The sequence below is a fragment of the Bos grunniens genome, chromosome 25 (assembly GCF_055505025.1).
Source record: "Bos grunniens cultivar Pamir isolate PY7600 chromosome 25, Bosgru_T2T1.0, whole genome shotgun sequence".
NCBI classification, from domain to species: Eukaryota; Metazoa; Chordata; class Mammalia; order Artiodactyla; family Bovidae; genus Bos; species Bos grunniens.
The window spans coordinates 25699204-25843382 of NC_141189.1; the positions used below are offsets into that span (position 1 = coordinate 25699204).

The 144179-nt window shown below is 43.6% G+C and overlaps 2 protein-coding genes across 5 annotated transcripts in view; one reads left to right on the top strand and one right to left on the bottom strand.

The window, feature by feature from the left end:
* Nucleotides 1-252: 252 nt before the first annotated feature.
* On the bottom strand, nt 253-73196 carry TMC5 (transmembrane channel like 5). Of its 2 annotated transcripts, XM_086375539.1 has the most exons (22): nt 73070-73196; nt 64330-64554; nt 54750-55563; nt 51181-51341; nt 47310-47399; nt 42123-42222; nt 39449-39536; nt 38438-38686; nt 35736-35887; nt 31647-31791; nt 30616-30771; nt 27175-27326; nt 21907-21985; nt 20569-20666; nt 19056-19151; nt 17096-17171; nt 16782-16915; nt 11328-11501; nt 8767-8845; nt 2732-2836; nt 1503-1545; nt 253-740 (listed from the first exon to the last, which is right to left on the bottom strand). In XM_086375539.1, exons 3-22 carry the CDS (start codon nt 55505-55507, stop codon nt 694-696), a joined length of 2982 nt encoding a protein of 993 aa, XP_086231665.1. In that variant the 5' UTR covers nt 55508-55563; nt 64330-64554; nt 73070-73196; the 3' UTR covers nt 253-693. The 2 variants fall into 2 exon arrangements, 1 of the variants encoding a protein (XP_086231665.1); XR_015154664.1 differs by lacking the exons at nt 17096-17171; nt 73070-73196 and having other exon boundaries at nt 64330-64462.
* A 25753-nt stretch (nt 73197-98949) lies between these two features.
* The window catches only part of TMC7 (transmembrane channel like 7), a 56098-nt gene continuing 10868 nt past the window's right edge, over nt 98950-144179 (top strand). For all 3 annotated transcript variants that reach the window (XM_086375549.1, XM_086375550.1, XM_086375551.1), the window contains exons 1-12: nt 98950-99745; nt 116385-116628; nt 117476-117624; nt 120551-120718; nt 124078-124160; nt 130636-130781; nt 134006-134153; nt 135383-135556; nt 136646-136803; nt 139578-139695; nt 140006-140103; nt 142046-142232. In XM_086375549.1, coding sequence (XP_086231675.1) covers nt 99388-99745; nt 116385-116628; nt 117476-117624; nt 120551-120718; nt 124078-124160; nt 130636-130781; nt 134006-134153; nt 135383-135556; nt 136646-136803; nt 139578-139695; nt 140006-140103; nt 142046-142232 — 2031 coding nt within the window. In that variant the 5' untranslated portion in view covers nt 98950-99387. The remainder of the gene's footprint in view (nt 99746-116384; nt 116629-117475; nt 117625-120550; nt 120719-124077; nt 124161-130635; nt 130782-134005; nt 134154-135382; nt 135557-136645; nt 136804-139577; nt 139696-140005; nt 140104-142045; nt 142233-144179) is intronic.

Consider the following 144179-nt stretch of genomic DNA (forward strand, 5'->3'; position numbering starts at 1 on the left):
ATATACATACACGTATATTCCACACATCACCACTGATTTCATGTTTGGTTCAACCTAAGACTCTAATGATCATGTATAAAACCTCACAGGGACAGAATCCCTGTCCACACATCCCCACCCCAGTCCAATCTGAAAGACTCATGTACTCAATACGCAACAAAGTTCATAGATGAGACCTCTGGTTGTCTTTCACTTTGGGGTAACATGGGGTTATTTTTAGTTCCAAGTCATGAAAAAATGCAGGTTCCACAATTTAGAGGCTTCACATCCTTGAGTGAGGATCACATTTTTATTCAGGCTGGACCTCTTGTCTTAGCACCAGTCTCCAAACCTTTGCCAGGTCTGGGAGTACTGGGAGGGGAGATTTCTAAGGACCAAGAATTCATTACATAGCTCTTAAAGAGAAACTGTAACTCTTCCCAGGTTTTTGTGAACTAGTTCAAATACTACAACTGTCTTTATTGGAAAATCTAAAATATTTTGTCTGGAAAAATCAGCAATTCAGGTATAAAAAACCCAACAGGGAATGCCCAATTTTACTTCAGTATTTCCACTGTAGTCAGTTTCCACTTCTGGCTAAAGGTTTGAATTCCCCATCTGGGAAGCACCTAAAGGCCCAGGTGGCACGGAGGAAGATGCTCCATCTTTATCTTCTTTCCTTCTTTGGTTGGCGTCTGGGTGCCACGATAATTATCAGGCCTTTGGATTATCTTCTTGAAATGATTGCCTGAATCTCAGGTCTGGGTTTGATACAAGAGAAGAGATGTTAGCACAGATGCACACTGGCCCATATCTCCACTGGAAAGACCAAAGTGGCTTTCAAGATCCCACAGCTTCTCAGGCTTTCCCTGCTTCCTCCTTCTAAGTTTCTTCAACTTTGCCCCTTGAATTCCCACCATCGGAGGTATCAGAAATGCTATTCCAAAAAGATGAGTGGGTTTATTTGTTTGTCCATTTCCTCCCCAATATTCATTCCTGTTCTGGCATCAGTCACAGGTTTTCTTTGGAAAACTACCTTTATCCATTCTCTCAGTCCCTGTGGTCTCTATGTGGTACCACCTATACCTAAAGATGAGGCCTGTGACTCAGATCTGGCCAATGAAGTCATCACAGTATCTTGATCACAGCAACTGATTCATGGATGAGTATATCACCCATTCAGATCAAATGAAACATAAAGAGAATTCTGGGTCTCCTGACCACTAGACTTGAATCTGCAAAGATACAAGAAGCTAATAAAGTTGTCTTGTAATATCAAGAGATCATTTAAGAAAGGAAATAACATGGAGAACTGAACAGAAGGAAACCAGGTCTTGTGACATCCTGTGAGTCCGTGCTTCTGGCTATGCCTAAGGCAAGAAGTATTCTCAAGTTTTTGCTGAAGCCAGTTTGGGTCAGTTCTTACAATTGGATGACTTAATCTAGAAGTAGTTTTGACCCTCTGTCTTGGGATCTATCATCTGGATGAATCAGACCTTCATCAGTGCCAGTCAGGTACTCACCTCGAGGAGCATCATGTTGCCTGACATGCTGAGGGCCCCATTGCTAAAAAAGAAGAAAACAAGAAATCTCATCACTAGAAAATTGTGTTGACCTCAGATCCTGCTGCATAGGTGATAAGACTTGCGAGCCCCACCATTTTAAAATTAAGAGGTGACAGATTAAGGTCAAGATTCAGTCACAAAAATATCAAACGTTCTATTTTTTATGGACAGTGATTCCATTCATTTAATCTTTCATTTCACATATATTTACTGAACATTTACAACACACCGGGTAATATATTAGGACCTGTGGCTGCAAAGGTATATTCATGGTCCCTGCGGTGATAGAATTTTGAGCTGGGCCTCTAAGTCCCTTACCCGTATTGTGCTGGTGGTATTAATTTGCACAGACAATAAACAACCTGGCAGTCTCTTTGGACAAGATCATAACTTCCAAAAGTAGTAGCATTTGAATTAACATGGGTTTACTGTTTATCCACATTTTCTAGGATACCAGTGAAGTCAGTGCAGGCTTTGGTACTAGAGCAGGGTTCTAGGGATCTCTCAAACCCTTTTGGTAAGAATAAAATTTGCGAAACCTTTTTAAGAGCATGATATGGCAATATCTATTAACATTATCATGCATATGCCTGAGGCAGATAAAACACTCACGTACAAAAACTATAACAAAAAAGTTTCATTACACGTTGTCTTTAGTATTAAAAAAAAAAAACTGGGAGCAACCCAAATGTCCAAGTATGTACAAACTGAAAGAATGTTTGAGATACAGTATTAAGCAGGGAGAGGGGAAGTTATGTATAAAATATAGCCCATTTTTGTAATAAATAAATAAACAAGAATGTTAGTAGATGTATGGATGCATGCAGATGCCTGGGGGAAAGATCTGGAAGACTATACACTGAAGCAATAACCTAGTGGGGTGAAGTTTCAAGGCATTTTTCATCCCAGTGGGACACACTTCTGTATGGCTGGGTAATAGGAAGACGTATGCAAGCTCCAGGAGGGAAGGGCCTTACTGTGTTGCCACGATATTACCATGATATTACATTACCTAGAACATGGCCAGGCATAGAATATGGTGAATGCATACTGTATTTTTAAATAAAAGTAAAGAAATGTTAAAACACAGAAAGTGTAAGGCCCAGATGTGATTCTAGCTCCTGATGCACTTTTCACAGGAGGGCACATCCTTGTCACAGGGATCCCAAGGCAGCCTGTAGCCTCACCTCCAAATCTCTTCTTTCCAGCGTAAATAAGGTGGGGTTTGCTCTCTTTTCCATACCTTGCAGCTTGATCAACTTATCTATCAGGAACATTTTGTCTTTGCCCTCCTGCCAAGAAGGAAAACAAAAACAAAAATATGGAGAATGGATGATGGTGTGGGGTTGAGAAGCAAATGGTGGAAATGTTGATTTTTAGGCAGGTAGGGTCCTGGACGGGCTTCCCTGGGAGCTCAGCTGGTAAAGAATCTGCCTGCAGTGCAGGAGACCCCAGTTCAATCTTGGGAAGATTCCCTGGAGCAGGGATAGGCTACCCACTCCAGTGTTCTTGGGCTTCCCCAGTGGCTCAAACAGTAAAGAATCCACCTGCAATGTGGGAGACCTGGGTTTGATCCCTAGGTTGGGAAGATCCCCTGGAGGAGGACACGGCAACCCACTCCAGTATTCTTGCCTAGAGAAGCCACATGGACAGGGGAGCCTGGCGGGCTACAGTCCATGGGGTCACAAAGAGTCAGACATGACTGAGCATCTAAGCACAGCACACAGCACAGGGTCCTGGACCCTGTGGAGGCTGGAGACTGCTGCCATGTTTACTATTGATGAGAGAAAAGAAACATCTCACAGCAAAACCAAATTAACCCCCATAGCCTTCCTAAACTGTAATATTCTCCTCTAAAGCAATTATCCTAGCAGGCTGAGTAGTAGCTTTCTCTAGTCTGCTGCGAGAAGCAACCTACACACCATTGTCAGAGGGCCCAGGACAAACGGTTTATAGTATCCGTCCTCTTGGCATGCCCTTTGCCCTGGAGCACTCTCTGGGCACCCAGCATTGCCTGGGTCTGCCCTGTCCTTCCACTGAGAATGTCAAAGCTTATAGCTCTGCAGTGAAGAATATCAAATATATTTTATTTGTCAAAGTTATCTGTGTTAGGGCATCCCTGGTGGCTCAGTGATAAAGAATCCACCTGCCAATGCAGGAAACGCAGGTTTGATCCTCGATCCGGGAATATCCCACGTGCCATGGAGCAACTAGGCCCATGCACCACAACTATTGCGCCTGTGCTCTAGAGCCTGGTGAGAGAGTCAGTTCCTAGGCAGGTTGATAAGAAGTCCAGCGGTCCCCAAGGAGAGAGGGGTCTGGAATTCTCAAGGAGGAAGAAAGGACAAACTTTTTTTCTTCCACATTCCTTAGGATTATATAACAATAATGTATCCTGCTTGAGGATGGTCTCTGGAAAAAACCTTGCTAATCCTGTTTTCTTAAAATGTCAATTATGGGAGTGAGACCAGATTTCGATACGACTGAGCGTCTTCACTTTCACTTTTCACTTTCATGCATTGGAGAAGGAAATGGCAACCCACTCCAGTGTTCTTGCCTGGAGAATCCCAGGGATGGGGGAGCCTCGTGGGCTGCCGTCTATGGGGTCGCACAGAGTCGGACACAACTGAAGCAACTTAGCAGCAGCAGCAGCAGCAGCTAGTAAGGTCTTTACAACCTCCATTCTTTTGATTCACTGTAATAAGTAATTAAAAATATATATAACTCCATTGCTAACATTAGCGAGGGGGCAGTCTTTCTGCCCCCTTCTGATGTCTATGTCAGAAGCTTTCTCTATCCCTTTTATACTTGAATAAAACTTTATTACACAAAAGGTCTGAGTGATAAAGCCTCATCTCTGGCCCCAGATTGAATTCTCCTCCAGAGGCCAAGAATCCTGGCATCTTTCATGGTTCAGCAACAGCCTTTCACTGGGAGTCACAAAAAGAGAACCCACCGCAATGAGAAGCCCATACACAGCAGCAAGAGGGTAGCCCCTGCTCCGGGCAACTAGAGAAAATCCCACACATCAGTGAAGACCCAGCACAGCCAAAAATAAATACATATATTAAAAAAAATTTTAAGTTATCTGTGTTAACGAAGTAGACCCTGACAAATAATTCCTGAATTGGGAAAGAGAACAAAGGAATGGGGTATGCCTTCCCCAGGAGGGGGAATCACTTTCCTATGAGTCTATTACAGATAAGAGAGTGCTGAGATGAGCTAGCACTCACCTCATGGTCTGTCCAGTCTAGGTCAATCCCATTTTCCATGCCCTTGTTTCTTCCTAAACTTTCACCCACTCATTTTAGCATCCACCCGTGGATCTTGCTTGCAACAATTATTACTGTGATATTTGGTTTATAATGGCCTTCTATTTCCCTTATTCTTTCTACATTTAGTAATTGAATTCTTCTGTAAGAAAGAGCTGTCCATGGTAATTGGTGCTTTTAACAAGTTCCCCAGCTGTCTTGGATGTGGCCAACTTGTTTGAAAATCTCTGGTCTGTAGCAACTGTTTTCTTACTCAAGTGTGAATTAGAATTACCCGGAGAGATTGCAAGACTACAAACTCATAGGCTTTGCCCAACAGAATTTTGACTCAGGAGGCAAAGTTGCACTGTAGCTGAGAGCATAAACTTTGGAGCTGCGTGATTCAAATCCCACTATTCCTGTGACTTTGGGCAGGTTGCTTCACTCTATAAGCATCCATTTCCTTAATTTAAAAATAGAGGTTAAAGAAATGAATGTGCTATAAAGTGAATAGTAAAAATTAAATAAGAATCTTTGTTCATCACTTAGCACAATGCCAGGCATCAATAAGTGCTCAACAAAATGTTATCTGTTGCCTCTATTGCTTGGAGGAAGGAAGGGTAATAAGAATTTGCAATTTTAACAAGGAACCAGGAGTTTTGAAATGACTGTTTCTGAGCCTATTCCCAGTCTCTTTGAGTTCTTTTAGAGACAGCAACCCCATCTTTGTGGCCCACATTCCGGGCAAGACTCCCAGGCAGGCAGATCTGCATGATGTCTATGGTGCCTTCCTGAAATGATGTCATCCCAGTAACTCCTGAGTTTACCTGACACTACTCTTACAACAGAAAGCTTTAACATCAAATCCCTCCCACATTGAAATCATCATAAGACTTGCCCCAAACATTCAATGTTGCATCAGAAAACTATGGGTAATGCTTCTGGGGATAGGTGGAAAAGAGCTTAGCTAACTAACCCATCAAAAATACTAAGATCATGGCATCTGGTTCCCATCACTTCATGGCAAATAGAAGGTGAAAAAGTGGAAACAGTGACAGATTTCATTTTCTTGGGCTCCAAAATGACCGTGGATGTTGGGTGCATCCATGAAATTAAAAGACGCTTGCTTCTTGGAAGGAAAGGAACGACAAATTTAGCATGTGTGCAGGCTCAGTTGTGACTGACTCTGTGATCCATGAACCATATCCCACCAGGCTCCTCTGTCCATGGGATTCTCCAGGCAAGATCACTGGAGTGGGTTTCCATGCCCTCCTCCAGGGGATCTTCCTGACCCAGGGATCAAACCTCAATCTCTTATGACTCTCCTGTATTGGCAGGCAGGTTCTTTACCACTAGAGCCACCTGAGAAGCCCTATGACAAACTTAGACAGCATATTAAAGAGCAGATACATCATTTTGCCAACAAAGGTCCATACAGTCAAAGCCATGGTTTTTCCACTAGTCATGTATGGATGTGAGAGTTGGACCATGAAGAAGTCTGAGCCCCTAAGAATTGATGCTTTCAAATTGTGGTGTTGGAGAAGACCCTTGAGAGTCCCTTGGACCACAAGTCTTCTTGCAAACCAGCCAGTCCTAAAGGAAAATCAACCCTGAATATTCATTGGAAGGACTGATGCTGAAGTTTAAGCTCCAATACTTTGGCCACCTGATATGAAGAGCCAACTCATTGGAAAAGACCCTGATGCTGGGAAAGATTGAAGACAAAAGGAGAAGAGAGCAGCAGAGGATGAGATGGTTAGATAGCATCAGTGAGTCAATAGACAAGAATTTGAGCAAACTTCAGGAGATAGTGAAAGACAGGGAAGCCTAGTATGCTGCAGTTCATGGGGTTGCCAGGAGTGGGACACAACTTAGCGACTGGCCAACATCAACAACTAACCAATACTCTTTCTTTACAACATGAAATGTGCCAACTCAAGTAATCTGAAGCCCCAAAGATTCAAGCAGATAGACTCCTATAGTGTCCTGCTTCTTCCTCATATTTTCAGACATAAGTGCTCACAGTTACATTGGTATTTAGAAGAAAAGGGAACTAGCCCAGTAGCAATGACCATCTCTCCGTGTCCAGACTTTGATCTCTAAATACCATTTGATCAGGACTCCTTGAAGAAATGCCTAATTTCTATTCTGGGACAGGAAATGAACAAGATGAGTCCAGACCATCTTATCTTTCCAGAGAACAAGGAAGCAACCCAAGACTCCTGGGATCATGTCAAAAGAACTGAGGAGCTAATTCAAAAGGATTTCTTCTAGCAAAGGATGAGACTATTTTAAGCATAAACAAATGGTTACAATTGAAAGATGCCAACACATACTTAAATCTATTAATTCATAATAACTTCTCATTGGCCATATTTGGAGGTTCTAGGTTTAGTGAGTTGAATAGTGTCTTCCTTTTAAAAGATATGTTTAAGTTATTCTTATTCAAACCCCACCACCTGTGAATATAGTTTTATTGGAAATAGAGTCTTTGCAGATGTAACTAAGTTAAAGGTTTTTTTTTAATATGAGATCATCGTGGATGAGGATGAACCTTAAATTCAGTGAGAAGTTCTTAGGCGAGAAGGAGAAACAGACAAAGAGAGAAAGAGACCCTGTGAAGATGAAGGCAGAGATGGGAGTTATGAAGTTATGCCAAGAAACGCAAAGGTTAGTCAGCAGCCACCAGAAAAAATGAGAGAGGTAGGGAGGAGACTCTTGCTCTGAGCTTCGGAAGGAAGCAACCCTGCTGACAACTTGGCTTTGGACTTCCGGCCTCCAGAACTGTGAGGCAATACATCTCTGTTGTTTTAAGCTGCCACATTTATGGTACTTGCTTTGCAGCCCTAGAAACGAATACACTGGAGGACTGAATCATCATTTGGAAAACAGGTAAATAAAGGGAGTCATGTATTTAACCTCATCTTTCCTCTCCTGAAGGTATTTGAACGTGCTCTAACAGTTGATGAGTAAAAATTCTTCTTTTATAGAAGAATTCCAGCTAATAAATGCAGAAGAAATTCTAGAATTAGAGTACCACTATTTTGCAATCCCTAATGAAATAAATGGACAATGAATAAAAAGGCGTGCGGGCATGCTGAGTCACTTCAGTCGTGTCTGACTCTTTGCAACCCTATGGACTATACTCATCAAAGGCTGCTAAATCCATTAGCTGAAAGACTGCTGGGAAGCTTTATGATGGATAGGTTAGCTGACCAAGCATGGACCCACTGATCGTTCTTCAGATACAAAAAAGAAGACGATCAGACATTTTATGTTATGAGATAATCCCATGAGAAATATTGACTTAAAGCCAGAATTATTCTGGCTAAAAAATTTAATCTGGACTGAATCAGGTCTTTGAATTTCACCATTCATTTACAGGAAATAAAAAAAAAAAAAAACCTATTAAACACCACTGCAGAGTTGAAACTCAGATATATCCAGAATGAGGGAACTACTGCAGGACAAATGACCTGGTTTCTTCAACAATAAGTGGCAAGAGAAGAAGGAGGTGTGAACAGTTAGAGATTGAAAGAAACGGTAAAGACACATCAACCAAATGCAACATGTGACACTTTTCCAGATTTTTTACTTGAGTAATCCTGCTGTAAAAAGACATTAACTGGATAGCTGGGGAAATCTGGCCTTTGACTGACTATAAGATGATAGTAAGGTATTATTAATTTTTTTAGGTGTGATGATTGGTACTGTGGTTATGTTTTTTAAAAGAATATGAAAGAGTCTATAGATAAAATGATATAAAGGCCAGGATTTGCTTGAAAATAACCCAGAGATTTACAGCAAAGGGACAGTGTAGAGGACATAAGAGTGCACAAATGTTGATGGTGGTCAGGGCTGGGTGGTGGGAAGGTTCATTCTACTATACTCTAGATTGGATGATGTTTGAAAATTTTCATTACAGAATGTTAAAGGTGGGGAGGGTAAAAAGGGGGTCCAATGGGACTTACATTAATGATCTGTTCATGGAGCAGTCTTATCATAATCTTCCTTCCCTCTGTGATCTGCCAGTAAAGGTAAGTGATGATTCTGGAAGAGAAGAAAAGAAAGAATGGCAGACACTCTCTCCAATGCTTTTCAGGAAAGAAAGAATGGCAGACGCTCTCTCCAATGCTTTGCAGGCTCCTAATTTCAATTGGGTACATAGGAATTCGTATATTTGCGTACAGATGGATGTTGGCCCAGCCAGTGTTCCTGCAAAGTTGTATCTGGGTGACTTAGAGGTTAACTTCATTATAGCAATAGTCCTCAGGATTCTACACATAAATCACCTGAGAAGTGGAGAAAAGACTCCTGCCGTGGCCCCTCCTCAGATCAATTAATTGAGCTTTTTTGAGCACGAGGGCAGGCATCAGTATCTTTTCTTCTTTTTATAGCTTTGTTGAGGCATGGTTGACATACTACAAAATGTACTCATTTTGAGTGTAATTCAATGAGTTTTAGTTACTTCATATAGTTATGCAAATTTTACCCCAATCTAGTTTTACTTTAATTTTTTAAATTGAGATAGAATTGATATACAACATTGAGTACGCTTAAGGTGTTGATTTGACACCTTTATATATTGCAATATGATTACTATCATGGTGTTAGCTAACACTCCCTCATGTCACATGATTATTATTTCTTTTTCTGTGCTGAAAACATTTAACAGTATTTTTATTATTATTTATTTATTTGGGGGCTTCCCTGGTGGCTCAGTGGTAAAGAATCTGCTGGTCAAGCAGGAGACCTGGTTCAATCCCTGGATCCAGACAATCGCCTGGGGAAGGAAATTGCAACCCACTCCAGTATTCTTGCCTGGGAAATCCCATGGACGGAGAAGCCTGATGGGCTACCGTCCCCTGGGTCACAAAAGAGTCAGACACAACTTAGGGACCAAACAACAAACAACAACACATTTATTTATTTTTGGCTGCGTTAGGTCTTGGTTGCGGCACAAGGCTTTCTCTCTAGTTTCGGTGCACAAGCTTATTGCAACGGCTTCTCTTGTTGCAGAGTACGAATTTCAGTAGTTGTGGTACACAGGCTTAGTTGCCCCAAGGCATTTGGAATCTTCCCAGACCAGGGATCAAAGCTGTGTCTCCTGAATTAGCAGGCAGATTCCCAACCATTGGACCACCAGGGAAGTCCTTAACAGTATTTTTAACTTATTTTATTTATTTATTTTTTGGCCTCTTGGCTTGTGGGATTTCAGTTCTCAGAGCTGGGACTGAACCTGGGCACAGCAGTGAAAACCCCAAATCCCTACCACTAGGCTACCAGGGAACTCCCGAGCAGTATTTTTTCAGTGTATATGATTCTAATGTGTAGCCAGAGTTTGGGAATATGGACAGTGCTATTCAAACTTCCGTGTGATATAGACTTACTGGGATTTTGTTAAAAAGCAGATGCTATAGGTCAGGGTAGGGCTGAGAGTTTGCATTTCTCACAAGCTCCCCAGGGAATTAGAAGTTTGGAAGAGCAAGACAGAAGAACTTCCGGTTTTAAGTAAGGAGGCCAAAGGCAAACCAGTGTTGGGAGGGAGAGCATGACCAAGAGCTAGGAGACCCAGGTTCCAGCCTCCTCTACAATAAATAGACTCTACAGCATGGGAACTATCCCTGTCTCTGCAAGTCTTAGCACTTCCACCTGTAAAATCCAGGGGTCACTCAACAATTGGCATCAGCTGGCTCCACTAGGCTGTGCTGTTGAGTTGTGTCTCTGTGTGAGGACGGACAAGCTCAGCCATCAGAATTTGGCTTCTAAAGAGGAGCTGCTGCTGCTGCTAAGTCACTTCAGTCGTGTCCAACTCTGTGCGACCCCATAGACGGCAGCCCACCAGGCTCCCCCGTCCCTGGGATTCTCCAGGCAAGAACACTGGAGTGGGTTGCCATTTCCTTCTCCAATGCATGAAAGTGAGAAGTGAAAGTGAAGTCGCTTAGTCGTGTCCGACTCTTAGCGAGCCCATGGACTGCAGCCTACCAGGCTCCTCCGTCCATGGGATTTTCCAGGCAAGAGTACTGGAGTGGGGTGCCATTGCCTTCTCGGTCTAAAGAGGAGCAGCCGTCAGCAGACCTACTGTTCCTGCAGGAAAAGGAGTCCAGTCTTGGCAGATCTTCTGCTTTTTCATAAGAAGTTAGAAATCATTTTAAAGTTTGAAAATGAAAGTACACTAACCCATATATCAATAATGCCCAATCCACTTTAAGATAGTCACAACCTCAAAAAGAATCACATAGTAATTTCCCTAAGCATTCTCACATCCAGTTTTTTTCTTTTTGTTTTCATGTTAAATCTTAAGAGGGAGCAGAGCAGGTGTTCCTTTATTCATAAACAGACCCCCCAAAAAGGACAAGATATTAAATAACTCCTAGAAAAATTCAAGAGCAGAGTTGGGATGACGCAGAACACTGAGCCGTGCTGCAGTCTTCGCCTTCCCACCAAACACCCGCCCCTCCCAAGCCTAGCCGCCCGCATGCTGAGTTGAGTTGGTATTTCCCCCTCTAGTCTTCTGAAGAACCCCACTTACAAGACAATGAGGGTGAGGATGAAGAAGAAGTGCACGCTCCCGATGAGGTTCTGGTAGATCCAAACAACCCACAGGTAGCTGGGCGTTTGATTCAGGGTGTCGATCCACCTGTAGATGGACTCAATGAAGAAGGACAGACCTCGAAACGGACCACAGTCAGCTGAAGGTTTCAATCTGATAAAACAAGGGACAGGGAAACATCTCTAGCGCCAGACTCAGGTATAGTTTTTCTAGACTAGCCCAGTCCTTTCTGGGCTCTTAACCTGGAACCAGTGATCCTTGCCTGCTCCATCCATATCCCCTTCCAAAGGAAACCCTTTCGCTCACAGGCCCAGCTGGTGTGTTTTGTACTCATGACCTGTATTCTGAGGACCAGCTTTTGGACAGCAGGATCACTTGATCCAACTGATCTAATCCAACTTGGATCCAACTTGATCCAATCCAAAGACCAGGTTGTGACCTTAGCTGTGTCCTGGCACAAAGAAATGAACTGGGGCGATAGGACTCTCTTCCTTAGGAACTTGAACTAGGAAATACGAAGAGGGGAGGCTGTAATCTAGGGAAGCTAGAGCTGTAATAATGGCCACATGAAGTCAGTTGTGAACAAGCAGAAACTAGAAGGCACCAAGAACTGAATAGGAAGAGAGAAAAGAGCCAACGTGGTGAGACAACTGAGAACATCTTGCAACTGAGGAGCCTGCCCTGAAGCTGCCAAGTTCCAGTTCTGCAAGTATTCTAAAAAGTCAACTTCCTTGTGCATTCATTTGCTCATTCATTTGACAAAGGCCCACTGAACTTGTAACTGAGGCAGGAGATAGATGGGCTCCAGGCCAGACATTTACAACTAGCCTCCTGTTTATATTTCTTGAGGCAAGACATAGATGGGCTCCAGGTGAGACATTTACACTCAGCCTTCTGTTTACACATCCAGGTAGAAATAACCACAGGAACAGGGTAAATAGCTGGACTTTGTCTCCAGTGGACACTTGAGAGAACAGTAATGGTAAGGGCTGGAAAAGAAAATGGCAACCCAACTCCAGTACTCTCACCTGGAGAATCCCCATGGACAGAGAAGCCTGGCGGGCTACAGTCCGTGGGATCCCAAAAGAGTCGGACACGACTGAAGTGACAGCACACCCGCAATGGCAGAGGGAGAGAGGAGCTGAGTCTTGCCCAGATAAAAGATAAAGAGACCACATTTTCTCATTCTTGAGGTCAAGAAGACCTCCCCAACTACACATCTGTAGAAGGCTCCTTGGGGTTAAAAAGGAGGGGGCACCACCCCATAATAGGTGATGCCAAGCCTCCCACACACCTCTGTGCTAGAATCCATCTTGGCTAAAAGGTGAGCATGCATGTTGGAGAAAGTTCCCAGGACAGGTATTTTGTGGAAAAACAAGATATTGGCCAAAGGTAAACAAAGACCCAGAAAAAATGCCCTAGATAAATGATTTATCCTCTTTACTGGAGGAAGCTCACACCCTTTCTCTCCATGTGTGTATCTCTGTCTTGCCTTTGTCTTAAATTAAAAAAAATTGTTTCTCTGTGTGCTCACCCACTTACTGTACTGCATCTCTATTAATAAACTTTGTACAGTTTTTTTTTTGTAGGGAAAAAAAACTGTAGTTTTACAGTTTTTGCCTCCTTAAAACACTCTTGCTTTCAAGCATGGTAAGAGCCAGGGAAATTTTGCTTCTAGCTTCTAGCCCTTCCTGGTCTAGCAGCTAAGATTCCTGCTTTTCACCCAGGCTACCCAGGTTCAATTCCTGGGCAGGGAACTACGATCCTGCTTCAAGCCACCACTCACTGCTGTCTCCTCGAGATCAGTAGTGGGGACTGTGCTAGATACTAAGCCCTGGCGAGCCCACAGTAAACAGGACAGACATGATACCTGCCCTCCCAGGTTCTAATGGGAAAGATGGTCAAGCAGTGAGGGTACAACTAAACAAAGATTCAAAGGCATTTCTGGCGTGAACTAGGAAATGAAGAAAGGAAACCACCCTGAGAGAGAAAGGGAGGAGAAGGGAATGCACAGAAGATGGGGATGGTCACGAAGGGCAGATCTTCAACACGACTTTTGAGCTGAGAGAGGAGAGGTCAAGCAAAGAGAGCAGGGAGAGCACTTCAAATAGATGACCCTGAACAGACTGAGAGACTGGGGAAGGATGGAGCCATGGGAAGTGAGGTTGCAGGGGTGAGAGGGAGCCTGACCAGATGGGGCCTTTCAGTTCATTAGAGGAAGTTCTGTTCTCTGTGCGGAGACCAGGCTTCTCCCCAGCTGGGAACGTGCAGGACCTGGAGGAAGTGAGGGGCCTGTGCCAGTTAAGATGGGGCACCTGACAGGTGGTGACCAAACTCGGATGTATTCCTCCCTTGGTGATAGCATCTGTTGGTTACCAAGGGAACTTGGGCTAAACACTGAATGAAGCATGTCTTTTTATTCTGATCTGTAACATCTGGGGCCTTACTGATGCTAGAGAGACTGCCTTTCCCAGGGCTAGCCTACAAAGCACATCTTTCATATGCAAACCAACACCCACCCCCACATCCCACCCCACCTCCTCTCTCAAGCTTTCACACTCTGGGCCATTGTTCCTCTGCCCCCACCACCAGTGCCAGGTACCAGACTACCCCAGATGGCCCCTACACCCCAGAGCCCAATGAGATTATTCACATTTGCCCCTCCTAAGCCTGCTGACCCTGCCTTGCCTTCTCCTCCCACTGAAACCACAGTAAAGACTTCTGCCCACATTTACTACTCTCTCTCTCTGCCTCTGACAGATGCCGGTGCCTCCTCCCCACGTGGCCCCCATGGTGGGACAGGTCCCCTCCTTTGGGATCTGTATTTATTGTTGCTGTTGTTCAGTGGCTCGGCCACATCCGATTCTTTGCAACCCCATGCACTGCAGCACGCCAGGCTTCCCTGTCCTTCATTATCTCCTGGAGTTTGCTCAAACTCATGTCCATTGAGTCGGTGATGCCATCCAACCATCTCATCCTCTGTCATCCCTTTCTCCTCCTGCCTTAAATCTTTCTCAGCATCAGGGTCTTTTCCAATGAGTCGGCTCTTCACATCAGGTGGCCAAAATATTGGAGCTTCTGCTTAAGCATCAGTCCTTCCAATGAATATTCAGAGTTGATTTCCTTTAGGATTGACTGGTTTGACTCTTTGCTGTGCACTCAGTCAGTTTGGTCGCTCAGTCATGTCTAACTTTTTGCAACCCCATGGACTGCAGCACACCAGGCTTCCCTGTCCTTCACCAACTCCCAGAGCTTGCTCATACTCATATCCATCAGGTCGGTAATGCCATCCAACCATCACATCCTCTGTCGTCCCCTTCTCCTCCTGCCTTCAATCTTTCCCAGCATCAAGGTCTTTACCAATGAATCAGTTCTTCGCATCAGGTGGCCAAAGTATTGGAGATTCAGCTCCAGCATCAGTCCGTCCAATGAATATTCAGGACTGATTTCCTTTAGGATTGACTGGTTGGATCTCCTTCCAGTCCAAGGGACTCATTGTTTGCTGTCTAAACAATGGAAACAGTGAGAGACTTTATTTTTTTTGGGGGGGGGCTCCATAATCACTGAAGATGATGACTGCAGCCGTGAAATTAAAAGACGCTTGCTCTTTGGAAGAAAAGCTATGACAAAACCGGACAGCATAATAAAAAGCAGAGACATTACTTTACCAACAAAGGTCCATCTAGTCAAAGCTATGGGTTTTCCAGTAGTCACGTATGAATGTAAGAACTGGACTATAAAGAAAGCTGAGTACTGAAAAATTGATGCTTTTGAACTGTGGTGTTGGAGAAGACTCTTGAGAGTCCCTTGGACAGCAAGGAGATCAAACCAGTCAATCCTAAAGGAAATCAGTCCTGAATATTCATTGGAAGGACTGAAGTTGAAGCTGAAACTCCAATACTTTGGCCACCTGATGGGAAGAACTGACTCATTGGTAAAGACCTCGATGCTGGGAAAGATTGAAGGCAGGAGGAGAAAGGGATGACAGAGGATGGTTGGATGGCATCACCGACCTGATGGACATGAGTTTGAGCAAGCTCTGAAAGTTGGTGATGGACAGGGAAGCCTCATGTGCTATAGTCCGTGGGGTCACAAAGAGTTGGACACGACTGAGCGACTGAACTGGACTGAACTGAGGTTGGTTATAGCTCTCATCAAGAAAGTGAAAGTGAGGTTGGAGGGGTAAGAAGAAGCCTGACCAGACGGACCTTTCAGTTCATTAGAGGACGTTCTGTTCTCTGTGTGGAGACCTGGATTCTCCCCAGCTGGGAACCTGCATGACCTGGAGGAAGTGAGGGGGCTGTGCCAGTCAAGACTGGGCACCTGTCACGTGGTGACCAAACTGGGATGTATTAATCCCTAGATCATAGCATCTGTTGGCTACCAAGGGGACTTGGTATGCAGATGACACCACCCTAATGGCAGAAAGAGAGAGGCTGTCCAAGGGACTCTCAAGAGTCTTCTCCAGGAACACAGTTCAAAATCATCAATTCCTCAGTGTTCAGCATTCTTTATGGTCCAACTCCCACATCCATAGATGACTACTGGAAAAATCATAGCTTTGACTACATGGACTTTTGTCACAATGTAATATCTCTGCTTTTTAATTTGCTGTCTAGGTTGGTCATAGCTTTTCTTTCCAGGAGCAACTATCTTCTAATTCATGGCTGCAGTTACCAACTGCAGTGATTTTGGAGCCCAGAAAATAAAATCTGTCACTGTTTCCATTGTTTCCCCATCTATTTGCCATGAAGTGATGGGACCAGATGCCATGATCTTAGTTTTCTGAATGCTGAGTTTTAAGCCAACTTTTTCACTCTCCTCTTTCGGCTCTTTAGTTCTTCTCTTTCTGCCATAAGGGTGGTGTCATCTGCCTATCTGAAGTTATTGATATTTCTCCTGGCAATCTTGATTCCAGCTTGTGCTTCATCCAGCCCAGCGTTTCTCATGATGTACTCTGCACGACATATCTAAAGTAGTCCAAATCATTGAAACAAAGTAGAAAGTGCTGGGAGGACAGAGGAGGGGAGAGGGAAAATTACAGAGTTTGGCAAGTATAGACTTTCAATTTCATAAGATGAAGAAGTTCCAGAAATCTGTAGCTAAACAATGTAAATATATTTAACTCTACTGAACTATACACTTTTAAATAAGATGGCTAAGATTCCAGCTTGTGATTCATCCAGTCCAGCATTTCACATGATGTACTCTGCATATAAGTTAAACAAACAAGGTAACAATATACAGCCTTGATGGACTCCTTTCCCAATTTTGAACCAGTTCATTGTTCCATGTCTGGTTCTAACTGTTGCTTCTTGACCAATTATTTTTTCAGTGGCAGTGGCCTTCTGATCTGTTGGTCTCACTATATCTGAAGAATGATAAAAACCTACATTTTAAAACACCCGCTCCTCCAAGGCTGCCATCTCCTACCTCCAGATGGTGATGGCCAGGGTGCACAGGACCCCAGTGAAGGATGGGAAGAAAAGCAGAAAGATGAAGAAAGTCATCATCTGCGAGGCCCGCCATGCTTTGCTCGGAGGCTGGAAATTCATCATCAGGCTGATCTGAAGAAAGAGATGCAGTCACCTCTCTTGTGCGGCCAGAGGAGCAGGCCAAGGGGACTCCAGCTAGACACCAGTTGCCTGATACCCTTCCCAGCACCACCACCCCCTCACCCAATTTCAACCACCACTGGGTCATATGGGACTGCAAAGCCAATTGGTTCCAACTTCAGACTGACTCACATTTTTGACGTAGAACATGAGGAAAAGAGTAATCATTTGGATAAAGGGCAGCAGAGGACAGAAGAAGGTTCCAATCCTATGAGAGAGTGGGGAGGGAAGGCGCAGGGAATGGGTTAACGACGGGTGTGGGGGGAAGGGAGAGGGTGTTACAGGCTGCACTGTGTCCCTCCAAACTCATTTGTTGAAGTCGTAACCCCAATACCTCAGAATGTGTTTGGAGATAGGGCCTTGAAAGAGACAATTAAGGTAAAATGAGGTCACTCACCTCGTGTGGGCCCTAACGGACACACAGAGGGAAGAGGACATGTGAGGGTCCAGGGTGAGGGCGCCATCTACAGGCCAAGGTTGGAGGCCTCAGGCGAAGTCAACCCTGCCAACACCTTGATCTGGGATTTCAAGCCTCCGGAATTGTGAGAAAATAAATTCGTGCGGTTTATTATTTAATAAATAACCACCATTTAAAGTACCTGTGGTACTTTATTATCAAAGCGCTAGAAAACTCATACAGAGGGGGACTGCTTCCAATATGGCAAACCCGGCAAATCCCCACCATATCCAGAATCCACAGTTCTAGGAAAGAGATTCTGCAGAGAACGTTACCCACTTGGCAATTAGTTAAACCACCAGATGGCCTTCGGACAGGCCTCGCCCAGGTGTCCCAAATGCGGAACGTGAACTCCGCCTACTCATCTGGCATTCGAGAAGGCCTGACGTCCTGCCAGGACAAGCATTAAACTGCATTGTTACAAAGGAGAAGGGCCCTCGCTCTTTAATTCTCCCCAATGCTGAGGCCAAAGGAAGAAAATATCAGCTTGGGTGCTGGTGTCTTTAAGTCCTAACACTTGCCAACCTCCTTAAAAAAAAAAAAAAAACAGGTAGTCTTTAGATTGAGAGCCTTGATAGCAGCATCTAGCTAGAATTTTACTTTTTATGATGGGTTTGATTTTATTTTTCAAATGACTTGGAATTTAAAGTCAAATGATATGATTTTCCATTGATGATGATAAAATAAAGACTCATTTAAATGTATTTAAGTTTATAAAAAGCAAACAATATAAAAGAGAATATAAAGTCAAAAACAGTCCAGTGATAGACAAGCCAAACAAAACAGGAAGGCTGGTTAAGATGGTACATTTTAGGTTATGTGTTTTGTACTACAAATTTTAAAAAAGAGCCCTTAAAAGGATGACAACAGTCATATAATAAACCTTTCTGAGTCAGTTACTCGCCAAGCATTTAATGCATGCATTTTCTCATTTAATCCTCACCAAAAGTCTATAAAGTAGGTGCTACTATTTCCCCCATTAACAGATTAGAAAATGAAGGTTTAGCGAGAGTTTATATATAACTTGCCCAGTGGCATCCTGTTCATTGGGTAAAAGGACTTTGTAAACTGTCCAGTTGCCAGTGGCGTCTTGGCAGTAAGCAAACGTACCACCTAAGCTACATAAAGAAAAAGTCTTCACCATCCCCCAAAATAAATTCATTGACATTACTGAGTTATTTGCATATAGCCAAATCACCCAGGGCAACTTTAAAGAGTTGGGAAATAAGGTGCTTTACAGTTGTATGGCCTATTTGAGATTGAAGAGCAGATTTCTTATATCACCTGACTTAATCATCCACTAAGTCGAAGGCAGCTCTTACTATGTGCATTTGACAGATGAGGAGACTGAGGCTCAGAGTTCAGTGACCTCAATGAGTAGAAGAGCCAACCCCACAATCCAAGTTTATCCAGGTTGCCCTTCAGGTTGGGGTCCCTGCTCCGTGTCAATTCTTGGCTGAAGTCCTCATAAAGGAAGAGAACACTCTGGGACATGAATGCATGGTCCTCAGACTGGCTGAATTTGGTATCATCTGTGCAGCTTTGAAAAACAACAGGTTCTGGGCATTGCCACCAAAACTCCAAGTTCACAGTCAGGTGGGAACCACTGAGCAAACCAAGAATTTCAAAACTTACCACACCAGAGTTTGTGCATAGATGAGTTCTAACACATTTCTGGCAATATCAAACTCCTGTAAGCCAAGACTTGTGATAAGCCGCATCCCAATGATTCTGTGAAAATATGATGAGGTTAGTACACAAACCATGAACTCCCTCCTTCAAAAGATTCCCCACAATCAACAAAGGAGAACAAGCTTTCACCAGTTTGGAATAAAGTTATGATTACCCTTGCAAGTTTTCGAAAAGTTCCAAGTATGAGCATGTTTTAGAAGAAATAATTGAGGGAATCAAGGGAAAATGGAATTAACACAAAGGATTCAAATGGAGATACTGCTAAAGTGGTTCAAAAATTTCTAGAGAACATTATTTAAATTATCCCACCTACTACTTAAACAGATAACTAATTATTAATAGGTTTACTAAAATAGGTATTATTTAAATGAGATTATTTAAATTACCCTACCTATTATCTTCTTTATACCACTTTTTGCTTTTAAATCTTTCTTTTAAACCTTTATTTTAATATAGTTTAAATCTATATTTAAACTCAGCACCTCTGAACCCAAATAAACTGAAAAATTCTCAGCTTCCAGTTACAGCTATGAGTTAATGGTGTTTCTGTTTTCTAAATCCACAAGGAGGAAACCTAGGTCCCCATTTATTCTGAAGAAAGTTGAGACCATTTTGATTTTTTTTTCATACAGAAGAATTGCAAAAAAAAAAAAAAAAAAACTGCTATAAAAGACAAAAAAATAACAACAAAACTTTCTCACCTTTATGTCCAGACTCTGGACAGAGACTGAACTAAAAGTGAGTTAGGGTAGACTGAGTGAGGAAATTTGGCATTCAACCCACTGAGGAAGGAATCAGCATTACGTCATGCCATCTTATTACTAAGGCAGCTTGTGAAATAAGTAAATGTCTATTAGGAATGAGATGCTCATAATATTATTATAAAATACATGAGTAAATAAATAAAAGAGGACCATACATGGGCCAATGATGATATTGCCCCAATCCTGCACACTTGGGGTCTAAATTAAAAATTAATGCATTAATTAAATTCAATGAAAACAATAAGATAAATCTATAGGTACAAACATGGAAAGATGACAAGGTATTCTCACTGTACCAACTCCACAGCAGTTTTGCAACTTAGCACGCAAACATACACACACATACAGAGCAGGACATGCACAGAAAATCTGGAAGAATATACATACACTAGAAGATTAAAATGATCTATGGTGGATATGATTTCAAACGACTCCGTTTCTGTGTTTCATTTATAGAACTTTCTTTCTCAGGAGCTTATAAACGGCCACTTGAATTAAATGAACTTTGACAACAGAACTGTCAAGGTGAAATTTCAGTTACTTCAGAAGAAAACAATATTCCTAAGGACAATAGGCAGACTTAGGACAATGTACACTTAGAGTACAGAAGGGACCCATACTTCCTGCTCAGCCAATGCTATGCTCCAGTTACAGCAGCAGGTACTAATTACTCAAGACAGACAAATATTTACCTTCTCAGGAACTCCCCCAGCAAGGAATCAGCTAAAGAGAACACAAAATCCATCAGCAGGAGCCGGTAGATTTCTTGGCCAATGAGGGTTTCCCAACACTGGAAAGCAAAGGCAAATGAGAGGTTGGGATGCGGGAGGAGGCTGTTGCCATCTGTTGCTGCCCCCCTGGTCTCATAAGAATGGAGTTGGCAGCTTAGTTTGATCGAGCCTTGGAGTGCCCAGAAAAGCAGACCCACCCTCATCAGAAATGCATCTCTAGGCTGAGTTTATTTCTGAGTGTTTATTCTCTTTCTGTGCGCCTTCTTCCTCCATTAAGGCTTGCCCTCCTCATGTACCCAGACTTTCCTGTCTCACTACCTCTCCCCTTTAACACTTTGTCCTATGCCTTCTGGATCCTGTTTTTTAGCCAAGAAGAGCAGGAGGTGTCAATGGCTAATAATGCCTCCATTCCTTTTGCTTATTAACCTTGTGAAAAATCAATATCTTAAAAAATTTTTTTAATTTTATTTTACTTTTATGTATACTTCTCTGACATGTTTCTTTTCTTTATATTTTTCTTTATATTGAAGCTTCTGATTTATATCATTTTTTCTCTGTCTATAGGACTTCTTTAAACTTTTCTTTTGTGGAAGGTCTGCTGGAAATGATTTCCCGCAGTATTTGTTTTTCTGAGAAGGTCTTTATTTTTCTTTCACTTTTGAGGGATAATTTAACCAAATATGGAAATCTTGGTTGGTGTATTTTTTATTTCAACACTTAAGAATTGTCCTAGACTCTCAAAAAATAATTTTTGAGTACTATGAAAAGTAACCCCCTGCATTTTCCTATTCTTTATCCTCTATAGGTAAAGTTTTAAAAAATAGTCTAGTTTTTTTTAAGGCTTACTCCTTGTTTTTAGTTTTCTGTAATGCTATCTGATGTGCCAAGTTGGAGTTTTTAAAATTTTTTAATTTAATTTACTTCTTTCTTTGGGTGTTTTCTTGCTCAGTGTTCTTTGAGCTTCCTGTTTCTATGGTTTGGTGTCTTTCAATAATTTTAAAATAATTTATATCTTCTTGATTAAGAAAGTGGCCTAGAGGTTTAGCAGATTGGCATAAACAGGAAGGTTGAAATGGTCAGTTTTTGAAGTTAGTTACTTCTGTAGGAAGCCCAAGGATGGATGGAAGGGTAAATGGATGGATAGATGGATAGATGAATAGATGGATAAGTAGATGGACAGATGGATGGGAAAAATAACATGGTATCTACTCTAATATCATAGGCAGAAACCGTTGAGAAACTCACTTCCTCCCTGATGGTCAAAGCCAAGCTTAAAGCAAAACGGCATAGAAATCTTACCTCTTCACTATCCAGGGCCACAATGTTGAGCCAATAGTAACACAGAATTCCAATGATTGATATTTTCAGAAAGATATTTCTAAAAAATGAAGAGAAAACAACTATCATTACTTCCATGGCAGTCATAGGAGATGCTTGCTAATATTTCATTTGGGGCACATGGTAGGATGGAAATTCCTGCCCTCTGTGGTTATGTGGTTTTAGTTGCTCAGTTGTGCCCAACTCTTTGCGACCCCATGAACTGCAGCCTGCCAGGCTCCTCCGTCCATGGGGATTCTCCAGGCAAGAACACTGGAATGAGTTGCCATTTTCTCCTCCAGGGGATCTTCCCGACCCGGGGATTGAACCCAGGTCTCCCATGTTGCAGGCAGATTCTTTACTCTCTGAGCCACCAAGGAAGCCCCCTGTGGTTGGTGGGGGCGGGGCGCATATGACTAGTTCTGGCAAATGAGCTGTGAACATAAACAATGTGTGTTATCTTGTGTCACTTCTAGACTAGAGTATTTAAATGCCAGTGAGACTCACCATCTTCCCTCTGGAAGGACAATCAGCCTGAATCCCTGAGTGACTAACGTAAGCAAAATTTCCCTGCCAATCCACACAGGGCATGCAACGTGAACAAGAAATAAATACTTGTGTTCTAAACCACTGTGAATTTGGAGTGGGGGTTGGGGGTTGCAGGGATGTTTGTTACCACAGTTTAACCTCATTTATTCTGACTGATACACTCTCTTTTGGGCATATCCAAACTACCTGATTTCACTTCTCCCTGTAATGGTAGTACACATACATACTATTCATCAGGTCCACCAGGGACAGAAAACATGCTACACACTTTTTCGAATCATCCCTCTTAATCATTCCAGCTCTACCATCAGGTAGATAGTATTTTATGCCTGTCTTACTGATGAGGAAACTGAAGCACAGAGAGATGAAATAACTTGCACAAGATCACACGGATTGCTTAGGGGCGTGACAAAGGTTGAAAACAAGGACCACCTGATTTAACAGCCTGAGTTCTTAAACCTAGTCACTTTGCCCAAATCAGTAACTGCTGGTTCTAAGAGGTCTTCAACATTGATGTGCCAAGAACCATGTACCACTACACCAGTCGTTTTCAAAGTATGGTCCGCAGACCAGCAGTAGCATCTGTAATCTTGTTAGAAAGGCAAACTTTCTGGCCCTCTCCCAGATCTTCTGAATCAGACACTCTGGTATAGGGCCCAGCAATCCCTCCAGGTAATTCTGGTGCAGGTTAAAGGTTGAGAACCAACCATTAGACAAAACAACACAGTGAAGGAAGAGACAGGATTTGCCTTTTTCAACACTAGATCCCAAATCTCTTACCCAGTGCCTAGCCTATAATAGACTCTCAATATCTACTGGATTAATGCCTTACTGTACAGTGATATTGTCATTTATGATAAGAAATATGCATTTGGTCTTCTTGTCCTTTTCTGGCACTGAGCTCCTGAAACCTTTGGAATATCCTAAGTGAGGAGAGCTATCAAGGTGTCTTTTGTTATATTAATGTGACTGTTGGGAAGCCCCTAGGTCTACTAAGGTTAGGGGCTGGTTGCTGTGACAACCAATCCTGATTTAGAGGATCTGAACTCAGTGTGCCTATTGCAGACTCCAGGGAGGAGAGAGGGGCTGGAGATTGAATTTATTGGGCTTCTCTGATGGCTCAATGGGTAAAGAATCTGCCTGCAATGCAGGAGACCTGGGTTCAATCCCTGGGTTGGGAAGATGCCCTGGAGGGCAGGGCAACCCACTCCAGTATTCTTGTCTGGAGAATCCCCATAGACAGAGAAGCCTGGCAGGCTACATACAGTCCATGGGGTTGCAAAGAGTCAGACACAACTGAGCTAAAACACAGAACCAGTGGCCATTTAACTAGTCATGCATACGTAATGAAGCCTCCACAAAAACTCAAAAGGAGGCGGGTTTGGTGAGCTTCTGGCTTGGTGACAGGATGGTATTTGGGAGACTGAAAATCTCAGAAAGGGCAACGAAGCTCTACATACACAGACTTTGCCCTACACATTTCTTCTACCTGGCTGTTCTTGAGTTATAGCTTTTTATAATAAAGCAGTAATCTCATAAGTAAAGTGTTTCTCTGAGTCATGTGAGCTGTTCTAGCAAATTCTCAAACTCGAGCAGGGGGTCACTGGAACCTCCGATCTATAGTTGGTCGGTCAGAAGCCCAGGTGACAATGTGGATTTGCGACTGGTACCAGAAGAGGGGGTGGGGGCAGTCCTGTGGGGCTGAGCCTTACCCTGTGGGATTCTGACACTGCCTTCAGGTACTTAGTGTCAGAGTTGAAATAAATTGTAGGACACCCATCTGTGTGTATTGGAGAATGGCTTGGTGGTGTGGGAAAACCCACATGTCGGAACTGGTGTCAGAACTTAAATACATTAACTGCAGTGTAACTCCAGGTTAAACCTACTTCTGAGCTTTCTTATTTTCTCTGCATATAGAGAAGATTTTGAATATTTTGTGAAGCAATACCTAGGGCTAATATATATTAAAAGATAATGAATTTCTCTTGGGATCAGAAAAATGCAAATTAAATAAAGTGATTAGATCAAAATGACACGCTGAGCTTTGGAGCCTATTACCTATCATACTGAACCTATCACCTCTATATCCAAATTCAATTGAAATGATGAAAGAAAAAAAAAGTCAAAAGCTAAAAGATCCATAAAGCAGTGGGAAACAAAAAAGTCATCATGAACAGACCAGAAATATAGAGGAATTTATGGAAAATAGCAGAAATAAAGGCCACAAAGATTAAAATATGAAAAGGGGTCAGTGAAGAAGACTGGAGAAAACCCAATTTAAAACAAATTTGGGAGAAGACTGCCTCAGAGGTGGTGGTAGTTCTGAAGATGCCTGGAACTTAGAGACAGCAGATACAAAAGGTCTGGAAAGAACAACGGGTGATTGTTTGGTGATGCCAGATGTCAGAAACCCTCAAAGCCATACCTGTAGGCCTCAGAAGAGGTAGTTAGAATATGGAGTCCTTGGCCTATGCAAATCCACATTCAAATCGAAAGGCAAAATAAAAAATATGTGGGAACGTGGAAGTAGTTAAAAAGTTGACCACCCCAAGATCTACTCTAAAATAACGTCTTATCTTCTCTCACAAAAGGAGGACAGTGTAAGTAGGATACATTTAACAGACACTGAGCAAAGACGCCAGTGTGCTGCTGAACTGTGCACTGAAAATGGTTTAAATTTTTTTTTAATCTCAATAAAAAAAAACCCTGATTGTTTCTAACCATTGAGAGGAGGCGCCCAGAGGTGTAGTGTGGGTAGAAAGGAAGGCTTTCTAAAATTTTTTTCTTCAGGAAAATGATACTTGTATCTATGTGTGCTCAGTGGCTCTGTCATGTCCAACTCTGCAACCCTAAGGGCTGTAGCCCACCAGGCTCCTCCATCCATGGAGTTTTCCAGGCAAGAGTATACTGGAATGGAGTGCCATTTCCTACATGCCCTTGAGGAAAGGCGTGGCAACCCACTCCAGTAATCTTGCCTGGAGAATCCCATGGACAGAGAAGCCCAATGGGCTACAATCCATAGGGTTGCAAAGAGTCAGACATGAATATGGTGACTTAGCACACACACATCATCTTCTATTCCTTATGTTTCATAGCTCTTCAAATAAAGATGAACTCTGGACCTATCTATCAAATACATATACACATAACCCTAAACATTAACCTGAAGTCATTCAACATTTTCTGTGAAGGGCCAGACAGTAAATATTTTTGGCCTTGCAAACCATACAGTTTGTGTCCCAACTCTGCAGTTGTAGCAGGAAAGGAGTCATAGATAATATGTCACCAGTGGACATGGTTGCATTCCAGTGAGACTTTATTTATGAAAATGGGAGGCAGGCTGGGCCTGCAGGCTGCTGTTTGCTAACTCCTGATCTCAAATAATAAGTATATATACATATATATATATATATATACACACACACATACATATATACACTTCCCTGGTGGCTCAGAGGTTAAAGCGTCTGCCTGCAATGTGGGAGACCTGGGTTCGATCCCTGGGTTGGGAAGATCCCCTGGAGAAGGAAATGGCAACCCACTCCAGTATTCTTGCCTGGAGAATCCCATGGACGGAGGAGCCTGGTAGGCTACTTTCCACGGGGTTGCAAAGAGTCGGACATGACTGAGTGACTTAACTTTTTCAACTTTCATATATATATGTGTGTGTGTGTGTGTTTTAAAATATGCTTGTTACAAATTTAAGGGTAACAGAAATGCTTAAGATTTGTGTGAAGAAACTATAAGCATAAACATAAGTATAGATTTGCTATTCCAGGAAGAAGGAATGGCCAGTGCAAAGGTGCTGAGGTGGGCATACAGTTTGTGAACAATGAGAAGGCGAGTGAGGCTGGGGACTGGGGTCACTGAGGAAGGGGAAGGAGGTAGAAAATAAAACTGAAGAACTGACCAGGAGCCAGATCTCAGAGGCAATGGTAAAGTAAAGACTCTGAAATTGATCAGTAAAAAAAAGTCAATCTAGTAGTTCAGCCTCATCACTGTAAACACCACCATAACCAGGAAATGGTCAGGGTACTAGCCAGGAAGAAGCAATAAAGAAAACAATTTGGGTAGCTTTATACTTTATCAAGACTGTGGGGTCACTTCCAGCACATACAATGCCTTTCTGGGAATCACAAAAAGGGATCCTTTCCCAGCCAATGAATTGCCAAAAGCATCCCCTCAACTTCAACCTCCCCCTCCAACCAACCATTTGGATGGTTAAATGACAGAAATGAACCTGTTCCTCCTGGCTGATTCAGTGGGTACTCAGCCTCACAGTCGGACTCATGGAACTCTGGATGATCGGTTCCCACGTGACTTCTTAGCCAAGAACGTCTGTGCAGTGCATAACCTACTCCCCCATATATCTCATAACTGAGAACCATGCTCCTCAAGCTGACAGCAAGATAAGCCATTACTGGGAAAGCTTATCTGGGAAAGATAAGCCATTACTGGGAAAGTTTATCTGGGAAAGAAAAGCCATTACTTTAAGCAAAGGGCAGATGTACCCAATTACTGTATTTCTTCGGGGCTCTTTGGACTTTATGGCTAGTAACTCATACCATAAAAACATAATCTACTCTTGAAATTCTTTCTGGAAAACAGAACTGTGATACTTGAGTGTAACCCTTTCTAGTTTCCATCCCATTTCCCTCTGTGAAAATTGAGGCTGGAGTGAAAAGTGACAGCCACACCTACCGGATCAGGAGGGTATAGACTTCATGCCTCGGCATCTCGTAGCGCTCCACCAGCCTGAACATGGAGTAGAAGCGAGGCACGACCAGGTTGATACAGGACACGACGAAAGGCAGTAAAAGCACCGCCCCAGGGTTACTGTGGTTCGCCAGGAACTGCAGGGAATGGAGGGAGAGAATCAAGTTGCTGACCATACACTGGACCCCTCTCTGCCTGACTCAGAAGATCCCCCAAGGTGGGAAAACCCCAGAAGTAGCTCCTCTGATTAGCTATTAAAAGACCACTTACCAAGCACTTGCCCTTGGCCGAGAATTACTCACACGATGCTTTAATTCCCACTATAGCCCAATAGGTGGGTGTTCATAGACTTAACTGATGGACAACCTGAGGCTCAGAGAGGCAAAGATGCTTACCCAGGGTTCCCCAGCTAGGAATTGGCAGATTTGAACCCAGGTCTATCAGACTCAGGGACCTATGGCCCAACAGCCATTCTGTGACTTTACTTTCCTCACCAAGAGATTTGGAAACATGAGAATGTGCTCCAGGCTGCTGGAAGAAAAGCTTGAGTTACCAAAACTACAACTCAAGGGAATTTCTCCTCCGCTCTCCTGCGTGCCCTTGTTCATTTCACCAAGCTTTGCCTGTCCTTGGGTGCTGAATTAGGGGCAAGGGAGCCTCTGCTAGCCCATGCTGCTCTTTTCTATGAGGGTCAGAGGGGTGCCCCTGCCTTTGTGGGGACACCACCCTGGCATTTGTCTGGAGTGAAGCCTATGCCGCCCCTCTTGGAGTAAGAGATTCTAATGGATTTATCTGATGTCTGAAAGTTCCCTCATTTCCCACCCTGAAGCCTGACTCTGCCTCTATTTACCTCTGGATAGCTTTGAAAACACCACTTGCACTTTCACAGTATCTTTGGAGCCAGATGGGAGAGGGCAATGGCACCCCACTCCAGTACTTTTGCCTAGAAAATCCCATGGATGGAGGAGCCTGGTAGGCTGCAGTCCATGGGGTCGATAGAGTCGAACACAACTGAGCGACTTCACTCTCACTTTTCACTTTTCACTTTCATGCATTGGAGAAGGAAATGGCAACCCACTCCACTGTTCTTGCCTGGAGAATCCCAGGGACTGGGAAGCCTGGTGGGCTGCCGTCTATGGGGTCGCACAGAGTCGGACACGACTGAAGCGACTTAGCAGCAGTAGCAGCAGCAGTTAGAGCCAGATTAATTTAGGGTCAAATGCTGCGACCTCCCTGTGCTTATAAGCTGAAGCTTTGGAACTATAAGCATAGCTTCTCTGAGCCTCTTTCCTAGTCTGCCTGATGGGGAGATTATCATATAACCCACAGAGACACTGTAAGAATTAAGTGAGACCGAATAAGGGGCTTCCCTGGTAGCTCAGTTGGTAAAGAATCCTCCTGCAATGCAGGAGACCCCAGTTCGATTCCTGGGTTGGGAAGATCTGCTGGAGAAGGGATAGGTTATCCACTCAAGTATTCTTGGCTTCTCTGGTGGCTCAGCTGGTAAAGAATCCACCTGCAATGCAGGTGACCTGGGTTCAATCCCTGGGTTGGGAAGATCCCTTGGAGAAGGGAAAGGCTACTCACTCCAATATTCTGGCCTAGAGAATTCCATGGACCGCATAGTCCATGGGGTTGCAAAGAGTCGAGCCACTTTCACTTTCAAATAAGGAAAGGTCCAGTTGCAGAGTGGCTAAATGACACAGCTGGGGGCACCATTCGTGTGAAATTGTAGCTGCCAATGAACGTGCCTCCTCGAGCTGTGCAGAGGGTTGATCCCGTCTGGCACAGATGTTCAAACAATGGGAATGATTCTTCTCCTCCTCCTTCACTACCTCGTTCACTTCAGGTGAGTGTGAAGAAAACCTTCAGAGTCAAGGAGAAACTCAGAAGTCATCTTTATACTTACAGCTGCCCTGCCACAGCTTCCAACCCAGGTAGGCAGTGCCAGGCCCTGGAGCACTGGGACTCAGTTTCATCTTTCAGGGCAAACCTTAATAGGAACCCTTAGGTTTGTACCATTTCACACCCATTTCTTGCTGGCTCCTCCTCCACTGGGTTGAGCACCTACTATGTATCAGGAGTTGGGCCAGGTGCCTGGCTATTCTTTTGAAGAAGCAAATGTGTAAACAAGCATTTTCAAAGCTGCATGTGGCAAGCACACAGGGAAAGACTACAGAGTCAGGTGCACCTAATTCAGTCTAGTAAGAGAGGTGATGGTGAGAAAAGATTTCCTGGGGGATGTGTCACTCATGGAGAAAAGGAGGAGTTTGCCAGATGAAGGGGAGGGGTGGCAGTGTAGAATGAACTGCGTGTTTCCCATCTAGAGATAAGGGAAAACCTGGTGTGTTCAGGGAACTAGGGGCACATCATTTAGTGTTGCCGGTGTGGTATACAGGAGGTTGTGGGGTATTGAGACTAAAGATATGGGCAGGGGCCACATCACAAAAGATCTATCAATCGTGCCATGGAGGATAGGTTTTATATTTAGAGTACTGAGAAGACAATAAAGAAAGAGACACAATCAGACCAACCTGTACCACAATTCTAGGGGTCTGCAAAATCAGCTACAATTAGCCCTATTTACAGAAGAGTAACTGAAAATCACAGAGAAACAGTACTTTTCCACCCACCAGCTAATTAGTCTCAGAGTTCATATCAAAAAAAAAAAAAAAGCTAACATTCCTTTATCACCCACAGTCCAGGTACTAAGTAAACTCTTCACATAACTTTTCTCTAGTCCAGACCACACACCTACAAAACAGGCATTCCAATTTATAGATAAGGAATTAGGGGCTTGGGAAGACTAAAGTGAAAGTGTTAGTCACTCAATCATGTCCAACTGTTTGCAACCCTATGGACTGTAGCCTGCCAGGCTCCTCTATCCATGGATTCTCCAAGCAAGAATACTGGAGTGGGTTGCCATTTCCTTCTCCAGGGGATCTTCCAGACCCATGGATCAAATCTCAGTCTCCTGGGTTGCCAGCAGATTCTTTACCCTCTGAGCCACCAGGGAAGCCCATGGGAAGAGTAAATCACTAGCCAAATTCCACTGGTTCATAATATTTATTAAGTGTCTAATTGGTGCCAAAAAGGCATTAGGGATATAATGATAAAGGAGGACACCAGAACCTGATCCCAGGTCTGGGGCCAAAGTTCCCATCTCTCCACTAGCCCAGAGCCTCCACCCTGAGCTGTGCGCACACATCCCCTGGGGATGTTTTTATGATGCAGATTATGGGTCCATGGACCAAGAGAGGGACCCAGGATTTTGCACTTTTAAACAAACTTCCTCCTGGTGGCGATGCTGCTGGCCACGACTTCGTTTTGAGTGGTGACCAGGACCCCACCCACCCCCTCCTGTATCTTGTCCCTTCACCTGCTTCTCTGTGCTCTGGACCCTGGATCTCTGGCCTCTCTGGTTACCTGTAAATTGTTCTCAGCCAGGTAATAAACGGCTGCACAGCAGGTGATGGCCACTCCAGAAGAGACAACCCAGGCTGCCACGTGGGCAGAGAAGCGGATAAACTGCTGATTGAATGTTAACTTGACGTTCTCCTGAAGGATTTCTGACAGGTTCTCCTGTAAACACAAGGAAGTCAAGTTCACTCACAGAACCCCTACACTGTCAGCAAAGATGACCACCCTAGGCTTTGGTGCTCTCAAAGAGACACAAACCCACAGGCGAGAGAGTGGGAAAAAGCACCGTGAGCTTGGATTAGGAGACCACTAGGAAAATCTCTAATGGGCAAGAACCCCCCATCGCTTCATTGAATACCTTTTCCATCTCAGAGGGAAAGAGATTGGGACCATGATCTTGAGAGAATACACTGAGGCCATAGGGCCTTCTTGAAGAATAAGGCTGAGGATCCCTCTGCAACCCTCTTGTCAAAGCCCCTTAGTTTATAAATTCTGCTTGCTCTTTTTTTCTCTTAAATACTTTTCTATAGATCATGGTTTGTCAACCTTAGCTCTATTGTCATTCAGAGTTGATAAATCTGTGTTGAGGGCTTGTCCTGTGCACCGTGGGATGTTGAGCCTCTACCCACTAGATGCTGGTAATACACACTCCTCTGCAGCAACAATCAAAAAAGCCTCCAGACATTGGTCTGTGTCTCTGGGGCAAATCTGCCTCGAGTCAAAAACCACTGGATAACATTTTAAACCTAGAACTGTGAGGTCAATAAGTATTTAACATCTTGTCATAAATTGTTAAACTGCCCTTTAGCAAGCTTATGTCAATAACAAAGTCACCACATTGTGTGAAAATGTTCATTTCCCTACACCATCACCAGCACTGGGCATTTAAAATAGTTTTAGGGTGTTTTTTTTTTCTTTTTTGCCAATATCATGGAGAATAAAAAATAAAACATTATTACTTTAAGAAAAGTTACAGGCATGTTGAAGGAGGAAAGAGGACTGGCCATGGGAAGGGGTTTAAAGCTAGCTCTGCTTACCCTTATTTCAGTGCTCAGATTCTTCTGTTTCAGCTTTACTGCACTTTCATGAGTGACAGTGAAGTCCCAGCAAAAAATGAGCTTGGCGATCCCTCTGGAGTAAATGTGGGGGTTAATGAAGTTGTTCCGGAAATACCTGGCCATACTAGGAAAGGCAGAAACCAAAATACCCAAGCGTTACTGGGGCAGACATTGGGGGTGCAGGGATTATAACAAAGAACAGTTTCATCATTAATGGTGAAAGGCAGCATGGACGAGTTAGCCTGAAGTTTGAACAGGGCAACAGCAAACATGATAGTCAGCAACTGGCTTTGCAATCTGACTTTGCAATCTGACTTTGCAATCTTTGATTGTCAACTGGGGGATTTTGTCATTTTAAGGGTCCTAATCCTCAGTTTCCACATCTGTATAATGGGGATAATACTAGTTCACTATGAGAGTTGTATTAGTTTCCTCTTGCTGCTATAACAAATTGCCCTAAACTTACTGGCTTAAAACAACATGTATTCTTACTTCAGTTCAGTTCAGTCCCTCAGTCGTGTCCGACTCTTTGCGATCCCATGAACCACAGCACGACAGGCCTCCCTGTCCTTCACCAACTCCCGGAGTCCACCCAAACCCATGTCCATCGAGTTCATGATGCCATCCAACCATCTAATCCTCTGTCGTCCCATTATCCTCCTGCCCTCAATCTTTCCCAGCATCAGGGTCTTTTCCAATGAGTCAGCTCTGCATCAGGTGGCCAAAGTATTGGAGTTTCAGCCTCAACATAAGTCCTTCCAATGAACACCCAGGACTGATTTCCTTTAGGATGGACTGGTTGGATTTCCTTGCAGTACAAGGGGCTCTCAAGAGTCTTCTCCAACACCACAGTTCCAAACCATCAATTCTTCGGCGCTTAGCTTTCTTTATAGTCCAACTCTGACATCCATACATGACCACTGGAAAAACCATAGCCTTGACTAGACAGACCTTTGTTGGCAAAATAATATCTCTGCTTTTGAATATACTGTCTAAGTTGATCATAACTTTTCTTCCAAGGAGTAAGCGTCTTTTAATTTCATGGCTGCAATCACCATCTGCAGTGATTTTGGAGCCCAGAAAAATAAAGTCAGCCACTGTTTCCACTGTTTCCCCATCTATCTGCCATGAAGTGATGGGACCAGATGCCATGATCTTAGTTTTCTGAATGTTGAGCTTCAAGCCAACTTTTTCACTCTCCACTTTCACTTTCATCAAGAAGCTCTTTAGTTCCTCTTCACTTTCTGCCATAAAGGTGGTGTCATCTACATATCTGAGGTTATTGATATTTCTCCTGGCAATCTTGATTCCAGCTTGTTACTCTTCCAGGACAGCATTTCTCATGATGTACTCTGCATATAAGTTAAATAAGCAGGGTGACAATATACAGCCTTGACGTACTCCTTTTCTTATTTGGAACCAGTCTGTTGTTCCATGTCCAGTTCTAACTGTTGCTTCCTGACCTGCACACAAATTTCTCAAGAGGCAGGTCAGGTGGTCTGGTACCCCCATCTTTTGAAGAATTTTCCACAGTTTATTGTGATCCACACAGTCAAAGGCTTTGGCATAGTCAGTAAAGCAGAAATAGATGTTTTTCTGGAACTTTCTTGCTTTTTCCATGATCCAGAGGATGTTGGTAATTTGATCTCTGGTTCCTCTGCCTTTTCTAAAACCAGCTTGAACATCTGAAAGTTCATGGTTCACTTATTGCTGAAGCCTGGCTTGAAGAATTTTAAGCATTACTTTACTAGCGTGTGAGATGAGTGCAATTGTGCGGTAGTTTGAGCATTCTTTGGCATTGCCTTTCTTTGGGATTGGAATGAAAACTGACCTTTTCCAGTCCTGTGGCCACTGCTGAGTGTTCCAAATTTGCTGGCATATTGAGTGCAGCACTTTCACAGCGTCATCTTTCAGGATTTGAAATAGCTCAACTGGAATTCCATCACCTCCACTAGCTTTGTTCATAGTAATGCTTCCTAAGGCCCACTTGACTTCACATTCCAGGATGTCAGGCTCTAGGTGAGTGACCACACCATCGTGGTTATCTGGGTCATGAAGATCTTTTTTTGTACAGTTCTTCTGTGTATTCTTGCCACCTCTTCTTAATATCTTCTGCTTCTGTTAGGTCCATACCATTTCTGTCCTTTATTGAGCCCATCTTTGCATGAAATGTTCTCTTGGTATCTCTAATTTTCTTGAAGAGATCTCTAGTGTTTCCCGTTCTATTGTTTCCCTCTATTTCTTTGCATTGATTGCTGAGGAAGGCTTTCTTATCTCTCCTTGCTATTCTTTGGAACTCTGCATTCAAATGGGTATATTTTTCCTTTTCTCCTTTGCTTTTCGCTTCCCTTCTTTTCACAGCTATTTGTAAGGCCTCCTCAGACAGCCATTTTGCTTTTTTGCATTTCTTTTTCTTGGTGATGATCTTGATTCCTGTCTCCTGTACAATGTTACGAACCTCCATCCATAGTTCATCAGGCACTCTGTCTATCAGATCTAGTCCCTTAAATTTATTTCTCACTTCCACTGTATAGTCATAAGGGATTTGATTTAGGTCATACCTGAATGGTCTAGTGGTTTTGTCCACTTTTTTCGATTTCTTACTAGAGGTCAGAAATCAGAAAATGGGTCAACAATCAAGGCATTGGCAGAGTCATGTTCCTTTTGGAGACTTTAGAGGAGAATCTGTTTCCCTGCCTTTTCCACCTTCTAGATGCTGCCTGCATTCCCTGGCTTGTGGCTCCTTCATCTTCAAAGCCGGAAGATAGCACCTTCTGCTCTTTCCCTGACTTTGACTCTCCTGCTTCCCTCTTTAAAGGACGCTTGTGATTGCAATGGCCCATTTTAAGATATTTAACTTAATCACTTCTGGAAAATTCCTTTTGCCAGATAAGGTACCATAGTCACAGTTTCTGGGGATTAGATCATGGACATCTTTGAAGAGGGAGCATTATTCAGCCCACAGCAAGAGTCAATGTAGCCCTTAGCACAGTAAGCACTCAATAAAGGCAGCTGTAATTATCATGGAGATGTCTAGGATTCATTGAAATTGGGTCCAGGAAGCACTTAGCACTAAGCCTGGCATGTGAAAAAATTCCGAGCAAAATGGACACTACCTTTGTAAAGTTTGCCACCATCAAGTAATAACAGCTTAAGAAACAGAAACATTTCCTAGTTCGATAGGACAAAACAAAATCTTGTTTTATTTTGGATTATCATGCTGGCAGTGAGGTTGTTATGGGCTGAACTGTATTCCTTAAAAATTAATATTTTGAAGTCCTATGACTACAGTGCAAGAGACCTGGGTTTGATCCTTGGGTTGTGATGATCCCCTGGAGAAGGGAATGGCTACCCACTCCAGTATTCTTGCCTGGAGAATCCCATGGACTGAGGGGCCTGGAGGGCTAAAGTCAGAGTCAGACATGACCGAGAGACTAACATACACACAACCCCTAGTACCTCAGAAATAGACTGGGTTTTGAGATAGGATCTGTACAGAAGTAGTTAAATTAAAGTGAGATCATTTCAGTGGGCCCAATCCAACATGGCTGGTGTTCTTATAAGAAGGGATATTAGGACTCAGATATGCATGGAGGGTAGATCATATTAGGACAGAGTGGGAAGGTGGCTGTCAGCAAGCTGGCGAGAGAAGCCTCAGGAGAAACCAACCCTGCTGAAACATCTTGAACTTGGATTTCTAGCATCCAGAATTTGAGAAAAAAAAAAACATTGTTGATTAAGCCCCCTAGTCTGTGGTACTTTGTTACAAGACCTAATAGATGAACAGGTTTAACACTGAACATTTGACAACTGTCAATTTACAACCATTCATCAAAACTACCTGAGTCATTGCATCCTTATTTTCAGACAGACCAATTTCTTTAAAAGCACATGAAAATTTCTCTTCTTCTGTCCAAACTTACACTTTACGTTCTAGGACAAGAAAGGATTGGACAGGAGTAGAAAGTTGAAATTGCGGAGAAACTATTCTCCCGGTAACTTTTGAGTCTCTAAAATTTTTCCTAAAACTGAAAGAGCTTGGAATCAGAAAATGCAAACATTCCATACCTGAAGAGCAAACTAAAAAAGCAGACGACCAAACAGCCTCCAATTGTAAAGATGTAGGCCAGCTGCATGTTGTAGGAGGCCCCGCTGTTGTCATGCTGGATCGTAGAATTGGTGTAAAAGCCGTAGTACATCACTGTGTTAGTAAAATAACCCTGAAAAGAACAATAAATCCCAGGTCAGGTGGATCTCCCAAGAAAGCAATGAATGACGATGGGCGGCAGAGTTTCCTTTTTCCGTATATAAGAAGCCTGCACTGGTCAGTTTAGACCATTTGTTTGCCAGGAAAGAGGCAAACAAGGCCAGTGAGAACCTAGACGTCTTATCACAAGGCTCTTAGAGGTGGAAAGGAATTGCAAAGCAGCACAACTTTACAGTGGAGGGGCCCAGTAATCACCACCTGGACCCAGTGAGCAAGCCAAGCGTGACTAAAAGCAGGATAGCTAGCTGTTACGTGCCTCTGTCATCTATTAAGTATTATGGTATAACGTTTAAAATGAAACAAACCAAGTCTTTAGGTTTAAACTTCAATTTATAGGAAATAAGGTGCCTGTGCAAATCAGAGGAACAAATTAGAGAGACCCGGAGGAAACAATTCAACAATTACATGTACATTCCAATGTTCTACCTTCTACAATTGTCTAATTGTTTCCTCTGGGTCTGTCTAATTTGTTCCTCTAATTTATACAGGCCCCTTATTTCCTTAAAAAACTAAAAACAGAACTACCATATTACCCAGAAATCCCATTACTGGGCATATACCCTGAGAAAACCATAATTCAAAAAGATACATATACCCCATTGTTCATTGCAGCACTATTTACAATAACCAGAATACGGAAATAACCCAAATGTCCATCAACAGATGAATGATTAAGATGTGGTACATATATACAATGGAATATTACTCAGCCAGAAAACGGAACAAAATTGGGTCATTTGTACAGATGTGGATTGATATAGTCTGTCATACAGAGTGAATGAAGTAAGTCAGAAAGAGAAGAGCAAATATTGTATATTAATGCATATATGTGGAATCTAGAAAAAATGGTACAGATGAACTTGTTAGCAGTGCAAGAATACACAGGCAGATATACAGAACAGACATGTGGACACGAGGGTAGAGGAGAGGAAGGCGAGATGAATTGGGAGAGTACGATTGACAAGTATACACTGCTGCTGCCGCTCCTGCTAAGTCACTTCAGTCGTGTCCGACTCTGTGTGACCCCATGGACTGCAGCCCACCAGGCTCCTCCATCCATGGGATTTTCCAGGCAAGAGTAGTGGAGTGGGGTGCCATCGCCTTCTCCGATGTATACACTTTGTTGTTGCTGCGTTGCTTCAGCCGTGTCCGACTCTCTGCGACCCCATGGACTGCAGCCTACCAGGCTTCCCCGTCCCTGGGATTCTCCAGGCAAGAACACTGGAGTGGGTTGCCATTTCCTTCTCCAATGCATGAAAGTGAAAAGTGAAAAGGAAGTCACTCAGTCATGTCTGACTCTTAGCGACCCCATGGACTACAGCCTACCAGGCTCCTCCATCCATGGGATTTTCCAGGCAAGAGTACTGGAGTGGGGTGCCACTGCCTTCTCCGGATGTATGCACTACAATGTATAAAACAGACCGCTAGTGGGGACCTGCTGTATAGCACAGGGAGCCCAGCTCAGTGCTCCGTGATGACCTAGATGCATAGGATGGCAGTGGGGGTGAGAGGGAAGTCCACGGGGGAGGGGATATATGTATACATATAACTGATTCACTTCATTGTACAGCAGAAACTAACACATTGTAAAGCAATTATATTCCAATTAAAAATATTATCCTTTTTATTTTTTTATTTTATTTTTTTCCAACCATTTAAAAATGTGGAAACCAATCTTATTTTGCAGGCTATGTAGAAACAGGCGGTGAGCCAGATTTGGCTTTGTCTATCCATAGAATCTCAGGGGCAGAAACCTCCTCTAGAAAGTAAATTCACAAGGTGGGAGCTATGTGCTCCAATAGAGAGCTTGGTAGACACACTGTGGTTGTTAATAAAGAGAATAACATGAATGTATATCCATGCTCAACATACACGGTAGAGTCAAAAAAAGTTGCAAAGCAAGACTTGTATTATCTCACCCTCTTTTTATTTAAAAAAATATTTTAGTATTATCGACTTGTGTATCTATGTATCTATGACTGTATAGGAAGAAAAATGGTGGATAAAGATACACTCCAAACTAGAGCGGTAGACAAAAGAGCAAGGGTGAAATAGACTTTTTCTTAATTTGTTCTCTTCTACACTAGGAAAATTTTTTTAAAGAAGCACTGTATTTTGTAGAAAGAAAATTAAAAAAAAAAAAAAGGAAAAGGTAGATCTATGAACACCAATAAGATGGTGGAAGGAAGCAAGTCACAGGAAGTCTATATGAATAATTCATCTTTTGTTTGGAAAAAAATAAGAAGTGTATGTCTGTGCATAACATGCCCAAAGGTGTGCAGAGAAGAGGATTCTGGACAACGGAAACCGTTAACATGGTCACCTCAGGAGACAGAAATTCTCCCGAAATTGTGTGTGTGTCACTTTGGAGAAAAAGAGAAAGCATTTTAAACACCTACTTTCGCATCAGTTGACTCTCAGGCAAACGAGAGGCCTGGATGGGCGCGAGCAGGAATGTCCTGGGTTTCCAAGTATGAACTCCAGGTGTGGGGGGAGCACTTACCGCCCCAGTTAGAAATTCCAGTCCCGTGAATTGGAGGTGGTTCTTCTCCATCACAGTTAGCTGAGGGATTATGATGAAACTGAAGGTCACAATGAACGAGAAGATGTTGAACTTCAAAAGCCACCTCAGAAAGTTGAAATAGGAGAGGACGCTGGTGCCGAACTTGCCTCCGATGACCTTAAGTGTCTTCTGCCACAGGCTGATGGAATTGAGCAGTTCCGACAGGTTGTTCTTGAACCTTCGGTAGGCCTGCGAGTAGACACAAAGCGCACGGCTGGACGGCCCCTCAACAAATATCTACTGAGCAGGCCTGACAGTAGCAACAGGCCACCGCTTCTAAGTCCCCTGGACATCAAGCCAGTCCATCCTAAAGGAAATCAACCCTGAATATTCATTGGAAGGACAGATGCTGATGCTGACGCTCCAGTACTTTGACCACCTGATGCAAAGAGCTGACTCATTGGAAAAGACCCTGATGCTGGGAAAGACTGAGGGCAGGAGGAGAAGGAGGCGACAGGATGGGATGGTTGGATGGCATCACCATCACCGCCCCTCCCCTGGACATATCCCTACTCTCAGCCCATATTAGGAACCAGCCTGCCCCCACTTGGGGAGCAAGCAAGAGAACCTGCTACTTGTTTTTGCAGTGGCCTTAGTAAAGACTTGCCTGACTATCTTGTCTGGCCTCTTATCAATTTCTATTGATCAAGAAAGGCCAAGAACCCAGGTCGGTATCACTATTATTTATTACCTTCCTAGGTTTGCTGTTGAAGGTGACACTCACAGTAGCTAGGTTGCCCAAATAACTAAATAACTCTGCACCTCCTTAGACCTTCCTATGCCCATGTTTTCCCCACACCTAAACTGACCCAATTTCTACATTCTTTCAAGGAAACAGCCCTGAATTTTGGTTTTTCTTTCCTGTGAGTCCCCTGTTACCACCACTCTCCCCGCTCCCTGGTTTCACCCTACTCTGTGCCCATTTACTGACCTCAGTAAAGACCGACTTACCAGTGAAATGGAGTTCAGACACTGAGCACAGCAGTTGAGCTCCAGGATACGACGGGACTTCTTACTTTTCTCTTTGTCAACCATTTTCCTGTGGCAAAGGGCAGAAGAAAGTGAGACACCAATGTGGTAATGCATTCATCCCCTTGACATTTCTTGAGTGCCTGCCATGTGCCAGGCACAGTCCCAGGTGGTGAGACACAGATCTCCCCAGCTCATGAAGCTGGCACCTTAGTGGGGAGAGAAAGAAAATAAATAAGAAATGTAATCATAACATAGATAAACAATATAAGATAATAGAAGGTGAGTGGTACTATGGGAAAGAGAAGGAGGAAACAGAGCAGAGTAAGGAGGCGGGAAATGCTGGGATGAAGACCCTGTTATGATTTGAATAGCTCCTTATTTGCACAAAGTCTGGAAGGAGAAGAGGGGGTTAGTCTGTGGATAAGGGACTATCCAAGCACAGGAAACAGCCAACTCGAAGCCCCAAGGAGGCTGAGATGGGCAGAAATGAGCAGGGGAAGGGTGGAGAGTGTGAGTGATAACCGTGAGTAGGTGGCTGGGGTCTTATAAGTCAGTGGTTCTCAACCAGGAAGATTTTTTGGCCTCAACAGATATTTGGGTATGTCTGCAGACTTTTTTGGTTGTCAGATTGGAGGTTGGGAGTGGCACTGACATCTAGAGACCAGGGATGCTGCTGTATACCCTAGAGTGAACAGGACAGCCCCCCAAACATAGAATAATCCCAACTCAAATGTCAGATTGAAAATCCTGCTGTGAAGTCTTTTGGATCACCACAAGGCCCTCACTGTGTGACAGACAGAGCCAAGCAGAGTTTGAAATGTAAGGGTATTTTCAAAAAGATCCAGCTGCAGTTGTTCTCTTTACTTTTCCATGAACTCATTACATCTTCTTTGCTCTGGGCTCTTTTCTTTGGCCCAGCCAAAGGCCCACACCCACAACACCATCTTTCAAAGCTCAGTTCACAGACGTCCTCTACTTTGCCCATGTGGACCGTTATCTCTAGTCCTGTTATCTCCTAGTCCTCCCCCTGCAATCTCCTTCTCCCTTGATTTGGCCTGATATTCTTTCTATCATTTATAAGTTACTTGTTGACCAATCTACTTTCCCTGCCAGACTCTGGACCTCAGAACAATTGCATCATTTATTTACATATATACAATTATTTATTAGCAATTGCATCTACTCTACTACCAGCTCCTTGTGCTCGTGTTCAGCCATGTCCAATCTTTGTGACCCCATTGACTGTAGCCCGCCAGGCTCCTCTATCCATGAAATTTTCGAGGCAAGAATACTGGAGTGGGTTGCCATTTCCTTCTCCAAAGGATCTTCCTGATCCAGGGAATGAAACTTTTTCTCTTTTGTCTCCTGCACTGGCAGGCGAATTCTTTACTACTTGGGAAGCCCTGTCAACTCCAACAAATTGCAAAAAGTAAAATTCTGAGAAGTGATAAATGTAAGAAGGGCTGAAGACTTAAACAGCCCTCGCTCTTGCTTTTGAACCCCTGGGCTTAGAAAGCTTCTGAGGTTTTGTTTGTTTTAGTTTTCTGTAACCCCAACCTCCACCCCTGCCCCTGCCTGCGACAGCGTGGCTTGCAGGATCTTAGTTCCCCTACCAGGCACTGAACCCAGGTCACAGCAGTCAAAGTGCCAAGTCCTAACCACCGGCTCACCAGGGAACTCTTCCCTTACACACACCTTTTTTCTAAGAGGAGTTTAAAATTTACAGAGAAGTTACAAAAACAATACAGAAAACCCCCATCTCCTACTCACCATTTCCTCTGCTAACATCTTACATTTCCAAGGTAGGTTAGTTGCAACTAAGGAACCAACATTGGTGTGTAACTTTTACCTAAAGTCCAGACTGTTCTGACTTGACTGGTTTTTCCATTTCCATTTTCTATTCCAGGACCCATCCAGGACACCACATCGCATTAGTAGTCATGTCTCTTTAGAACCCTCCAGTCTGACCTTGTCTCAAACTTTCCTTCTTTTTGATGACCTTGACAGTTTTGAAGAATACTGCTCAGATACTATGAAGACTGTCCCTTGATTAGGGTTTCTCTGCTTTTTTCCTCTGGTTAGACTAGGGTTGTGGGTTTTAGGAGAGAGTACACGGGGGTGGGGGGCTTCCCAGGTGGCTCAGCTGGCAAAGAACACGCCTTCCCATTCAGGAGACGCAGAGACACAGGTTCAGTCCCTGGGTTGGAAAGATCCTCTGGAGAAGGAAATGGCAACACATTCCAATATTCTTGCCTGGAGAATTTCATGGACAGAGGAGCCTGGTGGGCTACAGTCCATGGGGTCACAAAGAGTCAGACATGACTAAGCACGCATGCACGCACACACACAGAGGTGACTCTCTGATCACATGACTTATCTCCGGGGATGTTAGCCTTGAGCATCTGGCCCAGGTGGGATTAGCCAGACTTCACCCCAGAAATCAATGTCCCCCTCTTTCCGTCCTCCACTCTCTAGAAGCAGGTGACTAAGCACAGCCCACAGTCCAGGTGACCAACTCCCATTACGTGGAATTCTTCGGTAGGAAGATTGCCTCTTCCCTTGCGTTTATTTCTTATCTTTCTGATGTAAGACAAAGGTAGAAGACTAAGGTTTCCATGAAATCTGTGCAAGGAAAAAACCATTTGGTCCATACCTAAGGTTCCTTTTTTCTTCCATGGTCCTTGGCTGATTCCTAATGGCTTTAATTCTGTCTCTAGATGTCATGGGTATCAGAGACTCGATTAACTCTTGTCCTGCAGGAAGAAAAAATGGAGATTAATTTTTTTTTATTTTAACAGAATAATAGCATTTGAAAATATGGTGCTAAAGATCTAGAGCATGTTTTTATGAGTGCACAGGAAAGAATATGCAGACTCAGTGAGCCAAAAAGTCACAAATAAAAACAAGAAGATGGTGCATATACATGTGACATCGCAAAGCCAAAGCACGTGACAGTTCGTATGCAATTCCAACTCCATGTTTTCCTTTTTCCTATGACACGGTACATTCAGCAAAGCCAGAACGTGTGTTCAGCCTGGCTCTTTTCTCTCTGTAATTTTCTGCACGGCTTTCTCTTGCCCCTCTGAGCTCCAGGCCCAAGCATCTTCTTTACTCTTCTTGACTGTTATCTTCTGGTCTTTCACCCTGGAATGTCCTCCTCCCTTCTCCTGAGAACTCAGATTCACACTTTGGGTCCACATGGCAGATGCTGTGATCACCTACCCCACAGTCATCTCTCCTTTTTTAATAGGATCCCAATTCAGGTTAGGCATCTACCCACCTCCCTCCCACGGTCCTGGGCTTCTGCAGGGTGGGGTTCATCTCCAGGTTCTCATCTCCAGGGCCCATCTCCAGCAGGCAGGTCCCTGTGAGTCTGAGCCTATCTCGATGGCCCCAGCCCCCAGCAGGTGACCTGTTTAGCTCCAGGCATATGAAACATTGGCAAACATGGGAGGTGGTCTGCTGAGGGGTTGCATGAAAAAGGTTTCTTCCTCCTCAAAAAAGCAAGACTCAAAAAACAAGGAAAAGGCAGTGCCTTCTCCCTCTGGGTGGGTTGTGTCTGCATGGCACTGTGCCCCATCCATAACAGGAGGGAGCAGCGGGGGTCACTGGGCCCATGGCAGGAGCAGCTGGCTCCCGGCCCTGTTGTTGAGCTGCATGGAACCTCTCCTCCTCTCAATGACACAGCTGAGGCAGAGGGAGAATTCCCAGAAGAGGGCCTCCACATCACTTGGCTGAAGATGAGGAATTTGAGCATCTCCTGAGAGGGAAAAGGGGACAGATAGAGGAATAAAGGTGAAGGAGGAAAAAAGCCCAGAAATTCGGGGAGACAGCAATGTGACAAGAGACGCCCCATCTTTCAACAAAGGAGCCAAACTCATAAAATGCTTTGGTGTGAATAGATTTTTTTTTCCCTCCCTTCTTAGAAGTCACTGAGAATGGCTGGACTTCATGCCTGGAGTATTACGGGATGAAAGAGAAACAGCATCTGGGAAACCAGTGTTTGATGTTAGGAGCTGCAAGGCAAGGGAGGGTCTCAGTTAAGACCTGGTTTCACGGAGGACTTGATAAATAGAGGCATCCCATGATACTTGAACCTAGGGATTGGGTGCAAAGCTGTTCGGGACAGTGGTTAAGGTGTCAGGCTTGGGAATCAGGCAGACCTGCATTTGACCCCAGATCTTTAATTTCCTTGAGCCTCAGTCTCTCAGCAAATGGAAATGACAGGTGTGCCTCTATCACACGTGCAGAGAGTGGCAGGCAAATAAAACTAAATTCGATGGATAACAAAAAGGCAGAACACCAGGCACATGAAATGAGCTCGATCAAGGTAAAACTCCTTCTTAGGTGTCAGATCCTCTCAAAGTGACCCCTTCCGAGTCCCAAGCACCCTCAGGTCATCTATCAAGCCTTTGCCCTATTCAGTGTTTTAAAACCACAGCCTTGTGGGCAATTCGGAAGGGGTTGCTCCCATCCTAACTCCTTTGCCCCAGGGTCTCACCTTGGATGTTCTCGTGTGAAGTATAAGGGGTATCTAAGCCTTCGTTTTCTGAGTTATGAAGGGTCAGAGCAAACGATTCCTTCAAAGGTGTTGCAAATTGTAATAACTGCTTGCCCTTTTTGTCATTCCGATTGCTGAAAATCTGAGAGTCTGTCACATCACTCTCAGAAATGGAGGAGACCAGGATGGAGTTTGAGTTCACCGGTGTCTTTTCTGGAACAATCTGACTTGAAGATGGATGGCTTTGGATCCCAGACGGGACATGCTCAACCTCGACAATGATTTCATTCACTTGACCACCAGAAAGCATCTCTCGTTCCCCCAAGCCTTAGGTCCCACCAAGGTGAGCTTCCCAAGACCTCACATAGCAGTCACACTGGCATTGTTGACAGAGAGCTGCCCCATTCACAGTTTTTAATGCCAGGATGAGATGGACAAAACCAGTCCCCCACAAATCACAGTACAGCTCCCCACATCTACACCAGAGGGGGATCCCTGAGAAGAGGAGTTGTTTTCCTGTGCAGATTCTGTCCCAGTAGCTAGGTAAAAGGCCAGAAACAGAATTCTTTATTAAAGCAATAGGATTCTAGAAACAGAAGGCAGAGATTCTTCTAAATGATTCAGTCAAAGGGCAAGGTCTTCACTTTAACTGGTGCCTCTGGTCCAAGACTTATGTTATATTTTTGGTTTTATGTGCCTATATAAATCCAGGAGAGAAACAGCTGCTCTCTCCTGACTGCCTGGGTGGCCCCACTGCTGTCTGTCTGCTTCCCACACCCATTCTCTCTTTCTCTCACATCAGCAGATGCCTCCTTTGCTGTGCAGCCACTGCGCTCAGTTAAAACTCTCCCAGCTTCCTTCGTGGCAAAGGGTGGCTCCGTTTGCAGCCTAGGATGGATCTGTGACCCCATTCTAGTCAACAAGGTTGTGGCTTCCGTTAACGCTCTTTAATGGGTGAAAGTTTGCCTGATTTAACCTTTGGCATTTCACCATTTCACCTTCTTTCTGACCAGATACAGCCATTTGGAAAACAAGAGGGTAAAACGTTCACCGGCCAAGGGTCATGGGAAAAGACGCTTCAGAAGGAGCTCCGGGCGTTGACAGTATCATGGGCAGAGGTACCATGAAAACTCTGGACTCGCTCCTGGCATACTTCTTGTCACAAGGGGAAAATAAATCCCTTTATTGCTAAACCACTGTCCTATGTCAGTGCTGGGCACCTGGACGCAGTCCCTACCCAGCAGACCTGATCTGGAAATCACCGTGCCGTTTATTTAATAGTTGGAGAAATTGAGGTGCAAAGGAATGAATAAACTCCCTCCTAATCATACTCTCATTAAATGGCAGGACTGGACTAATAATAGAACTCTTTCCTTCTCCCCACACCAATGATAATTACTCGTATTGGGAATCTGCCTGCTAATGCAGGGGACATGGGTTCAATCCCTAGTCCAGGAAGATGCCACATGCCGTGCAGCAACTGAGCCTGTGCACCAGAACTAGAGAGCTGTGCCCCCGGCTGCAACTAGAGAAAGCCTGAACACACCTACAAAGACCCAGCGCAGCTGCAAAAAAAAGTTCCTTGTAAAAAACAATAAATGATAACTATCAGTAACAGTACCTGCAGGCCAACTACTTTAAATAGAATATATTGTTTGATTTTCAATATCACCCCATGAAGTAAGTACTGTAATAAACCCTATTTTGTAACTAAGAAAACTGAGGCCCAAAAAGGTAATTTGCTTAAGGCCACAAAACCAGCAAGTAGAAGAACTCAGGATCAAACCGAAGTCTGTCTGGTCCCAAAGCACAGTGCCTTAATTACTTCACCCTGGTCGTTTCCTGTAAGCAGATGCTGATGTATCATTCACTACATCCTTCATTCATAAATGAATATTTGTGAGTACCTACTATGCACCAGGCACTTCCTAGCTGCTAGCATGATCCACCAAAGGGACACTCTATCAGAAGACTGTCCATCAATTAATTGTAAATGATTTGAGAATCAGAATTAGTAAAGCGAAATGGTAGAGAAACCCAGGTTCATCTCTGGGTCCTCTATTTCCTTACTTCTCTCTGCCTTCTGGGGACTCCTCGTCCACCTAGAGGCACTAATCTTCATATTGGCCACAGAGCATCTTAAGAGGTGTGAAGGCATTTCTTTTCCCCAGTAGTTAAAGCCATTCCCTGCTCTTGTGGAAGACAGACAGAGAGCATGATTGTTTATATCCCCATGGTTTTCTCTCCCAAGTGGCAACACCAACCTCTTGAAAGATACAGGCCTTCTTAAGAAGCCTCTTAAAGAGTGAAGCTACAGGGTCGGGTGTCAGAAGGTGAGAGATGGTTTCAAGTCACGGGCCCCGACAATATGTGTTGTTACACAGAGGATGTCTTTGATTTATTCCTTGGTATTCACAGGTTTGCCTCTAGCTTCCAGCATTCCCTGGCCTCTCTCCTCTGATGCTTTTTTATTTCCTAGGCCTCTGCCTCTGATCAGACCTTCCTCACAGCACACAGCGATCCTTACAGAGCTTCCTAACTGATTTCAAAGCCTTCTTCAAGCTGATTGCCCCTATCCTCCACTATCATAATAATTCTATGATTATTCAGAAAAATTTTGATCAAGGCAATGCCACCTCACCAATACAAGTATTAGCCATGGGATGGACATGTGACCCAGCCTTCCTTCCTACGTAAAAGTGACTGGTTCATGTATAGACATGTGTCCCAAATGGGGCTGGAGAGAGGTTTCTCAATAATGACCGACAGGCCTGGAAAGAAAGGAAGATTTCCCCCGAGACCGCTGAGCTGTGTGTGTGTCTCCTGTCAAGCTCCCTGGCTGCAGAGAAGGCCTGACTAGTTGAGATGAATGAGGTGAAGCTTAAAGAGAAGCTGTCTGTGAGATAGATGGAGAAAAAGAGAGTCCAGATGGCCCTGAGCTCCTGGCTTCAGACCCAGAGGCCCTGGTTCCTGTGACTCATCCAACAAATACCTCTGAGCACCTGCTATGTGCCATGCCAGGCTCTGTACTAAAGTGCTGGAAGGTAATTCTACCTTCTCTTCTTTGTTTACCCACATCCTTCCCACAGCACAAGCCTTGGGCCTGGGTGAGCTGGCTTTCCGTCACTTGCAACCAAAAGAGTCCTAGCGAAGACACCTTGATATCTAAAGGAGAAAAAAACTCTGCATGTTTAGAATAAAACCTATTGTGATAAATTAAGGAAGTGCTGCGTCAGTTACTACACCAGAGGCCAAGAGGCAGTGGCAATGTCTGCATTGCCTTGAACAGGCTCCTTCTGCAGGACGGATGCTTTTGGTCACTGTCCACTGAAGCCTTACCTTGGGGTGAACTGAGCCAATCATGTCCAGACAAGGGTGGGTCTCCATAAGCTGGGCCAGGACCTTCATCACCCACATAAGCAGGATTCACTGGAATGAAGAGACAAGACAATTAACCCCACACTAGTTACTACTGAGCACACAATGGTCAGCAGGACCTTGTTAGTGGGCCATAACTCAGAGTTTGAAAAATACTTGTCTGGAGGGATGAATAGATGGAGCTCAGAGGGGTTTGTGTGCTAAGTTGCTTCAGTTATGTCCCACTGTTTGTGACCCCATGGACTGTAGCCCACTAGGCTCCTCTGTCCATGGGATTCTCCAGGCAAAGATACTGGAGTGAGTTGCCGTTTCCTCCTCCAAGGAATCTTCCTGACCCAGCAATCAAACCCACGTCTCTGTCTCCAGCATTGGTAGACAGGTTCTTTACCTCTAGCGCCACCTGGGAAGCTTCAGAGGAGTTTAGGACAGTGAAAATACTCGGTAGGATACCCTTATGATGGATACAAGTCATTATATATTTGTTGAAACCCATAGAATGTACCACCCAGGGTGAAACTTAATGTAAGCTAAGAACTTTGGGTGATAATGATATGTCAATGTAGGTTCAGTTGTAACAAATGTCCCACTGTGGTGGGGGACCCTGATAATGAGTGAGGCCATGCATGTGTTCCCTGGAGTAAGAAATGGCAATCCATTCCAGTGTTCTTGCTTGGAGGGTTCCAGGGACGGAGGGGCCTGGCGGGCTATGGTCCAAGGAGTCTCAGGGAGTCAGACACAACTGAGTGACTGAGCACACACGCACACACGTGTGGGGAACAGGGTAGTTGAGAACTCTGTCACCTTTTCCTCGATGTTACTGTGAACCTAAAACTTCTGTTATAAAAAAGTCCTGCTTTTAAAAATTAAACAAATTTTGTTGAGATGATTACAAAGCTTCCTTCTAGTTGTAGCCTTTTATGATGACACATGAATAAATCTGGAATTTGGCATGATTTTCTTAGGGACAGAGTCTACTTTTGACATCTACATGACAGTGTCACATTTCAATATATTTTTATTCAACTCATGATAAACAATGAAGTCTAATTCAACTCATGATAAACAATGAACTCCATAACAGAAAAATTGGAGCACATTTTGATGGAAATGTACGAAATTATACTGTGGGAGGTTCTGGAACTTCTTGCCAAGGATCAGTTCCCAGCTTTGCTGCTTTATTAACTGTGTGCTCTCTGGCATATGTTACTTAATAGTCTGAGTTTCAATATCTTAGTCTGTAAATCAGGATAATAATAGGCCTTCACATAGGATTGTTGGGGAAACTGAAGCAGTTAATTTTTGTTGGGGAAACTGAGTCAGTTAATATGTGTAACTGATATAACTATGTATAAAAGTGCTTGAAACAAATCCCAGAACACCACAAACTCTTAATACATCCTATTGTGGCAAATCAGTTGGTTTTCAGCAAACATGACACTTCCTCCACTTTGGACACCTCCACTGAGGTTGGACTGGTCATGTGACTTGCCCCTACCCGTGGAACACAGCAGAAACGACAGTTTGCTAGTTCCAAACCAAGGACTCAGAGACATCACATGTTTCTGCTCGCCACTTTGTGTGTTTCCAGCTTATGCCATGGGATGAAAATGGCCCAGGTTAGTTCACTGGGTCAAGAAGGACACTATGCCTAGACAGAGTCTGTGAACTCAAATCAGACACAACCAAACCCAATGTCGTTCAGTTAAACTCCAAGCAAACCCACAGATGTATGGGTGAGAAATAAATGATGCTTATTGTGCAACACTGGGTTTTAGAGTTGTTTGTTACGCAGCATTCCTGTGGCAACAGCTAACTGGTACATCCCTTACAGCTATTGCTTTTAATTCAGTTAGCATTGCTCAAGCACCTACTGTGTGCCAAGCATTAGGAAAATCACATGGAGCCTTGGAAGATACATGGATGAAATGGGTTCTCCTTAAGAAGTGCATAGTCTAACAAGATGGTATAGCCCTGGACAAGAGAATGCTGGGGCTACAACCTTGGTCCTAAAAGGAGCCCAGAGAATGAAGCCACACTTTATGTGGCCACTTTTAAAAATAGCTTTTTAATTCCAGTGTTCTGTGGAGCTTGGTGGTCAGCAATCCATATTTTCCCTGCTTCTACCCAGCAGTAAAGTGGAGTCAGAGAGATTGGCTGATACAGGCTCTTTTGATTTAGTAGCTAGGCAACTTTGAGCACGTTTCTCTCTGAACCTCAGTTTTCCCTTCTGTAAACAGGGAGAACAGTAGTGTCTGCTGCAGAGAAAACAAGATTGTAAAAGTAAAGTGCTTAGCAGAGTCTGCAGAGCATGGGAAACACTCCCAACCAGTTATTAGCTCTGCTTGCATTAGAGGGGGCAGTGTTTCTCAATCCATTTTTTTTTCATTACCAGCCGCCTAAGGAGTCTTTTAAGATATTTCTTCCTCATTGCCCTTCCTCACGACATTATTGATTTATTTATTTTTGGCTGCACTGGGTCTTCGTTGCTGCTGTAGTTGGCTTTCTATAGTTGTGGCAAGTGGGGGCTGCTCCAGTTGCCATCTGCAGGCTTCTCATTGCAGTGGCTTCTTTTGTGGTGGAGCGTGGGCTCCAGGTGCATGGGTTTCAGTACTGTGGCACCTGGGCTTAGTTGCCAGTGGAATGTGGGATCTTCACGGACCAGGGATTGAACCTGTGTCTCTTGTACTGGCAGGTGGATTCTTAAACACTGGACCAACAGGGAAGTCCCCCCGTGACATTTTAATACCATAGTTATACTGTATAACCACGTGTTTGTGTATCTTCTTTATACATAAAAAGAGGAAGGTTGTTTTCTGGCCTTTTCAATACATTTTCACCCCTTGAGATACATATGCCCCACTGAGAATGCCTGGTATGAAGGTTTGGAATAGCCCAGCTGAATGTTTTCTCTGCAAATGTGTAACAGTCCGCATTTTTCCTGAGTGTGTGGCAACGCATCCCATCTCCTCCTCCCCGTCTTCTTCAATCTCTTCCCTACCAGTCAGGGCTGAGCGGTCTTTCATCTGCAGCAACCAGCACTTGGACCCCATGCTCTGTTCAAGGCTGAGCACTCCCTTCTCCAGCTCTGAATTCCTATAACATCGACTTGTGCCACAAGCTGGCCTTCTCTATCAGAAAAGTCCCCCTTTTTCCTCTCAGAAGACTGGTAGAATCATCTTTACCTCCCAGAGCTAAACCTTTACACACAGCAGATTCTGAGAATGATGTGATTTTTCACATATTATCCATCTGTTTGCTCATTTCCTTTAGTCTTCATGTGCTCTTGTCACCTCCTCACCTAGGCTTTAAGTACCATGAGGACAGAGCTGCTTCTAACTCTCCATGTCCCTAGCAGGTTCCAAAAATACAAATGCTGACCATCTGAACACCTTTAGGAGGGGCTTAACTAAAGCTGCCCAGTGGCAGCCATGCAAACTGAATCTAGTCTACGAGTTGTTTTGTTTGCTCAGCACAGGAATTTTATTTATTCATTTTAAAAGTTATTTTGAAACATGTAAAAACCCAGATTTCTGGCTTCTCTAGAAAAATCTGAGGATATGGCCACACTAAGACCATCTTTCTCACATAACCACCATGGGCTTGAACCTGACCATCAGCCTCCATACATGGGCACCACTCCTGCCCAACATGCTCAGATAAATGATGACACTGCTTCTCTTCTCTACACCCTCAGGGTTCAGCCCTTGTAAAGTGGGTGTTTGAAGGAGGAGGGGGTAAACCACTTCCCTCACTGATCTTTAATGACTGGTCCCAAGCCCATTGAATTTTATTTTCTTCCCAGGAAATGATCCTCTTCTTAACAAATGCTTACCATAGCCATTGCCAGGAGCACCTGGATACGGATTTGCCATCCCCACAGATTTCATTTCAATGCTTTCAGGATAATCAACACCTTCTCTCCCAAGGACGCCCAAGGGGCTGACATCCTCATAGTGAAACGGGGGCTGGACTGAAGATGTTCTGCTGAGCATTCTGCAATCCCAAAATGATGAATCAGTATTCATCTGGTAGCACAGTAAGGACAGTCATCCATCCATCCATCCACCCATCCATTCATTCCACTGAATGCCAGCCATGCATGGGAGAGGGGAAGAGAACACAAAGACAAAGACATGGGTTGTTGACCCTCAAGGAACTCTCCATACAGTCTGGTCGAGCTTCTTAAACACAACCATAAGCAATTACAATACAAGTAGCAACTGGTGAATATAAGAAGTCAGGTCCAATGAGTTCACAGGAAAGAGAAAATTTGGGCTGAGAGTTTGAAGGGAAATCTACATGGAAAAGAGCCATCTGCCCTGGGATTGGAAGGATAAATCCATACATAAAGAGTTAGGAGTAGGGCATCCAAAGATGAAGAACAGCACAAGTAAAGTGCTGACCAGAGAGTGCTGAACATATAAAAGGAATGCTATGGAAGTCAATTAACCTGGAGCAAAGATTCTCAATTTTATGTGTATATCAATTCCCAGGCCTCACCCCCAACAACTAAATAGAAGCTTTGAAAGTTGGGCCCAGGTATTTGTATGATTTTTAAGGCCCCCCAGGTAGTTAGGTAATTATAAGCATCAGCCAAGGTTAAGAACCACTGACCTACAGTATGGGGTTGAGGTAGGGAGAGGATGGGCTTCCCAGGTGTCTCAGTGGTAAAGAACCTGCCTACCAGTGCAGGAGATGTGGGTTTGATCCCTGGGTTGGGGAGATTCCCTGGACAAGAAATAGCAACCCACTCCAGTATTCTTGCCTGGGAAATCCTATGGACAGAGGAGCCTGGCAGGCTAGAGTCCATGGGGTCGCAAAAGAGTCAGACACGACTTAGCAACTAAACAACAACAACAGGGAGGGGATAGCAGAAGCGGGAGGAGGCCAGTCAGCCTGGGCTCTGGCTGGCATCTTACATTGGCCCAGCACATCCTCATTCTTAGGATATCGTAAGTGAAGTGGCGGAGTCTTTCTCCCAAAGATTATGGAGAACTATGGAGGGTAATAAACAAGGGAGTGACAGGTCAAAGGTATATTTTCAATAATGAATCAGGCAGTGGGGGATAAGACCAAGGAGGACATTTTGACCTAGTCCTTTTAATCCTCCTATTTAGGTTCTGAAGACATTTGATCCCACTACACACCCAAATCCCATATTTTTGTTTCTGGTTGTTCAGTCACTAAGTCATGTCTAACTGTTTGCAACCCTATGGACTGCAGCATTCCAGGCTTTCCTATCCTTTATTATCTCCCAGAGCTTGCTCAGATTCATGTCCACTGAGACGGTGATGCCATCCAACCATCTCATCCTCTGTCACCCCTTGTCCTCCTGTCCTCAATCTATCCCAGCATAAGGGTCTTTTCCAGTGAGTCGGCTCTTCACACCAGGTGGCCAAAGTATTGGAGTTTCAGCTTCAGCATCAGTTCTTCCAATGAATATTTAGGGTTGATTTTCTTTAGGATTGACTGGTTAGATCTCCCTGCAGTCCAAGGGACTCTCATGAGTCTTCTCCAACACCACAGTTCAAAAGCATCAATTCTTTGGCATTCATCCTTCTTTATGGTCCAACTCTCACATCCATACATGCCTACTGGAAAAACCATAGCTTTGACTAGATGGACCTTTGTCAGCAAAGAAATGTCTTTGCTTTTTAATATTCTGTCTAGGTTTGTCATAGCTTTCCTTCCAAGGACCAAGTGTCTTTTAATTTTGTAGCTGCAGCCAGAATCTGCAGTGATTTTGGAGTCCAAGAAAATAAAATCTGTCACTATTTTCACTTTTTCCCCTTCTATTTGCCAGGAAGTGATGGGACCAGATGCGATGATCTTAGGTTTTTGAATGTTGAATATATTTTTAAAGTAATTATTGAATTTGTTACAATATTGCTTCTGGGTTTTTTTTTATATTTTGGTTTTTGGGCCTCTTCATCAAGAGGCTCATTGGTTCATCTTCGCTTTCTGCCATAAGGGTGGTGTCATCTGCATATCTGAGGTTGTTGATATTTCTCCTGGCAATCTTGATTCCAGCTTGTGCTTCATCCAGCCCAGCGTTTCTCATGATGTACTCTGCATAGAAGTTAAATAAGCAGGGTGACAACATACAGCCTTGACGTACTCCTTTCCTGATTTGGAACCAGTCCCTTGTTCCATGTCTGGTTCTAACTGTTGCTTCTTGACCTGCATACAGGTTTCTCAGGAGAAGGTAGTCTGGTATTCCCATCTCTTTAAGAATTTTCCACACTGTACTGTGAGCCACACAGTCAAAGGCTTTAGCATAGTCAATGAAGCAGAAGTAAATGTTTTTCTAGAATTCCCTTGCTTTTTTTGGATTCAACGGATGTTGGCAATTTGATCTCTGGTTCTTCTGCCTTTTCTAAATCCAGCTTGTACATCTGGAAGCTCTCGGTTCACATACTGTTGAAGCCTATCCTGAAGGATTTATGTTGAATTCATAAATATTACTAGTAGAAATAGTACATACAAAATAAAACTCACATTGGTTAGAATTTCACATAGTAAATTTGTTACAGGTCAAAAATAGCCTGAAAAATAAATAAATAATCACATGCTGTTGGCAACATGAACGTTGAGAAACTTAACGCAGGAAAAATTAGATTTGGTAGAACTGTCACCCAAGGTTAACACTGTTAATGGCTCAAACTGTACCTAATAAAATTTGTCAATGACTAAAACTGTTGGAAGATTAAAATCTTTTTGACAAAATTTAGATCTACAGAATCTGAATCAGGAAAAATTAGACTTAAAGAAACTTCCTTAGAGGAATCCTAACAATGGCAAAAACTATAATCAATAAAACTTGATGAAAGCAACAGCAATGGAGAAGATCAAGGAGCCAAATCTGCTCTACACATGGAAAGTGGTCAATTCTGGCAATAATTTCAGCAAAATAAAGATGAAAGTAGAAAAAGTCAGAAGTGGCTCAATCACCTTGTATAAAAATAATTGAGTTAAATGGATTCCATGGTAGATTTTTCAAAAGATTTTCTTGATTAAAGTGCATTCCTGTTGATATAGTTCTGGTTAAAAGGTTTGGGTTCATAATTATCACCTTAACCCTAATCTCATTGGCGAAGTAGCAGGGTCAAAACAGTGCGATCTAAATGTTTTGCAGGGACTAGGCAGGAAGAGATAAGAGACTGGGAAGGATGTTATTCAAGCAAGAAGTGATGAAAGATTATCAGTTAAGAGCATGAAGCCTCAGGCTGAGAATCCAAGGCCCAGGTGAGGTATACAGGTAGGCGTGAAAGTTTCACCATAAATCCAGATCATGGAAATCATCATTATATGTGTCCTTATCCCAATTAAGTTAAACATTAATTGACTTAATGATCTAACCTTCATCTCCCATCCCCACTGGAAGGAGATTCCAGCACTTACTGCCTGGCCATTTCCGGGTCCTCTGAAGAGCCATAATCATGACCATTCTCAGCACCTGGGTAATCAGGCTCTCCCCAAAAGTTGGGAGAGTTCCGATGGTCTTCAGCACGCAGATAGTCTGGTTCTCCAAAAAAGTGTGGATGGTTAGATTGACTCTCAGCACCTGGATAATCAGGCTCTCCCAGAGAGTCTATGTATGCCTTGACTCTGGGGCTAGCATGCTCCGGATTCCTTCTGGAGCCTGGATGGTTTGAACTGGCCCTGGGGCCAGAAGAGTTCAAGTTTTCCTGAGCTCCAGGGTAGTCTGGTTCTCCCAAGGAGTCGAGATAATCTGGATTTATTCTGGAGCCTGTGTAGTTTCCACTGCCTTTGGAACCAGGAAAATCAGGATTTCGTTGAAACTGAGAGTAGTCTGGGTCTCCAGATGAGCCTGGTTGGTATGGATTCCTCCGAGATCCAATATACTCTGGTTCTGCCAAAGGTTTGGGATAGTCTGTCCCTGCAGAGTATGGATGGCTCATGGTGCCAGGGTAGTCTGGATTACTCTGAGATCCAGGATAATCTGGTTCTGCTAGAGACCCAAGATAGTCTGGACTTGTTCTGGACTCTGCTGGGTATGGGTTGCTCCTGGTGCTGGGTTCATCTGAGTTGTTCAGAGGACCTGGAGATTTCAAATACCTCTGAGTATGGTTTTGAGACCCAGAATAGTCAGGGTAATCTGGGTCTTCCTCATAAGCGCTATTCCTGTAGGCAGACATGTTTACTCTGGAGCATTAAAATGCATCTGCATTTATTCAGCAATCTCTTTCTTTATCTGAAAAACAAAAGGAAGAAAACGTCAGATTTTTTTCCCTGTCTTCCCTGCAATAATTGATGGTTACCTTGCAGTATCTGTTCTTTTTCCCTTCCTAGTTAGGTACACAACTGTCCAAAATAGAGACTATATCTCCCAGCCCCCTGTGCCTCTAGGTGCAGCCATGAGAGTGGGCAATGAGATGTGGGCAGAAGCGGTATATATTCCTTCTGGGCTGTGCTGTAAAGAGAAGGGGTATTCCTCCCTTTCTCAGTCTTCCCACTTCTGTGGACTGGAATGTGGAAATGATGGGGTGCCATTTGGACCATCTGTGGATGATGACTGCAGCCATGAAATCAAAAGATGCTTGCTCCTTGGAAGGAAAGCTATGACAAACCTAGACAGCGTATTAAAAAGCAGAGACATCACTAGGCTGACAAAGGTCCATCTAGTCAAAGCTATGGTTTTTTTCCAGTAGTCATGTATGGATGTGAAGCCTGAGGGCCAAAGAATTGATGATTTCAATTCTTGGTGCTGGAGAAGACCCTTGAGAGTCCCTTGGACTACAAGGAGGTCAAGTCAGTCAATCCTAAAAGAAATCAACCCTGAATGTTCATTGGAAAGACTGATGCTGAAACTGAAACTCCAGTACAAGGAGGGGAGAAAATTTAAAGAAAGGATTAATAGGATTTGTGGACTGACCTAATATGGGAAGGGTGAGAGCTAAGGAAAAATCAGAAATAAACTTCACAGTTTGAGCCAGCATGATTAGATTAATGGTGATACTTTTGAAAGAAGCAAGTAGACCACTTTTAAAGTTCAGCCAATGTTTACAGATTTCTCTCTATATAAAAACGAAAAGGGTTAGACTTTTTTTGAGTAATCAGAGCTAAAGAATTAACCTTCTGCCACTGTCATCTACAACCTTTTCAGCATAGCAGAAAGTTTTTCATTATTTGTGTCCCTGTCCAGCATCCACCTGTCTCTTTTGTAGTAACATTTTCCCTCTCAATTCATGTCAGCCAGGTGTAAGTGTGTGACCCAATCAGAATTATTTGCTTCTTGGCCACAGTGATTGAGTCAGAGCCAGTAAGACTCAATTCTGGGAGTTTTATCAGAAATGTTGAAAAAGAGAAGCTCTCTCTTTTGGTTGGACTTGGGACTTAGAAAGTTATAAGCCTGAAGCTGCCAGAGGTCACCAGGGAAGGAGGCCTGCCTGAGAGTAGTGCCAACAGCAAAGAGAACAGAACCAAGAGATAAACAGAGAGAAGGATCAAATGCTATGACATCGTTTAAGCACCTGAATCCAGCCATGCGTGAAGGCAGCCAGCCACTGGATGCTTGAGTCATTACATTCTCCTTTTGACTTACAATTGTTTGAGTTGGGTTTTTCTCGTACAGAAATGAAAGAGAATTTCAACGAATATGCTGAGTTTTACCAACAGAAACATTCACACAAATTGAGTGCTAGAAAGGCTAAATGCTGGGCTTTATGGCAACTTATTTTTCATTACATGGAAAATGAGCTCATTGATTTACTTATATTGTAAGACTAGAAATTAATATATATTTAAGATTTAGGATTTCTGTGCCCTACTAAAACCTTAGCTATTACTATTACATCTAACAAACTAAATGTGCCTACTAAATCTAAGAAAATAAAACCTGGTATGATACCAGCCTAAGAGAAAGAAGTATGTCCACCAAAAGGTAATGAGAGTGCTCATAGATGCTTTTCTTACATAAGAGTCAGAAATTGCAAACAAGCTAACAGTAGAATAAGTAAATGAATTGTGGCATATTCATACAATGAAACGCTATACAGCAGTAACAAAGATGGAACTTCTGTGACATGCAATGACATGGATTCATCTCACAGAGGCAATGATGATTGCAATTCAGATACAAAAGACTACAGACTGTATAACATTTATACAAAGTTCAAGAGCAGGCAAACTAAATAATGGAACTAGAAGTCAGAATAGCGATTACCTTGGGGAAGGGAGGAGACGGGAAACAAGATGAGTGAGCAAGCCTCTGGGATTCTAGAAATGTCCTCCTCTTGATCTGGGTGGTGGCTACATGGTGGCATGTGTGTGCACATCAAGGACACATAAGAACTGTGTGGGTGCGTGCATGCTTGGTTGCTCAGTTGTGTCCAACTCTTTGCAACCTCATGGACTGTAGTAAGAACTGTGTACCTCTCTATAAATATACAACCTCTTACTCTTAAAAAGAAAAAGAAAATGAGAAAGCTCTAAACCAGAAACCATAACGTGAAACTTTCTATTTCCCCTTCTATTTCCTTCTAATTATACTAGCTGAAAATAAATGAATGGCTCTAGCTCACAAACATTACCGGTTTTCTCACATATGCATCACAGAACATCTGAGTGGATGAAAGCAAAAACTAGGCGAGGACAGGACACGTTATCTGAATTGAATCATCTGTTGTCAGTTCAGTTCAGTCCCTCAGTCATGTCCAACTCTTTGTGACCCCATGAACTGCAACAAGCCCCGCCCCCCTGCCAATCAGCAATGCCCAGAGCCTGCTCAAACTCATGCCCATCGGGTCGGTGATGCCATCCAAATAACTCACCCTCTGTCTTCCCCTTCTTCTTCCCCTTCTCCTCCTGTCTTCAGTCTTTCCCAGCATCAGGGTCTTTTCAAATGAGTCAGTTCTTTGCATCAGGTGGCCAAAGTATTGGAGTTTCAGCTTCAGCATCAGTCCTTCCAATGAATATTCAGGACTGATTTCTTTAGGATGGACTGGTTGGATATCCTTGCAGTCCAAGAGACTCTCAAGAGTCTTCTCCAACACCACAGTTCAAAAGCATCAATTCTTCAGTGCCCAGTTTTCTTTATGGTCCAACTCTCACATCCGTACATGACCACTGGAAAAACCATAGCCTTGACTAGACGGACCTTTGTTGGCAAAGTAACGTCTGTTTTTTAATATGCTGTCTAGGTTGGTCATAGCTTTTCTTCCAAGGAGCAATCGTCTTTTAATTTCGTGGCTGCAGTCACCATCTGCAGTGATTTTGGAACCCAGGAAAATAAAGTCTCTCACTGTTTCCATTGTTTCCCCAACTATTTGCCATGAAGTGATGGGACCGGATGCCATGATCTTAGTTTTCTAAATTGAGTTTTAAGCCAACTTTTTCACTTTCCTCTTTCACTTTCATCAAGAAATTCTTCAGTTCTTCTTTGCTTTCTGCCATAAGGGTGGTGTCATCTGCATATCTGAGGTTATTGATATTTCTCCCAGCAATCTTGATCCCAGCTTGTGCTTCATCCATCCCAGCATTTCTCATGATGTACTCTTCATATAAGTTAAATAAGCAAGGTGACAACATACAGCCTTGATGTACTCCTTTCCCAACTTAGAACCAGTCCATTGTTCCATGTCCAGTTCTAACAGTGGCTTCTTGACCTGCATATAGATTTCTCGGGAGGCAAGTCAGGTGGTCTGGTATTCCCATCTCTTGAAGATTTTTCCACAGTTTGTTGTAATCCACACAGTCAAAGGCTTTGACATAGTCAATAAAGCAGAAGTAGATGTTTTGCTGGAACTCTCTTGCTTTTTCGATTATCCAGTGGAGGTTGGTAATTTGATCTCTGGTTCTTCTGCCTTTTCTAAATTCAGCTTTAGAAATATCTGGAAGGTCTTGGTTTACGTACTGTTGAAGCCTCACTTGAAGGATTTTGAGCATTACTTTGCTAGCATGTGAGATGAATGCAGTTGTGCGGTAGTTTGAACATTATTTGGCATTGCCTTTCTTTGGGATTGGAATGAAAACTGACCTTTTCCAGTCCTGTGGCCACTGCTGAGTTTTCCAAATTTGCTGGCATATTGAGTGCAGCACTTTCACAGCATCATCTTTCAGGATTTGGAATAGCTCAACTGGAATTCCATCACCTCCACTAGCTTTGTTCGTAGTGATGCTTCCTAAGGCCCACTTGACTTCACATTCCAGGATGTCTGGCTCTAAGCGAGTGATCACACCATCATGGTTATCTGGATCATGAAGATCTTTTTTTGTACAGTTCTTCTGTGTATTCTTGCCATCTCTTCTTAATATCTTCTGCTTCTGTTAGGTCAACACCATTCCTGTCCTTTATTGTGCCCATCTTTGCATGAAATTGTCCCTTGGTATCTCTAATTTTCTTGAAGAGATCTCTAGTCCTTTCTATTCTATTGTTTTCTTCTATTTCTTTGCATTGATTACCAAGGAAGGCTTTCTTACCTCTCCTTGCTATTCTTTGGAACTCTGCATTCAGACAAGTATATCTTTCCTTTTCTCCTTTACCTTTTGCTTCTCTTCTTTTCTCAGCTATTTGTAAGGCCTGCTCAAGCATTTTGTGTTCTTGCATTTCTTTTTCTTGGGGATGGTCTTGATCACTGCCTCCTGTACAATGTCACGAACCTCCAACCATAGTTCGTCAGGCACTCTGTCTATCAGATCTAACCCATTGAGTCTGTTTGTCACTCCCACTACATAATCATAAGAGATTTGACTATGTGATGCTGTGCAATGAAATGGTTAGGAATCAAGCCCTTGGCATCGGGTTTAGTTTCTATCTGCTAGCTGTGTGGACTTGGGCAAATCACTTAATCTCTTTGATTCTATTTGCTCATCTATCCAATGCTGATTAATAATGCCTCATAGAGTTGGAAGGAGTGAACAATATGGGGCACATAAAGAACTGGCATCAAGGAAACATTCACTGAATAGAAGATATTATTTACCACTATTTTGATTTATGTGTAATGAAAACCCTGGCAGGTTTCACAAGAAAGAAGGCTTGGTGGACAACAAAAGTTCATTCCATGGATGGACCTAGAGATTATCATACTAAGTGAAGTAAGTCAAACAGAGACAGACAAATGTGATGTTACTTACATGTGGAATCTAAAAAAAAAAAAAATGATACAAAGGAACTTATTTGCAAAACAGAAACAGACCCACAGATACAGAGAAATTTATGGTTACCAAAGGGGAAAGGTATGGGGGAAAGATAAACTAGGAGTTGGGATTGGCAGATACAAAATACTATGTATAAAATAGATAAATGACAAGGTCTTACTGTATAGCACAGGGAACTATGTTAATATCTTTATAATAAGCTACATGGAATTCCCTGGTGGCTCAGATGGTAAAAGAGTCTGCCTTCAATGCGGGAGACCCGAGTTTGATCCCTGGACCCAAGGAGACCCTCTGGGGAAGAAAATGGCAACCCACTCCAGTATTCTTGCCTGGTACATCCCATGGATGAGGGGGCCTGGTGGGCTACAGTCCATAGGGTCGCAAAGAGTCAGACACAACTGAGCAACTCCACTTTATTCATTATATGTACAGGCTACATATAGTTGAAAAGAATCTGAAACAGAATATGTGTGTGTGTGTGTGTGTGAGACCAACCTAGACAACATATTAAAAAGCAGAGACATTACTTTGCCAGCAAAGGTCCATCTAGTCAAGGCTATGGTTTTTCCAGTGGTCATGTATGGATGTGAGAGTTGGACTATAAAGAAAGCTGAGCACAGAAGAATTGATGCATTTGAAATGTGGTGTTGGAGAAGACTCTTGAGAGTCCCTTGGACTGCAAGGAGATCCAACCTGTATATCCTAAAGGAAATCAGTCCTGATTATTCATTGGAAGGACTGATGCTGAAAGCTGAAACTTCAATACTTTGGCCACCCGATGCAAGAACTGACTCATTTGAAAAGACCCTGATGCTGGGGAAGATTGAGGGCAGGAGGAGAAGGGGACGACAGAGGATGAGATGATTGGGTGGCATCACTGACTCAATGGACATGAGTTTGAATAAACTCCAGGAGTTGGTGATGGACAGGGAGGCCTGGTGTGCTGCAGTCCATGGAGTCGCAAAGAGTTGGACATGACTGAGCGACGGAACTGAACTGATGTGTGTGTGTGTGTGTGTGTATGAATTCATATATAGAAACTAATAAAATGTTGTAAAGCAACTTATACATCAATTTTTAAAAATTCAGGCATTCAACTAGGACATTTTTAAAAATAGAAATCCTTTATAATAAAGTAGAAGGAAAAGAAATTCTAGCAAATTCCTCAGTTGACATAGTGACTGTAAATGAGAACTAAATTTTGGTGTGAGCTTCTTTTCAGTGCAGACTGAAAGAGAATCATACAAGTTATGTGATACTCATTTCTTGGGAAAAAAAGGAAGTATGTCAGTTTTTCAAGAAGTCCATGCTTCTCCCCAGGATGAATTTCTGGAAAAAAAAAAATGTGTCAGGAGGACCTTCTAAAGGGATCAGATGACCACAAAATACAGCTCAGGGTCACCAGCAAAGAGCTCAGACCCTCCAGCAACTCCAGGATGAGCTGCTGGGGCTGGGGGTGGGGAGAGTTGGGGGGAGCTCTGGAGTCCCTGCAGGTCACTGTGAGATGAGCAACCCCCTTCCATAAAGGCAGTGGCATTGGGCTATTTTTGTTAGCATGTGTTACTTCCAACCAAAAGAATTTAAGAGTCAAAAACACAACCTTTTAGTGCCTGTCTGCTGCCATGGCAACCAGTGACATTTCAGATGGAGACCCACTCTTCACCCATAGACTGCGTGACTAAATGGGGCACAACCCACCCCCAATAACCCATAATAGCATTTCATGGGCAAGAGATAAACTTTCAGGAGTTAAGCCATTGAGATTTTGAGTTTGTTTCTTAATGCAGCAGAGTCTAGCCTAGCCTGACAATACAAGATCATTTAGAATCTTTGACAAATATATCTTTGTTTATTATATGAATACATATATTTGTGAATATATTCATGAATGAATGAACTGTTGGCTGATCACATATAACATCCGTCTACTTATCTATCAATCATTCACTTATTTACCTGTTTATCTCTGTGTGTTTGTGCATATGTATTGTATGAACATACTTATTCATACAACACATACATTTAATATATGTATTCATGAATGTATTTATGAATATGTAATATATGTATTCATGAATGTATTTATGAATATGTAAGTTCATGAATATATTCATATAACACAAATATGGATAGATAGACACTATATGTGATCAGCCAATAATGAGTTTCAATCTGCTGGTACAATTCTCTGTTCTACTGACGTCATTTGACAGGAGTTTGTCAGTGTGCTTGTCTTTTTCACAGACCAGGCACCAATGTGCTGTAACCTCAAATCCCTAAGGAAGCAAAGAGATAAGCCACAGAAAATGACTCAAAGGAAAGAGAGAGGAGGAAATAACTATAAGGAAATAGTCTTGAGCTGACAGGGAAATTAAGTGGGAGTGGTCTTCTGAGAAATTTACTCATAGTTTCCTACTGACTATTAGAGGTACAAACATCTTGTCTTTTCCAAGGAAAAATTTCTCTTTGTGCCTTGGAAGAAGCTCAAATACATATACATTTTCCTTTTTATTGAAATATAGTTGATGTAGTTATAGTTATGTAAGTTACAGGTGTACAATTTTAATTGTTATACTGCATTTATAGTTATTATAAAATATGGGTTTTAGATTTTATAGAGTATATTATATATTTTTTTGCCTCTAAGTTTTGTTGCTCTAGTATCTTCCCAATAAGGGCCATTGATTCATCAATTCTGAGTCCTCTTTTTGACATCTATTTAGGTTTTCCTACTTCACTATTTCATTGGTTTTCAGTCACATTCCCACACAATTATATGTCTTTTGAATCTGTTAATTGCAGTCTCCCTATTTGATCTTGCAAGTCTCCTGATTTGAATGGATGATCATAACAACCTTGCATTTAGCTAGTCCAATAATGTTCAAAGGATAAACTAAATCCTAGAATCTTGATAAGGTCACAGGCAGGCTATGTATTTGGATCTCTACTGCCTCTTATATTTCCCAGACTTAAACCAGCATAAGCCACAGCAAGTCACCCACGATCTTTGTTCTGCAGCCACCAAAATGACCTCACAAAACAGTGACATGGAGTCATTAAGGCCAAGCTTTACGTGTAATGAGAAAAAATGGAAACAATCCAAAAACCCATCAACAAGGGATGGATCAAATCGGTGACAGCACACCTGCATAATGGAATATCGTGGAGCTAAAAAGGAATGCTCTAGATCTCCATGTTCCAGCAGAAGACAGCCAGCTTTGTACGGCTCTTCTCTCTAATCTCCTTTTCCCATCTCCTGCCCAACCCCACGCTAGAATCACGAGGCAGTCGTAAACTGCACAAAGGTTAATTTTGCTAATAAGGCCAGTTATTACCTGAAAGACAAGGGAAGAGAGGACAGAGCCTTGTAAAAGTTAACTTGACCACCACCAAATGCAGGACATCACCCCATTAGGGGCAAAATGAGGCCACAAATTCTCATTTCAGCTGCATGTTCTGTCTTCTAATGAGGTGAATTTTGTTGTTTAAACACAAGACAAACTTTCAACCTAAATGAAACTGACGTGCTTATAAATGGTATATAGTACATACAAATTTAAGATCCCCAAAGTTATTAAAAAGTGAGTCTGTAGAAATTTTTAATTAGTTCCAAAGAGCCACGATCATTTTGATTTAGATCAACCGAATTTTTCAGGTTTTTATTTTTTGGGGCGGTGGTGGGGTGCTACATTTTATTTTGCTAACTAAAGACATTAAAAGCAACAACAGCTACCATGACCTACGATCACTGTTATTTCATAAAACATTGTATAGACAGTTTTTAAAAGGAAAAAAATCCCAATCTAAAAAGGAAGAACAGTCCATTTCATCGAATAGATTAACCTTCTTAAAAACTTACATCTCTATCCTCGTTTTTCTCACTTTGTCCCAAACGAGTGCAAATTTCACACACAGCGACTTGGCGTGCAGATGCTGTTGGAACTACAGGGTCGGATGGATGTGTGTTTTCTCTCCCACTGGCTGTTGATAGAAGCTGGATCCGGGACGATTTCCAGAAGGTTATAGTCCTTAACGTGAGTCTGAAGTCTGAAAATTCCCAGCTGCTGACTGCAGGCCATATATCCTGAAAATCAGATGACACAGGACTTTGACTTCTATAAGAGATGGTGTCACACCACACCCCTTACCGGTGCCTGTGAAGGAAGGACACGCTAGTTCAATGCCTTCTAATTTTCTTTCCTCTTACGACTTTTAAAAAATGGACAACAATCAAGTACAGAGAGCGAAAGAATAAATACTACCAGATACTAATCTTTTTCATGTTAATTCCAGATTTGTGCTTATTTTCTCAAGGAAATAAAGCATGACTGGTAAAATGGAAACTCTCAAGCTTCCCCTCAACCCAGTTTTCCACCACTATCCCCCTCCCCCTTTCTCTGTCCAGAAGCCAGCACGATTCTAAATTTGGTTGGTGATTTTCCACTTCATATTGTTTATATGTTGACCGCTATTAGGGGTTGAATTATGTCCCTAGTAAAAGATATACGGAAGTACTTAACCTTTGGTATCCCAGTTTGTGACCTTATTAGGACATAGGATCTAACAGGTAATCAAGTTAGAATGAGGTCATTGAGGTCCAGTCTGACTGTTGTCCTTGTTAGCAGGGGAACTTTGGACACAGCCATGCACACAGGGAGGAGTGTGTGAAGAGACACTTGGAGGATGCCATGAAGATTGGTGTTCTTCTGCCTCAGGCCAAGGATTACTAGAAGTTGGAAGAGGCAAGCAAGGATCCTTCCACTATAAGTATAGGAGGGACCATTACCCTCCCAACACCTTGGTTTCAGACTTCCAGCCCGCAAACTGTGAGACAATACATTTCTGGTAAGCCACCCAGTCTGTGGTACCTTGTCAGGCATTGTCAAAGTCCACTGGGAAATAAATCAGCCGTTCCTCCTCCCCACCTCATCCCTGAGTTTGAGAATGGCTGAGTTAAACTGATATTAACACAGGAGATCTAAAAAAGGGCTTTTCCAGCTCTCTAAGTTCATGATATAAAGAAAAATTTGCAGGAAAAAAGGAAAAGAAAGGGAAACAGAGGTGAGATCTTTTCATTAAAGAGGAAGAAGTGGACATTTTGTATGATTAGGAAGTGAAGGGATGTATCAATACTTCTGAGACATAATACCACCTGCCTGCTGGGAGCCAGGCAGCAGGGGCATACGCTCGCTCAGTCTTCACTCGTTTTGGCGGGGGGACTCTTCATGCTCTCATTTTGTTGTTGTTCTCACTAAGTCGCGTCCGACTCTTTGTGACCCCATGAACTACAGCACACCAGGCTTCCCTGTCCTTCACTATCTCCCTGAGTTTGCTCAAACTCAAGTCCATTAGTCAGCAATGCCATCCAACCATCTCATCCTCTGTCGCCCCCCTTTTCCTCTTGCCCTCAGTCTTGCCCAGCTTCCGGGTCTTTTCCAGTGAGTCAGCTCTTCGCATCAGGTGGCCAAAGTACTGGAGCTTCAGCTTCAGCATCTGTCCTTCCAAAGAACACTCAGGGTGATTTCCTTTAGGATTGACTGGTTTGATATCCTTGCTGTCCAAGGGACTCTCAAGAGTCTTCTCCAGCACCACAGTTCAAAAGCATCAATTCTTCAGCGCTCAATCTTCTTTTTTTCAATAATTTAAAATCATTCTCAGTTACAGGGGTTGCATTTATGGAGGGTAGTTTGCCACACTTTTATAAACACCCTGGCCTGTTTTCCTGGGTCATGACCTTCGTACATGTTGCTCCCTCCACCTAGAATGCTTTTCCCTCCACTCCTGGTCTGGTTAACTCCTCATCCTTAAGGAGCCAGCTTCAAATCTGCCTTCACAGAGAGGCCTTCCTTATTCCTCCTCATCCAAACAATTCTCCTTGTGTTTCTCTAATAGCATCCTGCCTCCTTTTCCACAGGACTTACCAATTTGTAATTATATATTAATTGTGTGCACTTATTGTTCAAAATGTGTCTTCCATTGACTGAGAGCTCTGTGAGGGTCGGAGTTGTTCTATTTTGTTCAGTATCTCCCCAGGATCTAGCACCACGCCTGGCACACAGGAGACAAAGGAGACACTCAATATTTGTTGAAGGAATGAAGGAAGGTTGTCTCACAAAGTTCTCATTCATCACATGCATCGTCTGGAGCCTATCTTGTTGGCACCCAGTGGGAGGGCAAACCAATCTAACTGGGATCTGCTGGACCATCCTGGGAGAGTGGGGAGTGGGGAAAGGTTCACTCAGACCTTCTCAGGCCTGGGTCCCCTGTGGCCACAAACACAGTCCATTTATAAACTGAGGGTTTCAGATCATTACAGGGATTCTAGAAAGGAGAAATTTCCTCATGGAAAATAACAAGATTTTATTATTTATTATTTCCCAGCGATAGCTCCTTCCTTTTTATTTCTTGTTCAATGATTCAGGTTAATAACTACATCATCTCCATTAGTGCTAATGATTCTTCAACAACTCTCTGAATGGGCCATTGTCTCTTTTTCAACGAGGAGAGAGCAAAACTCAAGTTAGAACCTTCATGAGGCTACAACTTATGACTAGACTCTAACAATTTCACTTTTAAATTAACAAGCAACAAAATATTTGGGATATATAGTTCTGTGAGCCCATGCACAACCACACAGTCAGGATACAGACAGTTTCATCACCTTAAACTCCCCTCTGCCATTCCCTGAAATCACCCCTCCTCCCATCCTTAGCCCAAGAAGGGTCTGTTCTCCATCCCAATAGTTTTGCATTTTTCAAAATGTCATATAAATGAAATCATACAGAATGTAGCTTTTGAGATGCTTCTTTCACAATCTAGAATTTAATAACATGGTTTGGTTTTCCTTCTGTGTATGTATGTCTATGGGCTTCCCTGGTGGCTCAGACAGTAAAGAATCTGTTTGTAATGCAGGATACCTGGGTTCGATCCCTGGGTCAGAAAGATTCACTGGAGAAGGGAATGACTTCCCCCTCTAGTACTCTTGTCTGGAGAATTCCATGGACAGAGGAGCCTAGCAGGCTACAGTCCATGCAGCTGCAAAGACTTGGACATGACTGAGCAACTAACACTTTTCACTTTTTTCATATATGTCTATAAATACATATAAAGGTAAATAAATATAATAATGTTTATAAAATAAATATGACTATATAGTCACCTATATCTACAAGCAAGTGATACAAATTTTCCATTTACAATAATGACATATTTCCTTTTAAAATAAATCTATTAAGTTAAAAAAAAGATAAATAATAACATTCATAGTACAAAATGGGGGTAACAAGTATGAAGGTGGAATGCAAATGACAATATTTAGGGAAACAATGGACATTATACAAATAATATAATTACATACTCTCGTCTTTCCCTCCACATGCATTCGAAATACCAGCCATAATTCTAAGAATTCCTGAAAGGGAAGGAAAAGGAATTCAAAAAGAAGACACTGCTCATTCCCAGGCATCTCTTTTGAGCCAAACCCTCATAATCGCAGTTCTAGAAGCTTCGATTCCTTTCAGGAAACTGATCTTGGGAAGTCAATTCCCACACAAAGAACGAAGACCACCACATGTCTGAGAGCTGTTGCCCAGGCATGAGGCCACACGCTCAAACACATCCACGTATCAGCGGAGACGTAGATCTTATTTGCTCACAAGTGCCTTGTTGTTCTTCTGGGCTGGTCATGTTAGCTTAATGATTACTTTGGCTGTCATCATTGAAGCCACTGTAAACAAATATCTTAGAATCCTTTATCTGCAGGGAAAGCGCAGAACAAGGAAATAAAACCAAGGAAATCAATCTCTTTAAAGCATGTGAGGGAAAAATCCTTCAGTCACCCATTTAACTAATTCATCCCGGAACTAAATATCTGTTAGCTAGCACCCCATGAGAGTCTTCTCCCGGAACTAAATTATTTTAGAAACTGTTTCTGCCTTTGCCTCAGGCACATTCAAGACCACACACTGGAGCCCTTAGAATATAAGATTTGGTTTGCTATGAATAGAAGGGGAAAAAAAAAAAATAACAAAACATCTTGTATTTTTTCAAGTTTTCAACAAGGAATTTACTATATTTTAAGAGATTTACTTAATTCCCAAGGAACAGTGGTTGTATTTTATGAATCCCAAAAGAATGTAAGATTTTTAGCTTGTTAAACACATAAGAAAGTGTCAAAGACTAGAAAATGAACGTGAATTTTCATCCTATGAAGGACATCACCGTGACATGGCAAAAATCTATCCAAAGAATGGTCTAGTGGGCTACATTTAGCACTGAGGTAGCCCTGGAGAAGGGACTAGCGATCCACTCCAGTATTCTTGCCTGGAGAATCCCATGGACAGAGGAGCCTGGCGGGCTACAGTCCATGGTTGCAAACAGTCAGACACGATTGAGAGACTAATACTTTCTGAGTTCAGTCCCAGACCATTGCAACCAAGTGAATATTACAATAAAGTGAGTCATGTGAATTTTTTTTGTTTTCCAGTGCATATAAAATTTATGTTTATATATATTGTGGTCTATTAAGTATGCAATAGTATTACGTCTTTAAAAAACAATGGATACATTTTAATTTAAAAATATTTAGTTGCTAAAAATGGGAACTGTTATCTGAGCCTCCAACAAGTCAATCTTTTTGCAATACTAATATCAAAGATCACTGTTCACAGATCACCATAACAAAATAACAGTGAAAAAGTTTAAAATATGCAAGAATTACCAAAATGTGACACAGAGACACAAAGTCAGCAAATGCTGTTGGAAAAACAGCACCAATAAACTTGCTTGATGCAGCGTGGTCACAAACCTTCAATTTGTAAAAAAACACAATATAAATTGAGGTGTGCTTGTAGAACTTTTTATGATGATGGAATAGTTCTATATCACACTGTCAAATAGAGCAACCACTGACCACATGTATCTAGCAAGTACTTAAAATGTGGCTAGTGCAACTGTGCAACTGAGGAACTGAATTTTTAATTTTATTCAGATGGTAAAGAATATGCCTGCAATGCAAGAGACCTGGGTTCAATCCCTAGGTAGGGAAGATCCTCTGGAGAAGGGAATGGCAACCCACTCCAGTATTCTTGCCTGGAGAATTCCATGGACTGAGGAGCCTGGCAGGCTACCATCCATGGGGTCGAAGAGACATGACTGAGTGACTAACCCTTCATTAACCTTAATGTAGATAACCATGAGTGATTATGGGATTACCAGTGCAAGTCTAGGGAAGGAAAAGACAGTGAAGCATAGAGCCTAAAGGAACTTCAACATTTAAAGCATTGCTGATCTGTGTGTTTTGGGGACCATCAAGCTGGATGCCCAGGAGAGTCATCCAGGAGCCTAAGGGAGATGGGGACCTGTGGATCATCAGGTGACCAACTTATCCAAGTTTCCCCAGGACATTCTCAGTTTTAGCACTGAAAGTTCCATGTTCTGAAAACCTGCCAGTCCCAGGAAGACCACCCTAATTCGGGTCCCATCCCCAGAAGTTTTGATTCAGTGGGTCTGGGGTGGGACCTAGGAAGCTGCCTTTTTATCAGGTTCTGTGCACGAAGGTTTGAGAATCACTGTGAATTAGCCAGGGAACGGATCAGCAAGGAGCAGGCAGAGAGGTGGAAGGAGAAGAGGAGATGTTTGAGAGTTGCATGCCTTCCTGCCTGGCTGACTGCCCCAGCCCTTCCCAGAAGAACAAGGATCCCTTTCTGGGAGAGCTGGACCCAACACAAGGAGCCACCATGGCTCCTATACCTGCAAAGACCTGCTGGGAGGAGTGGGTGATTCTGCTGCCCAAAGAGGGACCCCACTTCTTGGAGACCCCGCCTCTTCCCCTCCCCCACTATCAATGTTCTCAGAATCCTGCCCAGAGCAGGGAAAAACGATAAACCTAAGTGACAGCCAGGAAGCTGGCTGAGAGCAATGGGAGGCCACCCCTTCAGCTAACCGCCCAATAGCCACCCAATCCTACCAAGCAGTGTACCAGCCCAGCCCCTCACATGCCCCCACCAGTACTCCAAAAATAGTGAGGGGGCTGAGAAAACCCCCTACCAGTGGACTGGAGGACTTTCCTGACTCTAGCACATGTGCACACCTTCCACTAATCCAGTACAAAAGTAACCTTTGGTTTCTATTGGACTCATTAACTGCTCATAAATATTCCATGAATACATACATCTAATTATAACAGACAGAACTATGGCAAGGCCAGGCATGCTAGAGGATCTTGTTACATAACCTGCAGCTGTGAGTCAAGGCTGTCAATCAATGACCCCTCTGGATTATGCAAACGACCCTGCCTTAACAACTAGGCACCCCAGTCCTCCAGGGCCATTTGCCTCCCTTGGCCTAGCCCACCTCTCTTGAGGTGTTCTCTCTGTTCTTTCTTTGCGTGCAGCTCAGTCGCTCAGTCATGTCCGATCCTTTCTGACCTGTTCTTTCTTTGGTCATTATTAATAAACTTTCTTGTGGTGGGTAAGACCTTATATTCTGCTTTGGCCCTTACCAAGAGCTGAGGCCCACAGGAGGAAAGGTCTCCAGACTCTCCTTCCGCTAACACTTGGTGCCTCTCCCCTCTGAGGCTGGGGGTCTTCCTTTTCTCTACCACTGGGTGTCAGAAAGGCAGGAGGGGCCAGTAAAGGTTGAGCTTCATCCACCTTTGGCACTAGAAGCTTACTTCTTAGACTAATTCAGATTTGTATAACAGTCCTATTATAAGGCCTATTTAAACAAACATTATATAACACAATCTAAGTATTATTCCAGATTTGCAGACAGGAAAAGAGAAACTGAAACCAATGAGAACAAAACAACAAGTACGTATATGCCAGACATGTTATGAGAACTTCACAGGTGTTAACCCATTAAATCCCCACCATAGCCTTAGTAATAGATGCTATTATTATCCTTATTCTACTGAGAAGGACACAAAGGCACAGAGAGGCTAAGTAACTTGGCCAAGAAACACAGCCAATACAGAGTGAAGTGCAGTATCATAGACGGCCCTCCCTCTTAGGGAAGAGAAGCCTCTTTTTCAACTTGCTTGTCCAGCATTCACATTTTGAATATGGTCATCTTTTTGCCCATGCTGAGTAAGTATGAAGTTACGCGTGGGAAGTTTCTAGATTCAGGGCTATTTGCAGCAGGGCCAGGAGCCGGGTGACGGAGTAAGATCCTGGCCTGGGATACACATTCAGTTCAGTTCAGTTCAGTCGCTCAGTCGTGTCCGACTCTTTGCGACCCCATGAATCGCAGCACGCCAGGCCTGCCTGTCCATCACCATCTCCCGGAGTTCACTCAAACTCACGTCCATGGAGTTGGTGATGCCATCCAGCCATCTCATCCTCTGTCATCCCCCTTTCCTCCTGCCCCCAATCCCTCCCAGCATCAGAGTCTTTTCCAATGAGTCAGCTCTTCTCATGAGGTGGCCAAAGTACTGGAGTTTCAGCTTTAGCATCATTCCTTCCAAAGAACACCCAAGGCTGATCTCCTTTAGAATGGACTGGTTGGATCTCCTTGCAGTCCAAGGGACTCTCAAGAGTCTTCTTCAACACCACAGTTCAAAAGTATCAATTTTTCAGCACTCAGCTTTCTTCACAGTCCAACTCTCATATCCATACATGACCACTGGAAAAACCATAGCCTTGACTAGATGGACCTTTGTTGGCAAAGTAATGTCTTTGCTTTTGAATATGCTATCTAGGTTGGTCATAACTTTTCTTCCAAGGAGTAAGCGTCTTTTAATTTCATGGCTGCAGTCACCATCTGCAGTGATTTTGGAGCCCCCCAAAATAAAGTCTGACACTGTTTCCACTGTTTCCCCATCTATTTCCCATGAAGTGATGGGACCAGATGCCATGATCTTCGTTTTCTGAGTGTTGAGCTTTAAGCCAACTTTTTCACTCTCCTCTTTCACTCTCTTCAAAAGGCTTTTTAGTTCCTCTTCACTTTCTGCCGTAAGGGTGGTGTCATCTGCATATCTAAGGTTCAAGGGGTGTCCAAAAGTTCAAAAGATCCAGTAAGCAGGATCAATAACATTTTAATGCAATATTTTTTCAAGTAGGAAAAATACAAGAATCCATGATGAACTAAAAATCAACATTTTCAATAAAGACAGGTCAGGATTACTAAATTGTCCTCTGGCTCCCATTTGGCTGAGTATGGACTGCCTGGCAGGCAGGAGCCCACAATCCCTGAGTTACACTCCCACATATCATCATCTCACCCCAGGAATGGAGGTTCTAGGGGCAAAGAAAGTCATCTTACTGGAGATCACCACCTAGCTCCTCTCTTTTTAAGGTCTTTCCCCTCATCAGACAATTCTAAGTCAACCCTCCACCACAGGAGAAAAGTCTGCCTTGTCATTATTTGGCATTTATTGGGGATGCAAAAACAGGAAGTATTGGAAGCAGTAACTATTGTCCCCAGTTCTTCTGTTGAATTATAGAAATAGGACATTCTTTCCTTCTTTTAAAAACCATCCACCCTGATTCAAATGCCATAGAAAGCAGAACTTGTTTGTTTGGGCTTGTAAAAAATCCAGAAGACTTACCCAGTCTCTTCTTTCCCTACAAATAAAGTGTCTTTCCTAGAAATGACCTTACCTAATAATTAGCATTCCATCAGCGTGTAGGTGTCTCTGGGAACATTGAACCTTCAGCGGCTGGGAATAACCTGAGCAGTAATACAGTCCAGTCTCCTTTTACTCTATTCCGGGACCTCTTGTCAAACGTGATCTATCATATGACTCACTGAACTGTCAGAAAGTTCAACCTGACCCTGCCTCTAAGGAGAGAACCGTTCCTGGCATAAGAGGACTCTAAACCCCACCCTTGACATCCAACTCCATTGGAGGTCCGTTTGCCAATCTGTGCAGAAGCAATCTAGTAAAATAGCAACAATAACTAATAAAACACATCAAGACAGCACCCTTTGTTGAGAGCTTAACTCAGCACTAGGCACCATACTATGCATTTGTAACTGAATTCTCAAGCAACCTATGAAGAGGTACTATTATCTCTATTTTATGATGATTACATCGAGGCCCAGAGAGGTTAAGTAATTCGCTCAAGGTCACACTTTTACAGATAGAATGAAATTCAAACTCTTTCCTTTCTGCCTGAATTTTAATCATCATCATCATCATCGTTGTTATCAGAGGAAGAAGGGAAGGATGAGAAGGAAGAGTCAGAGGTAACATTTACTGAGTGCCGACAGGGCCCTCTATGTTCCGATTAGCCCTGACAGCCCCACATGGGAGTGGGAGCTCTTAACACACTACTCACCCTACAGACAAGCAAGCTGAAGCCAGAAAGGTCCACCTCCCCCAGCGTCTCCCAGTGAGGACCCCGGAAGCAGGGATTCCAGTGCAGGCAGACAGCTCTAGAGCTTTCTCTTTAGCCAGCACACTTCTTTGCCTCCCACTTCCCCATAGTGATTCTTTCCTCTCACAAATATTTATTGTGCATTTATTCTGTACATGGCATCTGGTGCTAAGCAACAGAACAGCCCCAGTTTTGGCCCCTCCCAAGACTCGTTCCCAAGCATTCCACATCATTTCTGTGACCCACCCCCAACCCTTCTTCAAAGTGCCCTCTCTTACCTGTGCCCCATCTTTCAGGAATAGGCAGGCATTTCCTCTCTAATCTGCAGAGACAGTGAGGGTCCTCTTTTCTTACTAACTCATAAGACCCATCTTTTTCTGCCTTAAACATAGCCCTGCTTGCTCTCTTGGTCATGCTTCTGAGCTCCCAGGGAGAGGATGTCCTACCAGCTTATGGCAGTTTTATGCCACCCTGGTTATTTTCTCCCCTCTTGTCAGCCAATGGATAACTGGGTCTCACCCATTACATACAGATCAGTCCTTGACTTCCAACTTCATGGCTGCACCATGGCCTCTGTGAGCTGGGTTTGAGGAGAAGGTGGGGAGAGCCCTAACTCAGGGCCTTTGTGTATTTATTTCTCCCTGAATGCCAGCCCCACGCTCTCATTAATGTTCTTTCAGCATCAGTGCAATAAAAGATCAAAGTTCTTCCTACACGTTATTTGATTTCTTGGACACTATAAGGAAGTTAGTTTTTTTGTTTGTTTGTTTTTGGTTTTGGTTTTTTCCCCAGAAAGCTTAGCTTTTCATTTTTACAAGAAGGTCATTCTGGAACAGACTGCTCCACTAGGCACCCTCAGGCACTGGCCACTCTGTCCTGTAGATTCAGCCCCTGGGGCAATATATTCAGACCTTACAGGTTTAACTTCGTAATTATGATGGTCTGACTTTCAGGGACATAGAGTAGTGTGGAACCAGCTCACACTCAAGGCAGACTTGAATCACATCTTGACTCCAGCACTTTATGACTCTACCCACTCTGAACCAAGTGTATCCTTCTGAAACTCAATTTCCCCTGTCTTATCTTCAGAATGGGGACAATATAATCTACCCCCGAAAGTGTGGTAAGACCTAAATGGGTTAAGGGTTTCCCTGGTGGCTCAGACAGTAAAGAATCTGCCTGCAATGCAGGAGACCCAGGTTCAGTCCCTGAGTCAGGGAGATTCCTTGGAGAAAGGAATGGCTACCCACTCCAGTATTCTTGCCTGGAGCCTGGTGGGCTACAATCCATGAAAGAATCGGACATGACCGAGCGACAAATTTTCACTTTCACTAATGGGTTAATCTTTGAGAAAGGCTAGACCATTTTAATGGTCAAGTTAGCAACAGCCACTGAAGGTTCAAGTTCCCACAAAGAAACTCCCACCACAGGAATGCTAATCCTCCAGGTACAGTCAGGTCTAGAAAGTGAAAGCGAAAATGAAAGTCGCTCAGTTGTGTCCAACTCTTAGGGACCCCATGGACTATACAGTCCATGGAATTTTCCAGGCCAGAATACTGGAGTGGGTAGCCTTTCCCTTCTCCAAGGGATCTTCCCAACCCAGGGATTGAACCCAGGTCTCCAGCATTTCAGGCAGATTCTTTACCAGCTGAGCCACAAGGGAAACCCCAGGTGTAAAAGGGAGACTCTTTATTCATATGGAAAGAAAGAAAGAAGTAAATGATCCAGGGCTGGGTAAGATCTCCATATTTTTACAAATGCCATAACAAGTTTCCTATGGTATCTGAATCTGAATCATTTAAAAGAAAAAAAGAAAGTCCTGTTTTTATAATTCACAAGGGAATTGGGGGACCATAGCTACTGGTTCCAGCTTTTGATATGTTATTAACATCCCCCCCAATAAATACAAAATAATGGCTCTCCAAAGACAAGGAGAATTTTCTCCTGTTTAGAGAGAGACAGGCTTTACAAATTGTCTGATCGAGGAAAGGACTAAAAATGAGAGAAGCTAGGTGGTGATCTCCAGGAAGAGGGCTTTATTTGTTCCAGAACCCTCATTCCTAGGGTAAGGGACAGTACCTGGCAGCATGTGACTCAAGGAAGAACTGGACTGCAGGCTCCTGCCAGGCAGTATAGAGCTGAAGCAAATTGGAGTCCGGGACGAAAGTATTGCAGAGAAGAGCCAATTTTGACTCCATTATGGAACTGTTTCTTTGACTCACTTTTCCCTGCTGTTGTTATTATAATCATACATAATGGCCTGCCTCTGAGGACCGTGCCCCTCTGCCTGACTATTGGACTGAAGTGCCTTTGTTCAGCTCACCGGCTGAAATAAAGAAGAGATTAACACGTGCCTTCCAAAGGCTGGCCATTCCTGGAGATGCTCTGCAAGACTGATGGCCCTTTTTACTTCCTTACTGTCTCTCCCTCTCTATTCCGCCTTTTGACTTTTGTTCTTCACCACTTCTCTCTCTGGTTCTACAAAAGAACTTGGTATCCAGACCCCAACAAGATGGCTATTATGAGACATTAGTCTGCCATCTTCTCTGTCAGCTGGCTTTCTGAATAAAGTCGTATTCCTTGCCTCAACATCTCATCTCTCGGATTCATCGGCCTGTTGTGCAGCAAGCAGAGTGAATTTGGACTAAGTAAAAGAAGGACAAATCAGTAATTCTTTAGGTCGTGCTCAGTCCCTTCAGTCTTGTCTGACCCTTTATTAATTTCCCTCAGTTTCTTTTGCTATAAAATGAGATAATTATAACTATATAAGGGACTAACATTTATTATCACATTGGTTTTATCCTACATATGTTAATTATATTTAATCCTCATGGCAGCCCTGTGATTTATGTATATTAAAATCATCCCATTTTACAGATGAATCTTTTGAAGTTATTGTTGTTCAGTCATGTCCAACTCTTTGCAACTCCATGGACCGAAGCACACCAGGCTTCCCTGTCCTTCACTATCTCCCAGAGTTTGTTCATACTCATGTCCATTGAGTCAATGATACCATCCAACCATCTCATCCTCTGTCGCCCCCTTCTCCCCCTGCTCTCAATTTTTCCCAGCATCAGGTCTTTTCCAATGAGTTGGCTCTTCACATCAGGTGGCCAAAGTAGAGTGTTCAAGTAGCTTGGCCAGAGGTCACAGAGCCAGAAAATGTCAGAGGCAGGACTGGAACCCAGACAGGCTGGCTTTGGAGCCCAGGTTCCATCGATGACTAGAGCTGGGGCTTAGCACAGTGTCTAGCACAGAACAAATTAATGACACTGATTATAAAAGGATGACTGATTATACCAAAAGGCTAGGATCCCCGCCCCCGCCAAGTGCCCACATCAAAGGATAGAGTTCCCCAGGCAGAGAGCACAGTGGTCTTCCCATCATATGCCAGCTTTCCTGTCCCCAGAAACTGCCCTGGAACACTTAAGGGAAACACCTGATCTATCAGAATAAAAAGCTCTTCAAGGATCTGATGGGTGAAAATCCCAGGAGACTCTCAAGATGAGAAGGGGTCAAGGAAAGGGCACTTTATTTATTCTTCCTTGAAGAGTTTTACCTGCACATCAGCAGATCCTAAGGCTAGGAATAGAAAAGAGCACCACACATCCAATAATAGGAGCAACAGCTGGCATTTATCATGTGCAAGACACTGTGCAAAATGTTTTTGAGACAGTTCAGATTATCCTTTCAACAACTCTATGAGGTCCTATTATTGTGCCCATTCTACAGATGATGGAACTGAGGCTCGAAAAGTGACTTGCCAAAGTCCCAGAACTGGAAATCACTTAAAGATGATATTTGAATGCAGCTCTAGCTAGAACAACCACCACATAACTGTTCTTGCTACCTGAAATCCTCCCCAAAGCCCATCTGCTGCCATGGGAATCAACTGAAGCAGGAAGGACTCAGCACCCCTTTGTGTAACAAAAATGGTAACAGATCCTGCCTTTGTCTCTTTGAATACTAGATGGGCAGCGGGATGCCAGGTGACACCTTTCCCTCTGCACTGAGCAAAGGGGCTTCTCAGGAATATTCCAGAGGGCAAACAGGAGCCTGACTCTGTGGATCACACAGAAGGCAGGAAAGCTCCTTGGTAACCTCGCCCCCCTGACTCTCCTTCCCACTCCCTAGTGGGCAAACATAGCATGTACTGTTCAGTTCAGTTCAGTTCAGTCACTCAGTCGTGTCCGACTCTTCGCGACCCCTCCATGTCCAGTAACAGATGTTTATTGAGTCCCTGTTAAGCGCCAGGCATTATTCTGACAGTTTTATCTTCATTTAATCCAGACAAAAACGATATGGGATAGGTATCATCATTGTTCCTATTTTGTGAATAAGGAAACTGAGGCAGAGAAGAATTAAATAACTTGCCACACTCACCTTATTAGAAAGTGATGGAACCTGGACTGGGCATCAGAACTACAGAGACTTTATGATCAAACAGACCTGGGTTCAAATGTTGACTCCTCTACCAGCCACTGGCGTGACATTCCCTAAGTTGCCTAACCTCCCTGAACCTCGGTATCCTCATCAGGAATATGGGGACACCAAGGATTATGGTAAAGGATAAAAAGTAATATGTGTTCCTTACTCATGGGACAAATGTTTATTTAGCATCTACTGTGTGCCAGGCACTAGGGCTGTACCTGCAAACAAAACAGGGGGGAGAAAGTCCTACCCCTGTGGCATGCACACTTTAGCAGGGAGGCACTTACATGTTAGCTCAGTTAATCCTCACAATAACCCCATAGGTTAGGTACTATTATGCCCATTTCACAGACAGCGAGAAGGGGTCTCAGAAGCATTTATCCCCACCTCCACTTCATCCTTCTAGGAAATAGTGGGACCTGGATTAGACCTTAAAGTCCAGCCTCTGGAGTTTGATTTCCTGGCTTCGAATCCTGCTATTTCCATCTCACGGCTGTGGGCAAGCTTCTAAATCTGTCAGAGCCCAAATCTCCTTCTGGGAAAAATGGAACCAGGAGACCCTAACTCGCGAGATTATCCGAGGGGAAACAATGAAGTCTATTTAGGAAGCCTTTTCATAAGTGTTCACGGGGTTCTCAACACGCAGAAGGCCGTCTTTTTTTTTTTTTTTTTTTTAAACTGAGATGGAAACAGCCGCGCAGAGACAGTAAGTGATTTAACTAAAGGCGCACAGCGCATAACAGTGTGATCCCTGGGAAACTTTCCTACCGCGGAAGTCCGCGCGCGGCTGCCTGGAGCTAGAGCCACTGTCTTGAGTCCCTACTGCCAGTTCCCGTCCCCGGATGGTTCCCCTTTCTCGTATCCCACCCCAGCTCTCTCCCCTCTCCCCGCCGCGGCTGCGCCTGTGGCCCTAGCCGCCTCAGCCCCGCGTTAGGGACACGCCCCACTGGGGAGAGGGCTACCTCCTCTACACGCCCCACTGGGGAGAGGGCTACCTCCTGTCGGAGCCGGGAAGAGGGCTCCTCCACGCCGCCCGACTCGGCGGATACCTGGGAAGGCAGCCCCAGCGTCCGCCCCGCGCCCTGGAGAGCTGGCCTCACCTCCCACCGGCGTTCGCGTCCCCTGCGCCCGGCGCTCCCGCCGCCGGGTTGGCTCAGCCGCGAGGAGCGTGAGTGACCCGCGGGCAGCGGGTAGGGTGTGTGTCCCTGCACCCTCGCCGAACTTCCTCCTGGAGGGCCGACTACTTTTTTTCCTGGAATTGAGCCAGGTTCTTCTGAGCGCTGGGTTAGCACACCTGATGGTATCCGAAACCTCTATTCACTGCCCTGAGTCTGCATTTATTCTTTGCTTCCATTGAACAAACCTTACGGAGCGCCCACCAGATGCCGCGCGTGCTTCAGGCACCCAGGGGACCCGGAGGGTGTGCTGGCTAGGGCTCCGCTCTCCAGAACGTTGGCCATTCGCCACATGTGGTTATAGAGCACGTGAAATTGTGGCTCCAAGGACTGAGACGTGTTTAAGACGTAGGACCAAAAAAAAAAAAAAAGAGGTTTAAAAAAAAAGGCAACTCATTAACAAGTGTTAAATTCAATGTTAAAATGATAATATTTTGGATATAGTTTTTTAAATGAAATTATTACTAATCTCACCTGTTTCCCCTTTTATAAACTACAGCTGCTTGAATATTTAGAATTCTGTGTCTCCTATTATACTTCTATTGGACAATCCTGATCTGGGGCAGGACTCCACAGCATGTTCCCAAATAACCTGTCCCAATTTTCCCTTCTAGAATTTATTCAGCCCTTCCTTATTTCCTCCAGGAAACACATGGGGGAAATCTAGTGTGTACCAAGCATGAAGCTTGTGTTGATTCACAAACTCAGGAGTTTCCAGGGTGAAATCTGAAACTGGTCCTGGTACACAGAGGCAAGAGAAGGCCAGAGAAACAGGTAGGCCTAACGAGCAGGAGAACCCACCTATGAAGGTGAGAAATGGAGTATTTCCTGCCAGGCTAATAAATAAGGCTGTCACAGTCATCGGTGATTCCAGCCCTCCAGGGCTGGAGAAGCATACCTGTAATCCAGAGGCCATTGGGCTGCAGCCACTCCCCGTGGTGAGCACTGAGGAAAAATGCAGGCTAAACAGGGTACTGGCCCCAGATAGCTGAGATGCATATGAAAGGAGTGATTTCAATAAGCCCAGACACTTGCATAGTCCCAAACATAGAAAAGTGCTAAATTCCTTAACTTGGGGTATCTGGTTTTCTTTAATTCACAAAACCACTTTTGATGTTCAGACTACCTGCCCTTTGTTGCAAACTTCTGTATGAACTGACCCCCTTTCCCCCCACCCCCAGCCTCCTCAGAGCAATTCTTTCAGAGTCACTTGAGATGTTGTCCCCAAGCTTGAAGTCCTAAAATTTCCCACCAAATAGAACATAATTCTCAACTTTTAGGTTGTGACTATCTTTTTAGTGGATAGAGGATTGTCTTGGCCGCTGCAAGATCTCCACAGGTACCTGCCAGAATCTCAGTGGTTTATAGAAAGATCTCAACCAGCTTCAGTCAGGCGCACTGTCCAGATGGTCTCAACAGCATCTTATTCTGTCAATGTTGCCTTCTTGAAACCAGCTCCTACCATGGGAAGGGCAGGCAGAATGTTCATTCCAAGGATGGCAGGGAGGGTGGCAGGGGCTGGGGAAGTGAGAAGCCTCCAACTGTCCGGTCCAGCTCTCTGGTCATCTAGTCATCACATCCTCTCCGTGGCCTCCTCCAACAGCCAGACACTGGAGGAACAGAGTAGTGAACAAAACAGATGCTACCAATGGCCTCATAGAGCTGACTGCCAGGTCAGATGAGAGAGGGCTGGCAAATAAAATGCACAGTGACTGGAAAGGACAAGCTAAGTAGTGGGGGAAATATTTGCAAATCATAGCCCTGATAAAGAGTTAATATCGAGAACATATAAAGAAGCCCTACAACTCAACCACCACTACCACTACCACAACAAAAAACAAATAACCAGATTTAAAAATGGACAGAAGCTTGAATAGGCATTTGTTTGAAGAAGATGTACAAATGGCCAATAGTCGTATGTTCAACATCACTAATCATTAAGAAATGCAAATCAAAACCACAATGAGATATCACCTCGTATCTATTAGGACAGCCACTGTTAAAAAAAAAAAAAAGAATGAAAATTAAAAGTGTTGGTGAGGATGTTGTTGGTCAGTTGCTCAGTTATGTCCGACTCATGCATGTACAACTGCAGCATGCCAGGCTTCCCATTCCTTCACCATCTCCCGGACCTTGCTCAAACTCATGTCCATTGAGTCAGATATGGAGAAATCAAAGCCCTTGTGCACTGTTACTGAGAATGTAAAATGGTGCAGCATTTGGAAACGTGTATGGGAGCTCCTTGGTTTCCCAGGTGGTGCTAGTGGTAAAGAACTCGCCTTCCAATGCAGGAGATGTAAGCGATGTGGGTTCAATCCCTGGGTCAAGAAGATCCCCTGAAGGAGGGCATGGCAACCCACTCCAGTATTCTTGCCTGAATAATCCTAAGGACAGAGGAGCCTGGCATGCTACAATCCATAGGGTCGCAAAGAGTCAAACATGACTGAAGCGACTTGGCACACAGCACGCATGCACAGAAGTTCCTTAAAAAATTGAAAGTAGAACTACCATATGATCCATCAATCTCACTTCTGGGTACACATCTAAAAGTCAAGGCAGGATTTCAAAGAGGTATTTGCACACCCATGTTCACTTATTCATAATAGCCAAAAGGTAGAAGCAAACCAAATGTCCACCAACAGATGAATGGATAAAGAAAATGTGTTATATACACACAATGAAGTATTATGCATTTCCTCCTTAAGAAAGGAGGAAATGATATTCAATATCTTTAATAATCTATAATGGAAAAAGAATCTGAAAAAGAATACACGTGCACACACACACACACACACACACATATAAATGAATCATTTTGCTCTATACCTGGAGCACTGTAAATCAGTTATCCCTAGATTAAAAAAATATGAGGAAAAGAAAAAAAAGGAAAGTCTAGTACATGCTACAACATTTATGAACCTCAAGGACACTATTCTGATTGAAAAAAAAAATAAACCAGTTACAAAAGGACAAATAGTGTATCATTCCCCTCACATGAAGTATCTAAAGTAGTTCAAATCATAGAAACAAAGTAGAAAGTGCTGGGAAGACAGAGGAGGGGAGAGGGAAAATTATAGAGTTTGGCGGGTATAGACTTTCAGTTTCACAAGATGAAAAAGTTCCAGAAATCTGTTGCTAAACAATATGAATATACTTAACTCTGCTGAACTATACACTTTTAAATGGTTAAGGTGGCTAATTTAGTAAGTTTTTTGTTCTTGGTTTAGCTGCTAAGTCATGTCCAACTCTTTTGCCACCCCATGACTGTAGCCCACCAGGCTCCTTCTGTCCATGGGATTTCCCAGAATCTAATGAGGGAGCACATATAATAAGTTATGGTATATATACAGTGCCCACTGTATCCTAAGTAAGAGCTATATAAGTGCTTGTTAAATAAAATTTATTTACATACTGTGATACATTGCAAAAAAAAAGGTCATTAATTCCTCCCATCCCTATAAGCATAGTCTTTTGCAATGCGACCTTTCAGAATCAGAATCAAAAGTAGGGTGCATCGAACTTAGACTGATGATCTATCTCACATATGGTAGTATACATGTTTCGATGCTAGTCTCTCAAATCATCCCACCCTTGCTTTCTCCCACAGAGTCCAAAAATCTGTTCTTTACACCTGTACCTCTTTCGCTGTCTCGCATATAGGGTCATCATTACCATCTTCCTAAATTCCATATATATGCGTTAATATACTGTATTGGTGTTTTTCTTTCTGACTTACTTCACTCTGTATACTAGGCTCCAGTTTAATCTACCTCATTAGAACTGCTTCAGGTGAGTGGGAAGGGGGTTCAGGATGGGGCACACATGTACATCTATGGCTAATTCATGTCAATGTATGGCAAAAACCACTGTAATATTGTAAAGTAATTTGCCTCCAATTAAAATAAATAAGTTAATTTTAAAAATTAGAAAAGTATGGCACATCCTGAGCTCAACAGAGCAAACACCGATCCCTGCAGTTCTCTCCTCAACCATGTTCTTTCCTCAATCACCCCTCCATCTATGTCTTTCCAATTTTTGCTCCCCACATCTGCTCTGTTTGGAGAAGGAAATGGCAACTCACTCCAGTATTCTTGCCTGGGAAATCCCATGGACAGAGGAGCCTGGTGGGCTATAGTGCATGAGGTTGCAGGACGGACACGACTGAGCAACTAAAGCACCAAAAGCATCTGCTCTGTCAGGGTGGCCCAGCTTTAAGTGGTGTCAGAATCTGACCACTTCCCACTCTTTCCATACTGCTGCCTCCTTGGTCCAGCCGCCATCATCTCTTGATCACTGCACCGACCTCTCCATGGTCTCCCTGTGACTACTCTCATCCTCCACAGTCTGTTCTCAAGCCAGCAGTCAGAGTGCTGCTGCGAAGGCACAGTCAGGTCCTGCCCCTCTTCTGCTCACTCCTGTAGTGGCTCCCACCTGACCCAGAGCAAATACCAAAGTCCCTACAATGGCCTGAGAGGCCCCCGGTGCTCTGACCCATCACCCCTCTCACCTCATCCCCCACTGTTCCCCACTTGGCTCATCAACTCCATCACAGTGGCCTTTCCTGTTGGAGAGCGCTGTCCAGCACCTCCTTGCTCTCGATCATTCCAGCACCAGATTGCCACAGGGCTGTTGCACTCATTGTTTCCTTGCCTAAGGCAACATTTCCGCAGAGATCTACATCACCAACACCCTCAACTCTCACGACAGACTCGAAAATCCGTCTTCCTTGTCCCTCTAGTTACATCTGCATCTTGCAGATGGAAATAAACTAGCCCCCAAATGCAATAAGGACCCTGCAGCCCATGATTAATTGTTTGCTCACCATCATCTTTAACTTTGTGAGCATGCCCCTTACATATGTGTACATCGCTTTACAGTCTGCAAAGCACTTTCACACCCTTTATCACATTTGATACCTGCACACAATCCCATGAGAGGGATATTAGTGGACTGGGGGTCACACTACCCCCAGGCCCCAATTTCCTTTTGTTTTTCTTCATATTTTTAGTTGAAGTATAGTTGCTGTACAATACAGTGATTCACAATTTTTAAAGGTTATACTTCATTTGTGTTATAAAATTTTGGCTATATTCCCCATGCTATGCAACAGATCCTTGTAGCTCATTTTATACCTAATAGTTTGTACCTCTTACTCCTTTGCTGCATCTTGCTCCTCCCCTTTCCTGTTCCCCACTGATAACCACTAGTTTGTTCTCTAAATCTGTGAGTCTGTTTCTTTCATTTTATAGTCACTGGTTTGTTGTGTTTTTTAGGTTCCACATATAAGTGATGCTGCTGCTGCTGCTAAGTCCCTTTGTTCGTGTCTGACTCTGTGACCCCATAGACAGCAGCCCACCAGGCTCCCCCGTCCCTGGGATTCTCCAGGCAAGAACACTGGAGTGAATTGCCATTTCCTTCTCCACATATATTTTCCTATCTTTATCTGACTTATTTCACTTAGCATAATGCCCTCTAGGTCCGTCCATGTTGCTACAAATGGCAAAATTCCATTCTTTTTTATGGCCAAGTAGTATTCCATTGCGTGTGGTGTGTGTGTGCGTATTTCACATCTTCTTATCCATTCAGCTATTGATGGACAGTTAATTTGCTTCTGTATCTTGGCAATTATAAATAATGCTGCTACAACACTGGAGCGCACGAATCTTTTCAAATTAGTGTTTTGGTTTTTCAGATACATATCCAGGAGTGGAAATTGTCTCCACCCCAATTTCTGATGGAGAAATAGATAAAACAAGGGGATTTGCTCAGGACCAATTTACTCAGTAGAAAAGAACTGTGATTCAGCTATGTCTTCTAACTCTGATAAAGGCATCTTCATCTCAAGTAGAAAGGCTATGTGTGCAGGAGTTAGACCTGCAAGCTGTGGAGTTAGGACAGAAAAGACTTTGAAACTTGCCTCCGACACTGTCTAGCTGTATGACATTGGGAAAGTTGCTAACCCTCTCTGTGTCTCCATTTTCTCAATCACCAAATGGGCTAATAAGAGTACCTGCCTCATAAGGTTGTTCTGTGGGTTGAATAGGATGAGATCTGGAATGTTATGATTAGCTAGTTTTTGTTTTTTGTTTTTTTTTTAATGTAAGCATGTTATTTTGTGTCCCTTCAAGTACTTTTCTGAATTGCCCCCAACTGTGCCCAGATTTCTTCAGCTAATCTGATAGGGAGGGACTGGAATGTATGACACCGTCTATTTTAAAAGTGGTGAAACTAAGCCTCCTGGTCACAAAAGGGATTTGATTCAGTGCTTTGGGGAGAGTGGCTGTGAAACTTCCATAGGAACCAGAAGGCAGGCTCCCCAGGGTCAAAGCAGAGCTGTTGCCCGCCAACCCTCCCCCACCCCACCTCCAGAGCACTCATTATGTCCAAGACATGATTTTATTCTGCCGTCTCCAGAGAGGAAGGTGTTTACACACTGCAGGGATGTTTCCAGTGAATAGAGAAGCAGGGAGTCTCCAGAAGCAGGTCTGTGCTCAGCGCAAGGGCTGCTATTCGCTCCCTTTCGTTCACCTGTGCCCCCTTGTGGGCAGTCCCGGCAGTCTGTCCAGAAGGTGCTGCGGGGGAAAGGGAACCAACCAAGACTGCTTTTCTCAGGCTGAGAGCCCACCAGGCACTTGAGGTCACGTGTGACTTCATTTGGGCTTCCCAGGTGGCACTAGTGGTAAAGTGTTTGCCTGCCAATGCAGGAGACCCAGGTTCTATCCCTGGGTAGGGAAGATTCCCTGGAAGAGGAGCTGAAAACCCACTCCAGTATTCTTGCCTGGAGAATTCCCATGGACAGAGAAGCCTGGCAAGCTACAGTCCATAGGGTTACAAAGAGTCAGATACGACTGAAGTGACTTAGCACTCATGCTCTCATGATCCCATTTAACATCTCCATGAGGTAGCTTTAAATAGATGGAGATTGAGGGATAGAGAAGGAATACAAAGAGAAATGAAACTTGCCCAAAGACACATTACTAGTAAACAGCAGAGCCAGTGTTCAAATCCAGGCTTGTCTTGACCTTGGAACTTACAGATTTCCCCCAATACTCACATCAATGCCTTGAAATGGAGTCAAACCAAGTGATCTGTTTGGGCATCAAACTTTGTCACAATTTCATTATTCTATCCCACACAGAATCACAAATTATGAAAACATCCCCCCAATCCCTAGAAAAAAAAAATCCCCTAGTGGTCAGACACTAGGGAATAGAATGAGACTAGGCAATGGCAACCCACTCCAGTACTCTTGCCTGGAAAATGCTATGGACGGAGGAGCCTGGTAGGCTGCAGTCCATGGGGTCGCTAAGAGTCGGACATGACAGAGCGACCTCACTTTCACTTTTCACTTTCATGCATTGGAGAAGGAAATGTCAAGCCACTCCAGTGTTCTTGCCTGGAGAATCCCAGGAACGGGGGAGCCTGGTGGGCTGCCGTCTATGGGGTCACACAGAGTCAGACATGACTGAAGCGACTTAGCAGCAGCAGCAGCAGACTGACGGATGTCTGAATGCACTGACATAACATGCATGATTTCCAAGATAAACTGTTCCACCAATTTCTAAACCACTGACTTATATACACTAGAATCCCATCTTCTCAAAACCAGCATGGTCGCTCAGTGGTAAAGAATTTGCCTGCCAATCAGGAGACACGAGTCAGTCCCTGGGTCTGGACGATCCCCTGGAGAAGGAAATGGCAACTCACTCCAGTATTCTTGCCTGGGAAATCTCATGGACAGAGGAGCCCGGGGGGCTACAATCCATGGGGTTGCAAGGAGTTGGACAGGACTTATCAACTAAACAACAACAATAACATGTGTGTAAGTTAAGATAAAGTGGTCAGAAGAACACAAGCTTAAAAGTGGTTACTTCTGGAGAGGGAAACAGGATAGGGTATGAAGAGGGATGTTAGTTTTTATTCTTGTTTCTGTGTCATTGGAAACAAGTATGTTTATACATATTTCTGAAAAGTTGAACAAACATTCTTTTCTTTTCTTTTTTTTTGGCTGCTCCACACTGCATGCGGGATCTCAGTTCCCGGACCAGAGACTGAATCCATGTCCTCTGCTTTGAAAGTACAGAGCCTTTACCACTGGGCCACCAGGGAAGTCCATGAACAAGCATTATTATTTTTATAAATTCAAAAGACAGTTTTATTTTAAAAGGCAATATTACCCCAATGTTCATTGCAGCACTGTTTATAATAGCCAGGACATGGAAGCAACCTAGATGTCCATCAGCAGATGAATGGATAAGAAAGCTGTGGTACATATACACAATGGAGTATTACTCAGCCATTAAAAAGAATACATTTGAATCAGTTCTAATGAGGTGGATGAAACTGGAGCCTATTGTACAGAGTGAAGTAAGCCAGAAAGAAAAACACCAATACAGTATACTAAGGCATATATATGGAATTTAGAAAGATGGTAACAATAACCCTGTATGTGAGACAGCAAAAGAGACACAGGTGTATAGAACAGTCTTTTGGACTCTGTGGGAGAGGGAGAGGGTGGGATGGTTTGGGAGAATGGCATTGAAACATGTATAATATCATATATGAAACGAATTGCCAGGTTCAATGCAGATACAGGATGCTTGGGGCTGGTGCACTGGGACGACCCAGAGGGATGGTACAGGGAGGGAGGTGGGAGGGGGGTTCAGGATGGGGAACACGTGTACACCCATGGAAGATTCATGTTGATATAATACAATATTGTAAAGTAATTAACCTCCAATTAAAATAAATAGATTTATATTAAAAATAAATAAATAAAAGGCAATATTAAGCTGAAAATCCAGATGATTCTGAGGGGCATCCTAAGTTAAAGATTGAAAGATTATTATCTTACAAATGGCAATGAAAAGGAACAGGACCTTAAGGTTCTTGCTCCTATGTTCTCAGCCCACATTTTGTCTGTGAAAAAAACTTTAACCAAGGAATAAGTTTAATCAGAGAAGTAAGAAATGCAGAGACAATGAAAAGCAGTCAAACAGGACAAAAACAATAATAATTTAGTCAGTATGGGGCTTTCCTGGTAGCTCAGCTGGCAAAGAATCTGTCTGCAATGCAGGAGACCCTGGTTCAATCCCTGGGTCGGGAAGATCCACTGGAGAAGGGATAGGCTACCCACTCCAGTATTCTTAGGCTTCCCTGGGAGCTCAGCTGGTAAAGAATCTGCCTGCAATGTGGGAAACCTGGGTTCCATCCCTGGGTTGGGAAGATCCCCTGGAGAAGGGCAAGGCTACCCACTCCAGTATTCTTGCCTGGAGAATCCCACGGACAGAGGAACCTGGCTGGCTAAAGTCCATAGGGTTGCAGAGTCTGACACAACTGAAGCGACTTAGCAAGCACACAAGTACATACCATAAATGCAAGTTGTTAAGAGAGTAAGTTCTAAGTGTTCTCATCAGAAGGAAAAATTTTTTGTCTTATTTTTAAAAGTTTGTATCTATATGAGATGATGGATGTGCCCTAAACCTATTGCAATCATTTATGATGTACATAAGTCAAACCCTTATATTGTACACTTTGAGCTTATACAGTGCTGTATGTCAATTTATCTCAATAAAACTGGGAGGAAAAAAATATGTTCAGTATTTTCATGTTTTTCTATTACGAGTATGATCCAAGATGAAACATAGGGCTAAAAGCACAGGTGTCCAATAATATGTTTCAAAATAACTTTCAATTCTTGACTATGAATGCAATTTTGTAGGAAAATTAGAAAATACAGAAAAGCAATAAGAAAAAAATGACTTCTACTAAAAATAACTGCTAATGTATTGGTGTGGTTGTTCTAATTTATATATAAACATGTACACACACACATTTTTACTAAAATAGGATTATATCTTTTATAGTCTTTATTTCTTTTTATATTTGGTTTCCTTTTTTTTTTCACTTAAATACTGTGAAAATTTTTTTCACCTCATTATGTGAATTCTTTTAAAATATCATTGTTAAGGATTGGTTAGTATTCCTTTCAAAGGATAATTGATCCAACTGATCTATTGGACATTCTTTTTTGTTATACGCGCGTGTGTGTGTGTGTGTGTGTGTGTACTAAGTTGATTCAGTCCTGTCTGACTTTTTGGGACCCTAGGTACAGTAACCTGCCATGCTCCTTTGTCCATGGGATTCTCCAGGCATGCATACTGGAGTGGGTTGCCATGCCCTCCTCCAGGGGATCTTCCCAACCCAGGGATTGAACCTGGGTCTCTTATGTCTCTTGCATTGGCAAGCAGGTTCTAACACCACTTGGGAAGACTTAGATGGAGAAACACTGGAAACTGTGACAGACTTTATTTTCTTGGGCTCCAAAATCACTGCAGATGGTGACTGCAGCCATGATTTCAAAAGACGCTTGCATATTAAAAAGCAGAGATGTTACTTTGCTGACAAAGGTCTGTCTAGTCAAAGCTATGGTTTTTCCACTAGTCATGTATGGACATGAGAGTTGGACCATAAGGAAAGCTGAGTGCTGAAGAGTTGATGCTTTTGAACTGTGGTGTTGGAGAAGATTCTTGAGAGTCTCTTGGACTGCATAGAGGTCCAACCAGTCAATTCTAAAGAAATCAGTCCTGAATATTCATTGGAAGGACTGATGCTGAAGCTCCAGTACTTTGGCCACCTGATTCAAAGAACTGACTCATTGGAAAAGACCCTGATGCTGGGAAAGACTGAAGGCAAGAGGAAAAGGGGACGACAGAGGATTAGATGGTTGGATAGCATCACGGACTCAATGGACAAGAGTTTGAACAAGCTCTGGGAGTTGCTGACAGACAGGGAAGCCTGGTGTGCTGCAGTCCGTGGGGTTGCAAAGAGTTGGACATGACTGAGTGACTGAACTGAACTGATATTGGCTGAATCTTGTGGCTTTGGGGTCTTAGTTCTCCAACAAAGGATTGAACCTGGACCTTTAGTGGTGAAAGCACAGAGTCCTAACCACTGGGCTTCCAGAGAGTTCTCTGTTTTAAATGGGATCATCATAAAAACACAGTGGTTGACTATGTGAATTCTGGATTCAGACTTCCTGGGATCCAAGCTCAATTCTATCACTTCCTTACAGAAGTTTGGAAAGGATACTTAACTTCTGGGAGCTCCTTTTTCTCATCTGGAAATGGGATTGCGGAAGTCCCTACCTCACTGGACTATTACAAGGATTAAATGGATTAGTCACACAAAGTACATACAATGATGTCTAGCCTTCAGAACAGAGTCACTCAATGTGGCTTCATTGCCGTCATTGCCACCATCCTCCTCCTCCTTGTAACTCTTTGTGAACATGCATTATGTTTTCTTAAGGCAAATTTCTAAAAATAAAGTGAACAGGCTAACAGGACTTTTTATATTCTCTGGTGATATGATCAGCAATTGAGATTTATCATAATTATTACAAGCTGGAGAGTTGACTTTTCCTGCTATGGCCCCTGTGAGTGATCTACATGTTCTGGAGATGTATTTTTGAGCTCATGTTCTTCCACATTAGCCTGGCTTCTGTTCTACTAGACACGGATGTTCATGAATAGTACCAAGGTTGTTTCACCCTGGAATTCTACATTCACCACCCCAGAACATCTTCAAGATCCCACAATAAGGAAAAGAAGGAGCGGAAGCACTGTTCCTAGCACGTCCCAGAAAGAGTGACCTCAGAGAAAACACAGTCAGTGTGAGAGGGCCTGCTGCCCAGGAAACCTTTTAAACTGCTTTATGCCAAGATTTCCCATCTCCTCTAGGAACAGGAAGTGAGAGGATTGAAAAGAGGAGTCAGGGCAGAGATGGTTTAATGCAATCACTGCCTCTTATGAACACCTGTAGTACTTTTTATTGAAGAAGAGCTAGAGAAGACAATGTTGGCTGGACCACCCAATAGTCATTCCTAACCCCATTCTAGAAGGTAAAAAACCAGATCCTCACTTCCCCAACCCTCCTAGACACTAAGGGTGGTCATAATGCCAAACTATGCTGGCTTTCTGAATGTTGAGCTTTAAGCCAACTTTTTCACTCTCCTATTTCACTCTCATCAAGAGGCTTTTGAGTTCCTCTTCACTTTCTGCCATAAGGGGGGTGTCATCTGCATATCTGAGGTTATTGATATTTCTCCCAGCAATCTTGATTCCAGCTTGTGCTTCTTCCAGCCCAGCATTTCTCATGATGTACTCTGCATAGAAGTTAAATAAGCAGGGTGACAGTATAGAGCACCGAAGAATTGATGCTTTTGAACTGTGGTGTTGGAGAAGACTCTTGAGAGTCCCTTGGATTGTAAGGAGATCCAACCAGTCCATTCTGAAGGAGATCAGCCCTGGGATTTCTTTGGAAAGAATGATACTAAAGCTGAAACTCCAATACTTTGGCCACCTCATGTGAAGAGTTGACTCATTGGAAAAGACTCTGATGCTGGGAGGGATTGGGGGCAGGAGGAGAAGGGGATGACAGAGGATGAGATGGCTGGATGGCATCACCAACTCAATGGACGTGAGTTTGAGTGAACTCTGGAAGTTGGTGATGGACAGGGAGGCCTGGCGTGCTGTGATTCACAGGGTCGCAAAGAGTCGGACACGACTGAGCAACTGAACTGAACTGAACTGATGCTGGCTTTGTCTTTTATCCCTCTCTACCACCTTTAACATCAATGAGATGTTCGGAGTTGTGGCAGCCATCTTGCAACCATGAAGACAAAAAGCAAACATGCTATGGACAAAGCAGAAAAATAGAATATAAGTTCTGATGGCATTGATGATCTACCAAACTCATCTTGAGATATCTTATTAAATAACTAAAAATGCCCTTAAAGGTTAAGATGGGCATTCTGTTACTTGCAAATGAAAACATTCTTAATACAGGCTCCTTAGAATAATATATACCTAATTTTGTTATTTTTATGTTTACTTGTTTTGCAATTACTGAACACGCTTCTTACAAAGAAGAAAAAGCAAGTCCTGGACTCAAATGTATGCCACAACACTTCAACACGTACTGCTCTGTTCCAGCCTCTCTCAGAGGAAGATCCCTGGTAGGGCCAAGGCTTAGCAACAACAACAAGCTTGTAGGCTTAGCAAGCTCTACAAGCTTACAACAAACGCTTCCCTCTTCTGTCCATGGTAGTGGACACCTGCACCCACAGCTGTCTTCTCCTCCTGAGGTGATACATGTGGGAAAATTCTACAGTCCTCCATGAAAATATCTCCCAAACTTGATTTAAAATGAGGCTGGTGTCACATTTAATTCCTGATTTGGAAATTAATCAGAAAAGTAGAGAGAGACAGCAACAACGAAGATCTGTTGGCTCCAACAGCTACCGCTAGTCATCTTCTGCCACCCTGCTGGTGGAGAGCTGAGACGTAGTGTGAGAAGGAACAAGCAGCCTCGGAATCAGAAAAGAGGAGAGAGAATGGTCTTTCTGGGTTCCCTCCAGCCCTTGGTTCCTATCCTGAGGGTCAATCACATCCTGCCCAGTATTCTTCTAATAAATTCTCATTATCCCTTGACAGAACAGACTGGGTTATCATCATTGGCAAATACAGGAGCTGTGATCCTTACAATAACCTTTCTTTAATCAGCAGGTGCCAGAACTTTGGTGCAAGACAGAGAACACATTAGAAGATGAGGAAAATGTTTTGCTAAAGGCTTTGTTTAGACAAATCATCCAAATGAGTTAAAAAAAAAAAAAGCAAACCAACAGCAAACTCAAATTCTCCATGAAAATTCAGAGTAGCAAAGGTATTGGCTGATTCTTTTGCTATAAATAAACTAAAAATGAACTTTATTTGCATGCATCTATGATATACAAAATGCCCTCCTTTTGGTCCCATTATGCAACTCCACAGTTAGGGCTTACATAGCCACAGTTACCATATTAACATTTATTTAGAGATTTGCAGTTTACAAAGCATTTCTGTTGTCATAATAGATCATTTGTGGAATGACAGTCAGTGGGGATGGAAAGAAGGGGGAAAGGGAACAGGATGCACCAAGACAATCTAGACTAAGAACATGGTCAACGAGGTCAGGAATTTACTTTTTATTCAAGTCAAACACATCAGGCTGTCCTTGCCAGAATTTGGGGACTTGGAGACCTCTTACCAATCTTTTCAGCCTTTATGTCAACCTGGGGCTGCCATGTGGCCATCTTTTGCTATGTGAAGGCAGAAACAGACAAAATCAGGGGCACGTGTGAGGTGTGGCTCCTGGAAGAGGGAAACAGCAAATAACCTTGTAGGCAGGAACAGACAGGAGTAGGACAGAAGTCAGCCATAGTAGTGATGGTGGGAAGTGGGGCTGGACAGGTCCTGCAAAGCCTGCTCCACACATGATAAGGAGAGTGCAGGTTCTAACAAGCAAGAGGAAACCAGAGAAGGGGATGTTAAAGCAGGAAAATCACAAGATCAAGTTCCTTTCTGAGAAGTTGGCTCTGACTGCTGGGTGACCAAGGCTTGGACAAGACAGGGAGACAGTCAGGAAGTAGTCATTGACTTGGTAGAGGTGGTGGTGCTTTGGGTTAGGTGATCACTGGTGGGGAAGGAGGGCAGTGGGCCGATTCCACTCTGCCTCTCTACACCATGGTTCTTTTTTCTAAAAAGGGAGACTGAAGGTTCCTCCTGTCTTCTTAGGGAAGATGAAAGCTAAATGAGGTAATGAATGATAAAAGTTTGATACAGACTAAGTCCCCGATAAGCAGCACTTATTACTATTATTCTAATAATAAGAGAGAGACCTCACCATAGTTTTATTCACATTGTATTCTAGTGTGAGAAACAAAACAAGTAGTAAAAGTAAAGTGCTAGATGATGCTGTGAAAGTGCTGCACTCAATATGCCAGCAAATTTGGAAAACTCAGCAGTGGCCACAGGACTGGAAAAGGTCAGTTTTCATTCCAATCCCAAAGAAAGGCAATGCCAAAGAATGCTCAAACTACTGCACAATTGCACTCATTTCACATGCTAGTGAAGTAATCTCAAAATTCTCCAAGCCAGGCTTCAGCAGTACATGAACCGTGCACTTCCAGATGTTCAAGCTGGTTTTAGAAAAGGTAGAGGAACCAGAGATCAAATTGCCAACATCCGCTGGATCATGGAAAAAGCAAGAGAGTTCCAGAAAAACATCTATTTCTGCTTTATGGACTATGCCAAACAAAGCCTTTGACTGTGTGGATCACAATAAACTGTGGAAAATTCTGAAAGAGATGGGAATACCAGACCATCTGACCTACTTCTTGAGAAACCTATATGCAGGTCAGGAAGCAACAGTTAGAACTGGATATGGAACAACAGACTGGTTCCAAATAGGAAAAGGAGTCATCAAGCCTGTGTATTGTTACCCTGCTTATTTAACTTCTATGCAGAGTACATCATGAGAAATGCTGGGCTGGAAGAAGCACAAGCTGGGATCAAGATTGCTGGGAGAAATATCAATAACCTCAGATATGCAGATGACACCCCCCTTATGGCAGAAAGTGAAGAGGAACTCAAAAGCCTCTTGATGAGAGTGAAATAGGAGAGTGAAAAAGTTGGCTTAAAGCTCAACACTCAGAAAACGAAGATCATGGCATCTGGTTCCATCACTTCATGGCAAATAGATGTGGAAACAGTGTCAGACTTTATTTTTTTGGGCTCCAAAATCACTGCAGATGGTGACTGTAGCCATGAAATTAAAAGACGCTTACTCTTTGGAAGGAAAGTTATGACCAACCTAGATAGCATATTCAAAAGCAGAGACTTTACTTTGCCAACAAAGGTCCATCTAGTCAAGGCTGTAGTTTTTCCAGTAGTCATGTATGGATGTGAGAGTTGGACTGCGAATAAAGCTGAGCACCAAAGAATTGATACTTTTGAACTGTGGTGTTGAAGAAGACTCTTGAGAGTCCCTTGGACTGCAAGGAGATCCAACCAGTCCATTCTAAAGGAGATCAGTCCTGGGTGTTCATTGGAAGGACTGATGCTGAAGCTGAAACTCCAATACTTTGGCCACCTCATTCGAAGAGTTGACTCATTGGAAAAGACCCTGATGCTGGGAGGGATTGGGGGCAGGAGGAGAAGGGGATGACAGAGGATGAGATGGCTGGATGGCATCACCGACTCGACGGACATGAGTTTGAATGAACTCTGGGTATTGGTGATGGACAGGGAGGCCTGGCATGCTCTGATTCACAGGGTCGCAAAGAGTCGGACATGACTGAGCAACTGAACTGAACTGAACTGAAAGGGGAATTAAAAGATGCTTGCTCCTTGGAAGAACAGGTATGACCAACCTAGACAGCATATTAAAAAGCAGAGACATTACTTTGCCAACAAAGGTCCGTCCAAAGCTATGGTTTTTCCAGTAGTCATGTATGGATGTGAGGTTTGGACTTGGTGGACATGAGTTTGAGCAACCTCCAGGAGTTGGTGATGGACAGGGAGGCCTGGTGTGTTGCAGTTGCTGGGGTCGCAAAGAGTTGGACACGACTGAGTGACTGATCTGAACTGAAAGGGAATCAAGAATTCCATGTTGGATTCTCCTTTCTGTCCTACTTGCCATCCTTCCATCTGAATTTCCATTTTTCCGGCTACCAGCCTTTCTCCCCCTTCTACTTCCTTCCAACAGGAGAGTTCTGTGACCTTTTCCCAATGAACTACCCTATTTCTGTTCCTGTAAAATCAGTGATCACCTGAAAGGAATGAGTCTCCTTCAGGACTGTTGTTGTTTTTCAGTTGCTCAGTCGTGTCCGACTCTTTGCGACCCCATGGACTGCAGCACGCCAGGCTTCTCTGTCCTTCACCATCTCCCCGAGCTTGCTCAAACTCATGTCCATTGAGTTGGTGATGTCATCCAACCATCTCATCCTCTGTCGTCCCCTTCTCCTCCTGCCCTCAATCTTTCCCAGCATCAGGGTGTTTTCTAATGAGTCAGACACTAATGAGTTGCACACTCCTTCAGGATCGGGGCTCATTGCCCTGCCCCAGAGAGAACCCAGGGCCTCTCCTGGCTTAGGATGCAGACCAAGCCAGGACCATGTGCCAGGTGAGACATAGGAGGAAGACAGTGCCCGGAGTTGGGAGCCTCCATCCATCTACTTCTAAATCTGTGGGCTGGGATCAGGGGCCGAGAAGTGGACTCTAGGGAGGAAGGGAAGATGTCAGCTGTTGATGTTGACCTTGATCATCTCTCTGAGGAAGTGTTTATCAGGTATTTTGCAGGTAGTTACTTGCCGTAACCCGCCCTCCCTTTCCATAATCCTCCTTGGAAGGGAGCCCTGTGTGTAGCCCACACTTAAAGACTGGGTAGCTACACTCCACCTCCTTGTATAACTTATCTGTATATAAGTATCTGTATAACTTATTAGAATTCTTCTGCATAGGCAGTTTACCTACACTTTCCATTTAGGCTTCCCTCATAGCTCAGTTGATAAAGAATCCGCCTGCAATGCAGGAGACCCCGGTTTGATTCCTGGGTCGGGAAGATCCACTGGAGAATGGATAGGCTACCCACTCCAGTATTCTGGGGCTTCCTTATGGCTCAACTGGTAAAGAATCCTCCCACAATGCAAAAGACCTGGGTTCGATCCCTTGGTCGGGAAGATTCCCCTGGAGAAGGGAAAAGCTACCCATTCCAGTATCCTGGCCTAGAGAATTCCATGGACTGTATAGTCCAAGGGGTCACAAAGAGTCAGACATGACTGAGAGATCTTCACTTTCACTTTCCCATTTATTTAATTTGGCAGTTACCTGTATTATACACAAACGTATGTGTGCTATGTGCTGAGTGGATCGAACTCGGGTCTCTTATGTCTCCTGCATTGGCAAGTAGACTATCTACCACTAGTGCCACCCAGGAAGCCCCATACAAACCTATATATGATTCAATTCAGTTCAGTCACTCAGTCGTGTCCCACTCTGCGACCCCATGGACTGCAACACACCAGGCTTCCCTTACTATCACCAACTCCCAGAGCTTGCTCAAACTTGTGTCCTTTGAGTCGGTGATGCCATCCAACCATCTCATCCTCTGTCATCCCCTTCTCTTCCCGCCTTCAATCTTTCCCAGCATCAGGGTCTTTTCCAAGGAGTCAGTTCTTCGCATCAGGTGGCCGAAGGACTGGAGTTTCAGCTTTAGCATCAGTCTTTTCAAGGAATATTCATGACTGATTTCCTTTGGGATGGACTGGTTAGATCTCCTTGCAGTCCAAGGGACTCTCAAGAGTCTTCTCCAACACCACAGTTCAAAAGCATCAGTTCTTCGGTGCTCAGCTTTCTTTATGGTCCAACTCTCACATCCATACCTGACTACTGGAAAAACCATAGCTTTGACTAGACAGACCTTTTTGGCAAGGTAATGTCTCTGTTTTTTAATATGCTGTCTAGGTTGGTCATAGTTTTTCTTTCAAGGAGCAAGTGTCTTTTAATTTCATGGCTGCAGTCACCACTTGCAGTGATTTTGGACCCAAGAAAATAAACTCTGTCATTGTTTCCATTGTTTTCCCATCTATTTGCCATGAAGTGATAGGACCAGATGCCCTGATCTTAGTTTGCCGAATGTTGAGTTTTAAGCCAATTTTTTCACTCTCCTCTTTCACTTTCATCAAGAGGCTCTTTAGTTCTTCTTCACTTTCTGCCATAAGGGTAGTGTCATCTGCATATCTGAGCTTATTGATATTTCTCCCAGCAATCTTGATCCCAGCTTGTGGTTCATCCATCCTGGCATTTTGCATGATGTACTCTGCATATAAGTTAAAGAAGCAGGGTGACAATATATAGCCTTGATGTACTCCTTTCCTGATATGGAGCCAGTCTGTTGTTCCATGTCCAGTTCTAGTTGTTGCTACTTGACCTGCATACAGATTTCTCAGGAGAGATGTCAGGTGGTCTGGTATTCCCATCTCTTTCAGAATTTTCCACAGTTTGTTGTGATCCACAGTCAAAGGCTTTGGAGTAGTCAATAAAGCAGTCGATGTTTTTCTGTAACTCTCCATCTATGATCCAACAGATGTTTGCAATTTGATCTCTGGTTTCTCTGCCTTTTCTAAATCCGGCTTGAACATCTGGAAGTTCTCGGTTCGCATGCTGTTGAAGCCTGGCTTGGAGAATTTTGAGCATTACTTTGCTAGCATGTGAGATGAGTGCGGTTGTGCGGTAGTCTGAACAATCTTTGGCATTGCCTTTCTCTGGAATTGGAATGAAAACTGACCTTTTCCAGTCCTGTGACCACTGCTGAGTGTTCCAAATTTGCTGGCATATTGAGTGTAGCACTTTCACAGCATCATCTTTTAGGATTTGAAATAGCTCAACTGGAATTCCATCACCTCCACTAGCTTTGTTCCTAATGATGCTGCCTAAGGCCCACTTGACTTCACATTCCAGGATGTCTGGCTCTAGGTGAGTGATCACACCATTGTGGTTATCTGGATCATGAAGATCTTTTTTGTATAGTTCTTCCGTGTATTCTTGCCACCTCTTCTTAATATCCTCTGCTTCTGTTAGGTCCATACCACTTCTGTCTTTTATTGTGCGCATTTTTGCCTGAAATATTCTCTTGGTATCTCCAATTTTCTTGAAGCAATCTTTAGTCTTTCCCATTCTATTGTTTTCCTGTATTTCTTTGCAACGATTACTGAGGAAGGCTCTTTTAATCTCTCCTTGCTATTCTTCGGAACTCTGCATATGCGATTACATTTCTTTATTTGGCATTTATATTTCGTAATTCGTTTTCATTTTATCTTTTAAACTATCCACGGATAGAGGCAGAGAGGAAACGTGGATAAGGTTCAAAGATAAACGAGGTAAACTGAAAAATCTTTCCTTGAACCTTTCTCACCCAGCCTCCCAGCTCCCCACTCGAGAGTCATCTTATGTGTTTATAAATATGTACAAAGATATTCCTTCTTCTTCGTTTCTTTTTTTTTTTTTTTTTTGTACCCAAACAGTAACTTACTAGATACACTTGTTCTGAGTCCTGGTTATTTTTATTACACTTTTAAAAATCCGGGAGTTAGCCCTTTATCGCGGCCGCTGGATGGAGCCCGTTCCCGGTTCTTCCGGCTCTCCACCCGCGTCTCCCATTCCAGGTCCTGGACGCCGCGGGGCTGCACCCTCCGTCGGATCCTGGCGGGTACCTCGCGACCCTGCTCTGCGCGGCTCCCGGGGTCCCGCGCGGCGGGCGTGGGAAGGGCGCCGGCGCCCCGCCCCCGCCTCTATGACGTCGGCGCCGGAACCTGGAATCCCGGCTCCCGGAGGGAAGGCCGGGAGGCGGCGACAGCTGCCGGAGCGGGTCTCTGGCGGTCTCTCGGGGGCGCGGGGCGCAGTCATGAGCGAATCCAGTATCAGTGCGCTCCCGCCCGGCAGGCCCAGCAGGCAGCCCTTCATCCACCAAGGTAGGGCGGCGGGGACCGGGCGCCAGGCGGCGGGCGGGCACGCGGGCACCCGGGCGCGCGGTGCTGGGAGCTCCGCGCGGGCCGGGTCCCCTCCCCACCTCCCGGCTTGGAGGAAAGCGGATCTTTCTTATTCCTGCTCTCGCTCCTCCAACTCATCCTCACCCCATTTAGAGACCTCTCTGCCAAAAGGAGCACTGGAATGGGAGTACCGATCGCTGTGAGTTTGTCTTCCCAGAGCTGGTCGAGGAGCCACCAGCTAGCCTCAAAATCATCCTATAAATTAAATGAAAAGATTATGAGAGCCCAGCTAGTCCTCACATTCTAATACGAGGTGCTGCTGCTAAGTCGCTTCAGTAGTGTCCGACTCTGTGTGACGCCATAGACGGCAGCCCACCAGGCTCCACTGTCCCTGGGATTCTCCAGGCAAGAACACTGGAGTGGGTTGCCATTTCCTTCTCCAATGCATGAAAGTGAAAAGTGAAAGGGAAGTCGCTCAGTCGTGTCCAACTCTTAGCGACCCCATGGACAGCAGCCCACCAGGCTCCTCCGTCCATTGGACTTTCCAGGCAAGAGTACTGGAATACGAGGTGACTGCCTCCCAAACACATGAGGCTTTACCATTAGATGGGCTTAGAACTGAATTCTCCCTGGGCTGTTGATCGCTGTGTGATCTTTGGTAAGTGACTTACCCTCTCTGAACCTCAGCTTCCTTCAGTAAAATGGGAGTAAGCTGTTGGTAGGATTGGTTGAGACAAAAATGTGTGAAGTGCCTAGCGCAGTGCTTGATACAAGAAAGACACGATCAGTGGTAGCCAGCCACGTATTATATGCTTTTCCTTTTTCCCTTAGGTAAAAGTTAAGAAAGTGTATAGCTCTGTGAATTTTTGCATAAATGTGTAGAACTGCTACTCAGACAAGACAGTGACGTTTTGAGCACCCAGCAGGCTTCCTTCCAGCATTTGTATATTTGCCCTTAACAAAATGCAAGACCCCACTGTGAAGTTTTATCTGCAGCGTTTTTTCTCTTTTAGTTTGAGAACAGAGATTTTGTTACAAGGATTTACAGTAAAATATATGTGTAGATTTGGGCATTGCTGCTGCTGCATTTGGGCATTGGACCCTTCTAATTGGATTGATCTCAACATTTAGAAGAAAAAAAAAGGGAAAAACACCTTGAGAGACCCAAACTCTGGGAACTTGCTCAGGAATCAGAATAAAGAAGTCAGCCTGGAATTGACGTTAATCATTTTCTAATGCATTATAATGACTTCCCTGTAGCTCAAATGGTTAAGAATCTGAAATGAAGGAGATCAATGTTCGCTCCCTGGGTTGGGAAGATCCTTTGGAGAAGGGAACAGCAATCCACTCCAGTATTCTTGCCTGGAGAATCCCATGGACAGAGAAGCCTGGCGGGATACAGTCCATGGGGTCGCAGAGAGTCAGACACGACTGAGGCATATATATATAACATCAGTCCAGTTCAGTTCAGTTCAGTTGCTCAGTCGTGTCTGAGTCTTTGCGACCCCATGAATTGAAGCACGCCAGGCCTCCCTGTCCATCACCAACTCCTGGAGTTCACTCAGACTCACGTCTAAACATAATGCATTATTAATAGTGTTGTTATGAGCTCAATTTCAGCCTTTCAGTAATAGCTATTCAAGTACTTTCCACTTGATTTTTTATTGCTCTTATTTTGTCACAATTCATCACATTTAAGATGCCAACACTGGTTTCCCATACAGAAGGCATGAGATTCATCTTTTTTATATCTTTGCTGGGTGTTCACGGGGGTCTCTAAGCATCTTTTCATGAGTATTATAACTAGCCTCTGATTAAAAGATTCCTCCCTCTGCCTGCAATGCAGGAGACCACGGTTCGATTCCTGGGTTGGGAAGATCCCCTGGAGAAGGGAACAGCTACCCACTCCAGCGTTCTGGCCTGGAGAATCCCATGGACTGTGTAGTCCAAGATTCCCCTGGAGAAGGGAAAAGCTACCCACTCCAGTATTCTGGCCTAGAGAATTCCATGGACTGTATAGTCCGAGGGGTCGCAAAGAGTCAGACACGACTGAGCAACTTTCATTTTCCCTTAGCTTGGACAGATGATATTTTATGACCTTGTACCCACAAGCACGAGTGGGGGACTCAGAAGGGACTGTGTTTATAACTTTGTTGCACTTTGTAAACCATGACGCACTGTATGAGCATCATGAGAGGACAGCTGGAGGGAGGCAGGAGACAAAGGGGCATCTGGTTTATAGAAATGGGAAATGTGTATCCTTCTTAATGATAAAACAGATCACAATGCTTGCCTTATTTTTTTCTCATGGTTTATTACATTGAATATAGTTTCCTGTACTATACAGAAGGATCCTGTTGTTTATCCGTTCTGTATATAATATTTTGCATCTGCTAATCCCAAACTCCCAATCCATCCTTCCCCCAAACTCTTTCCCTTTGGCAACCCCAAGTCTGTTCTCAATGTCTGTGAATCTGTTTCTGTTTCATAGGTAAGTTTATTTGTGTCGTATTTTAGATTCTACATATAAGTTATATTGTATGGTATTTGTCTTTCTTTTTCTGACTTACCTCACTTAGTATGATGATCTCTAGGTCCATATGTGTGGCTGCAAATGGCATTCTTTCTTTCTTTCTTATAGTTGAATAAACAATATACTTGATCAGCTCAGTGGTAAAGAATTCGCCTGCCAGTGCACAAGACCAGGGTTTGATCCTTGGGTCTTGAAGGTCCCCTGGAGAAGGCAATGACAACTCACTCCAGTATTCCTGCCTGGGAAATCCCATGGACAGAGGAGCCTATTGGTCTACAGTCCATGGGGTCGCAAAAGAGCTGGATACAACTTGGTGGTTAAACAGGGCTTCCCTAGTGGCTTGGACAGTAAAGAATCTGCCTGCAATGCAGGAGACCCAGTTTTGATCCCTGGGTCTGGAAGATCCCCTGGAGAAGGGAATGGCTACCCACTCCACTATTCTTGTCTGGAGAATTCCATGGGCAGAGGAGCTTGATGGGCTACTGTCCATGGGGCTGCAGAGTCAGACATGACCGAGCAACTAACACTTTCACTTAACTTTCACTTAGTGACTAAACAACAGTACTTCCTTTCTTAATTAAAACTTTACAGTGGCTTCCCACTGCTCTGAGAATAAATTTACGGCCTCCAACAAGGACCCTAGCACACCTCTGCAGGCTCTCATCACCTCCAGCCTTACCTTAGCCCATCTCACTCCAGTTACGCTGACTGCCTTGTCATTCCTCCAGCATATCAATGTCATGTCTGCCTCAGGACCTTTACTTCTGCTGCTCTTTGCCTGGAGTACATTTCTCTTTGATCTTCATATGGCACCTCTTTCTGCTTCCTGCCAGGTCTCTGCTCATTTGTCACATCAGAGAGACAGACCTCTGGAGTCTTGTTGTCTGCAGAAGTGGCCCATCCCTCTTACCCTGACCAGTTACCTTGCTTATGCCTTCAAAAGCACTTAGCACCATCTGAAGTCATCTGGTTTGAACATTTCCTCATTTATTTAGCTCTTGTCCCTTCTAGACTGTGGGTGATATGAGAAGCAGAGGCTTTTTCTTGTTCCTCTGGGATGTAGAACAGCATCCGGCACATGGTACCTGCTGAACATTCATTGAATAAATGAATGATGGGCTGTACCTGATTTCTCTGAGGCAGCAGTGAGTGGTAGCATGAAGCATGATCTTAATTCTCTGCCCAGGAATTGAACCTGGGTAGCCTGGATGAATACCAGGAATCCTAGCCGCCACCAGACCTGCAAGGGCTAGAGGCTAAAAGCTGTTTTTCCCTGGATCTTTGCCCCCAGGGGAAATTCTTTTCTCACAGAGGCAAAAACTGTAAATGCAGGTATAATGTTTAATATTAGAGATACATCACAACCACAAGAGGGAGAGAACAGAGAGAAATGGTTTAGTTAAGATGGAAGAAAAGCAGAGATGCACACCCATAGAGAAAGGGTTTGGACATCCCCCCTAGTGAGGAGGAATGCAGAAAAGAGGTGGTTAAGTCATTATATAGACCTCCCCTACATAGGTCTGCAACTTTTTTCCAAGATGGATTTCAGCCCAGAGGCCTATGTGACACCCTTAGCATCACATATTATGGGGTGATGTCTCCTCCTTTTTGACCCCCAATGTCTCCCTTGCCCCAGGGATGGGAAATATATGACCCTTTAAAGCATTTAATCTCACTCTGTCCCTGCCACAAAAATGACTAATGTCTGGTTATTAACCCTATTCCAGTTGCTGCTTTCTATATCAAGGTGTAGATCTCGAAATATAGACAGGAGTCTAGTCATAAATAGGTAGTCCTGGAGCCTGATTGTCTCTTGCTTTGGGAGATATAAACGGGACTGGAGCTCATCTTCTTATGCCAGGAGGTTGAACAGGAGGCTAGTTGTAAATGCCTAGCCTAGGGCCCATCTCCTGCCTCATACCTGCAGCCACAATGGGAGCTGTAGTGTAGTTGGTTTTGAGTCTAGACTTTGGACTCCCAGATGCCCATCCTCTTTTTCCTGTTTACTGGTTTTGTCCTTGAGAAAGGCACGTAAGTGCTTGGTGCCTCAGTTTCCTTATGGATTAAATAATGATAAAACCTACTTCAGGAGTCATTTCAAGGATTCAGATAATTTACATAAATAAGTACTTATATCATTTATCTATGCTGTGTAACAAATTATCCCTACGTTTAGAAGCTTAAAACAATAATAATCACGTATCTCCCAGTTTCTGTGGGTCAGGAATTGGGAAATGACCTGTCTCAGCTTTCCTGGCCCGGAGTCTCTTGTGAAGTTGCAGTCGTGGGGTCAGCCAGTGTAGCCATTCAGTCATCTGAACGCTTGCCTGGGGCTGACGGATCCCTTCCAGGATGACTTTCTCACGTGGATGGGCGGACACTGGCTGTTGACAGGAGGCCTCAGTTCCTCTCCATGTGGACCTCACAGAGGGCTGTCTTAAGTGTCCTCGAGACACAGTGGCTGGCTTCTTCCAGAGCAGATGATCCAAGAGAGAGCAAGGTGGAAGCTGTGGTGTCTTATACGAGCTGGTCTTAGAAATCACTCTGTTACTTGTTTTGTTCCCATGGGTCAGCCCTGTTCAGTGTGAGTGGGGCCTGTTTAAAGGCATGAATGTTGGGAGGAGAATATTGTACTCTTCCTGGGGGGAGGGAGTGCATTCTGGGGACTGACTGCTGTGACCATGTAAGCATTAACTGTTGTTATGATGTCTCTGTTCCCCTGTGTTCAGTTCTTCAGTTGTGTCTGACTCTCTGCAACCCCATGGACTGTAACCTGCCAGGCTCCTCTGTCCATGGGATTTCCCAGGCAGGAATACTGGCCTGGGTTGCCATTTCCTCCTCCAGAGGATCTTCCTGGCTCAGGGATCAAACCCACATCTCCTGCATTGCAGGTAGATTCTTTACCACTAAGGTCACCTGGGAAGTCCCTTTGTGTTCCTACAAGATGACAAACATCCAGAGTCTTCACATTTTACATCCTTGTTGGTAGTCAGTTGTATATATAGTGGTTTGTTTGGGCGTCCCTTATTTTAGTGGACACTATGATTCTGGGATAATCGAAACGAAAAAGGATGGTTGGCCTGTAGAGTCTTAGGCCATGTTATGAAATTCCCTCTGTTCCATGAAGTTTAGACAGTGTCCCATAAAGTCTATCTCAGAAGCTTTTCCCAAATATTTTAGACCCTCTAAAATTACAATAAGCCATAAAGGCTCCTTCCCCTTTCCTCTCTCATGACTCAGAATTACTCTAACCACATGTGCCCAGAGAGACTGTTCCAGCCCATCAGGACTTCATTCCGTTCGGTTCAGTCGCTCAGTCATGTCCGACTCCATACCAGCCAGTAAATGAGGTGTGCAGTATGTGTAGGGTAACTACATGCTGTTCCAGTCAGGAGTCCTTCAGCTAGCATGCATGCAGTGCCTTCTTTAGGGGAGGATGGAGGTATAATTCATGTAACAAAATCACCCAATTTGAAGTGTGCAATTTAGCACCTTGTAGTGCATTCAAAATATGAAACAACCATCACACCTCTAATTCCAAAATGGCTTCATACCCTGGTCTGCTAGTGTCACTGAAAGGATTTAATGAGATAAGCTTGTCAAATGGGGTTGAATGGTAGCTCTTGGTTTGATTATTAGCATGTTATCATTACGCTTATTAGGGCCTTTTCTAGCCCCTTATTATAAGGTTTGATGACTACAGGTGTTCTAGCATTACCTGATAGACACTTATGTAGTTAAACAGCTATTTTGTGGGCTATTTTAGTCTGACAGATTGTATGAAATTTGAAGACAAGTAACCATTTGACCTGTAGTGGTTTTTCTGGTTTTATGTTTTTACTTTATCTGCTAGGTCCATTCATCCAGGTCACTCCTCAAAGGTGTCCTGGGTCTGAGGACTCTTGTTCAGGTCTGGACACAGACTGAAGTGGTTGGTTCTCTGGTGAGCCAGCCATCTGACCTGAGTGATTTTTCCCGCCTCTGTCTAGGAGAGGCCGAGAGCTCCGTCTGCCCAGCAGCTCAGGCCCAGATTAGGCCCAAAGGCCGCCCTCAGTGGCTTTTTTTGGTTTGTTTTTTGCAGGAAGTAAAGAATTTAAGGTATAAAAGGGGGAAATGACTTTTCAGTGCTGTAAACTTTGTTGCAGTCTGGCTGCTTTTAAAAGGAGCATTGTTTGGCTGTGGGACCACCCAGTCCTTCTGTGGGGCCGCCCCCACCCTCCTCCCAGGAGGAGGCCAGAAACTGATTCTGAGCCAAAAGCATGTACCAGGCGTGAGCCCAGTGATGAAAGAGGCGGGCGAGGGACGTGCTTTCATGAAGCTTCTAATCCAACAGGGGAGACCCTAAACAGAGGGAAATAGGATCAGAGACAGCTAAGCATAGCTGCTGAGAAGAAGATAAACAGGTGATGGTATAGAGAGGAGAGCGGCTGCCTGCTGACTCTCCAGGAGGGACCACTGAGCTGAGGTCCAGGGATTCGGAGGAGCCAGTGCAGGTGAGTGGGAAGAACAGGTGGGAAGAGCGTTCAAGAGGGGCAGTGAGGGGAGCAGAGGGCAGAGGTGGGAAGGACCTGCGTGCATCTGAGGAGGCCTCGGGCTGGAGCTTGGAGAGGAGATGGGATGAGCGCAGCAAGCTAGAGCCAGTTCCTGAAGGTCTGGCAGACTCCCTTAGCAGTTGAATTTGGGACTCGCATGTATAACTTTCTGGAATTCCTTACAGCCACTCAACGTAGGTGGTATTCAGTTTCAGTTGAGTCGCTCAGTCGTATCTGACTCTTTGCAACACCATGGACTTCAGCACGCCAGGCCTCCCTGTCCATCAGCAACTCCCGGAGCTTGCTCAAACTCATGTCCATCGAGTCGGTGATGCCATTGAGTCGGTGATGCCATCGAGTAGGTGGTATTATTTGCCCATTTTACCTCCCTGGAAACTGAGGCCCTGAGAAGTTACTTGGCAAGCTACTGAAGCAGAAGGAAGTTAATGCTGCAAATCTAGAGCTGCTGTATCTGTGTATCTGTGACATGTTTTTTTAGCCAACCCCATGCTAATCACCAGGGGTATAAGGGTGAGTAAGACATGCTGAGGTCTTTGCCCTCATGGTTCAGACCTTAAGTCAGCCTTGGACAAAGCTCTTGTCTTCTCTGAACTTTCTGTATTGCAAAATGAGAGCAAAATGTAAGAAAAGCCCATCCGGAGGGTCACAGGAGATAACTATGTCAAGGGTTTGACATAATCATGGCACGTGGTAAATGCTCAGTAAAGGCGAATGTGGTTATTGTCACTTCCAGGAATGTTGGAAATCATTTTTGGAGAGGTCCTAGCCAAGGAAGATAAATTCCACATAGGGAATCCTTAGCAAGAAGACCTCCTCCCCCAACTGCAGATTACGTTAAATTCATCAGTAAATAACCAGAGTCCTGGCTTCAAGTACATAGCACAGTATGCTGGGCACTGCTCTCAGCTCGGGGTCTGCAAACTACTGTTGTTGTGTTGTTTAGTTGCTAAGTCATTTCTGACTCTGCGACCCCATGAACTGTAGCCCGTCGATGTTCTCTGTCCATGGGATTTCCCAGGCAAGAACACTGGAGTAGGTTGCCATTTCCATCTCTAGAGGATCTTCCTGACCCAGGAATTGAACCTGAGTCTCCTGCAACCCATGGGCCTAGTCTGAACCACCACCTGTTTTTATGAAGTTTCATTAGAAAACAGTCATGCACATTCATTTATGGATTATGGCTGCTGCAGTGGCAGATTGAATAGTTGTAGCAGAAACTGTGTGGTGAATAGTATTTACTATCTGGTTCTTTACAGAAAAGGTTTGCTGTCCTCTTTTCTAAGCACTTGACATACAATAGCCATTTAATCCTTAAGATGGCTATGTGAGGTGGGAACTGCTGCCCCTATTTTACAGGTGGGAAAACTGAGGCATGGAATGGTCAAGAAACTTGCCAGGTCACACAGGTAGCAAGTGGAGCTGGGGTTAGAATCCAGGCAGCAGGCTATGGAGCCAGTGCACTTAACCACCAGGTGGTCTTGTCACCTCCTTAGACAGACAGGATCACAGTAACTGCTCTGTGGACAGCCCACTGGATGCTCTACAAGCTTGGAAACCAGGAGACCTGGGTTCTGGGGCCTGCATGACTCCGATTGCCCTGAGCAGTTAGTCACTGCTCCTGAAGGCTTTTTGCTTGTCTGGTCATAAAGCCTTGGACCCAGTCATTCCCCAGGTGCCCCACCCAGGTGCCCAGTGGTGTGACTCATGCAGGTCCTCCCTGCCCTGCAGTTCTCAAGTCTGGCAGACGGAGGAAGCTCTCAAGGCCCTGGCTCCTCCCCTCTCGGACTAGACTCTGGACTCCTATGAACGAGGCCCCTCTGTGTTGTTCAATACGGTAGCTACTAGCTATGAAGTGAAGTGAAGTGAAAGTCACTCAGTCATGTCCGACTCTTTGCAACCCCATGGACTATACAGTTCATGAAATTCTCCAAGCCAGAATACTGGAGTGGGTTGGCCTTTCCCTTCTCCAGGGGATCTTCCCAGCCCAGGGATTGAACACAGGTCTTCCACATTGAGGGTGGATTCTTTACCAGCTGAGCCACAAGGGAAGCCCAGATACTAGCTATATGTGGCTGTAAAGTGTAAATTGAATAAAGTCTGATAAAATTAAAAATTCATTTCCTTAGTCTCACCAGCCACATTTCAGTTATGCAGTGGCCACTCGTGGTTACCATATCAAACGGTACAATTATAGAACATTTCCATCACTGCAGGACAATGTGACCTGATACGTGATGTTCTGCCATGGGATACAGCCAGACTGACCTGTGTAGCTCAAGGACAAAAATAGCCACAGGGCTGCTCAGAGAGATCCTGAGTCAGATGATGTCATTCTTCTGTTAAATCTGAGTCAGATGATGTCATTCTTCTGCTCAGAATCCCCCTCAGTTCCTACCTTCACCCAAGTATGGTAACACCATTCCCCATAGGCCCTATGTGGCCAAACTTGTTTTTCCCCAACCTCCTACCCCATTCCTCTCTTTTTGCAGACTCTCCTTCAGCTACATTGGCCTCCTTTCTTGTTCCTTGAAATTACTAGCCACGGTCCTGCCCCAGGGCCCTTGTAAACTTTTTTTTTTTTTTTTAATGTTTACGTATTTATTTGGCTGTGTTGGGTCTTAGTTGCAGCATGCAGGATCTTCATTGCATCATGCAAGACTTTCATTGCAGCACACAGACTTGGTTGCCCAATGGCACGTGAAATCTTAGTTCCCCAACCAGGATCAACCTGTGTCCACTTGCATTGAAAGGCAGATTCTTAACCACTGGACCACCAGGCCCTTTGTACTTGCTCTTCTCTGTCTATCTCTACCTTGCCCATCTTTATTTTTCTCCATTCATCTATCACCATTTGACATACACTTAATAAATTTTATTGTCTGTTTCCTCCAGAGGCAGGGAGAGTTTTTAAAGTCATCTTCAAGGCTGCGTCCTAGTCCTCGAACAGGGCATGTCACATAGCAATTGCTCAGTAAATCTTTTTGAGTGAGTGAGTGAGTGAATGGCTCGATGGGTGGGTGGGTGGCCTTGCCAGAAGTAGGGCCATGATGAGTCCCTGGCATCGGAGGTTTTTGAGCACTTGGTGGAGATGTCATAGCAGCTTTGACCAGACCCCCTGGACCATGAGCCCCTGCATTAAGAACCTTTGGCAGCTGGCCAGTTATTGGGCAGATTATCCAGATGCCTAGCCCCAGTTAGCATCCAAAATAAAAACAATGTCACACACATAGACATGAGTGGAAATAAGTCTAAGAAACCCTGAAATTGTTGTCTGCATTGTCTTATTGGTAACATCAAACTGAGTGTATATGCACGTGTCTAATAGGGTTGGCTTATGTAAAGTACCTGAAATAGAAAAGGATGTAATATATGGTCAGGGGCCCCCCAGGTGGCTCAGTGGTAAAGAATCTGCCTGCCAATGCAGGAGACACGGGTTTGATCACTGGCTAACCCACTCCAGTATTCTTGCCTGGGAAATGTCATGGACAGAGAAGCCGGGTGGGTTACAGTCCATGGGGTTGCAAAGAATCAGACATGACTTAGTGACTAAACAGCAGCAGCCAGCGGTGTGTGGTCAACATCTCAATACTTTTTGCTAACTTTTTCAGTTGTGAAAAAAAAATCATGTCTAAAGAAAATAATATTAAATGCTTAAATTCCTTAGATCTTTTTCTCAATTTTGGTGCCCCTGTGTTGGTGGTGTGCTAAATATTTACTTTGATCTGCCTGATGGGTGAGCCAGTGTTGCCTGTATCCTCAGCACCAAATTCATTTATTCACAATTGATGCTTGCGTTCATTAATTTAACAGATTTTTATTAAGCATCCACTGTGAGTCAGGCTCTGTGCTAGAACCTGGGGACTCAGTGGTAAAGGAGAGAGATGAGGTCCCTTTGCTCATGAAGGTCACAGTCTAATGGTGGAGGGAAAGGGTCAGAGACTATGCAGGTAAATCCTTAGGGAGGAGGATGGGATAATGACAGGGATGTAGTAGGCTGGACACTTAGGAGACACGTGCCGGTTGGAGGAGGGAGGGAAAGCTCTTGCAGGCAGGAAGCAAGTCTGCAAACCTTCATCGTCTCCAGAGCCTTGGGCCCCAGCCCAGGGTCCCACCCAGAGAGGGACCCCATACAAGGTATCAAACAGAACTGATTCCCACAGCAACTGGCAGGTTGCCTGGACCAGATGACCCAGAAGGTCCCTTCTTTCCTAGAGTTCCCACGATTCTTTGAGGGAAGAAAAACCCTGAAGGGAAGCCAGCACCCATCCAGTCGGGCTAGGTTTTTGGCAAGCTCGTGAGGGAGGTGGTGGTGGTTTTAGTGCCTTTTGGCCTGTGCCCACATTCTGGGAATGTTTGTGCCCTTTGGTGTAGGAGTTGGTGTCCTGTGGAAAGAGCTGCCAGGGAAATTGGGACCTGAAGATGCTCTCTAGATGTGCCTGTCTCTGCCCATTCATTCATTCATTCTTCAGATGGAATGCTCTAAAGCTTCAAAGAGGCTAACTTTGTTCTTAACCTGGAAGGGCAGCATTGTTATACCTTCCCCTGCCTCCATGTCTCCTGTAATTATCTGGCCGTCCTCCCACCTAAGTAACCACCTACTTGCTGAAATCTGGCTCCAGTGGCTAATAGATTCTAGAGCTTCCTAGATGGGGGCACCCCAGTATCTGAGACATGCCCCTGCCTCCCAGGCAAATGGTCATCAAGGAGCCCACACACGGCTTAAACGATCAGCTCAAGAGAACATCTGACATTCATGAGACATTCTTGTCCTCTCAAACGAGAAATCCAAGGCTAGGAGAGGTGATGCTACCTGCCTTTCTAAGAAGCAGTAGAACCAGGAGTCTGTCTTGGCATCAAAGCCTTGGGCAAGCTGCCATCTCTCTGGGCCTCAGGTCCCTGAAGAAAGCCAGGGCACCTCCCCCAGGTTGGCATAAGAAATTCAGTGACATCATGCTGTAGAAAGTGTGTGGTCCTAGATACATAGGGTTGGAGGTAGATCAGCTATAAAAATGATGCCTGTGTCCAAAGGTTGTGAATTTTTTTTTTTTTTTTTTTTTACTTGAAGATGGAGAACTTCCAGGGATGTCTGAAAAGAAAAAAGCATTCCTCTTCAATGATGGCCATTTTGGATTTTCTTTGTGGGGGAGGGTCACATTGTGGCATGTGGGATCTTAGTTCCCTGTCCAGGGATCAAACCTGTGCCCCCTGCAGTAGAAGCTCGGGGTCCTATTCTGAGGACCACTGGCCAGTGGGAATCACTGGCCATTTTGAAAATAGAATTTTCCACAAGAGACTGTTGTTGGGAAATATGGACAGGATGTATCCTTCCTGCGGTGTGGATGCAAGAATAATCCAATAGTTAATTTGTATGGCATTGTAGTGTCTATGAAGTATTTTCAAATTATAGTAAAGCCTATAGCTTTGCCACGTGATAGGTTCCTAGTTTCAGCACTTCCAGCTGTGTGAGTGGCAAAACACCTAGCCTTCTGAGCCTCAGTTTCTTCATCTGTAAAATAGGACAATTCTGTTCAAAGAGCAGCTCAGAAAATTGAGTGTGGTGATGCATATTGTGTACTTCAAATAGTTCAAATATTCCCAGCCAGTATTATTTATGCTGTTGGTAAATGTGTCCTCATGATCACGTTGATGAGATCAGGGTATTATATCCCCTGTTTCTGAGATGAGAAACAAGTGACTCAGAGACGGTCTTTGTCTCCACTGGGGTGCCAGCTTCCAGCTCCAGCCCTGGGTCCCTGACCTCGTGGTCACTGAATATAAAGTGAATTTGCCCCTCCAGATGCAAAGACCTTTGTTCTGGTTAATAACAGCCCTTTGTTGCTGGCCAGAGGGAGAAGCAGCCTCCAGCTGGGCTTGGACTCCATAGCCTTCAGTCCACTCCCTCCCCGCCCCTTGTGTTTGCTTAGGGACCACATTACCAATGGAAGTTTATGGAAGTCTGTCATACCCTCAGGGAGTGCGGGGGCCTGGGAGTGAAAGGTTGAGTGGGATTCACAGGCTTATACTTGGCGACTGGCAGGGCTCCAGACGGGTGTCTGTGTCATCATCAGTGGGTCAGCTGCTACACCGTGTGAACACGCCCATTAGAGAGGTGACGATTACAGCTCTGCACCATTAGACTCCAGCTTGGATCAAGCCTTGGCCAGTCCCCCGCTCCCAGTGCCCTGCTCTCTATAAGTACATTTACGGAGCCTGCTTCGTGCCGGGCTGTGCTCAGTGTTTCTATCTGCATGATCGCCTTTGATTCTCATAAGCTGGCACTCCTGTGATGGGTCTCGTCCTTAGCCTCAAAGCCTACAGAGTGACCCTTTGAAATGTGGTCAGATCACAACATGCTTTGGCCCAGAACCCTGGGTGACTGCCCATCTGCCACATCAAAAGGTCATAGCCCAGCCCACAGAGTCTGACCTGGTCTGGCCTGGCCACCTCTGACCCCTGCTTTCTACTCTTTCTGTCCCAGCTCCCTATTGTTGCTTAATAGATTGCGCCACACGTGATAGCTTAAGCCATTGTAATCTTTCTGCTGATCCTATGCATCCGGAACTGAACAGGCTACAGAGGAGACAGTTTGCTCAGCTGTGTGTCATGTCTGCTGGCTCTGAGCATCCAGTGGCCTTTTCATGCCCATGGCGGGGATGACCCGGAGGGCTGGGGACCCCGGCTCACTGGGTTCATAAGCCAGGACCTTGGTTCTCACTGTCATCCAGTTCCTTGGCTGTCTTCCTTGGAGGCTTGCAGCTTCTTTCTCTGCACGTGGTTGTGCCCGCAGCACAGGTGAACTTACACAGCAGCCCCAGGCTCCCAGCAGCACAGGTGAAAATGTTAGCTGCTCAGTCATGTCCAATTCTTTGTGACCCCATGGCCTATAGCTCACCAGGCTCCTCTGTCCTTGGAATTCTCCAGGCAAGAATGCTGGAGTGGGTAGCCATTCCCTTCTCCAGGGGATCTTCCTGATCCAAGGATCGAACAGAGTCTCCTGCATTGCAGGGAGATTCTTTACCATCTGAGCCAGCAGGGAAAGGTAGAAGCTTCCAGGCTTTTTAAGGCTTGAGTCTGGAACTGGCAGAGTGTCACCTCTGTTGCAACTTTGGTGAAAGCAAGTCACAGATCCAGCCCAGATTCAAGAGGAGGGGACCCCAGAGGGCTGGTGTAGCTCTTTGGGGGCCATCAACAAAAGACCCTACGAGGCTCCCATTCAATCACTCTTCCCCAGCCACCCAGGCCTCTGTGCTCTAATTCAAACACATCGCACACACCCCTGATTCAGGACTTTTGCACTTGTTTCCCTCTCCCAGAATTCCCTTCACCAGTATCCACAGGGTATACATACCACCCCTCCATTTAGCCTCAGCTTAAATGCTACCTTAGTAGAGAAGCCATACCTGACTCGATCTTATAAAAAACAGTGTACCCTGCCTGTTACCTCTGTGCCCTTACCTGATTTTTTTTTTTTTTTTTGCACTCATTACTTCCTGGCATGGGCTTCCCAGCTGGCACTAGTGGTAAAGAACCCACCTGCCAATGTAGGAAGCACAAGAGACGAGGGTTCAATTGCTGAGTCAGGAAGATCCCCTGGAGGAGGAAATGACTACCCACTCCAATATTCTTGCCTGGGAAATCCCATGGACAGAGGAGTGTAGCGGGCTACAGTCCATGGGGTTGCAAAGAGTCAGACACGACTGAGTGACTGAGCACGCACACACTTCCTGGCATATTTATTGCATGTGTGTTGTCTGATCTTGCTATGCCCCCTCCTGAGAAAACAAGTGTCGTGTGAGTCAGATGTTTACTTTGTTCACTTCAGTATCCCTTGCTCCACATCTGACACACGATAGGTATACTTGGTGAATGAATTCATTTTTGAGGTGAGGCAACTGAAGCTCAGAGAGATTTAAGTAACTTTCCCAGAGACGCAGCTGGTAAGTGACAGAGCCTGGATTCAAATCCAAGGAAGCTTTGCTGCCTGTCGGGGGAATTGCTTATTATTACAGCTGCCTCCTACCACCTCCTTCCATGTCCTGTCTCCATTCAGGATGGTCTTCCCCAGTTAGGATCAGATCAGGCATAAAATCCACCCTGACGGTGGTGTTCATTCCTCACCTCCAAAAGGCAAGCTCTCCCTCTGTGGACTGCTGTACAGGGTGCGGCAAAACTTGACCTCCAGCCATGACCTGATGGAGCAGCGTGAAGAGTCTTGAGTAGGCAGACCTGGCTCTGTTTGCAGCTCCCCTCCCCACCAACACGCTTTCTAAGCACAGGCAAAGTACAGATGTCATCCTCTCATCCATCTATCAGTGAGTGAGTGTTGAACTGCTCTGAGCCAAGTATTTTCTTGAACTACTACGCTGGGTCCTGGGTCGCAGTGGTGAGGTAATCATCACGGTCCCTACCGTCCAAGAGTCCACGGGGCAAGACGGACATGCTCACATAGCCATACAAATAAATACAAGGTTATAGATTGTGGTAAGTGCTGTCAAGGGCTTACTGTGTATGGGAAAATATGTAACAGTAGAAGTACAGTGAGGCAGGGATGGTTTCCTCGAGGAAGAGACTTTCAAGTAGGAGCTAAGAGATGGAGCAGATTCTGTCCAGGCAGAGGGAACAGCATGTGCAAAGGCCCTGAGGAGGAGGGATCAGGCCCAGTTTAGTGTATGAAGGGTCCTAAGAAATGTAGTTTGGAGGGCACAGGGCCTGAGGAGCTGGCAGGCAGGCAGGAGTCAGATTGTGCAGGGCTTTGAGGACTTGGGCAAGGGGTTGGGGAACCATGAGTGACTTTGTTTTCTCATCTGTAAAATGGGGATGATAATAGTACCTGCCTCCCTATGTGTGAGGGATCAGTGGTCAGTTGAGCAACTGTAGGCTATGTAGGCTGGCCTGGAGCAATCATCCCCTCTCTGCCTGGTCTCCACCTCTAGCAGGTTAGCTCCAGCTTGTTCACAAAGCAGCAGCTGGTCCAGAGAGCAGCTGAAGCCGGCAAGGCCTCCTGAGGCTGGACTTAGAACTGACACAGCATCACTTTTGTTGCATTCTGTCGGTCCAGGCAGATCATAAGGCCAGTCCACATCCCATGAGTGTGTGTGAATCTCTTAACACAGTGCCTGGTGCATAGGAAATGCTCCATAAACCCTATTATTATTGTTGTTGTTGTTGTTGACGATGACGTTCTTGTCACTATGCATCCCATTTGACAAATGAAAAGCAGGTTGGGTTACTCCAAACCTCACACTTAGCAAGTGGCTGCAGCCAAACACTAGAATGCAAGTATCATGTAATGTAAAGTATGTTTGCAAACACGTCTGCTTAAAGTGAACCCTTTTGCAGATGATTTTATTGTCCTGAGCTTGAGTACCATCCTGGTAAATAAAATAATTAAGGAGTCCTTTGGTCAGCGCCCTAGGCTCCTGAGTGTCTGTGAGGTTTAGTTAGGGTCTCTGAGATCCAAGTGTCCTATGTAAGTTTTGGCTTTTGGCTCCCAGGTTCACTGGGGAGAATGATGGTTTTCTTCTTTCTTACCCAGAGAGCCTCTCTTTGGACTCCAGTTGCTTTTCTTCTCCACCTGTGAATTTCCTTCAAGAATTGCCAAGTTACCGCTCCATTGCTCGTAAGAGGACAACCATCCTTTCCCGGGACAAGCAAAGTGGCACTTTGCTGAAGCCAACAGACTCTTACAATTTCCAACTGGAGGGAGAACTCACTGAAGACCTTGATAGCCAATCCATTCGAAAATATGCACTGAACATTTCTGAGAAGCGGAGACTAAGGTTTGTCTGGTCGCCATCTGGAGGGCATATGATGTATGTTTTGGGAAAGGGGGCCTTTTAGGCATAAAATACATTTCCTGACGAGTTCACATAATTAAGTTTATTACTTGGGATAAGCTAAGCTGCTATGACAAAGATACCCACACACATAAAATCTCAGTGTACTAGAAATTTATTTCTTGCTCACATAAAGGTCCTGGGCTGAGGTCAAGGGGAGACTTTGCAGTCACTCAGGGACCCAGGCTCTTTCTGTCTTACGGCTCTGCAACCTCCAAAGCCACATTGCTTTCTACAGGCACCCCTAACCCCCAGCTCCTGCCAACCAGTATTCTACTCTCTATCTCTGTAGATTTGCCATTCTGGATATTTCATGTAAATGGAATCGTATAATACAGGACCTTTTGTGTCTGACTTCTTTCACTTAGCTGCATGTTTTTAAGGTTCATCGAAGTTGTAGCATGTATCGGTACTTCCTTTTTATGACTGAATAATATTCTATTGTGTGGCTATATCAGTTTGTTTATTCATTTATCCTTTGATAGACATTTAAGTTGTTAGCATCTTCTGGCTACTGTGATTAGTGCTGCACTGAATATTTGTGTACAAGTTTTTGTTTGGACCTTGTTTTCAATTCTTCTGGAGTGTCTACCTAGAATTGCTGGGTCGTATGGCAATTCTTTGTTTAACTTTTTGAGGAGCTGTCAAACTTTTGCCTTGTGGTCGCACTGTTTTGCATTCCCACCAGCAGTGTATGAGGGCTCCAGGTTTTCCACATCCTCTCAGTCGGGGCTTTATCTGATGCTGAAGCTGGGGACCCTGCCATTCTCATGCTTGTTTATTAATGCAGGGACATTCAGGAGACCCAAATGAAGTACCTGTCTGAGTGGGACCAGTGGAAACGATATAGCAGCAAGTCTTGGAAGAGGTTCATAGAGAAGGCTCGCGAGATGACAACCCACCTGGAGCTGTGGCGGGAGGACATTCGCAGCATAGAAGGTACCGCAGCCCACACTGCCTGTGCTCCTCTGCAGAAGTAGCCTGCCGTTAGAGAAAGTACGGCTTTGTTCTCACCCACCTTCAGCTGAAATGTCATCTTTCCTTCCATGGGGAATGCGAGCAGCACACCACAGTTAGGGCTAATAGAGCCTGTGTCTTCATCACCGGGAAAATCACGAGGTGTCTTCCCGTCCCTTCTACGTGTTGCAGTTGTCCGGGAATAGGTCGTGTGCTCATCTTGGCTTTGAAATTACAGCAGTGATTAGATCTGCCACTAGGTCTTATTTTTGAATACTAATGAAGATATTCGTGTATTAATCTATCGCCAATTTAGTTCGTAATATTGTGATATCATATGGACAAATAACCATTTATATTTTGTGCATTTAAGAGTATTATTGCAAGATGGGGTTCAATAGGACTTATCAGATTGCAGAGGCAGCCATGGCCCTGAACACACTTACTTCCCCATAATGGTCAGAATTGGGATGAAGTACAGACAGACCAGGCTTTGCCAGTAGCTCAGTTGGTGTAGAATCTGCTTGCAGTGCAGGAGACCCAGGTTTGATCCCTGGGTCAGGAAGATCCCTGGAGAAGGAAATGGCAACCCACTCCAGTATTCTTGCCTGGAGAATCCCATGGACAGAGGAACCTGGCGGGCTACAGTCCATGGAGTCACAAAGAGTCGGACATGACTGAGCGACTAAGCACAGCAGAGGCAGACCCAGGAGTCATTGCGGGTTTGGTTCCAGACTATCAATAAAGTGAATGTAGTAAGAAAGTGAGTCACACAATTTGTCGGTTTCCCAGTGCATATAAAAGTTGTGATTACACTATACTGTAGTCTGTTATGGTACAATAGCACTGTATCTAAAAAATAATGTATATACCTTAATTAAAAAGTACTGTCGGCATTTATCATCTGTGTGTCTCAGGTTAAAATACTTGCCCTGGTTCATTCTCTAAGATAAGGCAAATCCAGAATTTGAGCCCAGGCAATGAAGCTTCAAAGCCCAAGGTTTTAGCCACCATGCCCAGCTTCCTCTCCTGTTAAGGGGCCACCTTTCTGGAGATTTTCATCATATATAATGGTGAAATGAAGTGAACGTGAAAGTCACTCAGTCATGTCCGACTCTTTGCAACCCCATGGACTATACAGTCCATGGGATTCTCCAGGCCAGAATACTGGAGTGGGTAGCCTTTCCCTTCTCCAGGGGATCTTCCCAACCCAGGGATCGAACCCAGGTCTCCCGCATTGCAGGCGGATTCTTTACCAGCTGAACCACAAGGAAAGCCCAAGAATACTGGAATGGGTAGCCTATCCGTTCTCCAGAAGATCTTCCCTACCCAGGAATTGAACCAGGGTCTCCTGCATTGCGGGCAGATTCTTTACCAGCTGATCTATGAATGGTGAGATATTGAAAGCTTTTCTCTTAAGATTGAGAATGAAGAACAGGTTGATAATTATCACAGATTCTATTCATCATCTCAGAAGTCCTAGCTAATGCACAATGATTGGGGAAAAAATTAAAAAGGCACAATGACCAGAAAGGAAGAAATAACTTGTCTTTTTTTTTCCAGGTTACATGATTTATTTGTAGAAAACAAATTATTAGCACTGATGTGAATTTAGCAATGTTGCTAGTTGTAACAGCTGTATATAAAACTAATTGTATTTCTATATACCAGCATGTGTGCTTGGTCACTATGTTCGACTCTTTGTGACCCCATGGATTGTTGCCCATCAGGCTCTGCTGTCCATGGGATTCTCCAGGCAAGAATACTGGAGTGGGTTGCCATTTCCTCCTCCAGGGGATCTTCCCAACCCAGGGACAGAACCTGCATCTCCTGCATTGGCAGGTGGATTCTTTACCACTGAGCCACCAGGGCTTCCCTATATACCAACAACAAACATTTAAAAAATAAGTTACACAATAGTGTCATTATACCTAGGAATACATCTAAAGAACTGTGTGAAATAATTGTGCACAGAAAACTATAAAATGTTGTTGAGAGAAATTAACTTATATATATACCATGTTCATGGTTCAAAGGCTCAATATTATAAAGATGTCACTTGTTCTCAAACTGACCTATATATTCCATATAATCTCGGTAAGAAGCTCAGCACATTTTGCACACATATGTATGTGTGCAAAACAAATATGCTGATTTTAATATTTATATAGAAATGCAGAGAACCAAGGATGCTGGAGGAAGAAGAGAGCTTTAAGACTTAGAGCACCATATATCAAATATTATTTTAAGTCTGCAGTGATGAGACCGTCTGGTGTTGGTCCTAGGATAGACAAACAGACCAACTGAACAGAAGAGAGAATTTAGAAACAGGTCCATGAATATATTTGTTGTTGTTTAGTCACTAATTCATGTCTGACTCTTTTGCGACCCCATTACTGTAGCCCACCAGGCTCCTCTGTCCATGGATTTCCCAGGCAACAATACTGGAGTGGGTTACTATTTCCTTCTCCAGGGGATCTTCCCAACCCAGGGATCGAACCCATGTCATCTGCTTGACAGGTGGTTTCTTTATCACTGAGCCACTTGGGAAGCCTTCATAAGTATATAGTCAATTACAAAAGTACTACTGCAGTTCACTAGGGAAAAGATCACCTGTTCAATAAATGGTGCTGAGTTAATTAGATATTCCTATGAGAAAATGTAAATATTGACCCCTCCCTCACACCATTTCAAATTAGTAATTTATAATTGATTGTAGATTTACATGTGAAAGTTTAAATCACTAGGAAATAGAGCCTTGAAGCCAACAATGGAGAATATAAAATGATTCTTCCTTCCCCCACCAAGATTCTCCAATTTCAGTTCGGTCCTCCGTGGCTGACTGAACCTGCAGTGGGTGCTGGGGCAATACTCCTGGTCAGTGATTTCTGAATTTCTTTTTTTCCAGGGAAATTTGGCACTGGGATTCAGTCCTACTTCTCCTTCTTACGATTTCTGGTGTTGCTGAATTTGGTGATATTTCTGATCATCTTTATGGTGGTTTTGCTCCCAGTCTTGCTCACCAGATACAAGATCACCAACAGCAGCTTTATTCTCATTCCATCTCAAGACGTGGGTGAGTGTAAGAGGCCTGACTTGCCATGAAGAGTGTTCTTTTCATTGTGTACCTAGTTCAGTGCTGCTTTTTTAGCGGTCTTTATAATCCAAGTCTTGGGTGACTGCATTAGGATAGGCTAGGCTGTTTGCGGAAACAAATGACCCCATAGCACAGTGTCTAATAACCACCAAGTTCTTTCTTATTCACACTGTGTGTCCATCATGGTTTGGTGGTGCCTTTGTTCCACATTGTCTTCTCTCTGGAGCCCAGGCTGATGGAGCAGCCTCTCTTCGGACCACTGGCAGTCACGATGTCCAGAGAAAAAAGAGTCATGGCAAACATGTGCTGGCTCCTAATGCTTCTGCCTGGAGATGACACACATCCTTTTTAGCCAGTGCAAGTCACTCGCTACTCCTGGATTCAGCAAGGCATTTGGGAGAAGCAGTGAAGGGTAGAAAGTGGAATACTTAGTAAACATAATACAATCTACTCCAGTGACTTTATTTCAGGCTTTTATTTCAAGGCTTTTATCTCCCATAATGGTGATGCTCAGGCTGCCATTCATTAAACACTAGTAATTTGCCAGACTCTGTGGCAGTAATGGGCCTGTGTTTTCTTACTGAATGCTCAACATGTTTTGCTTCTATCACATGACTCCTTCCCCAGAAAAACTCCCTCTAGAGTCACTTCTGTGGCCCTCAGCATTCCTTTTCATCACATTTGGTTTTGTTTTAGTTCTATTACACTTAAAAATCAAATGAGAGTAACGTGGAAATCCTGACTCTTTGAGTGCCTACTGTATGCCCGATGCTGAATTCTCATTTCCTAATATGTCCATTTCACGGATGAATATCACCTGCTGCTGTGGGAGGACTCTGGGTTCAGTTTCAAGGCCCACCTCCACTAGTTGGTTAGACTGTCTGAGCCTCATTTTCCTTATTTGTGGAAAGTGATGATATAAATAGTGAGACAGTTGTTTCATTATTCAGATAATAACTACACTATTTAATACTTGGGCCATTAAAAAATGTTTACTATTGAGATTATAAATAATTAAAAACAATAATATAAAGTATATTATTTAATATGGAAAAAATTTTAAGTATAAGTAATGATTATTTAAGCCATACTCATAATTTTTAAATGAGTATTAAGATAATACAGTACTTTGCCCATGGAAAGTGCTTAATAAATGGCAGCTGTTATTTATTTATTTAGTATTATTTCTTTCTAGAAGAACTGAAAACCATTCTGTCTTGCTGGGCACCACTGCCTGTTCAGTGGTCCGTTCAGCTGTGAGCAGGGCCTTGGGCAGAGGGAGGCCACCCTCTTGGAGGAAATGGAGCTGGACTCTGAGCGTGGATGCCACGAGTCTCTGCTTTCTCATTATTTCCTTTGACTACATGGTCCTCCCATGCATGCTTTTTTTTTTTACTTACCTACTAGACTTCGTTCCTTCAGGAAAGGATCAGAAGTCCCTCTCTTCCTTTTCTTACCTACCTTCCCTTTTTCATTCTTTCAGTGCTTATTGAGTACCTGCTGTGTGCCAGCCCTTAATTCAGGTCCTGGCAGGAGCTACCACAGCTGAGTCCATGTAGTGCCCTCTAGCAAAGGGTGGGGGTTAGGAGGGGATCGCATGAAGAGGCGTATGAAGGATGAATTTGCCTGTGGGGAGGGGAAAGGATAAGGTACTGAGAGGTTGGACACCAGGACTCTGGAGGGGTCCCCGAGCCCTCTGTGAAGACAGGTGAGCCCAGCAGGACAAGGAGCCACTGGAGAACTTGGGGAAGCATCTTCATGCAGACGAACAGCAGTTGCAGAGGTTCAGAGATGAGAATAACTCAGCATACTGGAGACATGAGAAGCCTATCGTGACGTGGGCACACTTCCTGGGAAGGGCCGGATAGTCAATATTTTAGGATTGGTAGGCTATACGGTCTTTGTTGCAACTACTCAGTGCTGCCATGATGGCACGAAAGTGGCCGTGGACAGATGTCCTGAATGAGCACGGCTGTGTTCTGATAACACGGTACTGACAAAAAGAGGCAGCTGGCCAAATTTGGCCCTCGGGCCACAGTTTGCTGATGTCTAGGCTTGACAGGGTGATGAGCAGAGAAGCAGCTGTCTCATTCCATCTTCCTGACTCTACTCCCAAACAGAGTGACTATCTCCCTCCTCTTTACCTCTAATACTGTGTTCATAAACCATTGAGCACCTTACACATACCTGACTCCTACTTGCCTTTTCTAGTGCTAGATGGTAAGCTTTTCAAAGGCAGTAACTTCTACTTACTCATCATTTTATCTCCAACATCTACCTGATGCATAGTAACTAAGAAATGTTTGTTGAATGAATAAATAAACACTCACATTAGAATTATAAAATAGAAAAGCTGGGATTGGCCTTGGAGAAACTGATTCAACTCTCTTATTTTAACAAAGGGGAAACTAAGGCCCAGAGAAGGGGTAGTAGATTGAATTATTTTCCCCAGTTTTTTACTCTCCTGTAATTGTGACTTGCAGAGCCTCCCACTGCGGGCCAAGAATACTTTCTGACCCCACTGATATTGCACTTGGCTATGTGACTTGTTTTGTCCAGTGGAATTTTAGCTTGAAATGGCTTTATGTGGTTGTCCTGCCTTATAAGAAGAGTCATGAAGAGAGCATCCCCCCATATAGCCATTGCATCTCCAGTCTGTCCCCTGAGTGGAGTCACAGAGAGAAGGCCTCCATGTAACTGAGAGCCTGGTGTCCATCCTGGCTTATCCTGAATGAGCTTCATGTTCTCAAACTGCAGACCATGAAGGAGAAAATAAATATTTGGAGGTTAAGTCACTGAGACTTGGGGCTATTTATTACACAGCAGTAGCTGACTGATACAAAGCAAGTGAATTAGTTGATCAAGCACAATGTAGTGTCACTAAAATTGGTGTTCAAAAAATTTCTTGATCAGTTTTATGTAGGTAAATATGTGTTTTTTTAGAGTGAAACAGCTTGTTAATTTACGTACATGTAGAGATCTTTTAAAATTGGATATGCTTAAGATGCAATAATAATTATATCAGCCACATCTTCCAAAACATGTGCAAACATGAATTCCAAAACGTAAAATGCCAATATAGTCAGAAAACTTGTACTGTAATAGACCCTTATAATACAAAATGTATAGAAAAACGTATATCCCTAGATACTTAGGATAGTGAAAGGGGAAAATGGTATTGTACTTGGTACCCTGGGGTTTGGGTTGCAAATAGATTCATAAACACAGCCATACGTAACTGTATATGACTACATGTACATGCATATGTACACAAATTATGATAAGGTTCTAAAGACTGAGGCGGTTTCCACTGATGTTCTTGTTTTTGTTTTTTACAGATATTCAATGCACAGTGTATCCAATAAGTAGTTCTGGACTCATTTACTTTTACAGTTATGTCATAGACTTACTTTCTGGCACTGTAAGTATTTAATATAATTCTGGATTTGGATCCTCAGTGAAATAGGTTTCTGAATGTCTGCAGTGAGAGTCAAACATGAGTGTTGACACAAGTACTGGTTGGAAAAACAGTATTTGCAGTGACCTTCTTGGCGAGGATGATGTTCATCCACCCCTGCTTAGATATTCAGGAAAAGTGCTTTGTCATTTTCAGCCCTTGGATTTTGCCTAATGCCTTCCGCCTTCTTATTGACCTGTAACAAAATCTGAGATCCCCCATAGACGGAAGCTTCAGTGAATATAAACCCAGATAGAATGTGTTTAACTTCTCTGACATTGAAAACCCTTAAGATTTTGTAGTCCTAGACCACCTGGATGAAAGCTATGACTCTTCTCCCCAGAAATTACACACACAAGGATTTGTGGCGCACACGTGTACAACATACATGCACGCACACACACAACTGTGCACACGCATACACGTTCCATGGAATCTCTTAAAAGACTGTTGTGATGTGTGCTTAGTCGCTCAGTTGTGTCCGACTCTTTGTGACCCTATGAACTGTAGCCCGCCAGGCTTCTCTGTCCATGGGGATTCTCCAGGCACGAGTACTGGAGTGGGTTGCCATGCCCTCCTCCAGGGAATCTTCCCAACCCAGGGATCAAACCCAGGTCTCCTGCATTGCAGGCAGATTCTTTACCAGCTGAACTACTAGGGAAGCCCTGAAAGACTGTTAATCCCATGTTAACTCTGATGCTCTGAAATGGAATTAATGTCATCCTTCCTATGATAGTTCCAAAGGTTTTCTTTTCTTTTTATTCTTGACTCTAAAAAATGATTTTTTGTGTGTGCTTTCATTTTTTTAATCCCATTTTTTTTTCAGCAAATTAGAGTGCCCATGAGAAGTGGCTGTCTCTGCCTTCTGGATGAGGGTTTCTCAAGCCTTACCTGATACTCCTGTATTACAGGCTTGTCCTGTGCCCTGGGGGGCATTACAGCATCCTGCCCTCCCTCCACTCAGTGCCAGTAGCAGCCCTACAGCTGTGACAACCAGACATGCCTCCAGACATTGCCAGATGTGTCCTGGGGCACAGAATTGCCCCAGGTTCAGAACCACTCCTTTACCTGTTTTTAAAAACTGTTGTTTAGTCACTAAGTGGACAATATATAATTGTCGTGTCTTTTGTGACCCCATGGAAAGCACAACTATATTAAAATGTCTTTCAGAAGGTTACTGGTATAAAATGCCATGTCATCAAACATTTCTAAATTAACAAATAGAAAGCTTTGCATTTGCCCACTGCGTTCAATTTTGAAAACATGGTTCTTACATCTCTGCTTTCATGTTCTCCTTAGAACAACTGAGAGGAATTGTCAGGTGGGTGTTAAAACGTCCACTGTGCAAATTGGAAAGCTGAAACTTGCAAACTATACAAAGAGAGAGGCAAGTCAGTGACTCACCTGGGGTAAATGCGGGTGAGATCACATCCCAGAACTGCGGTTAACCCCATTTGGTTTGCTCATATCCCACAAGAGAAGTTTCTCCTTGTGGAGCTCCGCACACCATGATCATCTTCATCATAGAAAAGACTTGATAGGAGACTTAGATGCACTTGATCATAAATGCTCAGTAAATTACGCATGATGAAAAATAGCCCTGCCCCAAAGAATGAAGTTTCTATAGCGATGAGAAGGTTCTGAATCTATGCTGTGAAATTCAACAGCCACTAACTCTTAAGTACTTGAGTTACGTGGCTACTGTGACCAAGAAATTGAATTTTAATTCAATTTTATTGTTCATTTCAATTGCAATGTATTTGTTTTCAATAGGTGTTTTAAAAACCATTCTACACACATTACAGAATGGCCATCACATACATTCCCTGTGATGTCACTGTTCTCACTATGCAAGCGAGTAGCACACTTACACATAGTTTCCATGTGTTTTTAAACACTTCTGTTCGTGTTTATGGAATGAGCAGAGCATCCACTCGTGCTACAGGATTTTCTATGTAGTAAGCACATGCTACTTTAACATATTTCTTACAAGTGTTTTTTAACATTTCTATATGTATTACAAAACGACTGTCACGTCCACTCGTGGAAATACTGGGATTCATTTCTCCATGTGTGTTGCAAGTCTGTAGCAGTCTTACAAACTTCTCTCACACTGACTTTTAAAAACTTTTCTACACGCATTACAGAATTGACATCCCCTGCGTTGACTAAAATAAAAGTATTCTGAACATATTGAGCATGTAGCACTTTGACAACCATCTTTTGTCCTGTGGTTTTAAAATCTTCACTAATGTAGTAGAGTATGCCTGTCACATTTAGTCACTAAAAAACGCAGTTTTCAACATAGCAAGTAAGTAGCATTCTTACATCTATTGTGTGTGTGTTTTAAAAATTAAGATCTGATTGACATAGTGTTGTATGCATTTGAGAATGTACAACCTTTGGATACATTTATATATTATTATATGATGACTACAGTAGTTTTAGCTAGTAACCTTTATCGTGTCACATGTAAATTTAAATTTAAATAGACCCAGGAGGGAGCTGGCCACAGAGATTAAGCAGTGGCTTGTCTTTGCTGAAAACAATTGAGCCAAGCTCATGATCACACCAGAGAAATTATTTTCCGGGCCCAGTGGACCTTTGTCCTGTTACGCTACTTGATTGAGGACAGTCCTGATACCAACCCAGGGCAATAAAGACAGGCTTTGTGTACTTGGGCAAGTTTTTATGGCCTGTGTGCCCCAGAGTTACAAAAAAAAGATGGAGTCTTGTGTTTCTACATCTTTTATTTTCCTATTAAAAATTTACTGAACTATTCAGTATAAGAATACATGGTTTTCATAAGAAATATAAGACTTAATGAGTGAAAAATAAAATTACTTCTTCCCAGAGACCACTAATCCCTTCACACCATGGTTCATTGCTTTCTCGACCTTTCTTATGCACCTATATGGGCTTCTTAATATTCTACAGTATGGATTTTTCATGATCTAGCCAGTCTCTGATTGATGAACATTCAGATTGTTTCCATCTTCCCCTTTCTAAACAATACTGTAGTGAACATCTAGTTGCTACGTATACTATTTCTGTTCTCTGTATGTTTCCTTCTGCACTCTCCTAGGATGGTCTGTCCCTTGCTATTCAAGGAGGAGTCTGAGGTGAACTCATTTATTCCCACAGTAAGAGTCATGGACTTTTCTCTGCTGTATTTTCTCATAGGGTTCCTTTGGGCTTCGAGGTGGGGTGTTGTTTTGTTTTATTTTTCTCTGATAATAGCTTTATTGAGGTACAAGTCACATATTGTACAATTCACCAATTTAAAGTGTACAATTCAGTGGTTTTTAGTATATTCATAGAGTTATGCAGCCATTGCCACAATCAATTTTAAAATATTTTTATCACCTCAAAAAGAAACCTGTACCCATTCTCACCTACCAATTCCGCTAATCAATGCTAAGCAACCACTAATCTACTTTCTGTCTCTATGAAATGCTTATTCATGACATTTCTTGTAAGTGGAATCGTATAATATAAGATCTTTTGTCTCTAACTTCTTGGCAAATTTTTAAGGTTCATGCATGTTGGAGCATCTGTCAGTCTTTGATTCCTTGTGGCCAAGTAAGAGCACATTGTGTGGAAATACTGTGTTTTGTTTATACAGTCATCATGGACATCGGGATGGTTTTCACCTTTTGTCTGTTATGAATGCTGCTGCTAAGTCGCTTCAGTTGTGTCCGACTCTGTGAGACCCCATGGACTGCAGCCTACCAGGCTCCTCCGTCCATGGAATTTTCCAGGCAAGAGTACTGGACTGAGTTGCCATTGCCTTCTCCTATTATGTGATGCTAAAAATATTCATGTTCGAGATTTTGTGTGCATATATCTTTTCACTTCTTTGAGGAGTGGAAATCACCAGGTCAGATGTTTAACTTTTTGAGGGACTACCAAACTTTTCCACAGTGGCTGTATGCTTTCCATCTTCACTAGCACTGAATAAGTCTTCTGATGTATCTACTACATCTTGCCAGTACTCGCTGTTACCTGGCCTTTTGATTATAGTCACCCTAGTTTGTGCGGTGGAATTTCTTTGTGGTTTGATTTGCATTTCTCTAATGAATAGTGTTGATCATGTGCTTATTGGTCTTTTGTGTATCTTCTTAGAATAAATGTCTGTTTGGATTCTCTTTTTAGTGTTAATTGGATTATCTGTGTTTCTATTGTTGAGTTATAAGAGTTTTTTTTCAATATTCTAGATGTGCTGTGCTCAGTCCCTCAGTCATGGCTGACTCTTTGCCACCCCATGGACTGTAGCCCTCCAGGCTCCTCTGTCCAAAGAACTTTCCAGGCAAGAATACTGGAGTGGGTTGCCATTTCCTTCTCCAAATATTATAGATACAAATACTTTATCATGTATATGATTTATAAATATTTTCTCCCCTTCTCTGGATTGTCTTCTCACTTTCTTGATAGTGTCCTTAGAAGCACAAAAGTTTTTATTTTTTATGAAGTCCAGTTTCTTTTTTCTGTTATTGCTTGTGCTTTTGGTGTCATATCTAATAATCCATTGCCAGATTCAAAATCATGCGGATTTAACTCTCTATCCTCTTCTAAGAGTTTTATAGCTTTAGTTTTTACATTTAGGCCTGCAGTCTATTTTAGGTTAAAATTTACATATAGGGTAAGGTAGGGGCTCAGAGAAGGCAATGGCACCCCACTCCAGTACTCTTGCCTGGAAAATCCTATGGATGGAGGAGTCTGGAAGGCTGCAGTCCGTTGGGTTGCTGAGGGTCAGACACGACTAAGCGACTTCACTTTCACTTTTCACTTTCATGCATTGGAGAAGGAAGTGGCAACCCACTCCAGTGTTCTTGCCTGGAGAATCCCAGGGACGGGGGAGCCTGGTGGGCTGCTGTCTATGGGGTCGCACAGAGTCGGACACGACTGAAGCAACTTAGCAGCAGCAGCAGCAGCAGCAGCAGGGGCTCAGCTTTATTTTATTTTTTGCATGTGGCTATCCAGAGAGGAACCTGGCAGATTGCAAAGAGTTGGACACTACTGAGCAACTGAGCATGTGTGCACGTCCAGTTATCTCAGCACTGTTTCTTTTTGCCCTTATCAAAAATCAGTTGACCGTGGATGTATGGGTTTCATTTTTGGACTCAGTTCTATTCCATTTACCTATACATCTATTCTTACACTAATATCACATTGTTTTGGTTAGTGTTGTTTTGTTGTAAGTTTTGAAATTGGGATGTGTTAGTCTTACAACTGGAGAAGGAAATGGCAACCCACTCCAGTATTCTTGCCTGGAGAATCCCAGGGACAGGGGAGCCTAGTGGGCTGCCGTCTATGGGGTCACACAGGTCGGACATGACTGAAGCGACTTGGCAGCAGTAGCAGTAGCAGTCTTAACAACTTTATTTTTCTTATTCAAGATTATTTTGGTATTCTGAGACCCCTGCAATTCTATATGAATTTTAGGATTATCTTAGCAGTTTCTCACAGAAGTCAGCTGGGATTCCGATAGCGATGTATTGATTATGTAGACCAGTTTGGGGAAGGTTGGCATGGATCTCGTGATCCATGAACAAGGGATGTTTTCCCATTTACTTAGTTCTTATTTAATTTTTAAAACAATATTTTATGGTTTTAAGAACATAAGGTTTATACTTGATTTGTTAAATCTGTTCCTAAGGATGTCATTTTTTTGCTGTTATTGCATATGGGATTGTTTCCTTAATTTCATTTTTGGATTGTACCCTTATGTATTTTTAATGCTCAGACTTTATCTGTGCTTTATTTCCCAAACCCTAATTGAGCAGCTATATACTTCTGGAATTTTTTTTGAATTGGTCTAAATTTTTAAATTAATTTTTTAAAGTTGAAGTACTAGTTGATTTACAGTGTTGTTAATTACTGCTGTGCAGCAAAGTGATTCAGTTATATGTATATTTGTATATATGTGTATCTATATCTTTTTTTTTAATCGCATTGTATAGCATGTGAGATCTTAGTTCCCTGACCAGGGATTGAACCCACGCCTCCTGTGTTGAAAGTGTGGAGTCTTAAGAACTGGACCACCAGGGAAGTCCAGTACGTTATTTGTTTTATAATATACTCCTACGTTACAGCACAGAGCTTGTTTATCCATTTTTTATATAAAAGCTTACATATGCTAACTCCCAACATCCTCATCTTTGACCACCAGTTTGTTCTCTATATTCATGATTCTGTTTCTATTTGTGTCATATTTCAGACTCCCACATATAAGTGATATCATATGGGATTTGACTTTCTGACTTCACTTAGTTTGATAATCTCTAGTTGTATCCATGTTGCTACAGATCTGGAATTTTTCCAGTCTCTGGGAATTCAGGGATGAACAATGACACTGGAATGTGAATTCCTTGAGGTGGAGACTGGTTTCCTGCAGTCAGTTCAGCAATCTGACCCCGTGCCCTTGGCTTTATTTCAGGGTTTCCTGGAAGATACCTACCTCTTTTATGGACATTACACCATTGATGGGGTGAAATTTCAGAATTTCACCTATGATCTGCCTCTGGCTTATTTGTTAAGCACAATTGCCTACCTGGCTCTGAGCCTTGTTTGGATAGTGAAAAGGTACAGTTTATCTTATCATTTTGTTCTTTTTGAATTACTGTTGATGGTTGGAGTCTCTTGGAGGTCTGTGGACTCTGGGAGCCATTGCCCAAAGGATGAGAAGAATCCAAGGGTGGGCTTTATGGAAAACAAGATTTGTGAATGTGCTGGCAGCTGTGGAGACCTGGAGGAAATGGAGGCAGCAATTGGGAGCTGGAGTAGCAGCCTGGAGTTTTCAGTCAATCGCTACTGAATACATTCCCCCAGCATTGTCTTTGATCTGGTGTGTATGCTAACAGGTCTCTATTGGGTTGCAAGTGGCAGAATCCCAACTCTGACAACTGGGATAAAGGGGGATTGAGTGGCTGAGAGAACCAAGGAAGAGAGGAAACTCCACATTACAGGAAGGACAAAGATGGATTCAAAACAACTCAAAGCACGGGCTCCTGCGTTTCTGATTCTGCTGGTGGCAGCTTCCTTGTGTGGAGTCCCAGGGTCACAAGCTCAGAAATCCTTTGAAGAACTCATTGGCTCTGCTTCATTCAGGCGCCCAATCCTGACCCTTCAGTTGTGGCCAGTGGGTTAGGGTCATATGTGATTGTGGCATTTCCCATGGTGGACAGATATTTTAGTGGGAGATGTCAATTCCAAGAAAAATGAGAAATATTAATTATTTTTAAATTACTTTAACAAATAACTGTCCCCGAAAGTACAGTGGCCCAACACGATGAAAGTCATACGTGAACTTCCTTACATGGAGTTCTTAATGGGCACAGGTTAGTGTAGAAGACTCCTCCTCAGTCCTGCCATAGCTCAGGCTGACTGAAGCTTAGCCGTCGTCTGCATGTGTGGGTTTGCTGTTCCTCTTAAGGGCTGGAAGGGAAAACGACCTTGGAGGAGAATCACACGGAAGGTGTTTCTGGGCTCAGCCTGAGAGGAATGGACTTCACTGTCATTCCGTCAGTATAGCTCAGTCACATGACCACAGCTCACTGCAGGGGAGGCTGAGAACTGTTGTCCTTGGCTGGCAGCCACTTCCCAGCACTTGTGCTACGCTATGGAAGGAGAACCGCACGTTCCTGATGGACGGCTTACTGTCTCCAGCCCAAGTGGGAAGCTTGGATGAACACCTCTTTTACCCACTTCATTGTCCCTATAAGAGCCAGGCAGTGCTGTAAGCCATGGGGCTGTGAAGCTCCTTATTACAGATATAAAAGAGACCAGGCTGTTAGAGTCTGAGTTTGTCCTCCATGGAGATCAGGGTTCGCCACCACAGAGAAAACCCCAGAGCCCAGCTAGGTACTTGTGTCCTGAGTCAGAATCTATGAGATGAAAATGAACTGATGTGTGTCTGTCCCCCACCAGACAGACAGTACTGACAGGAAAGAGCAGTCATTTCTGCTCTTCTTGAGGGCGTAAAGATGCTTGGTAAAGAAATGTTGGTTGAGTGGGGCTCTGGCTTTGCTGTCTGTGCTCGTGGTAGGGGCAGACCCAAGTTTTATGGACCTTCTGTGTAGACAGTATGGAGGGAACCTCTGTAAGACAAAGAGCATGGGAGTATCTTTTGCATGTTATACAAAATAAAAACAAGACCTCACGAACATGCTGCTAGAGGTGCTTCCGGGGCCTTGAAAGGGGCCCTGAAGAAGAAGCTTTATTAGCTGAACAGTGAATCCACCTGAAGGTCTTGACTGAGCTCTTTCACCTAACGGTAAGGCCTGCAGAGAGGGCGCCCGTGATGTAATGGGAAGCGGCCTCCCCAGGCGGGAGGAAGTGCTATAGGTTAGCGAAGAGGGTGGACTTGGGGTCCAGAGACCAAGGTTCAAATGTCACTCCACCTCTTTGGACCTCATTTTCTTCATCTGTGAGATGCGCACACCTAGAAGGGTTGTTGTGAGGATTAACCGAAACAGGGCAGGTAAAGAACTTAGCACTGGGCTTGGCACCTTGTAGACATTAAAATCATTATCACCATCATCATCACCACTCAACTAGCCCCAGTTCTGCCTCTAGCTCTCTGGACCTAGGAAATAATTTTTCCCTTCTCTAGATCTTAGTTTTCTCATCTGTAAAATGTAGGTTTGGTCTAAATCAGACCAATTCAACTGGAGTGGGACCTCAGAATCACCATGGAGCTTTATGAATAGCATAATTCTGGATGCACTACCCTCCATGAGACATACTGAATTAAAAATCTCAGGATATGGAATCACCTGGGAGTGCTTCCATGTGGAATCACTGGAAAAGCAGCCCAGGTGGTTCTGACATAAATGCCTTGCTATGAACCTTTGGCAGAATGACTGATTGCTATAATTCCTTCCACTTCTATTTGTGTTCACAACTCAGTAGTGAATCCTAAAAATACCCTGGTTTGTCTACAGAGTGTGTGGCATTTGATGTATTTATTGCTATGTCAAGTGCCAGAGTATGTTTTCCAGAAAAGCATTTGAATGAGTATTGATTATGAACTTGTGCAACAGAGTTGTGTCTGACTTAAGCAGGTGCTCACTAAATATTTGGTTATTTTACTGTTTAAGTCATTTATTCATACATTTATTCATCAGATGGATAGTGGCTATAATTATATCCAGGCCCTCTGGATATAAAGGTAGCAAGACAGCCAGGGTACTTGTCAAGGAATTTAAAATTTAGTCAGGATAAGGACTTACAAACACAGTGAACACGTTAAATAACATGATTGTAGGTTAGGTTATTGCTGTCAGGGAAAGTAAAGAGACTGACTTGAAGTCGGAAACCACAACTGTAGATGGGATAGTGGGAGAATCTATGGAATACAGGGATATTTGAGTGAAACCCCAGGGAATAAGAAGGCAGCCATAGGAAGAGGGGAGGGCAGAGAGAACTGCAAGTGCAGAGGCCCTGAGGCTGCAGGAGAGGTTTGGGTGTTTATGGAAAAGAAAAAAAGCTATTGTCATTACAGCAGAGTGGCTCTCTGGGAGGAAAGATGGTGCCATGCAGGATCATGTAGGACTCTAAAGTGTGTTGAGTTTGGATTATATTCCAGCTGTGGAACAAGGTCATTGAAATGGATAAAGGGACCAATTTTCAACACTGAGATGCCTGATTGTCTGCTTCATATTTAGAATGGTCCAGAGCTGGGCCATGCATGTCAAAATCGGTAGAAGATGCAGTCACGTGTATATCCTTTTAATTTTAGACAAAGCCAATCCACAGGCCTGTGTTTTGTTGTTGTAATAAAATGGATAATCATGTTTTGGGGTCAGGTCGGTGGAAGGGTTCAAAATCAACCTGATCCGGAGTGAGGAGCACTTCCAGAGTTACTGCAACAAGGTCTTTGCCGGCTGGGACTTCTGCATCACCAACCGCAGCATGGCGGACCTGAAGCACAGCAGCCTGCGCTATGAGCTCCGGGTGAGTGCTGCTCGGCTTTCTCTTGGTGGGAGCTGGGGTTGCAGCCTGCAGAGGAGCGAGTGGGGGGCGGGCTGTCCTGCTTAGGTACCTTCCCCTGTGAGGTTTTCAAGAGCGTTTTGAAGAACCACTTCCTGAGGTTGATCACTTTACCTCCAAGCATAAAGCTGGTGAACTGGAGCTGGGGAAAGAGATGGTATCTTCCCTTCTCAGAACTTTTTTTTTTTAATTTAGGAAACTTATTTTAATCCTAGTTGAAGAAAACTGATTCTTTTTAAAAAAAAGTTGTTGGAGTATAGTTGATTTACCAAGTTGTGTTAGTTTCAGATGTATGGCAATGTGATTCAGTTATTACATATGTCCATTCTCTTTTAGATTATTTTCTAATATAGATTATCACAGAATACTGAGTAGAGTTCCATGTGTTATACAGCAGGTCCTTGTTGGTTTGTACTTAATTTTCCACTTGATGAGAACCTGTCATAAACCAGGAGAAATAGAACGTAAAACAGGACAAATAGAACTAAGAATGCTATGATGATAAGGTGGATGCAGAGAATATGAAAATGCAGAAGTTCCAAATTAATTAGGATAAAAGGAGTAACAAATATCATCTTTATCAAACCTGCCCAAAAAGGAGGAGAGACAGATGATATCAAAAGATTAACAACATGAGATGGAAGGAGTCAAACCAGGTGTATTATTTGTTTAAAGAAATAATGCCTGCTGTGCTGCTTAGTCACCCAATTGTGTCCGACTCTATGTGACCCCATGGCCTGAAGCCCACCAGGCTTCTCTGTCCATGGGAATATTCCAGACAAGAATACTGGAGTGAGTTGCCATGCTCTCCTCTAGGGGATCCTCCTGACCCAGGAATTTAACCAAGGTCTCCTGCATTGCAGGTGAATTCTTTGCCAGCTGAGCCACCAGGAAAGCCCCACAATGCCTACTACATAATTACTACACTAGATAATGTCCTGAATGGGTTATAGTTCAGTTTTCACATATAGTGCAAAGTGGAATTGCAGTCTTAATAGGAAGTTCTGCCTTCACTTAAGCTTTTAGTAGACTTGGAAACTGGTTGGGCTTGGTCTGAGAGGGTATCCTGGGGGAGATGAGTATTTAAGGAAACTGTAAAGATCGAGAGGGAGGGTATGACAATGAGTCACAGTTTCCACCCCTAAATATCCTTTCATCCCAGTGCTCACAAATGAGTTTTCTTTGGTTCTCAGGCAGATCTGGAGGAGGAAAGAATACGGCAAAAAATAGCAGAAAGGACTTCGGAAGAAACGATACGAATTTACTCTTTGAGACTATTTTTGAACTGTATTGTGCTGGCTGTTTTAGCAGCATGCTTTTATGCAATCTACAAAGCGACTATATTCTCTCAAGAACACATGAAAAAAGTAAGTGCTTCGTGAAAGTCAATTTAACTTTTACTCCGGTAGGGCGTTATGTATGCTAAGTGTATTGCAAACCTGCAAGGGAGATACTATCATCATTCTGTTTTACATATGGGAATATACATTTGGCTGATATGACAAAAAAACTAAGATCAAACCAACCAGTTTTTTATTTTCAGTAGGGAAAAAAGCATCCAAAATAGTGTGTTTGGGGTACCTACTCCTCCTGGAATTTACAGTATTCACGTCTAGGCTGGACTGCCTGGATTTAAGCCCCAGCTGTACTACTTTAGTAAGTAGGTAAAGGGGACTCAGTTTACCTAAAATAACAGTAGTTTTAAAAATCCTAGTTGGTCTAGTGGCTCTGCTTCATGAAATCAGCCATCAGGGGCCCAGGTTCCTTCCATCTTATAGCCCTGCCTTCCTTAGGATGTGGCCTTCTCCTGTATGGCACAGGGTAGCCCACCAGCCAGTGGGGAGGAAGTAAAGGAGATGGGGGGCAGCACATGGAGGTTGCATGGAAAACTTCTACTTATATCCCTTTGGCCAAAATTTAGTCAGATAGATAGCCATTTACCTAGGGAGACAGATTGTGTATCAATGGGTAGTTTACAGCATGTTCAATTAGTACTAATTGACCTGGAATAACCATTCTCTCCTTTCATAATAGAATTTCGATGACATATATGGCTATCTGGAATAAAAATAAAATTACAGCCTTGAAAATTCTGTAAATTACCCGTTGATCCAGAATGCATGGGTTTTTTAATATTTCACCTTAATAAATCCAGTAGAGCTTGTTTTTCTTTTAGTATGGTACTAGATCATGGTTCCTCTGTTTGAACACCCAAGGGAGAAGATTGCTTAGTTTTAGGTGCCATGTTGAATGAAAAAATGTTTTGTTTCATTTGCTGAATGTATTTGGGTGTTTTTCCCCCTTACAGTTTAATGAGATATAATTAACATTCAACACTGTGTGAGTTTAAGGTGTTGAGCATAATGATTTGACATATGTATAGTTGTGTTCTCTTAAGGTCAATTCATTTGTGATGCAATTTATTATACTCCTGACCAGTTTTGTTATCTTCATAGGAAATTGACAAGATGGTTTTTGGAGAGAACCTCTTGATTCTGTACCTGCCTTCTATTGTGATCACGCTGGCCAATTTTATCACCCCGATAATCTTTGCCAAGATCATCCACTATGAGGATTATTCCCCAGGTTTTGAGATCCGGCTGACAATCCTTAGGTAATGCCTAGGCATGGCAAACAGGTCACCACTTGTCACCTCCCCTGCCCACAGCAGACATTGCTAATCAATTGTGGTACCTTTTTCCCTGCTGGGTCAGAAATCCTCTTCAGCCTTCAGATAGTCTCCACAAATGACTCAGAGTTTTCACATGCAGAGAAATCTCTTAAGTGTCTACTCGGCTGCGGTGTATTTTCAGTCATGTATTAGCACCCTGACAGCTGAGGGCATAGGGTGGGTCCTTGGAGGAATGCTGCTCTGGAGATGTTAGAAGGACACGTGTATGCCAGCAGGAGAGTGAGGAAGTGGGAGAGAAGGGAAGGCAGCTAATAAAGGGTATGCTGTTTGGGAAGTTGTAACTGGGGCTCGGTTCTGCGGGACAGCTCAGGGAGTTTGCATGGAAAATATCTTAGGGTTTTCCCACTCAGTAGAGTGTTTGTCCTTCAACAAATGTTCACCCTCCCCTGCCTAAGAGTGGCCGAGTCCCAAGGGCATTAACTCCCCCACAAGTTCCATCCCATGGCCCCAGCACGTGGGCCTTGGGAAGAGAGTTACACTAGGAACTTGCAGTAGGAACCTGAGACTTTTGCTGGAGTGAATGCTGAGAAAAATGTGGCCCAGATACCGACTGTGTGTGCTACTGTTGCCTTTTTAGAATTTGTTGTAATCTCTCTTCTCATACTGAAAAATATTCAGTTTCATAAAAAAAAAAATGCCAAAGGTAAAGCTGGACCCAAGTTAACACACATGAGTTAAGGAGGACCAGGTGGGGGCTGTATGAAACTGGAACGTTTTCTTTCTGCTTCTCAAATGCCTCAGGTGGTATTTGCATCTTTTAAAAAAAAGGTTTTTTTTTTTTTGGAAATTTTCAAATAGGAAAGTATGGTGACCCCCTATGTGTGTCCATCACTTAGTTTCAACTATTTACCAACATTTTTCTAGTCTTTAAAAAAAATTTTTTTAATATAAATTTGTTTATTTTAATTGGAGGCTAATTACTTTACAATATTGTATTGGTTTTGACATACATTGACATGAATCTGCCACGGGTGTACGTGTGTTCCCCATCCTGAACCCCCCTCCCACCTCCCTCCCCATCCCATCCCTCTGGGTCATCCCAGTGCACCAGCCCCGAGCATCCTGAATCATGCATCAAACCTGGACTGGCGATTCGTTTCACATATGATAATATACATGTTTCAATGCCATCCTCCCAAATCATCCCACCCTCTCCCTCTCCCACAGAGTCCAAAAGACTGTTCTATACATCAGTGTCTCTTTTGCTGTCTCGTATACAGGGTTATTGTTACCGTCTTTCTAAATTCCATATATATGCGTTAGTATACTGTATTGGTGTTTTTCTTTCTGGCTTACTTCACTCTGTATAATAGGCTCCAGTTTCATCCACCTCATTAGAACTGATTCAAATGTATTCTTTTTAATGGCTGAGTAATACTCCATTGTGTATATGTGCCACAGCTTTCTTATCCATTCATCTGCTGATGGACATCTAGGTTGCTTCCATGTCCTGGCTATTATAAACAGTGCTGCGGTAAACATTTTGCTAGTCTTCTTTCATGCGGTTCCCCTACTCTGGTGGAATATTTTAAGCAAATTTCAGGCAACATGTTTCACCTGTAAAAGCTCAGTGTATCTCTAAAGTGACAGGGACTTTTCTTTTTAAACATAGCCATCGTCATGCCTCATAGAATTGTCAGGTCCCTGGTGGAGCTGCAGAGAGCTTTCTGTGATTGGTTGGTCTTGGTTTGTTCAAATCAAGATCCAGAGAAAGGCCCCCTGCTGGTTTGGGTTGTTAATGTTTCTTAAATCCCTTTTGTCCTTTCAAAAATCCCCCTTCCCTTGTGTTATGCCATTGGTTTGTGAGAGAAGCTGGGGCATTTGTCTTATATAATGTTCTTTATTTGGATTTAGATCATTGTTGCTGTTTGTGTCTTTTGTTTTTCTATATCCCCTCGTCACCAATAATGACTGTGGACTCAGACTTTTTAGTTAGATACCAAATGAGTTTTGAGTTATGGAAGCCTCCCTGGCAATGCTGGGTACTCACATCTCCCAGGAGCACAGAATATCAGATGGATGGTATAGGTTTGCCCGCCAACTCACACACTTTTAATGTTTCTATTTCATTTAATTTTTAAAAATTATAAACCAAACAATAAATGAACCATCTTCGTAGAAAACGAGCCCTCTGCCCTCCTGTCTTGAATCCACTTCCCCCCAGCAGCCCTTATCTACATGGTTCCTGTTGTTCATGCCAATATTCACACGTTTTGTTTTCTTTTAAAAATAGGATTGTTTCTACCTGAGACTCTGCCATGTATTTTTTTTTCCCACTTCTCAATATATCCTAAGCCATCTCTCAAAACTGATACTTAGAAAATTCAGTTAGTTCTTTTCAGGAGTTGTTCTGAGCATGGCTACATCGTCATGGACTCAGGACTTCCCAGCTTTCTGATATTTTTTTTTCTTTTGCATTTAAAAAAATGTGATAAAATATATATATAACATGAAAGTTACCATCCTAGCCACTTATAAGTGTGTAATTCAGTGGCACAAAGTACTTACTCAGTGTTGTGCTACCATCACTACTGCCGTTTCCAGAACTTACTCATCATCCCAAACTGAAGCCCGGTGCCCATCTGTGGGTTTGCTGTTAAGAAAGGCCACTTCTCTGCACCCAGCCCTGTTCCGAGGGGCCAGCTTGCCCCAAGCCCTTCTCATCCCATGTTCCCCGCCTCCCCTCTCCCCCGCAGGTGCGTCTTCATGCGGCTGGCCACCATCTGTGTGCTGGTGTTCACCCTGGGCTCCAAGATTACATCCTGTGACAACTACTTGTGTGAGCTCTGTGGCTACAACCAGAAACTCTACCCGGTGAGGCTGGGGGGAAGGGCGTCCTACGAGGTGGGTCATTTGGCGGGGGCGGGGGGGCGCGGTAGCATTAAGGTCGAGAGAACAGCCCGTGGAGCCAAGGGTGTGAATCCCAGGTGATCCTCTTTCTTGCTCTGTAGCTGAATCTGTCACACCAGGAACTCCTAAGGGTTTGAAAACCCAAGTCTGTGCTGGAGCTCAGGGGAGTGTTGACTGGTGGCCTCCAGAGGCACAGGATCGGGGGCTGGAAATGACCTCAGTAGAACCTGGCTTTTGCTGCTCCAAGTCAGGCTTATTTCTCTCTTGGTTTCAGTGCTGGGAGACCCAAGTTGGGCAGGAAATGTACAAGCTGATGATCTTTGACCTCATCATCATCCTGGCTGTGACACTTTTTGTGGATTTTCCTAGAAAGTAAGTGTGAGGGGTACCCTTCTTATCTCCCCTGACCCCTCATCCTCCCCAACAGGTCCCCATCACAGCTGCTCTTCACTAAGTACTGGATGATTCCACATCCTGGAAACCACTTGACAACCACTGGCTCCTTTCAGACAGCTCCAGGCCATCACCCTGAGTCCATTATGCGCCCCATTGAAAGGCAGCACAAAGAGCAGAAATGAGGCTGCTTTCTGGGGGATGCCCCCGGGGTGACTTCTTGCCATGTCACAGCCACGGGCCCTGTTAGTGGAGGTCCTCCAGGCTGCAGTGGACACTGCATTTCCTAATCTGTGTTCAAGCCCAGCACTGCCCATTTCCTCATCACGTGACCTTGGGCAAATTACTTAAGCTCTGTGCCTGTTTTCCTACCTATGAAATGGGAATACTGGCAGTACCCATCTCATACCCCTTTGGTGAAGATTAAATGACAAAATGCAGATAAAAGTACTAAGAACACTCCATGCCACAAAACTCAACAAAACATTAACTGTCACCATCAGGACTGTCATTACTATGCCGTCATTAAAATTTTTTTTTTCTCAGCATCTTCTTGAGCCTTAAGTGAAACTGTTCACTTAATCACATGTACAAATTCTTTTTTACTCACATGTACAAAGTCTCCTGGCATATGCCAGAAGTTCAATAAACCCATAAAAGTAAACATTAAAAAAGAAACTGTCCTTTTAAAAAAATTACACAAATATGATGTGAATGTTTATATTACAGTTTTTAAATATTTAAATAAATATAGAAATTCTGAGAATAGTGAGAGCCCTCTTGTTACCTTACCCCTAATTCTCCAGACCCACCCCACTCCTCGGAGGTGGCCATTGTTAACATCTGCGGGTAGATCCAGCCATCCTTAAAAAGAAAACAAAAGCATATTTGCATAAATACACATGTAAGTAAACACACAGTCTTGCTGAAAGTGTCCTTTTCTCGCCCACAAACGGGATCATGTTACATCTACGTGGATCCACAGCTTGCTTCGGAGAAGGCAATGGCACCCCACTCCAGTACTCCTGCCTGGAAAATCCTATGGACGGAGGAGCCTGAAAGGCTGCAGTCCATGGGGTCGCTGAGGGTCAGACACGACTGAGCGACTTCACTTTCACTTTTCACTTTCATGCATTGGAGAAGGAAATGGCAACCCACTCAGTGTTCTTGCCTGGAGAATCCCAGGGACGGGGCAGCCTGTTGGGCTGCTGTCTATGGGGTCACACAGAGTCGGACACGACTGAAATGCCTTAGCAGTAGCAGCACAGCTTGCTTTTTCCCCTACACAAGCAAAATACCATGACTTTACATGTCAGGACACATATATTTTCCTCATATGTTTTAAAGACTGTGTAATAGTCTGCTGTACACATTGCTTCTAATTTGATGATGAAGCCCCTGCTGATGGGCACTTGGGTTGTTACCCAGTATTTTTGCTAATATGTGATAATGCTACAGTGAATAGCTGTGTGTATTTATCTCAGGCCCCTGGTCCTAGGGTTTCTGTAGGAAGCTTCTAGGATTCCAGGAGTGGCATACAGGGCAATAGGTCCCTCGTAAGCCATTATCTGTGTGGATGAACGATAGCGCTGTACTTTTTGAATTGAGTGGCACGCCAGCACACAGAGACTGCAGGTCATTTACTGTCTATGCGGTGCAGTAAGCTGTGTTATAATCCCCCTATGTTTCAGATGAGAAAAATGAGCCTTGTCTAATGTTAGTTGGCTGGTAAACTATAGATCTGAGACTTGTACCCTAGTCTTAATGACTCCAGAGTTCACTGTATGTTGCATCTTCTAGACATATGACGAACAGTTTGCATGAGAAGTATGCATGGAAACAGCCCTAATTGTGTGGATGTGGTTCTGTGCCTCGGCCGACCCTGGTAGTCCAGGCGGTAAGCTGTCCTGTTTGTTTGCAGGATCCTGGTGACCTACTGTTCCTCCTGGAAGCTTTTTCAGTGCTGGGGAGAGCAGGAGTTTGCCATCCCTGATAATGTTCTGGGGATTGTTTACGGGCAAACCATTTGCTGGATCGGAGCCTTTTTCTCACCCCTTCTTCCTGCAATTGCAACCTTAAAGTTCATTATCATCTTTTACGTGAAAGAGGTAAGGAGAGGTGGGGTTGAGGGGTCGATAACCCGGACCATTCTTGATCTTGCAGGACATTCAGCACACACATGCCTGGAGCCCACCCAGATCCCATCAGATGTATCACAATTGCATCCCTTATTTGATATATGTATTTTTTTTATTGTGAAAAAAAAAAAAAAACTTTGAATGGGTTTTCACATTTTTATCATTTTGAGAGTTGAAGAATGGTCTTGCTCCTATGGTTTAAATGTTTTTGTATGTAGCTAAGAGTTGAGTTGCCAAAGTAATATCTCTGCTTTTCAATATGCTATCTAGGTTGGTCATAACTTTCCTTCCAAGGAGTAAGCATCTACAGTGGTTCATTTTGGTGATTTTAAGAAAAGGTTTATTAGTTAAAATTATTTAATTTTCTGCTTGGCTTTTGGAGCTGGTGCATTTATTTTCAGTTATCAGTTATTTATGTAGCTCCTCAAACAGCTCACAGATTGTAGGCGTTGTACCTGAACTAAGGGCTCAATGGGTGAAGTAGCCCTACAGATGACTAATTTATCTTGGCTTGTTAATCAAACTTTTTAAAATTATAGATGCAATATATGCTCACTGTTAAACATTTAAACAGTGCAGGTATGTATTCCATCCCTTCTTCTAGATATAGATATATATATATATATATATTTATATATATCTGTTAATAAGCCCAACATAATTGAGCACCTAATATACCAGGCCCTAGGAATTAAAAAATGGAAGTAATAATAGTATTATTAATAAGTACAACAGTACTAACAGGTGATAATAATACTGTGTCCTCCCACTCTGCTGAACCACTATATAGATGATCATGTAATCCTTTAAAGTAGGTACTGCTAGTAACCATATTTTATAAATTAGGAAGCTGAAGTTCAGAGAGGCTAAGTAACTGATCCAAGATCACACAGCTTATCAGTGACTCCTGAGATGTGAACCCAAGTTTACTTCACTCCAGAGCCTATGCTCTTAATCCAGTAGGCCGGGCCTTTCATTGGGTCATACTTTCTACCCAGCTGTTTTGGTCTTTGAAGAATGTTCCAGTGCTTTCATTTGAAAACTCAGTTGGCTGAAGTCACCACAGGAGAAGTGGATACGAGAAAGCTCGTAGGAACTTTTTCTTCTTCCAGAAAGTATCAGGCAGTGGCTTCCCAGCGTGTAGCTCAGTAGAGACAGCGTGGGGGTAATAGAATGGGTCACAGGCACTGGACTGAGTTCTGACACCCCAGCTTGACTGGCCAGCTGCCCCCAGACACCCTGACCAGACACGAGGGTCCCTCGGCTCACAAGATGCTCTGACTGCTGTGGTCACAGGAGCTTGATGCTCCTGAGACTATAGCTTTCTGCAATACTCAGGAGGAAGTATATGCCTCTTTCTCCCCCACTCCCCACCTGATCTCCCCTTCAAGTCTTAACCTCATTGGAAATATTTATTTTTAATATATAGGAAAGGAACTTAAGCACTGGGGGTCCAGTGCAGAGGGTGATGTTTCAGTCCCCTGTCAGAGAGCCTGAAATCCCATGTATCATAGCCAAAAAAACCAAAAGCATAAAAACAGAAACAGTATTGGAACAAATTCAGTAAAGACTTAATATATAGGAAAAATCCATGTTCACGTAAAAATGCAAGCAAAGTATCTCCTATTCTGGTATGTATATATTTAATACATATTTAAACCCCTAAGGAGAATACTTTTTGAATCTTTTCAAATCTTCATGCTGTGTACTGTAAATATATCACGTTGTATACTCTACCTTATAATTTTATTTGTCAATTATACCTCAGTAAAGCTGAGAAAGGAAATTTATGGTAATGTGTTTAAAAATACATATTTTTAAAAAACAAATGAGATCATACAGTACAAAGTTTTGACGTCCCAACTTTTTATTTGACAGTGCCTTATACGATGTAAAGCTCTCTTGTTTTTTCTAAGG

Excerpts from the sequence above, each read along its gene's own strand:
- TMC5 (XM_086375539.1), bottom strand. The coding sequence starts at position 55,507 with ATGTCTGCCTACAGGAATAGCGCTTATGAGGAAGACCCAGATTACCCT. Across the intron at positions 31,792-35,735 it reads TTTTTTAGTTTGCTCTTCAG|TATGGCCAGGTATTTCCGGA; the intron begins GTATGGAATGTT and ends TGCCTTTCCTAG. Across the intron at positions 16,916-17,095 it reads TCATGTTCTACGTCAAAAAT|ATCAGCCTGATGATGAATTT; the intron begins GTGAGTCAGTCT and ends CTCTTTCTTCAG.